Source organism: Callospermophilus lateralis, chromosome 19 (assembly GCF_048772815.1).
Source record: "Callospermophilus lateralis isolate mCalLat2 chromosome 19, mCalLat2.hap1, whole genome shotgun sequence".
Classification (NCBI taxonomy): Eukaryota; Metazoa; Chordata; class Mammalia; order Rodentia; family Sciuridae; genus Callospermophilus; species Callospermophilus lateralis.
The window spans coordinates 21718761-21830454 of NC_135323.1; the positions used below are offsets into that span (position 1 = coordinate 21718761).

The 111694-nt window shown below is 46.2% G+C and overlaps 8 protein-coding genes across 14 annotated transcripts; 3 read left to right on the plus strand and 5 right to left on the minus strand.

Annotated features, from left to right (window-relative positions):
- Positions 1-4369: 4369 nt before the first annotated feature.
- Positions 4370-23515, minus strand: Znf668 (zinc finger protein 668). 6 transcript variants are annotated; one of them, XM_076839863.1, is made up of 5 exons: positions 23299-23515; positions 20784-21163; positions 8700-8895; positions 6259-6921; positions 4370-5796 (listed from the first exon to the last, which is right to left on the minus strand). In XM_076839863.1, the coding sequence occupies exons 4-5, from the start codon at positions 6903-6905 to the stop codon at positions 4584-4586; spliced, it is 1860 nt and encodes a 619-aa protein (XP_076695978.1). In that variant the 5' UTR covers positions 6906-6921; positions 8700-8895; positions 20784-21163; positions 23299-23515; the 3' UTR covers positions 4370-4583. The 6 variants fall into 6 exon arrangements, with proteins under 6 accessions (XP_076695978.1, XP_076695980.1, XP_076695981.1 ...); XM_076839865.1 differs by having other exon boundaries at positions 20784-20841; positions 23299-23323; XM_076839866.1 differs by lacking the exon at positions 23299-23515 and adding an exon at positions 22735-22755 and having other exon boundaries at positions 20784-20844.
- Positions 23516-23751: 236 nt separating this feature from the next.
- On the plus strand, positions 23752-33220 carry Znf646 (zinc finger protein 646). Its single transcript, XM_076839857.1, has 3 exons — positions 23752-24224; positions 25475-30882; positions 32680-33220. The coding sequence occupies exons 2-3, from the start codon at positions 25554-25556 to the stop codon at positions 32799-32801; spliced, it is 5451 nt and encodes a 1816-aa protein (XP_076695972.1). The 5' UTR covers positions 23752-24224; positions 25475-25553; the 3' UTR covers positions 32802-33220.
- A 73-nt stretch (positions 33221-33293) lies between these two features.
- Prss53 (serine protease 53) lies at positions 33294-38809 on the minus strand. Its single transcript, XM_076840557.1, has 11 exons — positions 38630-38809; positions 37677-37697; positions 37405-37567; positions 36703-36968; positions 36404-36558; positions 36064-36283; positions 34827-34977; positions 34505-34749; positions 34276-34421; positions 33830-34046; positions 33294-33557 (listed from the first exon to the last, which is right to left on the minus strand). The coding sequence occupies exons 1-11, from the start codon at positions 38685-38687 to the stop codon at positions 33538-33540; spliced, it is 1662 nt and encodes a 553-aa protein (XP_076696672.1). The 5' UTR covers positions 38688-38809; the 3' UTR covers positions 33294-33537.
- A 1645-nt stretch (positions 38810-40454) lies between these two features.
- Vkorc1 (vitamin K epoxide reductase complex subunit 1) lies at positions 40455-42919 on the minus strand. Of its 2 annotated transcripts, XM_076840132.1 has the most exons (3): positions 42651-42903; positions 41769-41878; positions 40455-40898 (listed from the first exon to the last, which is right to left on the minus strand). In XM_076840132.1, the coding sequence occupies exons 1-3, from the start codon at positions 42821-42823 to the stop codon at positions 40687-40689; spliced, it is 495 nt and encodes a 164-aa protein (XP_076696247.1). In that variant the 5' UTR covers positions 42824-42903; the 3' UTR covers positions 40455-40686. The 2 variants fall into 2 exon arrangements, with proteins under 2 accessions (XP_076696247.1, XP_076696248.1); XM_076840133.1 differs by lacking the exon at positions 41769-41878 and having other exon boundaries at positions 40710-40898; positions 42651-42919.
- A 5451-nt stretch (positions 42920-48370) lies between these two features.
- Bckdk (branched chain keto acid dehydrogenase kinase) lies at positions 48371-52592 on the plus strand. Its single transcript, XM_076840717.1, has 12 exons — positions 48371-48480; positions 49032-49397; positions 49517-49585; positions 49677-49787; positions 50072-50119; positions 50201-50320; positions 50403-50501; positions 50705-50778; positions 51104-51232; positions 51312-51401; positions 51875-52033; positions 52134-52592. Exons 2-12 carry the CDS (start codon positions 49203-49205, stop codon positions 52276-52278), a joined length of 1239 nt encoding a protein of 412 aa, XP_076696832.1. The 5' UTR covers positions 48371-48480; positions 49032-49202; the 3' UTR covers positions 52279-52592.
- A 4110-nt stretch (positions 52593-56702) lies between these two features.
- Positions 56703-68582, plus strand: Kat8 (lysine acetyltransferase 8). Its single transcript, XM_076840716.1, has 11 exons — positions 56703-56922; positions 58288-58362; positions 58440-58615; positions 63301-63354; positions 63451-63615; positions 64339-64428; positions 67205-67345; positions 67444-67537; positions 67622-67772; positions 67959-68113; positions 68415-68582. The coding sequence occupies exons 1-11, from the start codon at positions 56712-56714 to the stop codon at positions 68477-68479; spliced, it is 1377 nt and encodes a 458-aa protein (XP_076696831.1). The 5' UTR covers positions 56703-56711; the 3' UTR covers positions 68480-68582.
- A 705-nt stretch (positions 68583-69287) lies between these two features.
- On the minus strand, positions 69288-72413 carry Prss8 (serine protease 8). Its single transcript, XM_076840938.1, has 6 exons — positions 72329-72413; positions 72063-72080; positions 70520-70682; positions 69997-70268; positions 69742-69908; positions 69288-69611 (listed from the first exon to the last, which is right to left on the minus strand). The coding sequence occupies exons 1-6, from the start codon at positions 72411-72413 to the stop codon at positions 69288-69290; spliced, it is 1029 nt and encodes a 342-aa protein (XP_076697053.1).
- Positions 72414-75611: 3198 nt separating this feature from the next.
- On the minus strand, positions 75612-84691 carry Prss36 (serine protease 36). Its single transcript, XM_076840939.1, has 15 exons — positions 84655-84691; positions 84304-84339; positions 84072-84104; positions 83663-83825; positions 82910-83190; positions 80483-80649; positions 78931-79180; positions 78682-78811; positions 78055-78311; positions 77803-77966; positions 77178-77415; positions 76924-77065; positions 76348-76613; positions 76150-76271; positions 75612-75893 (listed from the first exon to the last, which is right to left on the minus strand). The coding sequence occupies exons 1-15, from the start codon at positions 84689-84691 to the stop codon at positions 75612-75614; spliced, it is 2568 nt and encodes an 855-aa protein (XP_076697054.1).
- Positions 84692-111694: the final 27003 nt, after the last annotated feature.

A 111694-nucleotide genomic window follows, 5' to 3' on the forward strand; every position in this document is an offset into this window, starting at 1 on the left:
CCACCACTTCTGTTTAACACATATGAAAGTTTTAGTTTGGAAAATTAGACAAGAAAAAGAAATAAAAGGCATCCAGATTGAAAAGGAAGATCCATTTACAGATAACATGATCTTGTATACAGAAAGTTCTCAGGGACATACACACACACACACACAAAAAAAAACAAAACCATTAGTGCTAATAAACAAGTTCAGCAAGGTTATAGAACACAAGAATAGTATACAAAAATATATTGTATTTCTCATCACTAGCAATAAACAATCCAAAAATGAAATACACAATTTGTAATACCAACAAAAGGAATATAACACTTTAATATAAAATTAGCAAAAGGAGTATACAATTTATATACTGAAAACTATAAAATACTATTGAAAGAAATTAAAGATCTGGGCTGGGGTTGTGGCTCAGGGGCAGAGCGCTTACCTCACACATGTGAGGCACTGGGTTCTAACCTCAGCACCACATTAAAAGGTAAAGATAAGAAGAAATTAAAGATCTAACTAGTAGGGTGCGGTGGTGCATACCTGTAATCCCAGTGATTGAGAGTTCAAAGCCAGCCTCAGCAAAAGCAAGGTGCTAAGCAACTCAGTGAGACCCTGTCTCTAAATAAAATTCAAAACAGGCTGGGGATGTGGCCCAGTGGTTAAGTGCCCCTGGTACAAAAAAAAAAAAAAATCTGACTAAATGAAAAAAAACATCTCATGGGTGGGAAGATTTAATATTCTTAAGATGGCAATACTCAGCCAGGCATGGTGGTGTATGCCTGTAATACCAGAAACTCAGGAGGTAATGCAGGAGGATCTCAAGTTCAAGGTCAGCTTCAGCAACTCAACCCTGACTCAAAAAGGGGGCTGGGATGCAGCTCGGTGGTAGCATGTCCCTGGGTTCTGTCCTCAATAACACACACACACACACACACACACACATGCACAAAAGTGAAAACAACTCACACAATGGGAAAACATTTTGAAAATTACAATGAAAGTGTACTTAGAACACAGAAAGAACTCTTACCTCTTCCCAATAAAAAGACAAAAACCCCCAATTTAAATATAGGCTAGACCTGGGCTGGGGTTGTGGCTCAGTGGCAGAGCACTTGCCTCACACATGTGAAGCACTGGGTTCCATCCTCAGCACCACATAAAAATAAACAAAACAAAAATAAAGATATTTTGTCCATCTATAACTAAAAAAACTAAGAAAAAAATAGGGTAGACTAGACATTTCTCCAAATGGCCAATAAATATATAATCTCAACATCACATGCAATCAGGGAAACACAAATCAAAATCATGATATTCTCACACAGTAGAATAACTATAATAAAAAAGACAGATAAGAACAAGTGTTGGGCTGGGGATGTGGCTCAAGCGGTAATGCGCTTGCCTGGCGTGCACAGGGCACTGGGTTTCATCCTCAGCACCACATAAAAAAATTAAAAAAGATGTTGTGTCCACTGAAAACTAAAAAAAATAAATATTAAAAAAATTTTCCCTCTCTCTCTTAAAAAAAAAAAATAAGTGTTAGTGAAAATGTAGAGAAATTAGAACACTCAAACCTTGTTAATGGGAATGTAAACCAGTTTGGAAAAACAGCCTGACATTTCTTCAGATAGTTAAACATAGAGTTACCGTATGACCCAGCAATTCCTAATATATATACTAGAGAACTGAAAACACGTCTGCACAAAAATCTGTATGTGAAATGTTTACAGTTGCATTACTCACAATGGCCCAAAATGAAAATAACCCCAAAGTCCATCAACCAATGAATGGATAAATAATATGTGATAAATTCATACAATGGAATATTATTTGACAAAAATAATAAGGTAGTGATAAAACTACAAAATGAGTAGACCTTGAAAGAAGTCAGTCACAAAAGACCACATTTACTTGAAATGTCCAGAATAGGCAAATGCATAGAAAGAAGGTGGATCAATGATTGATTGGGGCTTGTGGAGTTGTGGCAGGGAGGAATAAGGAATAAGCAATAGTGGGTATAGTTTCTTTTAGGAGGATAAAAGTATTCTAGAATTAGATTGTAATGGCTGCCTGACACTGTGAATAAAGTGAAAAACAGCTGTATGCTTTAGATGGGTTAATTTTTATTGTACGTGAATTACATCTAAATGAAGCTGTTAAAATAATTCTTAGTGTGTGTCCTCAGGGAGCTTGGACTAGGATATGGAGTACCTGGAGTGTCAGAAAGGAGTGGGTTGTCTGGGCTAAGAACTGTGGATCTTTCCTAAATGTGAGACCCATGTTATCCTTGGGTACCCAAGGCTATCTGTTGACTAGCATATGTGGTATCTGCGTGCCATTTTCCCCCCTTTCTTCCTTTCTTTTGCAGTCTTAGGGACTAGGGATTGAGCCTAGGGCCTCATATTAGTTATCTTTCAAGGAAACCTATTAGTCACTTTTCCCTCCACTGATTCAAACAAATACATTGATCATAAACTAAATTCACATAAATATTCAAGGCTATTTCTAAACCTTCTTTCTCACTCCATTTGTTGATTTTGTGCCAGTAATAACCTGTTTTGGGCTGGGGTTGCAGCTCAGTGATACAGTGCTTGCCTAGCATGTGTGAGGTCCTATGTTTCAATGCTTAGCACCACATAAAGATAGATAAATAAAATAAAGGTATTGTGTCCATCTAATATACATACATATATATATATATATATATATATATATATATATATGGATATGTTTTTTTAATCCTGTGTTTTCACTCCAGTGCATTGGTGTTTGATTATCTAGTATGTCAAATATGCCACCTCTACCATTTAAAAACAAAACCAAAAAAAAAACAGTAACATGGGCTGGGAATGTAGCTCAATGATAAAGTGTGTGCTCAGCATGTTTGAAGCCCTGAGTTGAAACTCCAACACACACACACACCACTGCATATGAGCTATGAATTTTCAAATTCTGTTAAAACAGTCCTTAGGGTGGCAATAAATTCAAGGATTAAATTACGGAGAATTGGGCTGGGGATGTGGCTCAAGCGGTAGCGCGCTCGCCTGGCATGCGTGCGGCCTGGGTTCGATCCTCAGCACCACATACAAACAAAGATGTTGTGTCCGCCGATAACTAAAAATAAAAATCAATATTTAAAAACAAAAATTACGGAGAATTAACTTTTTTTTTTTTTTGGTATGAGCTTGAACTCAGGGGCACTTGACCACTGAGCTACATCTCCAGCCCTATTTTGTATTTTATTTAGAGACAGGGTCTCACTGAATTGCTTAGGGCCTCCTCCTGACTCAGCCTCCAGTGCCACTGGGATGACAGGTGTGTGTCACCACACCTGGTGAGAATTAACACTTTTTAAAAAAAAATTTTTAGTTGTAAATAAACACAATACCTTTATTTATTTTTATGTGTCGCTGAGGATTGAACCCAGTGCCTCACACATGCTAGGCAAACACTCTACCACTGAGCCACAACCCCAGCCCAGAATTAACATCTTCTTTTTTTTTTTTTTTAACTTTTTATTTATTTACATAGTGCTGAGGATCAAACCCAGGGCCTCATGTATGCAAGGCAAGCGCTCTACCACTAAGCTACAACCCCAGCCCCCAGAATTAACATCTTTTAATAATGACTTTTTTCATTCAGGTACATAGTATGAACCCATTTACTTAAATTTTGTCCTTTAGGCCAGATATATCATTTTCTTTTATAGGTTCTGAACATTTCTTGTGAGATTATTCCTTTTTAGTTTATGGGTTTTGTTGTGAATGGAAACCCCTTTTTCCTCCAAGTATACTTTCTAACATAATATTTGCCTCATTTTATTATCTATAAAAGAATAAGATAACTACTCAGTTTCATGGTCATAAGTATTGGCTAAACAAAGCTAAATAGATTTACTCATTGCAGTATTTAATGCCTTTTAATAAAACTTAATCATCTGGGTATGGGGGCACATTCCTGTATTCTAGTATCTTGGGAGGCTGCAGCAGGAGAATCTCAAGTTCAAGACCAGCCTCAGCAACTTAGCAAAACCCTGTCTCAAAAAAAAATTAAAAAAAAATTAAAAATGAAATTAAAAAATAAAAAGGTTGGGGATCTCAGTGTTAGAGTACCCCTGGGTTCAATCCCTAATACCCCCCTTCCCCACAAATACAACTTTTAATAACCAAGGATTCCCAAGAAAGGCACAGGAAATTTCCTGTATGTACTTGGCCAGGGAATCCTTTGTCATAATACATCCCCAAACATAACTTTAGGATATGAGGCATCCAAAGGCCCTTTTAGTTTCTAATCTGTCAGGCCAGGCTTCATCACTGGATCTTATCTGGTGCCCAAACTCCCAACCCACTCACCCTCAACCAGAACACAGAAGACAACCCAGTGTCAAAGTGAATGCTTTAATGAGTGTTACTCAGAGAGAACCCTGTCACAGATGCTGCTGGTCTCCACTATCCCCAGCTCTCTTAGGTAACAGGTGAGCTAGTTGTCTAGGGGCAGGGATTTGGAGTCCATGGAGTGAGCAGGGTGCAAATCGGTTCAGGAGGCACCCTGTCGGGGCTGAGCTCCAGGGAATGTGGTAGAGAGAGCCACCAGTTTCAGGCTGGCCCCTCTTCAGGCATTCCTAGCAAAGCCACAAGGGGTTCCAAGGGTGTGGGGGTTCCCATGGGTACAGGGTGGGTGCGTTCATGCTTGCGAAGGTCACTGGCACTCAAGAAAGCCTTGGGACAGTGGGGGCAGGCATAGGGGCGCACAGAGCTGTGGGTGCGACTGTGCTTGCGCAGCCCAGCCCTGTCTGAGAAGCTCTTGCCACATTGGGTGCAAGGGAAGGGCCGGAGTTCTGGGTGTGACCGCTCATGCCTTCGCAGTAATGTCAGGGTGGTGAAGGTCTCCTTGCACTCTCTACATACAAACTGTGGTGGCTTCTCATCAACTTCCTCACCTCCCACCTCTCCCGTCCCTCCCAAGGAACTGGGAGCCTCCCCAACACCAGCATCCCGGCACTCCACATGCTCCACAGTCATGCCAACCACTTGCCACTGTGTGGCCATCACACCACCTGACTCTGGGGGCAGCCCTAGCAGTCCTGCTGGAGGGTCCCCTAGCCCTGTACCTGCTACTGGGGCGGCAGAGCCTTCACTAGCAACGCCAACAGGCAGCGCCAGTCCCACTACCAGCTCCTGTTGGGGAGTAGCCCCAGAAGCCTCGCTGCTTCGATGGGTCCGTTCATGCTTCCTGAGGCTTGATGATACCACAAAGGATTTTCCGCAGGCGTTACAGTGGAAAGGGCGCTCACCAGAGTGCACACGGCTGTGCTTGGTGAGACTGGCACGCTCAGCAAAGGCTCGCCCACACTCCTCACAGCGGAAGGGCCGCTGGCCAGAGTGCACCAAAGCGTGCCGCTTGAGGTCCCAAGATGCCACAAATGTCTTGTCGCACTGCAGGCACTTGAAGGGTCGATCGCCTGTGTGCACCCGCCGGTGCATGGCCAGGTCTGCCGGCTGCCGGAAGTCCTTGCCACACTTCTCGCAGCGGTAAGGCTTCACACCCTCGTGAGCCCGCTGGTGGCGCCGGAAGCTCGAGGGGTCAGAGAACATGCGGCCACAACGTGGGCAGAGGAAGGGCTTCTCACCAGAGTGAGTGCGCTCATGGCTCTGGTAGGAGCTGAGCTGCGTGAAGCCCTTACCACAGGCCGGGCAGCGATAGGGCTTTTGTGCCGCATGAATACGCTGGTGGCAGGTGAGAGAAGACGAGCGGGAGAAGCTCTTTCCGCACTCAGAGCACAGGAAGGGTCGTTCACCGGTGTGGGACCTGTGGAATATGGAAGACCAGACATGAAGGTGACAGACCCAGGAAGGTGACAAAATCCTTTTGTCTCTCTAGACTGTAACTGAGGGGCTCCTGGGGGCCTCCTCCCAATCCCCAGGAGTCACACAGGGCTCCACCCTAGAAAGAAACGTTCAGATGCACACCAAAGAGCCCTGGACCAGGCCCTTTGCAGTCAGGCTCCACCCACCCTGTGGGCTGCCCAACGTCAAGCCCCGCCCCCTTCCAGCTGGTCCTACATTCTAGGCCAATCCAATGCCATCTTCCTTCAGGGTTCCATCTCCAGGTGTTCTGCCCTGTCCCCCCTGTCTAACCAGGGACATCAACTTCTCCCACGTGCCCAGGCCCACCTTCCCATTGGCTCATTTTGTTCTTTGAAACTCAACCCCAGGCCCCACTGTTTATAGCAGTGGCAATGGTTTTCCCACCCGTGGACGAACCGCTCACCGCTCGTGGTTGCGGAGGTCCTTGAGCTCAGCGTAGGCCTTGCCACAGCGCTCACAGCCGTAAGGTCGAAGCCCAGCGTGCGTGCGCCGATGCTTGCGGAACACTGAAGGGTCCGCGAAACTCTTGCCACAGTCGGCGCAAGCATAGGGCCGCTCTCCCGTGTGACCGCGCTGGTGGATCTTCAGCTTGGACAGAGCCCCATAAGCCTTGGGGCAGTGTGCACATCGAAAGGGCAGCTCACCAGCATGTGAGGCTAGGTGCACCCGTAGGCACACGGGCTGCATGAAGCGGCGGCCACACTCTGGGCACGGGAAGGGCTTCTCGCCCGTGTGGCTTCGACTGTGGCTGCGCAGCTCTGGTGCAGTCTTGTAGGCCTTGGGGCACAGCGGGCATGCATAGGGCCGAGGCTTAGCTACTGAGCCTGACACCTTGTCTCCACTGGCTTCCTCTGTCTTGGGTTCTGAATCTGGCTTTGGCTTCACCTCGGCCACTTCCTCTGGGCAGTCTGCAGGTGTATGTGTGGCAGCATGGCGTGCTGCCCTGGGAGCATTTGGAAATGTCTTGGTACAGGACAGGCACTTATAGCGTCGGCCAGAGCGCTTGTAGCCTGGGGCTGGGGATCGGGCTTCTGCAGCCTCCACCTCCATGGCGGGTAGGGCTTCTCTGCAAGAGAAGCAAGGTTAGACCAAAGCCACATTCCTCTTCTATTCCTTAAGGTCTCTCTCCTCAGCAAAGCTTCAGAGGGAACCCTAACTTATCTGTACTTCCCACCTGGTTACTCTGCCCAAACCATGGGGCTCCCATGTCCTCCCTGTCAACCATTCCTAATTCTGATAGTCTGTTGTTTCCTCTGTGATCTGCTCATTGAGGGACTCAAAGAGGAGCTGGGGTCACAAAAGGTCCATTTCACTCCCTAACTTCTGGGCTTTTCCAAACCCTGTGGCATTACTAGAATGTCTATGTTCCGTCTGTCTCATCATCTTCCCTCCTCAGTCCAGTGTCTAGGGCTGTGCCAAGATGCAGAGTCCTGTGGAAGGCTGCAGGGTAACCGGAGTGGGCGTGGTTTAAAATTCTCCAAAGGCCCAAGGAATATAGTACTGGGCCTAGAAGAGGGAGGAGCCAATGAGCTAAATGTGGTGGTTGGCACTGCCTGGAAGAGACAGGTCCCCCATATTTGTGTTGTTTTTCCTCTCTGGTTAGTTAACTTGCAGAGAAGCAACTGTTCAGATAATTCTGGCCTTGCACAGCTGCAAAGGACTCCACCCCAGACAGGAATCCTGGTCCACCCTCTGCTCTGGAATCCCTATTGGGCTCCTGTTCTCATAACTCTGGTAATGGGGATCTCTCACTCTACAGGCAACCTGAGCTACTGCTAGCAGTTAGAAACCTTTCTGAGTTCTGTCTGATCTAGTGAGGCCTTATGGAACAAAAGATCTTGTTGGGGTCCTTAATTTCTGGTCCAGAGCCCAGATACCATCTATCCAGCTGCTCCTAGGATCATGGTTGTAAGGAAATAGGATTAACAGCTGCATTGGTCTTAACACCAGCTTATCCTCCCGGGAGGATGAAGGGAAGAGGATTATAACAGATCCACTTAAAGAGAGCTCAGCAGCTGCAGCTGGGGGGGGGGGGGGGTAGATCCAGAAGGGAGAGCCAGGTGTGCCAAGGCTCTACTTCTGCCCTGTGGGTAACTTACTATGAAATCTCAGTGACATCAGGGCTTGTTTTTAGACCCATTTCCTCCTCTGCTGTATGTCTCAGAGGTTGGTGGCTTCTAAGTTATGACACTGGGATTGAGGTGGAGGATGGAGCTGACTGAAGAGGGTGTTGGAGAAATATCAAGAGGCTCAGGGACCCTTATTCTAGGAAAGGTTTCTCTTTGTAGACTCTGCCTAATTCCTACTCACTGCCCTACCCCTCACCCGTGCAGCCAGTCTTCTCCTTCAGGTATTGTGTGATACTCCCTGAGCCCTACTAAAGAAATTCCCATGGCTTCTGTACCATGCCAGTTCCCAGACTTTTCCTGGTTGTTCCAAATCACACCAATCCTTCACTTGAGGCCTGCTTCCCCAGGTTCGTTCTGCACCTTCCCTTTGGCCCCAATATCACACAACTCCATTTAACCCTCAGTTTGGTTATTTCACTTTTCTCATTAAATTCCAAGGCTTAAAGGTGAGCTAAAGGATTTGGATTCTAGCCTTACCAGATGGCTCAAATTCCTCCTGGTTTCCAGGGATCCCTCCTCATCTCTGGATGATGCACTCACTATCCCTATCAGGCCATCTCTGGAGAATCTGCCTGATAAAGTTTCCCCCTTTCAAAAAATGATAGCAGACTGGGGGCCGGGAGCACATAGTAGTACAACACTTGCACATTTACTAAGCACTTGCCAAATACCAGGCACTATCCTAAGCTCTATTTACATGCATTAACCCACTTACCCTTCATGTCAACACCATGAGAAAAATTCTTTTCACAGATAAAGGAACCGAGGTCCAGAGGAACAATACAGCATTGTGGCTTAATGTACAGCCTCTGAAGCCAGAATGACCAGCTTCAAATCTTGCCTCCATCACTTCCCAGCTGATGCAAACTTTGTGTGGTTTACTGCATGTCTTAGAACCTCAGTTTTCTCATCTGAAAAATGGAGGTAAAAATAGTACTTACCTCATGGGGTTTGGTGAGGATTGGATGAGACAAGAATTACTCTTCTCAATTGTTCAGTCTTTTCAGAGCTAGACACTTTGCTGAGAATGTTACCTCATTTAATTCTGTCATTGCTTCCTGATAGAGTACTGTCCCCATTTTATAGATGAATAAACTGAGGTTCCAAGAGTGAAGTAACTTGCCCATAGTCACACAGCTAGTAACTCAGGCAACATTGACTTTAACCCAGGTGTTTAACTTGTTTTAAATTCTTGCTCTAGTGATCTGGAACCTCCCAGACTTTCTATTACCTGGACCAGCCCCACAGGGACTAGAACCCCGAGCTCATAGGTACAACCTGAGCTCAGATTGTACCTATGTCTTCTCTCATCCCTGAAGAACTGCCTTGAGACCAGAGCCAGCACCTGTTTTGTCAGAGTATTCAGCCTACTGCTTCTGAGCTCTAGCCCCTATTCTGGTCCATGACAGCTCTGAGTCTTTCTGTGAAACAAAGACCAGTTGCTGCGGTGGGGTAAATCCCACCTAAGGCACTTCCCAAGGGAAATAGTAAAGAAGTGCCTGGTTGGTCCTAATAGGTACCCAGCTTCATGAAGAGTGGAGAGCCAGGTAGGCTGGGCTTGTTGAAAACCTAACATTACATTCTTACTTCCCTGTTTACTGAGGACTCTTCCTCCTATCACTTCCTAGAGTGATGTTTTTCTCCAAGTGAAGTTTAAAAGACCCCTATGTTACGGTTTGGATATGAGGTGTTCTCCCAAAGATCTTGTGCTAATTAATGCAAAAGTATTCTGAGGTGCAATGATCAGATTATGACAGCTGTAACCTAATCAATCCATCCTAGATTGGATGAACTGACTGATGGTAATCATAGGTCAGGAGGATAAGGCTAGAGGAGGTGGGTCACTGGGATGTGTGCCATGGAAGGGGTCCTCTTCCTTGAAGCCCCTTCCCTGCTTTCCTCTCCTTCCTGGATGTAACGATCTGAGCAGCTAACCTCTGCCATGATGTTCTGCCTCACCTAGGGCCCTGAATGATGAAACCAACTGATCATGGACTGAACCTCTGAAGCCATGAGCCCAAATAAACTTTTCCTCCTCTAAGTTGTTCTGGTCAGGTATATTGATAACAGCAACAGAACACTAACACACCTGCATCAGAATAACCACCTAGGGAGCTTGGGGTAGGACATAGGAATATGTGGCACACATCCTTAAGTCTTCACACACTCCTAGGAGAGAAGCATTTTTACTACACCTCTGAAAACAGTTGTGGGAACTCATTACCCATGGCGAGGAAGTGTTCACAAGGATTCATATCTAGTCAAGGAGCCCAGATTCAACTCAAGTTTTCAAACTCCTGGACTGGGCTCTTTTACTACCAGTTTTTATTCCCTCAAGCTTTTTATAGTCAAATAATGACATTGCTCCCAGAATGAAGACCAGTATTTTCCCACAATCAATAAGCCCTGATTCATCTAACCCCTGCCTCATTTCTTCATCTCAGAGTTCAAGTCCTTCCTACCTCAGGACATTTGCATTAGCTGCTCCCTCCCCTCATAAGAACCACTATTTCCCCAGGATTGTTGTGTAGCTCACTTGGATTTCCTTTAGGTCTTGATTCCCTATTGCTTCCTTAAGTAAGCTTAGCTTGACACCTTTTTTTTTTCCCGGTACCAGGGATTGAACCCAGGGTTGCTATAACCACTGAGCCACATCTCCAGCCCTATTTTATTTTGAGACAGTCTCACTCAGTTGCTAAAGGCCTTGCTAAATTGCTGAGGCTGGCTTCCCAGTTGCAATCCTCTTGCCTTGGTCTCCTGAGTTGCTGGGATTACAGGCATATGCCACCATGCCTGGCTATGACCACTTTCTTAATGCTCTCTACACTCCTCTCCTGCTAATCAGTGCCCCATCCCCTCTTTAATTTTTTTTATGGTGTCACCTGAACACTCCTTGCAAGCTAACTTATTTACTGGGACTGGGGATTGAACCCTGGGTACTTTGTTAACCGAGCTACATCCCATGCCCTTTTTTGAGACAGGATCTCACTAAGTTGCTAAGGCTGGTCTCGAACTTGCAGTCCTGCTTGAGCCTCCCACGTCACTGGGATTATAGGTACGAGTCACTGCGCTCTAAGCTTACTATGGGCCAGATGTTATTCCAAGTATTTTTTTGCATACTGCTCAAACTAATTTCACAAGTGCTTAGAAGTTTGTTATGAATTGAATGTATTCTCTCAAAATTGATTTATTGAAGCCCTAACCCTCACTGTGACTGTGTTTGAGGGCTTTTCTCAAAGTATTTACAGTTAAATTGAGGTCATAAGCCTAGGGTCCTGGTCCAGTAAGATTACTGTTTTTACCAGAAGTGACACCACAGAGAAGCAAAGTCATAGACACAGTCAATATTCAAAGTCAGGTGGCCAGACTACCAAATTTTGCTTGTCTCCTAACTATTGCTTTGCTACCAGATACTCTTTGTTAGCATTACACTTTTTGTGATTTGACTGTTAATTCTCTGCTTCTGGTATGGAAGTCCAGGTGGATGAAAAGCCAGGCAATGTGATAGATTTGCTTCCTCTACATCCAGAACTATTTGGTGACCCAAAGGAAACACAGTGAATCCACTTCAGATGGAATTCAAACCCAGGTCTATAGCCTCTGCCTTCTCCATAGTAGGAGTTTGCAAATCACTCAATAGCTGTATTTATTAACTGATTGTTTCCTCCTTTCCAAGTTCACCAGGTCCAACTATCACCCCATATTCCAAAGTAGGTTCACTGTTGTGACAGAGCTCTGCCTTTGCTTCACTACTAGCCTAGAAGGGAATGAAGGTCTTTGGTGTCACTGTTGTAGTGTGGGACCAGACCACTCCATGAGCTGCTGCTCTGAAAAGCAGCGGTGGAGCCATGAAGCAGGTACTGGATCCTAAAGACTGCCAGTTTTTTGTGAACCCATAGGAAGGATTTCAAGCTGGTCTGAGTAACAAGCAGAAGTTTATTTGGGAAAATGAAATAACAGAGATAAGCATAACGATATAAGCATATACCTCCCGAGAGGGTGGTATACTGTTCACAGAGCCAGGGAGTTTTAAAGGATTTCAAACTACTGAATTTGGAAACCCTTCACAATCCGAAATCAGGAAGATGCAGATGTTGGACATAGGAAGTCTTGCTCCCTTCTGATGTGATATGGAAGGTTCCAGGGCTGAGGAAGGAGCCAAAATCTGTGAAATCCTTGTCTTTTTGAGTCCTGAAATCATTGGTTGATATAAAAAATCATAAATGTCCCCCCTTCAGGGTAAGCTGTATTCTTCTTATCTGCAGGGAGGAGACTTTCTGGACCTGAATTTCTTCTGCAGATAACAGGTAGTTTGCTGAGAATCCTATTGACTTAAGCCCAGGACAGGAGGGCAGATAAGATGCTTTTAAAAAGAAACCACATTAGGCTCAGTCTATAGAATTATCCCTTAACCTTATATTCCCACCACTGTCTGTTACCTAACATTTTTCCCCTCAAGGACTTAGGTCCCTTGATTCTTTTAGGCTAACTGGTCACCAACTCATTTTGGCTGTTTTTTGCTGAGAGGGGGCAATGTTCAGAGATGTGACCTTAAGTCCTTGTTCACTGTCAGGTGGGGCATGAGCAGTTAAGGGTATTTAGCATCAGGATGGTCCCGAGATTTTATACTGGCAGCTGGTGGGCAACCAGACAAGACATACATAAGAGAGGGATCATGCTTATACAATGATAAATAAAGACAGAAAAGCATTATTTTTCTGCAATAAGTAGCATAAAAATAAATTTTTAAAATCAGTCAGTCCCTGAAAACTACAAAGACAATAGCTCATAAAAGTTTAAGGTAGGGTCTGACATAGCATTAATTTATGAGTGGATGTCATTTAATGTTTGTGGAGTTAGAGGCTGAAGGTGTAGCTCAGTGGTAGAGTACTTGCCTAGCATGATAGCATGCTCCAGGCCATGGGTTTAATCCCAGCACCACCACCAAAAAAAAAGTTTCTGTAGTTATTAGCAGAGTTGTCAAGATATATCAATGAGTCCATCTTTGTAGGAGGTTAGGAAGATTGGCAAGTTAGTGAGAATAAGCTCAAATTGACTTAAGACAAACTTGTGATTCTGGCAGTCTTTTGTGATACTGTCAGGCATTCCTACACAAGAACCCTTCTTTTATGACCTCCTAGCCTATGTTTACTTCTGATAGGGCTGACATAAGCATACATCACAAATTTCATTAAAAGAATCATTGTCGGGCTGGGGTTGTGGCTGAGTGGCAGAGCGCTTGCCTCATCATATGAGGCACTGGGTTTAATCCCCAGCACAAATAAAAATGAATAAACAAAATATTGTGTCCATGTATAACTAAAAAATATTAAAACCAAAGAATCAATGTCATCTTCTTTAAAGCAACAATATCTGACTGTGTTTTGGTTATAATTTCCTAATGAGTGTTTACGACTAAATACGTGACTCCTATATTGGCCCAAAATTAATTTTCCCCCCAACCTTTCAGATAAGCTGAGACTTCTCAGAAGTTACTTTTGAGAACTTTTGAGAAGCCCTCCACTTTTTTTGTCTGTCAGTGAGCCATCTGCCAGGATCTTGTTGACCATAGGTGACTTCCCTTGGTAGTATTAAGGATATTTTCCTCCCTAGACACACTCTTTGCAGAACATACATTAGTTGGCTTTCTGTTTAGGATTCTCACAATCCCCCAAATCAGGTTGGTTGACTCACCTGGAGTTGTAGGGCCCTCACAGGGGTCCTATTGTTCCCTGGGTCCTGTTTCACCTAGAGAGCAAAGGCTAAAATATAGGCTATTTTGTTTTTCTTAGCCTTTTTACTTTCTTGGCTTTGATCTTTTAAGTTTTGGTTTTAAACACCCAGAAGGCCAGTTTCACCTGTCTTGAAGTGGGCATAATGAGTTTAATTTTAATGTCTATAATTTTACAATTACCCTCCCATTTAATTGAGGTCAGCATTACTACTAGGAGTCAGTATTATCTCCTATCTGTCCTATAGATGAGTGATGGCTTATTATCTCAAATTAACTCAGGTTATTCTATTAGAAGTAGTACTTCTAGGGGCTGTAGCTCAGTGTGTACACTTGCCTCACACATATGAGGCACTGAGTTTGATCCTCAGCACCACATAAAAATACTTTAAAAAATATGATGTCCATTTACAACTAAAAATATTGTTTAAAAAAGAAGTAGTACTTCTGCAAAACACTAATAGCAACAATGATAAAGTTTTACAAGGAAAAAATAAAATTAACAATACCAAAAAAAATTTAGTTTGTATAACAGCTTTGAACCAAGAAACACAATTTTTATAATAACACTAATATATCTTTTATAACTATTTAGCCTCCACAAAACCCCAGAGATGCCAGGATGGTACATGCCTGGTATTACATTCCTGTAATACCACTCACTTGAGAGACTGAGGCAGAAGGACTGCAAGTTTGAGGCAAGCCTCAGCAACTTAGTGAGGATGTCATAAAATAAGGATAACTGGGGATGCAGCTCAGGGTAAGGAGCCCCTGGGTTCAATCTCTAGCATCAAAAACCCATATATAGGGCTGGAATTGTAGTTAAGTGGTAGAGTGCTTGCCTAGCATGTGTGAAGCACTGGGTTCAATTCTCACCACCACATATATTAATTAAATAAAGGTTCATCAACAACTAAAAAATTTTTTTAAAAAACCCATAAACACAGGGCTGGGGTAGTGTGGCTCAGTGGTAGAGTGTTCACCTAGCACGTTCGAGGCCCTGGGTTCGATCCTCAGCACAAGAAAGAAAGAAAGAGAGAGAGAGAGAAAGAAAGAAAGGTATTGTGTTCAACTACAACTGAAAAAAGGAACTTTATAAATAAATAAATAAATAGATAGATAGATAGATAAACAGCCAGGCGAGGTGGCCCACGACTATAATCCCAGTGGCACAGGAGGTTAAGACAGGAGAATCTCGAATTCAAAGCCAGCCTCAGCAATAGCAAGGCACTAAGCAACTCAGTGAGATCCTATTCCTAAATAAAATACAAAATAGGGCTGGGGATGGGGCTCAGTGGTTGAGTGCCCCTGAGTTCAATCCCCACTACCCAAAACAAAACAAAACAAAAACCCCCATAGATGACTTGTCAGCTTAGTCACATATAAAAATCCATTGCAAGATTTATTTTTTGTTAAAAATCCTTTTGATGGGGCTGGGGATGTGGCTCAAGCAGTAGCATGCTCGCCTGGCATGCGTGCGGCCTGGGTTCGATCCTCAGCACCACAGACAAAGATGTTGTGTCCGCCGAAAGCTAAAAAATAAATATTAAAATTCTCTCTCTCTCTCTCACTCTTAAAAAAAAAATCCTTTTGAACAGAGCTTTAAACAAGTTTAATTTTAGCCTACCAGGACCATTTCAATATGGAGTAGGGCAAGAGACAGAACCTTAGTGTAAAGAGTAACAATTTTTTTTATATAACTTATGGGTAACAAGTTACTTTTATGTAGTTATGAAACATTAGATGACATAAATAGAGCCCAAAGGAAATCTGCTATTTTTATATAAGCCTGAAAAAGACTATTGCTATAAACAGTTTTAGTTTGAAGAACACCTGCTTCGTAAAATATTTTCTTAAGCTTTACATTTTAAAAGACTTAAACACTCAGAGAATGTAAATACACTTAATATACAAAGATGCTAGTAATAATCAGCTTCACAGTTAAAGAGATGTCTTTATGGTAACTAAGTTTTTCTTAAAATAATTTAACTTTTACTATTCATGTGTTTGCTTGTTTATTTATTTATTTTTATGTGGTCCTGAGGATCAAACCCAGTGCCTCATCCATTCTAGACAAGCGCTCCACCACTGAGCCACAACCCCAGCCCTTAACTTAGTTTTAACTTTTAAATAAAATATAGAATCCACGTTGTAAGATAATTGTAATAATAAGCATATGTAGCACAGAAAAAAAAAATCAAAGGATAGTTCTAGACTTCTTGTAAGTTTAGGAAACAATGCTAATGGCCACAAAGACTTATTATCTGATGTACAAGTATATCTCTCTTTTTTTAAAAAAATATTTTTAGTTGTAGATGCACCTTTATTTATTTTTAATGTGGTGCTGGGGACTGAATCCAGTGCCTCAGGCAAGCACTCTACACTGAGCCACAATCCCAGTCCACAAGTATATCTCTTATGTACAATAAATAAAATGATTTTCCAATCAAAATAAACATATGCAGACCAAATACAAAGGGCAGAAATGCCAAGTTTTATTTACCCTTCTACATGTTTAAGTTCCAGATACAAAGGTACATTATACAGAAGAGAACACTTATTGGTTCTTCTAATTTAGATTAAATTTATATAGCTTTAATTTCATAAACTCTTACATGACATTTAGACAAAGCTCAGATATACATATCTAATCCTCAGATGTACACATGACTCTAGTCACATATACTTAGAGTATCAAATGTATTTGTAATAACATAGAATTTTTTTAAATTTTTTTTTAATATTTATTTTTTAGTTTTCGGTAGACACAACATCTTTGTTTGTATGTGGTGCTGAGGATCGAACCCGGGCCACACGCATGCCAGGCGAGCGTGCTACCGCTTGAGCCACATCCCAGCCCATAATATAAGAATTTTAACCAGAGTTATGAAGCAATCATTTAAAAGACTTAGGGCTGGGGTTGTGCCTCAGAGGTAGAGCGCATGCCTAGAATGCGTGAGGCACTGGGTTCAATCCTCAGCACCACATAAAGTAAAATAAAGACATTGTGTCCACCTCTAACTAAAAGAAATTAAATATTTTTAAAAAAAGACTTACTTAAGCAAACTCTAATTCCTTTATGAATTTTTTTCTATGAAATGAAACCTAACAAACACAATGAATTATCTTGATAACTAAGAGCAGATCAATGTTTTAAGAAATCCCTATGATTTTTTTTACTTTTAAAAATATTTTTTAGATGTCGATGGACCTTTATTTTATTGATTTATTTTTATGTTGTGTTAAGAATTGAACCCAGTGCCTCACACATGCTAGGCAAGCGCTCTACCACTGAGCCACAAACTCCACTCCTATGATTTTTAAGATATAGAAACATTTTGGTTTTATATTAGTAAACTAAATTTTGACCATAGAAAACCCCTTAAATTATTTTAGATATGTTAATTGTAGCCTACTTAATGACACACAGAATTTTTCCAAGAATTAACTTCTACAAACTTTTTGAAACTTAGATATTTTAAAACTTGTTTACCTCCTTACTTTTGACCTGTTTTCTTCTTTTTTTTCCCCCCCATCTTGAACTTTAGGTAAAAAATATTACTTTATCATATAAAATGCTTTTCACCCAGAAATATCTCCCTTTATTTTTCTTACCAAAAAATATCCCTATAACTTGTGTATGTGTGTTACTTATGATGGAACCCGGGGTGCTCTACCACTGAGCTACATCCCTACCCCTTCTTATTTTGAGTCAGGGTCTTTCTAGGTTGCCCAGGTTGGCCTCAAACTTTCGATCCTCCTGCCTCAGACTCCCAAGTAACTGGGTTACAGGTATTCACCGCCCAGTTTGTACCTATAATTTTTGTATAAATATATTTTTAATATACCAACAACTTTAAAAAACACAATTAATAGGGCTGGGGCTGGGGCTGGATCTCAGTGGTAGAGCGCTTGCCTTGCAAGTGTGAGGCACTAGGTTCAATCCTCAGCACCACATAAAAATAAATAAACAAAATAAAGGTATTGTGTGCATCTACAACTAAAAAAATATATATATTAAAAAAACCCCACAATTAATAGATCCAAATATATATATATATATATATATATATATATATATTTTTTTTTTTTTTTTTTTTTTTTTTTACAAAATTCAAGAATCCAAAAATATTAGAATTGCTGGGCTTGGTAGCACATGCCTGTAATACCAGTGGTTCAGAAAGCTGAGGCAGGAGGATCACAGGTTCAAAGCCAGCCTCAGCAAAAGTGAGGCATTAAGCAACTTAGTGTTAAGCAACTCAGTGATACCCTGTCTCTAAATAAAATACAAAATAGGGTGGGGATGTGGCTCAGTGGTTGAGTGCCCCTGAGTTCAATCCCTGGTACCAAAAAAAAGAAAGAAATCAACCGAAAAGAAAACTACACATGAGAATTTATGTTTAGCGACTGATGTTTTAGTATTTTAACTTGCAAATTAATCAGATGCCTCCTCTAACAAATACATTTATAATTCTTTATCCCATTTACAATAAACCTAATTTTATTTATATATATATATATATATATATATATATATATGTTTTAGTTGTAGTTGGACACAATACCTTTATTTTATTTATTTATTTTTATGTGGTGCTGAGGCTTGAACCCAGGGCCTCGCACGTGCTCTAAATGTCTCAGCTCTACCGCTGAGTGACAACCCCAGCCCCTAAACCTAATTTAACCATGAAAATCAAGATATCAGGCAAGCACAGTTACCATTTTAGGTCATTTTCCTGTAAAAAAAAAAAAAAAAAATCCTAAAAAAATTTAATTTAACATTTTAGGTACTTTTCCTGTCAAAGAAAAATCCTAAACCAATGGACATTACACATTTCATATTTTTATAGAGACTTGGTTGGCCACCTAGAAAAACGCATGAATTAGTAATTTTAATGATATTTTATTTTTATCTTTTTAACCAATTTAAAATAACTTTTTTTTTTTTTAAAGATTTAAGTCATATGAACTAGAAGATATCTGGATTCATTTTCCTAACTTTTGAGTACTCACTTATTCATGAGCCAGTTGTGGTACCAAGTAAACAATTATATAGACACAACAAACAATATACAATTTGTGCACAAAAACATACAGGAAGGGGCTGGGGCTGTGGCTCAAGCAGTAGCACGCTCTCCTGGCATGCATGCGGCCTGGGTTCGATCCTCAGCACCACATACAAACAAAGATGTTGGTCTGCCGAAAACTAAAAAAATAAATATTAAAATTCTCTCTCTCTCTCTCAAAAAACATACAGGAAACAGATTTTACAGCTTTTTACTAGGTATTAGATCCCCACAGGTAGGGGACAAAAGAAAGCTTCAGAGCCTGCCATAGATTTTACAATATGACTCAGACACAGGGAAGGCCTGCACATCTGGGGGTGTTTGGAGCACAGTCTGTCAGCCACTGTGGACACTGAAATCAAAGGTTCAGGTGGCCACTTCTCCTCTAGGGGGCAGATTCATTCTGATCATCACCACTGTTAATTTCTCTCCATAGGGCCCTCTTAGGGGGAAGATCTCTTTTCTTTCAGTTTCCGGTAATTTGAGAGTTAACCCTTGAATAACTGGCTTTAGAATAAAGACAGCAGGGGGAAAATTTGATAGACACAGGGCAAAAAAACCAAAAACTCCAGTTAGACAAAACAAATCAGAACAAAACTATATTAATATAGGCATATAGAACCAAGGGTCAATTTGCCAGAAAAACCAGGAGCTCCAAAAAGCAGAGTTTTTTCCTCCTCAAGATGAAATGGCTGTAATTACTCCAATAAAAGAATACATAGGCCTGAAATGGTGGCATAAGCCTGTAATCCCAGGAGATCAGGAAGCTGAGACGGGAGGATTGCAAGTTCAAAGCCAGCCTCAGCAACATTGAGGCGGTAAGCAACTGAGACCCTGTCTCTAAATAAAATATAAAATAGAGCTGGGAATGTGGCTCAGTGGTTCAGTGCCCTTGAGTTCAATTCCCAGTATCTACCCCCCCCCCAAAAAAAAAACAGATGTGGGGCAATAAAGGAGGATCCAAGCTCAAAGCCAGCAACTTGGCCAGACCCTATCCTTAAATAAATAAATAAGTAAGGGAGCTGGTGTTGTGGCTCAGTGATAGAGCCATGGCTGAGGCACTGGGTTCAATCCTCAGCACCACATAAAGATAAAAAAATAAAGATATTGTATCCACTTACAATTATAAATAAATAAATAAATAAATGGATGAAAATAAAAATGTCTGGGGATGTACATTAGTGTTAAACCATCCCTGGGTTCAGTCATCAGTATCAAAAACAAACAAAAACACAGAGAATACTTATATTCGACAAGAGTGCACTTTTGAATAAGATCAGAGTCAATCAAGACATTTAGAAAGTATGAGAGCCTATGAGATCAGGGGAGAGTGTAGACCATAGAAAAAGGCTTTCAAAAAAAAGAAACAGGGATTTTTCCCTTTTGTCAATATTTTATATCTGGATAAAAAAGAGCATCTTGAAAAGTGAGTGTCCCCTGACATTCCCAATTCCTGGGCCTGATGTTGGCTTGCTTGGTGCTCTTGAAATTTTGGAGCTGACCTACCTGCACTTTGGGCAATGTTTATTTTGTCCTTAAGGCAATACCTAAAGGGTCTTCTTGAGCATCCCTGAAAAGACCCAGAGTTTTTTTTTAGCTGGTCTGTTCAGTCTCTCTACCTTTCCCCCTCCCACTCTGGCGTTTAGAGAGAAATTTATTAAGAACATAATCCCAGAGTACAAAAAAAGAAAGAAAACTGGGCTGGGGTTGTAGCTCAGTGGTAGAGTGCTCGCCTTGCATGTAGAAGACACTGGATTCGATCCTCAGTACCACATAAAAATAAAAAAAGGTATTGTGTCCACATAAAACTAAAAAAAAAATATTAAATAAAAGAAAAGAAAGAACAAACATTTAAGTCCCAGTGGCCCAAATAGGATAGCAAGCCTAAGATGGACAGATATCAAGCAGCAAAGAAACCTATAGGTAATCCTGTAATGCAGTATAAGAAGAGGAGTTTTAGATTGACGTACTTTAAACCAAAGAGATTAAAAATGCTTTTTACCTTTAATGTGCATTAGAGTTCCCATTGATTTGAACCCTGAGTGAGGTCCCATGATGTTCTGCTGGTCCAGAGGTAAAGATGAGAGGGCAAAAGGAAGACAAAGTGGTCTTTTTACCCTAAAGGGCATGGGTGCTCAGGGACTTATAATTGCCAGCCTTCAGGCATGTCAGAGTAACCTGGCCGGAAGCCTTCAACTGCCATAAGACAATGTCTGTCCACCAAAAAGACCAAAAATGTAAGCCTCAGGCTCTTACCCCACAAAGGGCTGTGGGTAAATGGATTCCAATCAAGACCTTCCAATTTCATCACAGTGTGCCCTGACCAGAAATTTTTAATTATCTCAGGTCAAGTTGTTGAGTAAGAGTTTAGAAAAGGCAGATCTGAAAAAGTAACCAGAAAAAATAATAGGAGTTAATCAGTAAAATAATTGGTGGAGACACCGAACATTGTAGCATGTCTGCCGCCCTCAGAGCTGCAGCCAAAAGTGGCTTGCAGGGCCTCAAGGCAGGTGTTGGGTCCTAAAGACAGCTGGTTCTTTACAAACTCACACAAAGGTTTTGGGTGGGTTATACAGATCGACAAGTAGTTTATCTGGGAAAATGAAATAAGAGAGATGAGTACAGTGTGGCCATGGAGTGACCTGAACTGTCTCTGGACAAAAAAGCATATTTTTCACAAAGTCCGGGATTTTTACGGGGGTTGAAACTCGATGAATCTGGACACCACCCCCACTCTGAAATTGGGAAGATGCAGTTGTTCACCCTAGGAAGTCTTGCTCCCTTGTGATGTGATAAGGAAGGTTCCAGTGTCTAGGAAGGAGTCAGAACCTATGAAATCCTGTCTCTTTCTGACCCAGAATCTTTGGTTGGTATAAAGGTCAAAATGTCCCTTCAGGGACTACAGGGTAACTTGTATTCTTCTTTTTGTCCTTTCTGGGCATATTAGTTCTTCTGCAGGTAATGGGCTATTGCTGAGAATATAGCAGTCCTATTGACTTAAGCTAGGCAGGGCCACAGGTAAACTTTTTTTTTTAAAAGCAAGAGTGTGGGCCCAGCCCAGCGGCACAGCACTGTAATCCCAGCAGCTCAGAACGCTGAGGAAGGGGGACCAACAGTTCAAAGCCAGCCTTGGCAACTTAGCAAGTCCCTGAATAACTCAGTGTTCCCTGTCTCTAAATAATACACAAAATAGGGCTGGGGATGTGGCTCAGTGGTCCAACGCCCCAGCGTTCAATCCCCAGTACCCTAAATAAATAAATAAAAATTTAAAGAATTAAAAGCAAGCATGTGGGGACCAGCACAGTGGGCCCAGTCTACAGAATTATCTCTTAATCTCATGTCCTCACCTCTCAAGTCTGTTACCTGTAATCACAAGATATGCAGAGATTGAATTCCCCCAAAAGCTTAGTCTGGAAGCAGGGATGAGGTGAAAAAGGAGGCATTTAAGTCTCCCCATCTTTAAGAAAGTAGTCATCACATAAACCTCTCAGGCCAGGAGAGATCTGGTGAGTTGATACAACTGTGGAGAGGTGAGCATTAATCATAGCTAGGCCTAAAACCTTCACAATCTGATCCCAATCTACTTTTCCAGCCTCAGTTTCAGTGGCAGTGACCCGCTCGGGTCAGCGACCAAAGCTCCGGCCACAATTGTTCTCAAACTTCGCCCTACTATATGCAATTCCCTCTGCCAAGAAGCCCATGCTCCCCTTCTCCCAAGGGAAAACTCATTTGCATCACTCAAATACTCCCTCTCCAATGCTCCCAATAATACCTAGTGGACAGTACAAGTAAAGGATCCACAGCGCTCTCGGCCTATCTCGGCATTGCTAAAATGCGACAGCTGAGGTATAAGGGAGTTGAAGGGCATTAGAGCCTACTAGACGACCTGAGGAGTGGCCAAGAGATGCAGAAACCTTGTGCTCCTCAATCCCTATAACCATCTGTGTTGGTACCTTCACCAGACAGGCAGTCCCCGCAGGGCAGGGCCCCGGGCTGACTCGTTTCGGAATGAACACTAGGAAAACGTGGCCTTGGAGAACGTGATAAGAAAAAGTAAACGAAGAATGAAGGAATGAACAAATGAATGGAAGGAGGGCCAAAAGCGGGACAAAGCCCCGCAAATGGCGTTCTTTAGGACCGCGGGAGGGGCGGTCAGGGCCTCCGCCTGGGAGGGGGGCCACAGGCGCTAGGGACCTTACTTGGCGGGCCGCGCAGCTAAGACAAAAGCCCTCAACATGGCGGGCTCTAGGACCCCTGGGCCCACACCGCGCAAGGCCGGCAGCCGCGTTGGCCGAGCCCAGGAGTCCGTAGTAGCCGGCCCGCGGGGACAGCCGGCGGGTTCTAGGACCTGCTGGGCCCGGAGCCCGCCTGGGGCCGCTTGCAGCCCGCCCCGCCCGCGCTGCTCGCGTCGGGCCAACCCAGTCCTCCGGTGCCCACAGGAAAACTGAGGCCAGCTTTGACCGCATCCGTACTAGGGCTGCCCGGGGTCTTCGTGACTTCCCGCAGGCGTCTCCTACCTGATCCGACTTGGACTGGCTCCGTGGCATCTGCGTCGGCTTCACGCACCAACAGAGCCCAGAACACTACCAGAAAGGGGAAGGCGCTAGGACCCAGCGGGGGGCAGGGAGGCGGGGCCAGCAGGCCAGAGAACGGAAGTGAGAGAGAGCTTTCCCCACTTAAGAGAAGGAAAAGTTTACGCAAGCACCTCCAGCATATGGTGGCGGAAACATCTTGCTAAGGGTCTCTGAGCAAGAAAGCAAGGGGACGCCCGGTCGACTGTATGTATTGGCCAGGTCACCGGAAGTGTCTCCAAGAGCTAGAAGATAGGAGGACAGAAAGGCCATGATAAAAGTTTTGTGGTATCTAAACCCTCTACTTCACATTTCCTTTAATAGCAAGGAGTGAATTTAATGAAGCTTTCCCCATCTGTCTTGGGAGTCCCACAAAAAGTGTCACCATAGTACTGTGGCCAGGCCTGAAGAATTTCCCCCCAAACTCGCACTTATTCAGTATGCATCGGAAGTATTTTGCCTCTCTGGACCGAATGGTGGCTAAGGTAGTGAGAAAGAACACAGCGCTGTGACCTGCGTGGGCGGAGCCAGAGTCACGCCCAGCCAGAACCTGGCACCGGAAGTGTGTTTGTGTAGAACTGCAGCCTGGAGGCGGGACAGGAAGCGTTCCCGAAGCGGAAGTTTCACGGGGAAGATTTTGCATCTAGGACACTTCCTGTTTCCTAGTAACAATAGGAAGTGTCCGCGGAGGTGGGGGTAGAGTTCTGGATCATACCAGCTGTGCCCTCTTCTCTCTACCTTCCTCTTCCTTCTCCTCCGTCTTTTCTTCTTGCACTGTGATCCCCCTTTCCGGGAACCCTGGCTGACTGTTCGTGTGTAGGAGCGCGAGACCCCCCCAAGGCCACCCCCTGGGGCGCGCGGCTGCAGTTAGGGTAAGGGTCCCAGTGCGCAGGCGCGCTCTCGTTCGCGGTTCCCAACGGACGCGCCCGCGGCGGGAACGGGAAGGGGTCGGCGGTGCAAGGTAGGGGTCCTAAGAGGAAATTGGCAGAAGAGCTGAGTGACGATAGAGGACCTCGTTGGTGGTTGATTAGGGAAGGGGACTCTTGAGAGAAGGAGCTTTGGGAAGTGAGAATTCTGGGGGCAGATTCAGTGAAAGGGTTTAAAGTCGGAGATGAATTCTATTGGTGTCCCATGGGAGTGAATAGTCAGAATTGGAAAAGGCCAATATGAGTAGGAGGCAGGAGGGGCTATTACTAAGAAAACAAGAGCTTTAAGGTGAAGACTGCCCCAGTCAGTATGTTTCTCACGTGTAAACTGGTTAACTGGCATTGCAGTGTTGTCAGGATTTAGTGACACAGTGAATATATTTACAGTGCCTGGCACATGGTAATGTTCAGCATGAGTTACTGTCATCAGTATTGAAAAGTAGTAGAGGAAAAAATGAGAAAGGATGGTGAGAGTGAAGTAAGGCGACTCGGACTAGAAAATAGGAGATGAAATGAAATTCAAAGTGTCAAACGAGATGGGATTTTTTTCCCCCCAAAATGGAAGATAGTTGGGGTTTGGGGGTAGTAGGTAAAAGTAGGCAAGAGAGTTTTTGGGAAGAAGACCTTGAGACACTGAAAGGACTTGGAATGAGTGGGGGGAATAAACCAGTCCCTTCTCTGTAGATGACTTCTTTTTTAAAATATTTTTATTATTGATGGAGAAAGTAGCCGTTTTTTCAGTGCTTCCAGGTTACTTTATTTAGTTGAAGGATAAAGGAGAAAGGGTTGGACTTTCTTATTCTGAAGCCTAGGAACAATTCTAGTTTCCTTTTTCAGGTGTCATAGAAATTTTTTGTTTTCACAGAATTATAGAGAATATAAGATTGGGAACAGTAAACCTTTTGAATCTGGCCTGAAAGACATGATATTAGGTTTGTGATCAGAAGTGAGTTACTCTCTAGACTTCTATTCCCTTATCTTTTAGGTATGACTTAAGCCTAGAGGAACTCCCATATTTGGGGAGCTGTGCATAGGCCTTAAATGATGGTGCTCCCAGATTAGATCTTGTAGAAAGTAGATCGCTGGGCATTGATGGTTAGGTAACCTCTCAGTGACCTCTAGTGAATGTGTGGCTCATAGAAACAAGAGTCAAAGTTAATTCAGGCCTGTTTTTGATAACGACCCCCTCTTCCTAGGCCTTGGCTCCTCCACCAGAAGATGCTGCTGCCACCTGTCTGTTCCTCCTGAACCTCCAGGTTTCTGTCACATTGACCCATGGAGGACACGCCCCTCTCACTTAGCTGCTCTGACTGTCAGCGTCACTTTCCTAGTATCCCAGAACTGTCACGGCACCGAGAACTGCTCCATCCATCTCCCAACCAGGATAGTGAGGAAGTTGACAGCATCCCTCGTCCCTACCGCTGTCAGCAGTGTGGGCGGGGCTACCGTCACCCCGGGAGCCTGGTCAACCACCGCAGAACCCACGAGACTGGCCTTTTCCCTTGTACCACCTGTGGCAAGGACTTTACTAATCCCATGGCCCTCAAGAGCCACATGAGGACTCATGCTCCTGAAGGCCGGCGCAGGCGCAGGCCCCCCCGCCCCAAAGAAGCCACTCCACATGTCCAGAGTGAGACGGTATCCACTGACTCCTGGGGCCAGAAGCTTGGCCCTGGGGAAGGCTGGGGAAACCAGACAAAACATACAAAAGACACACCTGGTTGTGAGTCTGGATCTGACCCTAGGGCAACCTCTGGCACTTGGGAAGATCTGCCTACCAGACAAAGGGAAGGCTGGGAAAATCAACCAGATTCTGAGGAGATTGCAGAGGTCTGGGGGTCCACCACCAACTCTGCCAGAACCCCACCTCTCCCCACCCCAGCAAGCAGCCTCCTTAGCAATTTGGAACAGTATTTGGCTGAATCAGTAGTGAACTTCACTGGGGGACAAGAGCTCACCCAGTCTCCTCCTGCTGAGGAGGAACGGCGATACAAGTGCAGTCAGTGTGGCAAGACCTACAAGCATGCTGGTAGCCTCACCAATCATCGCCAGAGCCACACCCTGGGTGTTTATCCTTGTGCCATCTGTTTCAAGGAGTTCTCTAACCTCATGGCTCTGAAGAACCATTCCCGACTACATGCCCAATATCGGCCTTACCACTGTCCTTATTGCCCTCGTGCCTTCCGGCTTCCCCGGGATCTGTTGGAGCACCAGCAGTCCCATGAGGTTGAAAGGCAGGAGCAACCGTGGGAAGAGAAAGGGATGCCCACTACCAATGGTCACACAGATGAGAGCAGCCAGGACCAGCTACCTAGTATACAGATGCTGAATGGCTCTGGGGAGCTCAGCACTTCTGGGGAGCTGGAAGACAGTGGCCTGGAAGAATACCGGCCTTTCCGTTGTGGGGACTGTGGCCGTACATACCGGCATGCTGGGAGCCTCATCAACCATCGAAAGAGCCATCAGACAGGTGTCTACCCCTGCTCAGTCTGTTCCAAACAGCTGTTCAATGCAGCTGCTCTCAAAAACCATGTGCGGGCTCATCATAGACCTCGGCAAGGAGCCGGGGAAGATGGACAGTCATCAGTACCACCAGCTCCTTTGCTGTTGACTGAAACCACCCACAGAGAAGATGGGGTCCCTACCACCACTCTAGACCATCGCCCCTATAAGTGCAATGAATGTGGTCGGGCTTACCGCCACCGGGGAAGCCTGGTGAACCACCGACACAGCCATCGAACAGGAGAGTACCAGTGCTCACTATGTCCCCGCAAGTACCCCAACCTAATGGCCCTGCGAAACCATGTACGGGTACATTGCAAGGCTGCTCGCCGAAATGCAGACCCAAGGACTGAGGGTCCCCCCAGCCACCTCAAGGTGGAACTCCCACCTGACCCAGTGGGAGTGGGGACAGCCTTACACACAGATCAGGAGCACTTATGCAAACATGAAGAAGAGGCCACTGATATCCCCCCAGTAGCAGATGGGACATCACCACAGATATGTAGCATCTGTGGGATGCTCTTTGAAGATCCTGACAGTCTTGAACATCATGTCCTGACCCATAGGGCAGGGGAAGTGGAAAATAGGACAGAGGCCACAATGTCACCTCCTCGGGCATTTGCCTGCCGAGACTGTGGGAAGAGCTATCGCCACTCGGGCAGCCTTATCAACCACAGGCAGACCCACCAGACAGGGGACTTTAGTTGTGGGGCCTGTGCCAAGCACTTCCATACCATGTCTTCCATGAAGAACCATTTGCGACGCCATAGCCGACGGCGGAGCAGGCGACATCGAAAGCAGGGTGCCAGTATGGGAGAAGCCAAACTCCCACCAGGGGGAACGTGGGTCCAGGAGTTGGAAGACAATGGGGGCTTGGATCATCCCCAAGGACCTTTAGGGGAAAGTCCTTGTAGGACTGAAGGCAACTTGGAAAGTGATGGGAGCTGTTCACAGGTTGAATCTGAAGGTGACAAATGTGAGCTTGAGAGGGATGAGGCCTGTGATAAAAAGAGCAGAGACACTGAGAATGGACTAGAAAGGAAGGAGTCTTGTTTTCTTGACAATTTGGACATCCCAGGTAATGAGGAAGGCAGCGGGACTCACTTCTGTATTGGCCTTCCTGGGATGGACAAAGACCAGAAACCGACTACTGAGCAGCCTAACTCCTCTTCCCACTCTTCTGAAACTGTCACCAGCTGGCAATCTGAGGTCACTCACACATGTTCTGACTGTGGGCGCTCTTTCCCCCATGCCACTGGCCTGCTAAGCCATAGGCCCTGCCATCCACCAGGCATCTATCAGTGCTCACTGTGCCCGAAGGAGTTTGACTCTCTGCCTGCCCTACGCAGTCACTTCCAGAACCATGGGCCGGGGGAGGTAGTCTCAGCACAGCCCTTCCTCTGCTGCCTCTGTGGTATGATCTTCCCTGGGCGAGCTGGCTACAGGCTTCACCGGCGCCAGGCTCACAATTCCTCTGGTATGACTGAGGGCTCAGAGGAGGAGGGGGAAGAAGAAGGAGCTGTAGAGGCGGCCTCCACCCAATCCCCTCCATTGCAACTCTCAGAAGCAGAGCTGCTGAATCAGCTGCAGAGAGAGGTGGAAGCATTGGATGGAGCAGGTTATGGGCACATCTGTGGCTGCTGTGGTCAGACCTATGATGACCTGGGGAGCCTAGAACGTCACCACCAAAGTCAGAATTCAGAAAACACCACAGACAAGGCTTCTAGCTGCTTGGAAATGTTAGACGATGCCACGGAGGTGGTTGCTGACAGTGTCTTTGAGGGCATAGTGACCTCTGTTTCTGGAGAGGGTGGGGATACAAAGTCTGAAGAGGAAGTAGGTGGCACAGTTGCAGACAACCTTTGCATGCAGGTTGATGAAAGTTTTCTGGAGGTCCAACCCCGTCCCTTTCGCTGCAACCAGTGTGGCAAGACTTATCGCCATGGGGGCAGCCTAGTGAACCACCGCAAGATCCACCAGACTGGGGACTTCATCTGTCCTGTTTGCTCCCGCTGCTACCCCAACCTGGCTGCCTACCGTAATCATCTGCGGAACCACCCTCGCTGCAAAGGCTCTGAGCCTCAAGTGGGACCCATCCCAGAGGCAGGAGGCAGTAGTGAGCCCCAGAATGTGGCAGAGAAGGTGACAGAGCAGGCAGAAGTCGGAAAGCTCCAGGAAGAACTTAAAGTGGAGCCCTTGGAGGAGGTGGCTAGAGTGAAGGAAGAGGCATGGGAAGAGACCACTGTGAAGGGAGAGGAGATAGAGCCAAGGTTAGAGACGGCAGAGAAGGGCTGTCAGACAGAGGCCAGCTCTGAGCGGCCCTTCAGCTGTGAGGTGTGTGGCCGCTCATACAAACATGCTGGTAGCCTCATCAATCACCGGCAGAGCCATCAGACTGGCCACTTTGGCTGCCAGGCTTGCTCCAAGGGCTTTTCAAACCTCATGTCTCTCAAGAACCACCGGCGCATCCATGCAGACCCTCGGCGTTTCCGTTGCAGCGAATGTGGGAAGGCCTTTCGCTTGAGGAAACAGCTGGCTAGTCACCAGCGAGTCCATTTTGAGCGGCGTGGGGGTACCCAAAAGATGACTCGAGAAGATCGTCCCTTCCGATGTGGTCAGTGTGGACGGACCTACCGCCATGCAGGCAGCCTCCTGAACCACCGGCGCAGCCATGAGACAGGCCAATACAGCTGCCCCACTTGCCCCAAGACTTACTCAAACCGCATGGCCCTTAAGGACCATCAGAGGCTGCATTCTGACAGTCGGCGGCGGCGGGCAGGCCGGTCCCGGCGGGCAACTGTACGCTGTGCTCTCTGTGGCCGGGGCTTTCCTGGCCGGGGATCTCTAGAGCGGCACCTGAGGGAGCATGAGGAAAAGACTAAACAGGAGCTGGCCAATGGCCATGGAGACCCAAGTGGTACAGAAGGCAATGAAGAGAATCTGGCCAATGATCTGGGACTTAAAGACAGATCAGGTAGTATTGAGTCAGTACTCCAGGTAGAAGATGGAGCCATAAGACCAGGGGAACACAGTCAGAGCCCCATCAGGGCAGAAGGTTCAGATGCTGCAGAGCTACTGTCATGGGGCATGGGGAAGGCAGATGGGTGGCAAGGAGATAGGAAACTAATGAATCACAGTGGAGATTGGGTTCTTCAGGGTCAGCTGTTAACTAAGCCAGAAGACAAATCAGAAGACAATGTCCCCAGTAGTCCTTGCCATCTTCCTGACAGTCAGTCCAATGGACCTAGTCTGAGTCATGTGGATAGCTGGGACAATGGAGACGGCAGCTCTCAGTTCCAGCCAGAGAGCCATTCCTATTCTTGTAGCCAATGTGGTAAGACCTTTTGCCAATCAGATGGCCTTTTGAACCATAATACCCACAAGACAGATCGCCACTATTGCCTGCTTTGCTCCAAGAATTTCTTAAATCCTGTAGCCACTAAGAGTCACAGCCACAACCACATAGCTGCTCAGGCCTTTGCCTGCCCTGACTGTGGCAAGGCCTTTCAGTGCCACCATGAACTGGTCACCCATCTGCAGACTCATGCCAAGGGCTACAGTCAGATGCCAAGTCAGATAGAGGAGGCCAGAGGTCCCCAAGCTGGGATTATAGAGGACAAAGCAGGTCTCCCTGGTCAAGAGAAAGCTCAGGAGGCCACTTCAGAACACCCCAGGGCTCCAGAAGAGAATGCTGAGCAAGCTAGTGGAGGGCAAGGAGTAAATTCCATAGCAGCTGAAGACAAGGAGCGGCCTTTCCGCTGTGCCCAGTGTGGGCGTTCCTACCGCCATGCTGGGAGCCTGCTGAACCACCAGAAGGCCCACACCACTGGACTGTATCCCTGCTCCCTGTGCCCTAAACTTCTACCTAATCTGCTGTCTCTTAAGAACCATGGCAGGACCCACACAGACCCCAAACGCCACCGCTGCAACATCTGTGGCAAGGCCTTCCGGACAGCTGCCCGGCTAGAGGGCCATGGGCGGGTCCATGCACCTCGGGAGGGACCTTTCACCTGCCCCCATTGTCCCCGCCACTTCCGCCGCCGAATCAGCTTCCTGCAGCATCAGCAGCAACACCAAGAAGAATGGACAGTGGCCAGATCTGGTAAGCGGGCATGAATGGGCTTGGGTAGAGGATTGAAGGATCACAGAAAGAGGGTGGGCATTAGAGGAAGGTAAAACCAGGCCCTAAGGTAGGTTTGGGATAAGGAATGAGAGAGCTACATATACTCTAAGAGAGTGGGGGACCTAAAGTGAAGAAAACTAGTTCAAGGATGCTGCCTTTTGAGCAACTGAGATCTGAACCAATCCCTGTTGTCAAGGAGAAGCGATAAGCTGACTGGACGAGGTCTGTGCTATATGCTTCATCCCAGAGTTGAACTGAGACATCTTTCAGGCTTCGTGGCCTGAGAGTGTCTTAGGGGTAGACTCTAAGGGGAAATGCAATAATAATAATGTAGGGTGGATCCTGGGCTCCATCCTGGGCTCACATAATGTATGGGTTAAACTCATTTTGAAATCCGATTGACACTTCAAATAAGAACAAGCTCTTTGGGGTGTAGGATAGAGAGTGGACCAGCTGAAAGGCAGCCCTAGCTATTTTAGAGGCACTATAGGGGAAGCACACCTGCTTTGTTAACTAGAATTTACATGTAAGCCCCACTTTCCCCTAAAGTGATACCTGGAGCTCATCATTCAACCTCTCAGGGACTCAGCTTCCTTGTTTGTAAAATGAAAACGTTAATACCAAACCATGGTCAGATAAATAGTGTAGTGGGTTGGAGCAGGTAGCTGTGTAGGCTCCTGTGCTATAGTCAAAGAGGAATTCCTTTTTGTTTCATTGGTAGGGGAGGGAATAGCTGAATATTTCTTGACTATTATATATGGAAACCCTCCTGATTCAGCCAGTAATTATTTTCAGAGGAAAAAAAAAGTGAAGTCATTGATTTTGTGTAGGTTTTTTTCTTTCTCAAAATGGGCATGGGTGGGGAATTATTGGGAATGCCAGGATTCCTGTGTTCTCATATAGTGTGGGTGTCGGGGAAATGGCCTGCAGGCCTGGGTGAGGGGTGGGATCAGCCCCCTCAGTCAGTGACTGCCTCTGCTTTGACTGCTTTATGATTTTACTACTGACTTGGCTGTGGAAACTGGGTCACTGGTCAGTATGCAGCTCCTTGTCCCTCTTTCCCTATATCTTGTCTCTGCTCTTTTTTCTTGGAAACTAGGCCTCTAATCCTTTCCTAGGACCTTTGCTCCCACATCTCTTTTTCTTTCTTTAGTGAACTCTTATGTTCTCCCTCTGCTGGCCATCTTTTTAGGATCTAACCAAACCACCCTTTCCACCTGCAACCCCCCACCCACTGCATGTCTTAACTTGGAGGACTGAGTCACAGATAATTATTTCTTTGAAGCCTGGCTTAGCTGTAGCAATAGCAGTTATTAGCCCCTATCTCTCATCCTCTATCGAGGGGATCTCAGTGTAGACTCGCCTCCACCCAGCCTGTTGAAGGATGAAGCTGTGGAGGAGTGGGACAGCCTCTTCCTTCAGCAAGCCCTGGGCTCTATCCTTCCACCTTCTCTAGAGAGGAGGACCCATTCCATCTAGTGGCCACCAAGGGTGGGTATCCTAAGATGGTAGGCCTTTCACCAGAGCTTATCAGTGGAGAGGATGGTGGGTGACAATCTACTGGAAGCAAAAGGGATGACTCTCAATATAAAAGATTTCTTATGATTTCAAGGCAAATGGAGTGAGTGCCAATTGGGAAAATAATTAGGAATCCTAGAATTACTGGGCTTTCATATGGACTTCTGGGACCATGGGCAGGTAGGAATGGCCTGCAGCCTGGGAACATGTGGCATCTGCCCCCCTCAAGTTGGTGACTTCCTCTCTTTCTCTTCCCAGGAGCCCCAGTGGCACCAGCGACAGGCAGAGGGGATTTGTCATTGCCCCCTCCACCCACTCCCACAACCCAACTTCTGGACCCTTCACCCCAGTGGCCTGCAGACCTCAGCTTCTCCCTCTGAATTTCATGTCTCCAAAGATCAGAACACTGGAGGGAGCGGGGGTGCAGGCAGAGAGGGGCTTGATCTCCTTGTTTTGCTCAGGAGTAGCTTGGGCATCCCCATCTCTTTTCTCCTCTCCCTGTGAAGAGGACCCACATCTGGCTTCTTTCCCAAGAAGGGGAAAGGTCATTCCTCATGTCCCTGCCCTTGAAGGACCTCCTTCCCCCAGCTTTTGTCACCATGCTCTTCCTGGTGCCAGGCTCTGCCAAGGTGCTGGGCCACCCTCACCAGCTAGATTCCAATGCTGGGGAGTGGCAGACTCAGAGCACCAGGAGTGGGAATGTTGCCTGTGGAAGGGGAGCCTTTTGCTACAGTTTGTAACTTATTTTCTAAAGTCTATTTTGTAACAATTTATTTAAGTTTAAAAAATGGAAAATTGCTCCCCCCAAAAAAGAAAATTTCAAAAGAGATGACTGGTGTCATTGTATCTGAGAGAATGAAGTATAGGGGGAACTGGGGATGCCTGCATTGGACAGCAGAGCTGAGTGTGGGAAGACCCACAGGTGACATCTCTGTCCTGCAGGGCAGAGAGTGGGAGCATCTTCTGATTTTGGGCAGGCTCTTCCCATAGGCAAATGAGCTGTTGGGCTGCCTCAGGGATTGGAAGTACACATGGCGTGGAGGCTGGGGCAGAGGAGTTGATGTGGGAGTTGCCTCACTTTTCTCGCGTCCTGTGAACAGCCTAGAGAGTCACCTGTCAACAGCTGGCTGGTTGACCTGTCAAGGTGAAAAAGTAGGGTGGGGTTGGCTTCATCCTCACAACTTAGTTCCCTCCCTTAAAAGAGTAGTGTCTGTCTTGGTTCCTGTGGCAGATGAGAATACTGAGGTTCAAAGAGGTTAAGAGGCCTACTCCCTAGCATCCACATGGGTCTGTCCAGTACTCTTTCCCATCCAGGTCAGCTACAGGTGAGTTAGAATAGTGCTCTCCCTAAATTGAGGGAGGAGTCTAAAGAAAGGCAGTTCATCAGGAAACCCTTGGGGTCACATACTCCAGTTGGCTAGGCAGCTTCCAGCCTCAATCTCAGGCTCTGGCTCCTCAGCGAAGTAGACCTGCCAGTCCAAACTGCTGATCCAGTCCTCATAGGCAGGGAGTGCTGTGAAGACTGCAGACTGTGCAGGGCCTTGGCAGGCATCCCCAAAGCTATGTAGACCAGCTAGGAACCATGTGCCCCTCACCTTGTGCACCAGTGGTGCTCCAGACAGGCCCTGTGAGGTCAGGTGACACTGGGTGACTTCCTTTTTTTCTTTAGGCAACTGGGGAAGAGCGAAAGGGGCTAGGGACTGGATCTCTGGCAGTTTTGGGGCTAGCTGGCAGAAAGGATTACTTTCAGGTGGGATTAGAGCTAGAAGCCAAGCCTGACAGGTCTGTTCATGAACTGCAGGGTGAGGGAGGGCTGGGGGTCTGTTGGATATGGTTTGATGAACTGGGTCTCACCTCACAGTGGGGTAGCTCACCCACAACACTGGTACACACCATCCCTGGCAAAATGGGGATACCATCACTTCCAGGGGCTGCATGCAGACGACTGCAGGCTCTTGGCCCCAAAAGAGTCACAGGTACCATCTGGGGGGAGCTGATGCCTACAGGACAAGGGAAAAGAATCAGAATGTCCCATTGGCCTTTAGGCTGGATGGACAACTCCTGATGGCCTGGTTCTACATACCTGCTCCTTGGTGGGCCATCCCCAGGACCCAGCCACGTTCCCCATCAGGCAGGTGGTGATCAGTGTAGGGCAGGCAAAGGGGCCGCACTTTGGGGCCTAGTGTCACAGGTTGGGCCAGCAGCAAGAGGGCCATATCATAGCCCCCCTCTGGGTGGGTATAGGCCCCATGGAGGATGAGTTGCTTCAGGCTGTGCTCCTCTGTTTCAGCCCCTAGCCCTACACTCCACTCCTCTAGGGTCTGGCGCCTGTGCAGAGGCAGCATTGAGAGCACTGGGTAACAGAACTGGGGCAAGGGGCACAAAGGAGAGGTGCAAGAGCTCACCCAATGAAGCAGTGGGCAGCGGTCAGCACCACCTCCTCTGACACAAGTGCTCCGCCACAGGCCAGTCTCCCCTGGTGCTTCAGCCTGGCATCCCAGGGCCACTGGGAGGGGGCTCCTGCCTGGGGACCATTGGTCCTCAAGGATCCACAGGCTGAAAAAGATGAATTATGTCATTTGACTTAAGTGTTCACTGTGTGCCATGCCCTGTGCTTAAATATTTCCCATGCGCTATCAAATCCTCTCATAGCCTTTTAAATTGACTTTTGTTACCCTCATTACCAAAAGTAACCAAAGTTCCTGAGAAGTTAAGTGACTTTCTTCTAGCTCTTAAACCAAGAGCAAGTAGCAGACTTGGGATTCAAAAGTCAGGGATGGCTGGGAGTGGTAACGAAGGCCTGCGATCCCAGCCACTCAGAAGGCTATGACAGGAGGATCACAAGTAAGAGGACAGCCTGGGCAATTTTGTGAGACTCTTCCCCAAAACAAAAGGGCTGGAGATGAAGCTCAGTGGTAGGGAACTCCTGGATTCAAAAGCCAACCTGAGCTCTTAACCCAGATGGTCTGACAGTACTCTGTCCCAGTCTTCCAGGAAGGGCCCTGCTCATCACTCCCCCGCTCCACCCATCTGCACTCCTCCAGGCCTGGACTGGCTCCAGAATTCCTGGCTCACTTGTGCTTCTCTCAACATCAAGACATAGCTTCCTTCCCAGGAATTATTTTGCATGCAGTTTGCATGTCAGTCACTTAATGCCAGGTGTCTGAGTGGGTGCCCTGCCCTGTCTCACTGAATCTCTGTGCGGAAGCTTGTAGCTTCCCCAAAAAACTTCCACTCAAATCTCAGTGATCCCTTTTCTTACCTAAACTCCAAACCCATAAAGCTCAAAGCATCCTATACCTCTCAGCCCCAATGGGGTTATTCCCATCCCAAGGGCCAAAAGAGGCCTTAAAGGCCCATTGGTAGTGTGTTGTATCAACTCTATTCTGTATTTTTAAAAAATATTTTTTGTCAATGGATCTTTTTTATTTTATTTTATTTATTTATTTATATGTGGTGCTGGGGATCAAAAAGGGCCTCACACATGCCAGGCAAGTGCTCTACCAATGAGCCACAATTCCAGCCCCTCAACTCTATTCTGAACTGAAGTTTGCTGTACTGTGGCTTCCACCTGCTGCCCAGAAATCCTCATGCAGGCTTCAGTATCCCCATACATCCCCACTCTGAACACTCTGCTCATACCTACACAGCTATCCTCATCACTGGTCTCCACAGTCCCTGGGTTCTGGGCCAGGAAGGCTGCCCCCTGAGCGCGAGCCTGCAGCCAGGAGCTGTGAGCAGCTATGTCGGTCAGCAGCACAGGATTGTCCTCCTGAGCACATCTTGATGCAAAGCTGATGATCCCTGCCTGAACCCAATGTCCATCAGGCTCACGGCACAGCACAGGACCTCCAGAATCTCCCTGGAGCCAGGCAATGGAGACAAGGACAGACACCCTCTGACTGCAGCCCTTCTATTCTTCTCTGGGTTGAGCCCCCCAGCCCAAGGCTAGGTTCCCTCTCCTTTTCCCTTCCCCTCAAACCTGACAGGGCCCCTGCACCCCAGGCTGAGCACCCCCACACAGCATTCCCGGCCTAGCTGGGCTAGCCAGGAGTCGCTGATGCAGCCGGTTGTAGAGACAGTTACATGTGGGACGGCTGATTAGATGCAGGCGCAAATTCCGTAGGGTCCTGGGAGCTGGCAAAAAAGATAGGGGTTAAGGCTGGAATCTGAGTTCTGGGAAGCAAGGGAGACTTGGGGCCGGGACAGGCGGGAGATAAGACTATGTGTCATTGGGATAGCAGAGTGCCTCTTTGGGCTTTAGGCTAGGACGGCACTTACCATCACTGGTGTCTTGATCCCAGCCAGTGGCCCAGCAAGAGGCTCCAAAGGGGAAGCGATGCCCAGGTTGGGGTAGGCAGAGGGGTGTGTGGGCTGTGGGGTGGGCAAGCTGAAGCAGGGCCAGGTCTGAGCCCTGGCTGTAGTGGTTATAGGCCTTGGGCAACTGTAGGGCAGCCACCCCCACCTCCTCAGCCCCTGGGCTTAACCCCTCACGCTGCAGAGAACCAAGGACAACGGACCAGGAGCTCAGTTCTGTCGCTGCTGCCCTGAAATAGGAAAGGTAAGACCCAGGCTATTGAGTGCAAGGAGAGAGTGACGCCATGACGCCGTAGGAGATAGCACAGGTAGGTGGAAGGTGGGAAGATATCAGTCCATGACTTTAAGCACAGTAGTTCCTTTTCTCTCCAGCTCAGTCATTTGTAAATGAAAGGTTGAGTTTCTGAGTTCCTACCATGAAAGTTTTTTTTTTTTTTTGGTGCTGAGGATTGAACCCAGGGCCTTGTGCATGCAAGGCAAGCACTCTACCAACTGAGCTATATTCCCAGCCCCAAGGTTGTTGTTAAAATTAACTTGAGAATATGTACCTGACATATGTCAGATTATCAAATGGAATTTGAGGTGCAGGGACTAGTTTTGTGGGGCATGGTAACAAATCATCCACCCCTAAGCCAGAGACCCTACCTGACCCCAACCATGACTCACTTTTCAAAGCAGTGGGCAGCAGTGAGAACCCAGGTGTCTGCCACAAGGGAGCCACTGCAGATGTGGACTCCCTGCCTCCTCACACTGGCCTGCCAGGGCCATTCACCAGGTGCTGTGTTGCCCTCCTGAGGCTTGGGGGGGCCAGGGCCACGCTGCCCACAGACTGTGGAGAGGGATGGGTCAGACAGACCCATCCTGCCTCCACCCCAGGCCTGACCCAGACCCAAGTAAGATCCAGCCTCCATGTCCCCACATCTTTCCCCAGAGCTTACCACGCTGAGCTGCTTGAAGACCTTGGGGAAAAAAAGAGACACAGGTGAGGCTTGGGGGCACCTAACCTCCTGGTTCAAGCTCAGTGGGGACAGTCCCTGGGTCCTTGCCTATGACTCTGGCTACCTCACCAGCCCCTCCCAGAATGAAAATATTTATATGAGGCCGAGAAACAGCTTTTATTGGAACCCATTCAGAGTGCACACTCAGTAATTAGTCCTCCTCCCTCAGCTGTGCTCATCATTCCTGGGCCTGAGAAACAGAGCCTGGGGTTCAGCTTGGGACCAGACCAACCTTCCTTTAGCCTTAAGAACCCCCAACTCCTGCTCCCAGCATTGAGTCAGGGAGGCAGCCTGTGTTTGTGGAGAGCATTAGCTTAATTGTCTCTTTAGCTGTGGAGGCCTAAGAGAAGGATTAGAAGCCTATGTCATGTCCAATTGGGGAAGAGCCCCAAAAGATTGAGACTCACTCCACCCCTGTTCTAACAACTCCAGACTCCCCAGCTTCCCAGGAGCTGCCAGGTGTTCTACCAAAGGGTCCCTGCCTTGCCTGTTCTCCTTCACAGGCATACATAGACCCATTGAACAACTTAGCTGAGAGATCCAAGATGGGATGGAGGAAAGACAAATACCCAGGCCAGGGGTGCCCCTGAACTTGCCTGAGGTAAGTCTGAAAGCAGAGAGGCAGACAGCATAAGATATACACATAGGCAGGACTACCCAGAGACACAATGATAGTCCCTGCAGACACAGATTAACCCTGCTCAAAAAAATCATACCCATTTTGACATAGGTGGTCACATATCCCCCTGCCCAAACAACCACACTGACATCATCTTAGGCAGACTGTTGCCCCAGACAGGATCCCTCACCAAATTGCAGGGGCTGAAGAGCAGAGGGTGGCCTGTGAACCCCTACCATGTCACTCCCCACTCCCTCACCAATGGGTGGCTTACCTTCTATAAGGACCACCATTCCCAGGATGAGCAGTACTGATCCCCAGCTCTGCTTCATGCTGCTCCAGGCCACTCTGCTGCCTGTGCTGTGGTTGACAGAGAGGCCACCTGGGTCTCCCTGGCTCCACCTCTGCTCCGCCCCCAGTTGGCTAGTAGTCAGTAGTCATAGCTTTTTCTGGGCTGGAGGGTAGCCAGCAGCTCTTAGCTTTGGGGCTATGGCTGTGTGACCCTGAGCTGGTCAGTCAGTCCTCTCTGGGAATTAACCATGGAGCCAGACTTCCTGGGTTCAAATCCCAGTTCCTCCACTTACTACTTAAGTCACCTTGAACAGTCAACTTGTCTGTGCCTTTGTCAGAAAAACTCAGAATTGGAGCCTGGGGTTGTTGCTCAGTGGTAGAGTGCTCGCCTGGCATGTGCGAGGCCCTGAGTTCAGCCCTCAGCACCACATAAGAATAAATAAATAAAGGTATTTTGTCCATCTACAACTAAAAAATATTTTAAAAAAACGAAAATGAACAAAACTCAGAGTTGATGTTGGGCATGGTGACACACACCTGTAATCTCAGTGACTCAGGAGGCTAAGGCAGGAGGAAAGCCAACCTCGGCAACTTAGTGGGATCCTGTCTCAAAATTAAAAGGGCTGGGGATATGGCTCAGTGGTTAAAGACCCCTGGGCTCAGTCCCTGGCATAAACAAACAAAAATATTCAGAATTGTTGAATGTGAAAATGTTTTGATGAGAGCCTGGCTTCTAATAAACTTGCTTCCAGCATAGAAACATTCCCCTGGAGGTGCGAAGGATATGGTTGACAGACCTTCCTAGTTTGCATTTTTATTTTGTCTTCCCTGCCTATCTCAGGCCAGGGCCAGGTAGGCTTCACATACCTTCTCCAGATGTCTGCTTTCAGAGACGGTTTATACAAAGGTAGGTTTGGGATCAGATCTCTATGCTATTTGCTGGTCATGAATCTATGGCAAATCCCAATCTCTCTCTGGGCCTGTTACCTTCCCAGGAAATAAGGTTACATTGATGCCCACTTTTCTTACAAATGCTGGAAAAGTTGGAAGAGAATATTTGGAGTGCATCTTTTTTTCTCTGACTTCTACCTAAGGCCAACCAGAAACCTCAACCCAGAAGCAGATATGGGACTCGGGGTGTAGTTTAGTGGTACTGTACTTCCCTCATATTTGTGAGGCCCTCCAGAAAGAAACAAAAAAACAAAAACCCTGAGATCTCCCTAATTCTTTCCTGGTACTAGGTGTATGATCTTAGGCAAATTACAATCTTTGTGTACCTCAGGTTCCTAACCAAGTTAGAAATACTAATAACCCTGCTTCCTACAATTGCTACAATGATTAAATACATTAACAAAAATTCTTAAAATAGTGCTTGGCATATAAGCAAGTCATCAGTACTTATCAGGAAGAACAAAACACAACCTGGCCCTGACCCTCCAAAACTGCCAAGACTGGCTTGGAATGGTAGATAAGGCAGTTGGAGGGACTGAGGTTAGATTATAGGAAGATGTTCACAGCACATATGCCCAGAGCCAGAAGGGCAACTTGTCCTTGCAGGTATGTGCTTGGAGGTCTGGCACTTGTGGACAGGAAGGACAAGCTGCCAGCCTATTTCCTGAGGGTGGGAGCTGATGGTGCCCCAGACCTTGCTGACTCCACTACTAGAGGTGAGACTAACCACAACCACCCTTCCCAGACTGGCCCTCCACTTTCCCTCTGACTCATCCTTCCCAGTTCCGGAGAAGGCAACACTGGGGGAAGCCCAAAACCAGTATCCCTAGCAGACAGATGGTTCAGACTTAACCAACTTTATTTAAGAAATTTTATTGCTCAGAACCTTCTCTCCTTGGGCAATTGCAGAAACCTGCCCTTGGGTCAGAGCTAGAGGCACATTTGGTCCATTTTCCTGTGTATGGTTATGGAAGGGATGTGGGGGGGCATAGGATGAAGGGCCTTCTAGGTACCCAGACATGGCCCCCTTGGGCAAGGCTCATGTGCTAAAGCAAAGCAGATGTGGTCAGCCTGGTTTGGGGTGAGGCCTCAGTGTCCTTTGGCCTTGCTCTGGGGTTTTTCCTGAATCTCCCGGAAACTAAGCAACATCAGGCCCACGTTGACAGCATAGGTGGTGATGCAAACAATGCAGAAATCATAGAGCACGAAGAATAGGATCCAGGCCAAGTAGACAGAACCAGCAAGGGATACCAAGGAACTCAGTATCAGTAGGATAGAGGCCCAGTGTCCCCGCAGGCAACCTGCAAAAGCAGAAAAAAATAAGGAATGGCCACATCTAGAACACTGTTATGACTTCTGGTGCTCCTTAGACTGCAGGAGAAAGGTCTCTAAACAGGACGCTCTGGAAGACCCCCTCTAAGACCTTTGTTTACCTATCTGTTCAATGATCCCAGGTTTCCAAATAGTGAATTTTCTTACAGAGCTCTACACAAGACGAAAGGGTTATCTTTGGATTCTCCTCAAAAAGGAACTTCTGGCAAGGTGCAGTGGCACATGCCTTTAATCCTAGCTACTGGAGACTGAGGCAGGAGGACTGTGAGTTTGAGGCCAGTTTGGGCATGTCTTAAAAAAAAAAAGAAAGATCCAGGGGCACGGTGCATGCATGTAATCCCAGTGACTCAAGAGGCTGAGGCATGAAGATTACAAGTTCAAAACCAGCCTTAGCAAATTAATGGGGCCCTAAACAATTTAGGGAGACCCTCTCTCAAAATAAAATATAATGGGAATAGAAAAGACAGTAGAATGAATGGGACATAACTTTCCTATGTACATATATGAATATACAATCAGTGATGCTCCAGATCATGTACAGCCACAAAAATGGGATCCAAATTATAATAAGTTATACTCTATGTATGTAAAATATATCAAAATATACCCTACTGTCATGTATAGCTAAAAATAATAAAAATTTTTATAAAAATAAAATATAAAAAGGATCCTAGGAAGTCTTTAGGGGTTGGTCAGCCTCTGACCTAAACCAATTGAAAGACTCCTGTTAGTGCCCTCCCTGCCTTCTTGCCCCAAGAATGCTTAGTGATGAGCAGCTGGCTGGTCAACTGTCTGGGTGGGACTGGGTTTGCCTAGCTGGAAGGGGCGGGGCCACTCACCTAACCCCAGCTGTAGCGTGTAGAAAATGCAACCGAATATGCTGTTGGATTGATTGAGGACGCTGTCTGCTCCCAGCACATGCTCCACCAGCCCGAAGCCACGGCCCCACCTGGTGATGGTGGTGGTCGTGGGGACCCAGGTTAGTAGTGTCAAGCTAGTGTCAAGCTAGGACTTTGTCCTAGAAAGGTGATTTCCAAGAAGCCACCTGGGCTGGTTGCCCCCATTTTTTATTCCCCATCCACCCGAGGGATCCAAAGGTCCATGACCTCCTGACCTCCCGAATGTTTGGCCACGTCAGGATTCCATATCACTGCCCCCTGTCCTCCCTTATCCCCAGGGCTGGCCATTGCTCTTCCAGGCACCTTTCTATCCTGGACCTTCAATAATGTTTAGATGACAAGGATGGCGTAACCTTTTCCCAAGATGGAAAATCTGAGGCACATTCTCCTAGCCCTGGACTCACAAACATCCAATTTCCTGGCCACCCACTCCCTTCTTCCGTATTCCATCATCGCACTAACTATTAAACCCCTGGTCCTCAAGCACAGCCATATTTAGTCTCCTGCTCCCAGGCAGTCATTACCAGCATTCCCCTCCCCTCGCGCCACGCTCAAGACCACGTCAGTTCCTACTCGCTACTTCTCCCTCTTTCCCGTTAACCGTTGTTCTTTCGCACCCAGATCCACGTGCGATCTCCAGTCCCAGTCCCCAGGACTATCTTCCCCTGTGCCCTGATCTCTTATCAGGAACTTCATTAACTCTGGTAGCCCAGCCCCTGTGCACACCCGATTTGCTGGGCAGTTCGGTTTCAAAGTGTCCGTTCCCTGGGCACCTGGATTCCAGACTCCGTCGGGCCCAAAGCATTCTACTTGCACGCGCACCTGGAGGAGAAGACGCGCGAACAGCTGATGGCAGTGCCAACGTCGCAGAGGGCGCGGTAATCTCGGTCGCGGGCGCGCGCCGCTTTCACGTGTAGCGCGTAAAGGGAAAGCACTAAACCGGTGAGGCAAAGGGCAAACCGCACCCACCCAGGATTCCTCCAGGTGGTGCCCATGTCTGCGGGTCCAGCCGGAGGCGCCAGTTGGAAGAGAACCAGCCACAGAGCAGGGACTGGCAGAGTAGGGCCACGTCCTCTACCACCTCTATGACTGGGCGGTTGGCCTGCCATTCTCCCACTCTCGGATCCAATTGGTTGTTCTTGACATTCAACAGGCGTGACCGCAAGGTAGGGAAACAGCTAGGAATTCTGGGACTGGTAAACTGAATTGAACTTAATTGCAGACGAGGCGGCTATCAAGCATGATGGGAATTGGAGTAGGAGAGGATGCAGGGCATCAAGGGAAATGGAGTCCCAGAATTTTAAAAAATAAGCATTGGGGGATACTGCTCTGCAAGAGAGCGATTACCTAGCATTCTCTGGAAGTCCGGGGTTCAATTCCCAGCTACACACACACACACAAGTTTAGCGTTTTCTCTATGCCAAGCCCTGTTCTAAACATTGGCACATTCAGTGGACTCTGGAATTCAGCGATTTTGCCATCACATTCAGGAAGCAAGCATGTCCCTTAAAACTAATAGTTCAGGCTATATCCTTCTTGCCTGCGTTGCTTAGACATTTCCTCCTACCTCACTAGCACTTTCTCAAGTTCCATTAAGTTGTCCACACCTTTGACAATTTTCTAAACTCTCCACTATTTTAGCATCCTCCTAGCAAAGCCTGAGCAGGGGTCAACCCAACAGTCTCTCCTATCTAAGCTCCCCTTTACAGTCGTCCCATCTCCCTTTCAACCTCTCCACCCTTTTCATCCTCATGAAAACTTGTTTCTCTTTCCTGTTTTAGAAACAGCAACAAGTTTCCCTTAGCCAGGAGTTTTGAATCACCACTCCCTCTCCTATCCACCTTATGATCCTCATCCTCCCCTTCACAGTCCAGTTTTTGGAAATATTTTATGTTTCTAGTCTCTGCTTCTTCACTTATTCTTTGATTGCCCATATCATAAACCAGCTCCTCCATCAAACACTCCCCTGACAACTAGAGGTGGTTGTCACCAGGATGCTAAGTCCAATGGTTATTTTTCAAGTATTATCTTGTTTGCCCTCCCAATAGTATTAGTCATTGTTAAGCATTCCCTCCTGGGAACTCTCCTCCTTTTGCTTCTGTGATATTTCACTCTCCTGTTGTTCTCCTCCCTATGTGACTGCTCTTTCTCAGATCATTCCTCTTACTCTAGAGATTGTGGTAGGCAGAATAATGATCTTCAAAGATGTTCGTGACTGCCAGGCACAATGGCACCTGCCTATAATCCCAGCAGCTTGGTAGGTTGCTGCAGAAGGATCACAAATTCAAAGTCAGCCTCAGCAACTTAGCAAGGCCTTATGCAACTTAGCAAGACCCTGTCTCACAATAAAAAATAAAAAGGCTGGGGATGTGGCTTAGTGGTTAAGCACCCCTGGATTCAATCCCCAGCACCAAAATAATAAATAAATAAATAAATAAATAAAAATGTTTTTTAAGCACTTGTTATGTGCCAGGAATTACTATTAGGATGTTGAAATAAATAATTAAAGAAGGCAAATACTCATGCTCTTGTCTTATATTGTTGAAAAGAAGGAGGAAATGTGCAATTAATAATGATAAATACAGGAGCTGGGGTATAGTTTGGGGGCAGAATGCTTGCCTACCAGGGTGAGACCCTGGATTGTTCATCCCTAGTACTTCACACACACTATATATATATTCATATACATATGTGTAGATATATATATATACACACATACATATATATACATGTGTAGAGATAATGATACGGTTGGTTATCGGTGATGAGTCCTGCCTCCCCACATGTTGAAGTTTGAACATTAGAGAAGCAAGCAGAGGCATATAAAGCAGGGTTTATTTTAAAAGGGTAACATAAACTTCTCCCGGGAGGGAGAAGAGGGCCATAGCTGGCATCCTGGTATCCCAAGAAGCGAGGTGTTCTCCCCTTTTTATATGTCCTTTGTTCTCCTGCCTTTTCCTCCTTATCTTTCTCCTTCTTGCATACATGACTAGGCCCAGGACTAGGCCCAGGAATGCTTGGTGGGATGTCCCAAAGGTGGGAAAAAGGTGGGCTGAAGGGGGAAGGGCAGTAACAACCTTATAGCTCCCTGTAGGAAGGGGCAGTTCCTGGGACAGGTTACCTTGGCAACAGGTTGGAGTAGGGGCAGGTTCTTGATAAGGGTGGAGGAAGGGCTCTGAAGGAATTAACATTTCAATCTCTCAAGGGACAGTCTTCAACTTCCCGGACTCACTCAAAATTGGCCTCCTTGGGGCTGGAGTTGTGGCTTAGTAGTAGAATGCTCGCCTAGCACGTGCAAGGCCCTGGGTTCACAGCACCACATAAAAATAAATAAATAAAATAAAGGTATTGTATCCAAAAAAAAAAAAAAAAAAATTGGCCTCCTTGATCTGACCTGACTCGATTTACCTATCTACACTGACTGCCTGTCTAATTCTGGCTTCAATACTGTTATTAGTGATAAATGCTATGGGTAAAGAGTAGAGCAGAATAGGGTATGGAGAAGACTGGAATTTTAATTAGGATGGGCAGGGTGGGTTTCATTCGGTTGACAGCTGAGCAAAAGCTTAAGGAGGTGAGGAACAAGCTATATGAGTATCTAGGGGAAGGGTGTTCCAGACAGAGCACACAGCCAGCAAGAGGCATTGAAGTTAATCTTGCCTGCTCTATTCAGTGAACAGCAAGGACGCTGGTGTGGCTGGAGCAGAATTTGTGTGTGTGCGCGTGCGTGTGTGTGTGTGTGTGTGTTGCAGGAGTAGTTTTTTTTTTTTTTTTATCATTCTGTGCTTCAGTCCTTACATTTGTAAAATGATGACAATAATGGTACCTTCCCAAGAGGATGGATATAAAGATGAAATCAATACATTAAAACCTGGCTAAGACAGCTGGGCACACGCCTGACACAGTGGCCCAAGCCTGTAATCCCAGCGGCTCAGGAGGCTGTCACAAGAGGATAATAAATTCAAGGCCACCCTTAGCAACTTACTGAGGCCCTAACCTGTCTCAAAATAAAAAATAAAAATGGCTGGTGATGTAGTTCAGTGGTAAAGCGCCCCTGGGTTCAATCACCACTACGAAAAATCAAAACAGTAGTGCTTAACCAACACTGTTTTTAACCGAGACTTGGGTGGTTCATGGCCAATCTTCACCACTGGGGGCAGCAGCGAGTCCTGGAGGAGCTCTGGTAAATGCGCCGGGTCAAATGGGGTGAGGCAGTTACCAGACGCCACACGCCTCCCTGGCAGTCACAGCTACCGCCTCCCGCGGCTCCAGCCCACGCCACGGCCACGTGAGCGCCAAGTTCTGGCGCACAAGGAGTACTCCGAGTTCTTTGCTATTTGTTTAGGCTGCCCTCCCTTCCAGAAACACCTTCCCTCTCCCTCTTCCACGTGCTAAAGCAGTGCCTGCCTGCACATCTAAATGCCTCCTGGCTTTACTCCACAATATTGTCAGGAAGTTAGGAAGGGGAAGGTACCATGTGGGGGTAGGGAGCTGGGAGGAAAGCCAGAGATTTAGAGATTCTTTCCCAAGGTCTATGGAGACCTTTCCCTAATTTCTCAGGCAGGCCAATCATGGTGAGGAGTCCCAACTCCCAAGTTTAAAGACAGCTTCCCAAGAGGTCCCCTACTTCCTTTCACACATTATTTTAATTAATTTACTTATTTTTTTGTAGTTCTGGGGATTGAACTCAGGCTTGTGCATGCTAGGCAAGCACTCTACCACTAAGCTATATCTGCAGCTCTTTTTATTTTGAGATGGAGTCCTACCTCAGCCTCTGGAGTAGTTGGGATTACAGGCATGCACCACTACCCCTGGTGTAGCACTCTCTTGTTAAAAATATTTAGAAAATATATAGCCACAGTTAAAAAAAAAAAAAAAAATCAGTGTATACACACACACACACCCCTCTCCCAGCACTTCTTGCCTGAGATAAAGTAATTATCTTCTCCCTGGTTTCTCTGCCTTTGGTCTCACCACGCCCCCCCACACACACACACACATACACACACACATACGCATTCATTGTCTAAGGAGCAGAGACCCAGAGCCCACAGTTAAAATCCTTCAGTGTTCCTCAGGACAACTGCAGACTTATCCTTCCTGAGCTTCTGGTCAGCCCACTCAACCTTCTCATATTCTACTATGGTTCCAGTCATATCCTCAGGTCTTCCAGGCTGTTCCTCTATCCGGCTACATCTTTTCTGCTTTCGCTCCCTTCCCTAGCCAAATCCTACTCAAGCTGAACCTATACCAATGTCCCAGTTCTTACCTGGTGCTCTCACCCCCACCCCCATGCCCCCCAACCCTGCCCCAGGCTATCCTGACAGAGGACTGCACCAGAACTGTCTTCCTCTTCAGGGTAGAGGAAGGTCTTTTTATTTGATTCATTACCCAATCTTTCCTGGCACAGAAAATCACCCAGTCAGGATGACTTGCACTCACTATAGGTAGGAATATTATTAATACATAACACTTGTACAGTGCTAATTCCATACCTGGCATTATTCTAGGCACTTTACGTTTATAAATTGAAGTAATCCACACAACAACCCCAGGATTAATAATCCTTTATTTATGTATGTATTGGGGATTGAACCAAGGGGCACTTTACCACGAAACTACATCCCCCAGTCCTTTTTATTTTTAAATTTTGAGAAGGGATCTCACTAAGTTACTTAGGGCTGCTCTAAATTGCTGAGGCTGGCCTCGAGTTTGCGATCCTCCTACTTTAGCTTCCACAGTCACCCCGCTTGAATAATACATCCTCATTTTACCAATACCAAAATTAAAGCACCCAGCAGTTAACTAACTTGTTTCAAGTATTAGGGGGCGGAGCTGGGGTTCGAATCACACAGTTTACTTTCCAATGTATGAGTCGAGAGCTGAAAAGTAAAGGATAAGACCTCAGGGAAACCGGTAGGGTTTAATCTGTATGCTTTACATCTAAGAGTCTTTCCTTACTAGCGGTTTGCTTCCAGGTATCCCCCCACATTTTTTTTTTTTTTTTTTTTTTGTACCAGAGGTTGAACTCAGGGGGCACTTGGCCACTGAGTCACATCCCCAGCCGTATTTTGTATTTTATTTAGAGACAGGGTCTCACTGAGTTGCTTAGTGCCTCACCATTGCTGAGGCTGGCTTTGAACTCGCGATCCTCCTGGTCTCAGCCTCCTGAGCCGCTGGGATTACAGGCGTCCGCCACCGCGCCGGGCCCAGGGAGCCCATTTTATTTTATTTTTTTTTTAAATATATATATTTTTTTGTTGCAGATGGACACAATACTTTTATTTTATTCTTTTATGTGGTGCTGAGGATCGAACCCAGGGCCTCGCCCGCACTAGGCGAGCGCTTTACCGCTGAGCCACAACTCCAGCCCCGAGGGAGCCCATTTTATAAAGCAGAAAATAGAGTCTACAGGCCACAGGTAATTTCGGGAGGGAGCTCCATTTATCAAGCGGTCCGGAAACCGGGATGTAGCCAGAATGGACTGGAGCCCCTGCTGTGAGTCCTCAGCAGCAAACTACAACTCCCAGGAGGCATCGGGCGCCCACAGCCCACGCGACGTCGCAGCTGCAGAGGGCGCAGGCGGCTTGGGTAGCCGCGTTGGTCTACAGGGCGGTTCCGCTCGGACCCGGGCCCTGGCTCTTGCCCCGCGGTAAGTGGAATATTTGCATAGACCCTGCAGGCTAAGGCTGCGCAGCACGCGTCCACAGCCGCCACCAATTGCGCTGTAGTGCGCATGGGCGAGGGGCTGCCATCTACCATATGGGGGGGGACTCGGGCCGAACCAAGAAACCTCGCTGAGGGGTAAACTCAGATGGGGACTCCCATCTGTAGCCTCTACGCAGCTGGCTCTCTGGCTCACAGTGCTGTGTCGCACGTACTCAGGCCTGGCTCCTGGGGCCCGGGTCTGACCGCGCTGAGTAGGGGTCAGCCCCGCCCCCTGTACCTGAGGAAGCCAGGGCGAGGTTTTGGGCTGGATGGGTTTGAGTTCTTCGCCTGACTCCCCAGACCATCAGGTAGAGCCTCAGATTGAATAGGACCTCCGGAAAGCAAGGTTGACTAGGCTTAACTTGTGTTTGGGGAGGTGACTGAAGGGCTGGCTAGAGATTGCTTAGGTTTGAGGATACCGGTGCTCATGTGGAGAAGTGGTGCAGGACTTCTGAATTCGGATCCTTACAAGTCCACTTTACCCTGCTCTGGTAGATGGGAGCTACTCTCCCGGGGCTGAGCTGGTCAGCATCCTCTACGGATCCTCACCCTTGAAGTCAGAGAAAGACCTCTGTCCACCCACACTATTTGCCCCGTTTTGGGGTCGCCTCCATCTATTGGGTGCTCAGGCCTAGTAACAGACTAGTCCGAGAAAAGAGCAGAACGATGATATTGGCGTCCGTGCTTGGGAGCAGCCCTCGGGCTGGGCCTTCACTTCGGCCTCTCTTGGGGCTGTCACTCTCCATACGGGCCCATTCTACATCTGCCACGGATACACACCATGTGGAGATGGCACGGGAGCGCTCCAAGACGGTCACTTCCTTCTACAATCAATCAGCCATCGATGTGGCAGCGGAGAAGGTGCGCAGTGCTGATGGTTAGCAGGGGTCAAGTGCTGGAGTAGGTGTTCAGGGAATGAGGAGCTATGTGGTGGGGAAGGGATGTTGGAGGTCCAGTGCTCAAGGTCCATCTATCTTCAGCCCTCAGTCCGCCTCACTCCGACTATGATGCTCTATTCTGGCCGCTCCCAGGATGGCAGTCACCTTCTGGTAAGATTCCTGATCCCTGTTTCCCCTTTGGCTCCTGGAGCTCAGGGCAGCCACTCAGGTCTTGGCCTTGTCTGCCCTCTTTTTCTTATAGAAAAGTGGCCGGTACCTGCAGCAGGAGCTACCGGTGAGGATTGCTCACCGCATCAAGGGCTTCCGCAGCCTTCCTTTTATCATTGGCTGCAACCCCACCATACTGCATGTGGTAAGGTAGAAAGGATCTTTGATCAGTGTGCATACTACCCACAGGGTTCAGTAGGGAGCCTGGGGCCCAGAATGGCAGACTTGCCTGCTGTGTCAGGGCCATACAGGACTCAACCCAAGCCTTTGAAGGTAAAGCTACATATTGATAGAGGTTGGAAAGGTCACAGTGAGGGTTGGAACCATTTGAAGTGGGTTGGGTGGTGATCCAGATGGGCACGCATGGATGGCTGTTCTCTACCCAGTGCCAGTAGCAGCCCTGTGAATTCCCATACTTCTTCCTTGCAGCATGAGCTGTATATCCGTGCTTTCCAGAAGCTGACAGACTTCCCTCCGGTGAGGCTGGGCAGAGCAGGGCGGTAAGGGACTAAGACACCAGGGTTGGACCACCTGTGCTTATGAATCTGTGACCTGCAGATCAAAGACCAGGCAGATGAGGCCCAATACTGCCAGCTTGTGCGACAGCTGCTAGATGACCACAAAGATGTAGTGACCCTGTTAGCTGAAGGCCTGCGTGAGAGCCGAAAGCACATAGAGGTCAGTGGCGGCAAAATAAGGGCCTAGCAAAGTAAAGGCGCTGGGAAAGAGTATGAGATTTGAGTAGCCATGCTTTTTACAGGATGAAAAGCTCGTCCGCTACTTCTTGGACAAGACACTGACTTCAAGGCTTGGGATCCGCATGTTGGCCACTCATCATCTGGCACTACATGAGGATAAGGTGGGGCTTTGGAACCTAAGACCTGCCTGGGAAGGTCAAGTGAGGAGAGGAAAATGAGCCAGGTCCCCCCTTGGGCTGGGAACCTAAGCCAAAGTCATGGGGGAGAGGCTTTGGGGCTGCTTTGGCATTCCAGAGTTGCAGGCATTTGGCCGCCAAGGTGGGGTTAGAGGTGTTGCTAGTCCTGACCTTCTTTCTCCTGCCAGCCCGACTTTGTTGGCATCATCTGTACTCGTCTCTCACCAAAGAAGATTATTGAAAAGTGGGTGGACTTTGCCAGGTGAGGCTAGAATGGCTGAAGAGATGGGTGTCTTGGAGCGGGGAACTCTTAGTTCTGAGCCCTTGCCTGGGGCATCATCTAGGTTAGGGTTCTCAACCTTGGCACTGTTGACATTTTAAACTAGATCATTCTTTGTAGTGGGGGGCTGTCCTATGCATGTTAAGATGTTTAGAAGGAACCCTTGCTTCTACTGACTTGATACCTCTGAGTTGTAAGGAGCAAAATTCTCTCCCCAGACTTCCATAGGTCCCTTGGGAGCAGACTAGTTTCCAGTTGAGAACCACTACTTTATGGGCTCCTATCTGAACCCTTTTCCTATCCACAGACGCCTGTGTGAGCATAAGTATGGCAATGCACCCCGAGTTCGCATCAATGGACATGTGGCTGCCCGTTTCCCCTTCATTCCTATGCCGTTAGACTATATCCTGCCCGAGCTGCTCAAGAATGCCATGAGGTGGGCAGGCTGGATCGACTGGGTGGGGCCAGATAGGAACTGTGGTGCCACCTCCTACTAATCTTTCCTTCCTGCATAGAGCCACAATGGAAAGCCACCTAGACACTCCCTACAATGTTCCAGATGTGGTCATCACCATTGCCAACAATGATATTGATCTCATCATCAGGTTTGTCCTGAGTGGGGTTGGGCTGGGTGGATGGGGGTTTCAGGCAGTTTACAGTTTTGCTGTAGAACCTTGAGCCAGTACCTGCCCCTCTTTGGGATTTGGACCCTGGTCAGAAAAGATATTATTTGGTTCTCAGATTGCCATGAACTGGATATTAATGGTTCTACAGCCAGCTATGGTTCCCAGGACCTTGCCTCTATCAGTAACTGAGGGCCCTAGAATGGGGAAACCAGTCTTTGAGGCTGGGCTAAGAATAAATATCAAATCCCTTGAGAAGGTATAAGCAGGCAGTGGCCCAGGCAAAGATGAGGATGGAGAAAAGTTGGTTAAACAAACAAGGCCCAAGGGTCAAGGTGGACCACATTCCATATTGGGGTGGAAGGAACAGGAAATCAAATTTAGCACTCTTTCCTTGGGTGGTAGTAAGACCCTATCAAACCTGAGCTGAGCCCATGTTGTTGAAACCCTGCCAGAATTTCAGACCGGGGTGGAGGCATTGCTCACAAAGACTTGGATAGGGTCATGGACTACCACTTCACTACAGCTGAGGCCAGCACCCAGGACCCCCGAATCAGCCCACTCTTCGGCCACCTGGACATGCACAGTGGTGGCCAGTCAGGACCCATGCATGGGTGAGGCTCCCCCACCCGCCCCCACAACTGGGGATGGGGAACAACCCAAGGGAACTCAGGCCTCTGAAGCTCCCTATTCTATTTCCCTGCCTACCCCCAGCTTTGGCTTCGGGTTGCCCACATCACGGGCCTACGCCGAGTACCTCGGTGGTTCCCTGCAGCTGCAGTCCCTGCAGGGCATTGGCACAGATGTCTACCTGCGGCTCCGCCACATCGACGGCCGGGAGGAAAGCTTCCGAATCTGACTGTACAACCTTTGGCCTGCTTGCCTGCCCAAGCTGGGCCACACTCCTTGCCAGGACCTTTGGGTCAGGCAGGGTGACACTCTGCTCCACATACTGCTGCATCTTGGGTCTTAGGGCCCCAGACAAGACAGATGGACCTACATGGAACTGGGTGCCACTCCTTCTCAAGAGAGCTCACTACTTCCTTGCCCCCAGCCTTGAAGGGGAGGAAACAGGGACCTCTGAGGCCTCTAGCAACAGCTCTGTCATTCTTGTTCCTGGGGAACCCCTACTTTGACATGTTATTTGTTATTAAAGTTCACATTTTGAATGCCTTCTTGGGCCCTGTGTATGGGGAGGGTGGGCAAACTTTCATTTCTGTCCCCTTTCAGATTCCCTGAGTTCTTGGGTTTAACTGGTTCATGTCCCAGTTTCTAACTGTTCTGAAACCTGGTAGACAGGGGTACAATTGGCCCTAAGTCTCCTGGTTTGATTTGGCAGGAGTGAGGGCAGCTTAACCAAAGATCTTTCATTCATCTCATTTAACAAGTGTTTCTGGGTCCCAGCCAATTTTGAAGGCCTAGGTAAATTCAGAGTTCTGACTCTTCCCTTCATGGAAGTCACAGATTTTAGAGGTGAAGGTCACCAGACTGGGCAATCCCCAGAGCCACCTGATTCCTGTGCCTGAGTAAGGTTAAAAATACCACCTGCCAGCTGCATCTGTGGCTGCCAAGAAAGGAACACAAGGTTGTGTCCTGGCAGGCCTCAGCAGAGACTCGGTGCCCCACCATAGAGGAAGGTGGTGCCCTAGTAGCAAGGGTTAGGGACTTGGGAAAAAGGAAAGAACTCTAGATAATAAGAGGGCTCAGTGTTAGACTTGAGGCAGAACTTCCTGTGAGAAGAGTAACTCCAGTGAAGTCTCAGTTGGGAGCATCCTACCTCCTTTGTCAGGGAAGAAAGGCTGGAGAGGCTGCCTGGTGGGACTGGGGAGAAGAGTTGCACCTCTTTCTCTTGCCTTCACATTTGAGCCCTGACAGCTAACTTCCTGAGGCTGTAGGCCTATATCATTTCCTACCCCACAGGGTGATGGAAGTGGGAGACTGAGGGGAGACAGCAAGTGGAAGATGGTGGGAAACCACAATGCCTTGGTATGCTGAAATTCCTGCTGGCTGCAGAGCAAAAGGTGGAACTGGAGAGAGAGGCAGCAACCAAAAGGTGTAGGGCCTTGAAGCATAGGCTTTACCCTGGAGGCAGTAGGGATCCATTGGTGGGTTTTATGCTAGGAACCGATGTTTTACTTTGGATTCCCTAAAAGCAGACCCTGAGAGGAGGATTTATGTCCAAGTGATTTGTAAAGAAAGTGTCTTCCAAAAGGGAGTAGGAGAGGCAGGAAAGAAGGGGAGAAACCAAAGAAGAATGTGATCTTAGGCTAAAGTCCAGGGCCAGTAAATTATGCCTTAAGGTAAAAGTAAGAGAGTTAAGCTCCACTCATTAATTCCTCCACTTGATAGTTAATGGTTAAAGTCTGTGTTGGGAAGTGGGGGTAGGAAAGAATTTAAACCTGGGTTGAAAATTGTTTTCAGCTTTTTCAGGCAAGACCTCAGACAGTTGTCAAAGAGTCTCAGGTGCTAGCCTTTGGAAGGACAGTGCAGGTAATCTGGACATACAGCAATTAAAAAATCTCAGGATCTGGGCTGGGTGCAGTGGCACATGCCTATAATCCCAGTGACTTGAGGAGGCTGAGGCAAGAGGATCACAAGTTTAAGGCCTTTTTTTAAAAAAAACAGGAATTGGGGCTGGGGATGTGGCTCAAGCGGTAGTGCGCTCGCCTGGCATGCGTGCGGCCCGGGTTCGATTCTCAGCACCACATACAAACAAAGATGCTGTGTCCGCCGATAACTAAAAAATAAATATTAAAAATTCTCTCTCTCTCTCTCCCTCTCTCACTCTCCCTTTAAAAAAAAAAAATAAGCATTTGCAGAATTAAAAAATGAGAAATCTAAAGCTTGACCATTTAAAAAAAAAAAAAAAAACAGGAATTGAACTTAGGGGCACTCAACCCCTGAGCCACATCCCCAGCCCTTTTTGTTTTTTATTTTGAGATAGGGTCTTCTAAGTTGCTTAGAGCCTTGCTAAATTGCTGAGGCTGGCTTTGAACTCACAATCCTCCTGCCTCAGCCTCTTGAGCCACTGGGATTACAGTCATGCAATGGTGTAAGGCCAGTCCTGACAATCTTATGAGACCTGTCTCAAAAAATTAAAAGGGCTGGAGATGTAGCAAAGTGGCCCTGGATTCAATCCCCAGTAACAAAACACAAACAAATTGTAGCCCTACAAAGCTCCAGAAGGAACAGTCAGATTTGCATCATTAATGGCCATTGCATTGGAGGAAGCATGGTAAAAAGGCTGATGAAGTGACCCTGATCAGAGATTTATAAAGCTTAGGCTAATCATTAACTAGAAAGAACGTCATCTATAACTGAAGATGTCAGGTGAAGTATTAAGTGAGGCATCAGTGAGATAACAATTCTAAAGATAGGTTGGAATGGGAGAGAGCATTACGACTTGGTTCTTCCCCAACCTGATCCTTATTTTTTATTTTGAGGCAGGGTCTCACTAAGTGGCTGAGGCTGGCTTTGAACTTGTGATCCTCCTGCCTCAGCCATCCAGGATTACATTGGGATTACAGATGTGCACCACTGCACCTAGCAACTCCTTCCTGACTCATTTCTTCTGTTTATGCTGCCAGACACTGAACTCTTACTACACCCCCAACTCCTTCATTTATTTCACAAGGCTAAGTTAAAGCCATTCCTACTTCTGACCCTACAGACACCTCTTAGATTTTGCTTGTGCTGTAATCTCTGAGCCCCATCCTCAGGCCCCAAGAATTCTACTCTTCTAAGAATTGTTTTGAAGTCCAGTAACTAAATTTTGTATCCAGGAACTTTCAAAGGATGGCTAAAGAGAATGTTCACTGAGTACCTACTCTGCCTAGCACTATACATTGTTATATTAGCTACCTCACACAGGTTTAGTCTACTTGCCTCATGACAGAAGCCAATTAGTTGAGAGAAAATACCATTGTAAAGAACTTTTTTTCTAATAAGTTAGCTGACTGGAAGATGATAGAGATTCTTATCCCTAAAGAGACATCTTGCCAGGAAGCCAATTTAGAGGCAGTTCATATAGGAGATGGGTGATCACATACTGGTAGGCACCTTTTCACAGGTGTAGGTTTATGGCCAAATCACCTAGTGTTTCTTAGTTCTGCAAATCTCAACAAACATCAGTAGCGGGTTGCAGTGGCACATGCCTGTAATCCCAGCAGCTTGGGAGGTGGAGACAGGAGGAATGTGAGTTCAAAGCCAGCCTCAGCAACTTAGTGGGGACCTCAAGTAAATCAGCAAGACTCTTGTCTCTAAATAAAATACAAAATAGGGCTGGGGATGTGGCTCAGTGGTCGAATGCCCCCTGATACTAAACAAAACAAGACAAAAGATCATTTTTTCCCCTAAGGCTATTGTTATTTATTCATTTGCCCACATGTAGTTTCTGCCTATTATACAATGATCAGGCTAGAGAGGGTAGCCCTTCTGCGGATCACCACTAGGATAATAGTAGAAAAAATACTTAAATTAATTACTGTGGAAGACCAGGGTCATGTGAAGCTAAATAAGCAGTCTGGCGCCAGATTAATGTTCGGCTTCATATACAGACAAGATGTTATGGTTTATACAGTTCTATATAGCTTAACCATAGAGAGATATATACAAGCATGTATGTGTGTATATATATCTACGTACACACATACACACATTGGTTTAAGTTTTGCCGATTCTCAGTGCATCTACATACTTGTCATATTACCCAAGGAGGTGTCAAGCTCAAAAGATTCCTCAACTCATAGCCAAGACGCTCTTCATTGTATCCTCTGCCTTTATTTTGAAGCTACTTACTAACCCTGGAAACCCGTTCTTTCTCCACCTCAACTGTATCTTTTTCCCACCTTGAACAAGAGAAGCAGTCTCTTCAATCTTCAAATATGAGGTGGCCGGTACTAAGCCTGCACAATTGAGCCGCGCAGTGGGGGACTGCTAATTCCAGACTTAATCCCGAAGCTCCGCAACCGAGGAGACCGTTCTGGCTTCGTCCCATTAGTGGCAGCACCCCTGAAAACTGACACATTTCGGCAGCATTACAGCCTTTTAAAAAATAACTGAGTCATCACATTAGGAAAAACTGTCACCTCACAGAAAATCAGGAACTCAGGCCCACCCTCACCACGGGCCTACGGACAGCAGCAGCTCAGCAGAGCAGGCCGCAGGAACCAATTAGTTTCTGCCACATCACAGACCCCACCTCCAGACGCGAGGCTCCGCCCCCACGCACGGCTGACCCGGAGCTAAAAATCCTACGCGGCGCTACCTTCTGGGGTCACTTCCGCCACCGCCATGGCGGCACAGGGAGCTGCTGCAGCGGTTGCAGCAGCGACTTCGGGGGTCGTAGGGGAGAGCGAGCCCGGGCCCGGGGAGAATGCAGCGGTCGAGGGGACTGCCCCATCCCCGGGCCGCGTCTCTCCGCCGACGCCCGCGCGCGGCGAACCAGAAGTCACAGTGGAGATCGGAGAAACGTACCTGTGCCGGCGGCCAGATAGCACCTGGCGTGAGGGCGGGGCCCAGGGGCGGGCTGTGTGGTGGGCGTGACTTGAGAACTTACCCTCCTTAAAGCCTAGAGCCTGGGGGTTTTAGCTGTGGGGGGCGGGGCGGGGGCGGGGGCTGGGCTTTGAACTTCTAGGTAAGAACTCGGAGTTGCCTGGATTGAGAAACCAGCCCAGTAATGGAGGCTGTCATTCTCTCATTATGCGTGTGCCTCCTACAAAGCCACCTGTAAGGGTATATCGAAGATCTTAGTATATACAGAACTCCTGTTCCACTTACTTGCTAAATATTAACCTTCATTTTTTTTCCTTGCGAACTCTGCTTCCACTGGTCTCTTTTGCTTCTGTCTTTCCCTTCTGTCTTCCCCTGTAGTAAAGAGGACCTTCCAGAACACCTTTTCCTTTGTGGTCTATAATTTTCTGTTATCTTCAAAATAAACTCCAACTTATTATTAGAGTGGCATTCATTTTTGTGTCCTCTCTGGTTTCTAGCCACCCCCAAAAAAGCCATTACTAGACCTGAACATGCTATTGGCTCCGAAAAACCATGTGCCTTTTAACACCCTGCTCTCTGTTTGGAATGTCTTCCCTTTCTCCTGTCATTCTTTTAGCTTGTATCTTTTGTGATGCCATTCTTAACTGCCTTCAGGCAAAGTGAGTTGTTCCCATCTGTATGTTCTTTCTACATTCTTTTCATACTTCAGTCATGGAATAGGTAACATAATGTTGTAATCCTCTGTTTGTGGACTCCTCCCCCATCAAACTGGGAACTTCTGGAGGGCAAGATCTCTTGTGATTGAGTGTTGTGTCCAGCAAAAACACAGTGTAGGACCAAACACACAGTGGTTACTTTATTAATTGATTGTATGCTATTTGTGGGGCACTGCACTAAAAATTTTGGAGGCATTAACTCTGAGGTGGGCACTATTATTCCTATTTCTATGTGAAGAAACTGAGGCTCAGGAAGTCAAGACAACTTGCTCAGTTACACTTAGCTAGGAAATGGGGAGCAAGAATTATAAAACTCAGGTTGTGTTAATGCTGTGCCAGCCCTCATGTCCCCCAAACAAATGAATTACTGAGTGTATATAGTAAAATGAACATTGAAATTTGGAGTCAGAGCTAAACTCAGTGAAGTATCAGTTCTTATCACTTTTCAAATCTATGACCCTGGGAAAGCCTCATTTTTTTTCCTCATCTGTAAAATAGGAATAACAGCTCCAACCTCAGGATTGTGAAGGGTATAAATGCAATGGTGGATGTGGACAGATGAATCTGGAAACTGAAAACTGCTCCACAATGTCTTGGATCCCTCTTGTTTTAACATTTCCTGACGATCCTAGCCTTTTTTTTTTTTTTTTTTTTTACAGATTCTGCAGAAGTGATCCAGTCTCGAGTGAATGACCAGGAGGGCCGAGAGGAATTCTATGTACACTATGTGGGCTGTGAGTGCTTTGGGGCCTCTTGGCTTGGGTGGGAGGAGGAAGTGGCAGGACAATACCTTCATGGCCTATCCTAACAGTTAACAGGCGACTGGACGAATGGGTAGATAAGAACCGGCTGGCACTGACCAAGACAGTGAAGGATGCTGTACAGAAGAACTCAGAGAAGTACCTGAGTGAGCTGGCTGAGCAGCCTGAGCGCAAGATAACTCGAAACCAAAAGCGCAAGCATGATGAGATCAACCACGTACAGAAGGTCCGGGCCCCTCCCCTTCCCCAGGACTCCAGTGGCCCAGCTGCTTCTGCCAGCTCCCTTGGGCCTCTAGAGTTCCAGTGCCAAAACCACAGCTACTCCCATTTCTTAAGTTTTTATATGAGTGTATCAGGAACTTCATCTGTCTAATTTACTCTTTATAGGTAGAAAACTGAGGCTCAGAAAGTGAAAGGGCTTGATTCCCACCTGACAGCAAGGAACTGGCACAGTTGGGTCTGGAAGTCAGACTTCCTGCTCCCTCTTTTGAGGCCTCCTGTGGCTGTGTCATATCAGACAGAACAACTTGATGTTTAAAGGGAAGTAGGAGAATGAATCATATTGGACACCTGCCTATTGCCAAGCACCATTCTAAATACATGTACAAGCTCATCAAATTCTTCCTGACAATTTACCACCACAGGAATAATTATCTCTTTCTGTAGATGAGGAAGCAGGCTCAGAGAGGTTAAGTAACATGCCCAAGGTCACACAGCTAGTAAAAAAGGGGCTGGAATTAGAATAATTATGCCATACATTGTTCTTTGAGCTAGAGTATTATGTTTAAATATTTTAGTACATGATCTCACTGTTGTTTCACATTAACCCTTTGAGGTAATCATTATTATTATACCCAGTGTACACAAGAGGTACAGTTTAGAAACCCAGTTAGAAATTAAATCTGCTAACTAGATTGTCCTGCTTCAGAGCTCAAGTCCTTAACCATGGTTTGATACATACTAGAAACCCAGGTCATATTCCTCCCAAACTTGGGTTTTTCTGGGATTTTTAATTTTTTCCCACCAAGCTAGACTTGTCCCTGGGGGTTACTTTCCTTCCAGTCTGAGGCTCAGTTTGTGTGTGTCTTTCTTCCTCCCTGTGTGTGTGTGTGTGTATGTGTATGTTGTAGTAGTGGTAGTAGTAGTAGTAGTACTAGTAGCAGTACTGGGGATTTAACATGGGGCACTTTACCTCCGAGCTACATTCTTAGCCCTTTTCATTTGTTTATTTTGAGCCACGGTCTCCCTAAGTTGCCCAGGCTGACCTCAAACTTGTGATCCTCCTGCCTCAGCCTCCCATGTTGCTGGCATTACAGGCGTGTGCCACCGTGCCTGGCTGAGCCTCAGTTTCTTGACTTATAAAATGAGTACAAACGAGCAGGATTCATCAAGGTCTGATCAAGCAGTCGTTAGTTTCAACCTTCAGTTTCATCTTTCTGAGCACTTATGTGCTTTGCAGTGATGTTTTTCAAACTGGAGGTCAATCTAGTAGTAGATTGTAAACTCAATTCAGTAGGTGTGGCTAGCATTAAATTTTTTTAAATGGAAGAAAGAAGTAGGCTAAGAGAAAATATCAGAGTTCATTGCATGTTATTAAGGATGAGTATTGTTTCGAGAAGCTTTTGTTTCACATGTATATGTACATATACAAAAACATGTTGACAGGTTTATAGTGCCAACTACACCTCCCAGTATGGATTTAATGAAATTTAAAGTGCAGCCAGACCTGGTGGTACATGCATTTGAGTAGACTGAGGCAGGAAGATCATAAGTTTAAAGCCAGTTTCAGCAATTTAGCGAAGCCCTAAGCAGCTTAGTGAGATATCCTGTCTCAGAAAATAAAAAGGACTGGGTATGTAGCTCAGTGGTTAAGCACCCCTGAGTTAAATCCCTGTTGCTCCCCCCATCCCACCCCCCCAAAAAATTGAAGTTCCCTAACCTAGAAAACTCTTCCAGTTTAGGGTAGCACTATCCAATTGATTTCCTTTTATAATAGAAATATTCTACAGCTGTGCTCTTCAGTACAGGAGCTACCTTAGCTACATGTGGCTGTTGAATACTTAAAATATATTAGTATGACTAGGAGTTTTTTTTGTGTGGTACCGGTGAATCAAACCCAAGGCCTTGCACATGGTAGGCCATATGCTCAAACCTACCTCCGCAGCCCTTTTTAATTTATATATTTGTACTGGGGATATTATACCAAGGGCCTCTACCACTGAGCTATATATCTAGCCCTTTTTATTTTTTATTTTTTGGTACCAGGGATTGAACCCAGGGTTGCTTAACCACTGAGCCACATCCCTAGCCCTTTCTTAAATTTTTTAAAATTTTGAGTCTCACTAAGTTGCTGAGGCTGGCTTTGAACTTGGGATCCTCCCTGGGATTATAGCCTGAATTTAAATATAAATAGTATATGTAGTGACTAGGGGCTACTCTATTGGACAGCACAGGTCTAAGATCCTATTATTTCCCCAACTAATTTGCAATGGACAGAGATATATCTCTAAGCTGGCAATCATTAGGGTGATAGTGGGCCAAGCTATGGTGATAGTGGTTAGTAAACCTCAGCAACCTAGCAAGGCACTAAGCACCTTAGCAAGACCTTGTCTCAAAAATAAAAGGGCTGGGGATGTGGCTCAGTGGTTAAGTGTCCCTGGGTTCAATCCCCAGTAATCCCCGCCTTCCACCCTCCACCCCCACAAAAAACGATGGGGTAATAAAATAATCAGCAAGTTAACAATTAGGAAGGTTCTTCAGAACCTAATTAATGTTTAATTCTAAATAAATTGTAGCATTTAAGAAAAATAGTGTTTTTGTAGTCCTTTAATGCTGTTGTAGAAGATTATGCTTTGTGAAAGTCGGGAAAATACATTTTAAAGAAATGAGAAGGAATATCTTCCTTCAGTTTTGCAGTGGTCAGGCTTGAAATTGAACCAGAAACTTGGGCCCAACTCTGCTGAGTACTAATTTTGTGACCCTGGTCAAGTGACCTTGCCTCTTTGTGCCTCAGTTTCTTCTTTTGTATAATGAGGCTAGTAAATATTCTTGTTTCAAAGCCTCATTGTGAAGATTAAATGAAATAATGTTCATGGAGTATTTGACATTTAGAATGAATAGCAGCTAGTTAGTCTCCAAGGGTAAGTGACCTCACCTCTCCCTGCCTGTTTATATAACTCTGAAATTGGAAAAAGAATGCTCCATCAAAAGGCTGATTGAGTCCATATTGGCAAAATGCTTTGTAGAGGAGCATTCTAGGTAAACAATGGCTACTTTCTCAACTATGGAGCAGATTTACTCTGTTATAGGCCATAGGCCTTCAAGGATCTCCCTTGTCAGGCTGTGCTTGGTTTGTCCTTCAGAGTCAGGCCTAGGAACAGGATATGCTGTGTGACATAACTTTTAGTCTCTGCTTTCTTTTTATTGGGAGGATCAAAAATATATTGATCATATCCCTGTTCATCTGGTGAGACTGGGTTGCAGTGGGGGGAGGTTTGTGGCAGGGCGCTTGGGATTGAACCCTGGAGTGCTTTACCACAAGCTACATCCCCAGCCATTTTTTTATTTTGAGACAGCATCTCACTAAATTGCTGAGGCCGGTCTCAAACTTGAGATCCTCCTGCTGCAACCCCTAAAGTCGCTGGATTACAGAGGTGCACCACCACACCTGGCTAGTTTTTGCTTTCTGGGGATTTAGAAAATAGGGAAAAACAAGGCAGGGAGAAGTTGGGGGGGCTTGTGTTAACCACGTCTGACCTGGGAAGGAGGGGGTGTTAGGATATAGAAAAATCTAGTCAAAATAAATAAATAAATAAATAAAAGCCACATAAAAAAGAAAAAGAAAAATTTAGTCAAGCTTCCTGGAGGGGATGGGAAGGATGTTGGGCCTTGAAGGAGAAGGAAAAAAGAAAACACTGTAAAAACAATTACACATGATAGCCCACAAAGGCCTGCTCTGTCATGCACTCACCTGACTCAGGCTCTGCCAGATTGAGGAAGTGCTTTCTGGCAGCTTGAAGGCGAGGAAGGGCATCCTCAAGGAAGTAATCTTGTGCAAAAGCATGAAGGCCAGAAAAAGGGCTGTTGATATCTGTAGGTTTGAGGGGCTGAAATAGGCAAGGAATCTAAGGAGAACTAGTTAATTGTTCAGACCTGAAATGGTGGCAGTGACTGTTTGGAGTGAGACAGGGAGGAGAATTCCAGAGAAGACCAATTCCAGAGGTGTCAAGGAGGTCGAATTGGCATCCACCCTATTAGGAATTGATCACCAATTGGATGCTAGACTTAAAAGGAGGGAGGAGTCCTAAGATCAGGCCCAGTTATTGTCTTGAACAGTTGGGCCAAGGGTGATGTTCCCAGTGGAAGGGAGATCTAGAAGGAGGAACACATTTGCTGAGAGGAATATTGAGATTCTTTCTAGGCATCTGTGGGGAGGACCTTTGGGAACAGTCCCATGGACAGGAAGCTACTTGGGTCTGGTGTTTAGGAAAGATGTCCAAGTATATTGAGGAATCTGTGACAGTTTTTATTTTCTACTTGGAAGATGGGATCCATTATTTCATCTGAATCACAACTTTGGGATAGTTGGGTTGTCTCATTATACGACTTTCAGTCCTTTCAACCCAAGGACTGAAACCAGGCCTCCTGATCCTATCCCTATTTATCTGCAAAAGTTCCAAACTCAGGTATCAGTGTCATCTGAGATGTGTGGGTAGGTGGGTAGCTAGGAGAGGAGGAGCTTAGATCACCCAGCTACAGAACCAAGTAAAAAAGCTGGTCTTGTAGTTATTATTGACATTTAGGAGATGAGTCTTGAAGACGATAGGGAAGCATTGTTGGTTCTGGGACAGGGCAGGGACAGCCTGACCACCACCTCTATCCACCATTGTCCACTTTTCTTTCCTTGCCCAGACTTATGCAGAGATGGACCCCACAACAGCAGCCTTGGAGAAGGAGCATGAGGCGGTAAGCAGGGTCAGGTCTCCTAACTGGGCACTCCCTCTCTTTGCTTCCTTGTCCTTGCTGAGCCACCTAGTGCCCCTATTCCCACCTTCTTTGCAGATCACCAAGGTGAAGTATGTGGACAAGATCCACATTGGGAACTATGAAATTGATGCCTGGTACTTCTCACCATTCCCTGAGGACTATGGGAAACAGCCCAAGCTCTGGCTCTGCGAGTATTGCCTCAAGTACATGAAATACGAGAAGAGTTACCGCTTCCACCTGGTGAGGCTAGGCTGCAGTGGGAAAAGAGGCAGGTGGGCATCAAGGCTGGGGGCAGTGAACTGAGGCTGCAGCATCAGGGAAGACAGGTCCAGAGGAGTCAAAAACAAGGAGGGGTTGCCTGAAGGGACCTGGATTCCAGGCCTGGCTTTGATGTTGCTGACATAGTGTGACCTTGGCCAGTTTTCTGCTTTTCTGTTGAATATGAACAATAGTCTCTCAGATTCTTTGCCCTTTATTATGTTTACGAAGGCCAGCCCAGTACCAGGCTGCTCAGTGTAAAGGAGGAAACAGTATGAACAATTGAACATCGGGGTGTGGACAGGTGGGAAGAAGGGGCCATACTAAAAGTGGGACGTTGTCATCACCAGCATGGTGGAGTGTTTCCCAGAGCATGAAGTCTGAGGCAAATATATGTGGCTTAGGAAAACTTTGATAATGGATGAATGACCTCTAGAATCAGGCCAAGAGAAGCTTGAAAGCAGATATTTGAGTGAAACTTGAGCAAGCTGTTAGTCTCTCTTTGCCTCAGTTTCTTCATCTGTGAAATAGGGTCTATCTCTAAGGTTGCTGGGGAATATGCAGCTAGAGTATTAAGCAGAGGCCTTTACAAATGGGGAAACAAAGTGCAGAGACTTGCTCCAAGCCACACAGGTGGTGGGGTGGGAAGCATCTAGCAGAGAATTTATGGGTCTCAAGTCTGTATTCCTTCATTTCTGTCCCCAGGGCCAGTGTCAGTGGCGGCAGCCGCCAGGGAAGGAGATTTATCGAAAGAACAACATTTCTGTGTATGAAGTAGATGGCAAAGATCATAAGGTGAGCTGGTGGCTCAGAGCCAGTGGGGGGGTAGGGAAAGCTCGGGACACAGCCTAGATGATTCTCACTGCCACTGCCAGGTACGGGCTAGCCTCAAGGTGTGTGTCCATTGGGAATAGGACTGTGAAGTCTTACTTGGCCTGGCACCTGGCCTGTGGTTGGTGTGCAGTAAAACACATGTTCCCGTGATGCCAGCCTTGGGCCCATCTCCTTTCTGTCCCTGAGGATCTCTTTGATGGGGGTAGTTCAGGTTTGGGTAGTTCTGGAGCCCAGATTGGAGATTGTCTTGCCTGAGGCTGCTCTTAGACAGCTTTCTCTTTTGGTCTAAAGGAAAGGTGTTTGTTTTTGCCTGGGAGGGGACAGCTTTGTTTTGAGATTTCCTCCTGAGAGCTCTGTGGCTAATGTTGGCTGTGTTCCTTGTTCTTAGCAGAATGACTTCAGTAGGGCAGGGAGTGGCCTTTAGGGCCTGCTCTCCATTGTTAAGAACATGGCCTTGGGGCTGGGGTTGAAGCTCAGTGGTAGAGCACTTGCCTAGCATGTGTGAGGCACTGAGTTCTATTGTCAGCACCTCATATAAATAAACCATCAAACAAATAAATAACAACTAAAAAAAAAAAAAAAGAACCCAGGGGATGGGATTGTGGCTCAGTGGTAGAGCTTGGGCCTTGCACGTGTGAGGCACTGGGTTCAATCCTCAGTACCACATAAATAAAGTATTGTGTCCATCTACAACTAAAAAATTATTAAAAAAAAACCAAAAAACTGGTCTTTGGCAGGGCATAGTGACACACACCTATAATCTGTTTCCAGCTGCTCAGGGGAGATTGAGGTAGGAGGATCACAAGTTCAAGGAGGAGCATCTTAGAAATCTGTACTTCAAAATAAAACACATAAAGAGCTGGGGATATTGCTCAGTGGTCAACCTGGAAAAGTTTCTTCAAATGTCCCGTTTCCCTTGGAAGGGCACTATAGTATGAGATGAAGAAGACAGGCTTCAAATTGCCCTGTCACTTCCTGGTTGACCTTAGACAAGTTACTTAACTTTGTTTTGTTCCCGTTTCCTCATCCATAAGACAAGAGTCATAATTATTTGCCTAATCAGCTTGTTAGTGGAATGAATGAGACCACAAATGTCAAGTATGTAGTGCAGGTGCCTGGCATGTAGTTAGTAGATGCTTAGTAAACATGGGTCTTTGTTATTGTTGAGTAGTTGGGGAATACCTACACTGAGCCTGGCCCTGGCCTGCCTTGCTGACCATTCATGGGTAAAGTGACAGAAAGGGCTCCCACTGGAGGTGTGGTATACTTTCCAGCTCTACCCTCTACCAACTTTGAGGCCTCACGCAAATGCTTCCCTTCCCAGAGCTTCCCTTTTCTCCTAAGACAAGTGGGACTAGCAAGGCTGGCTCACACAATCATTAGGTCAAATGAAAGAGCGGATTTGAAGAGGTGTCATAAACCAGAGAGTCTACTTAGGCCGTGGCATGAAGCCAACCTCAAGGTCCCATTGACCCTCCTGATAACTGGCGTGCGTGGGTCTTTGGGTCTGTGCCAAGGAGTCTAGTCAGGCTGAGGAGAGTGAGTGTGGACAGGCTGAGCTCAGGCTTTAGGTCAAGTGCAAGGGCCCTCCACTTTGCAGATAGTTACCAGCATCATGTCTAGATAGATGCTGGGGGCCCAGCTATGAACAAGACAGAACTCACATACCAGGCAAATTCCTGTCCTGGCACTCACAAGCCATGGAACCATAGGCTAGCCTCAGTTTCCTATTCTGAAACAAGTTAATGTCTATAAAGATTGAGCCAGATGATTATACATGTAAAACACCTGGCCTATATTTAGCACTCAAAAGTGGTGAGTTAATGATTAATCCAGCTCTGCCATTAACTTGTTGAGTGCTAATGATGACTTCTCAGTTTCCTTATTTATCAGAAATTGACTCTAAGACTCCTTCCAGTTGTTTTTTATTTGTTTGTTTTTGTTTTTTTGTACTGGGCATTTAACCCAGGGCCCTTTACCACTGAGCTACATCTCCAGGCTGTTTTTATTTTTTTGAGACAAGTCTCACTATGTTTAGGGCCTCAATAAGTTGCTGAAGCTGGCCTCGAACTTGGGATCCTTCTGCCTCAGCCTTTGGAATTCCTTGGATTACAGGACTGCACCACCATGCCTGGGCTCTTTCCAATTTTTTTTTTTTTTTGGTATCAGAGTTTGAACCCAGGGGCACTTAACCACTAAGCCACATCCCTAGCCCTTATTTATTTATTTTTAATTTTTTTAGTCATAGTTGGACACAACACCTTTATTTATTTATTTATTTATTTATTTATTTTTATGTGGTGCTGAGGCTTGAACCCAGAAGCTCACACATGCTAAGAGAGTGCTCTATTGCTGAGCCACAACCCTAGCCCCTCTAGCCCTTTTTATTTATTATCTTGAGATAGGGTCTCGCTAAGTTTCTGAGGCTGGTATCCCTTGCCTCAGCCTCCTGAGCTGCTAGGATTACACTATGCCTAGCTCTCCTTCCAGTTCTAAATACTACTCTTTTGGCCAGGTGCACACTTGTTGGGGAGGAGGCTGAGACAGGAGGATTGCAAGTTCAAGTCAGCCTCAGCCTACCAAATATGAGATTACAGGCATGCACCACTGCACCTGGCTACTGGCTTGCCCTTTGGAACCTGGCATGTACAGAACAACAAGGTGGCTGCTCATGCCCATGCTGGTTGGGGGAATTGTACTTGCTCTCTGAACCTGTTTCCCCTCCCCGACCCCGCAGATTTATTGTCAGAACCTGTGTCTACTGGCTAAGCTTTTCCTGGACCATAAGACATTGTACTTCGATGTGGAGCCTTTCGTCTTTTACATCTTGACTGAGGTGGACAGGCAAGGGGCCCACATTGTTGGCTACTTCTCTAAGGTGCTGAATGACTAAACCCAGGTTGGGGGAGGGTGGGAAGTATAAACTGGAGCAGGGGCTGAGCTTCTCCAAAGATCCTGAGCACCCATCCCCTGCAGGAGAAGGAGTCTCCAGATGGAAACAATGTGGCCTGCATTCTGACCCTGCCCCCCTACCAGCGCCGTGGCTATGGAAAGTTTCTCATTGCTTTCAGTGAGTGGCTCCTGTGGTGGTGGGGACAGAGAGGGGTTGCTAGGGTGGGCTGGATCCTCAGGATTCTTCTTCTCTTGTTATCAGGTTATGAGCTCTCCAAGCTAGAAAGCACAGTAGGATCCCCAGAGAAGCCACTCTCTGATTTGGGCAAACTGAGCTATCGCAGCTATTGGTCATGGGTCCTGCTAGAGATTCTGCGAGATTTCCGGGGCACACTGTCTATCAAGGACCTTAGGTGAGAGCCCTGGTCCCCAACCATGTTCAAGGCATGCTGCTGTCCACTGAGGACCTTGTAAGCAAGGCATCCTGGCATCCTCAAGGGAAAAGATTAGCCATAGATCCTGTCTTCTTGTCCCTTTTGCTATCCTAGGCAGACCCCATAAGACTTATCTCCATCATCTTCTCTAATGCTTTTCTGCAGTCAGATGACCAGTATCACCCAGAATGACATCATCAGCACTCTACAGTCCCTCAACATGGTCAAGTACTGGAAGGGCCAGCACGTGATCTGTGTCACACCCAAGCTGGTAGAGGAACACCTCAAAAGTGCCCAGTATAAGAAACCACCCATCACAGGTGTGTGGGTGGGGGCTTACATGTGTGTGTGTGTGTGGTGGGGGTAGGTATAAGGACTGCTAGAAACCAATTCCTCCTTTCTGTTGTCACAAGATCCCAAACCAGTCAAACCAGCTTCCAGGACAGAAGCCTGGGGCAGGCTACTCATTCCTGGGTTTCCCTGCCCCCTCCCCAAAACTCAGGCTGCCCTTTTGTTCTCTCCTGGAGGAGGTGAAACCTGGCTTGGGCCCAGAGCGGGAGCAGCCGGGTGTGAGCAGGCCTGGCCCAGAGGCCCTGCTTCTCATGCCTCTTCTCCCCACAGTGGACTCTGTCTGCCTCAAATGGGCCCCCCCAAAGCACAAGCAAGTCAAACTCTCCAAGAAGTGAGCAGCCAGTGCCCCTGCTGCTGGATCTGTGCCTCCTTGCCCCTAGCCTGTAAATATGTACAGACCTGTTTCATCCATTTTTAATAAAGTAAATTCTGCTGGTGGCTTTGGACTTTGGAAGTAGAAGAAAGAGGCCAAGAGTTGACATTCCTTATTTCACTTCATTCACAGACAGTTGTGCTCAAAACATTTTACTCCTTCTTGCTCCTTTTATCCCCCATCCCTGATCCCAAAGCCCCAGCCAGTTCCGGTGGGGGCTCAGTCCTCCGGAGTCCAGGATTCAGAGCTCAAGGGCAGCTTGGCAGCCAATGGGGCAAGATTGGGGCCTTTTCTGTCTCAAAGGCAAGCATGCCAGAAGACAGGAAGATGGCAAAGCAATGGGCTCATCAGGCAGGGAAGGTGGAGCACTAAAGCCTGAACTTCAGTGGCGGTCAGCTGGGTAGCTCCCAGTCTTCCCAAAACAGGTGGGAGTCAGGGCTCATTTTCATAGCTAAAGGTTCTTGGGAACTCCACAGGAGCCTAACCAATAAGCTGTGGATAGCCGGTGGAGGCAGCCAAAGGTTTTGGCCAATACTACAGACTGTAAAACCTTTGATCATGGGTTTTAGTCCCAAAGAGCAAATCCAGAAGAATGGGTTCAAAGATCAGGATGGTACCCTGGTCTCACACAGTCTTGGGAGGAAGGTGTGGCCAAGCCAGACTCCAGGCCCAAAGGTCACAAGGGGCCAGGTTCTCTCCTGGGAACAGGCATATGTTCTTGGTGTACTGTGTTAGTCCTGCAAGCAGGGTCAGCTTCCAGAGTGGGTAGCTTAGAGCTCATGCCAAGAGCAGAAGAGGCCCAGGATCAAGCCCAGCAGCAGCAGGCGAATAGGCCCTAGCAAACTCTGTGCTGGGGCAGAATTGAAGGCTAGACTTTGGTTGCAGAGGTTGCCATCTGGCTGGGACTCTTGGATTTGGGGTACCACATGAGGCTGGAGTTCTGGCACTCTGGAGTGGATCCAGGAGGCATAGCTAGAAGTCAGAGTATACACACCAGGCCTGTTGGGGGCTCCACAGGCATCACCCCAGCTCACAATGCCGGCTAGGTACCAGAGGCCCTCCACAGGGCAGGAGAGTGGGCCTCCAGAATCACCCTGAGGAGAAAAACATACAACAGTTGTCAGGACCAGACTCTAGGCCTCCAGTCATCCATGCCAGCCCATCCAAACTTCACCTCCCAAGAGGCATTTGTCTCATCTCTTCTTCTGGGATTTCTGCACTTACTTGGCAGGCATCCTTGCCCCCATTCACATAGCCAGCACACAGCATGTCCTGCTGGATAAAGTGAGGCTCTTCAGGCTTGGCATCAATGTTGTATAGGCAATTACATGTCTCACGACTGATCAGTGGCACTTCAAGTTGCTGCAGTGGCCTGGGGACCTGGAGACTCACTGTGAGGCAAAAGATGTTTACCTAGGGGCTCCTACCCTGAGTCAGGCTCCCCTCCATACCTCTAGGCATATAGTGCCCCCACCTTACCTGAGGGAGCCACATGGCCCCATCCAGTGACTGTACAATGGAGGCCATTAGGGAAGGAAGCATTGGCTGCAGGGAGGCAGATGGGCCGGATATTGCGGGAGAATGTGATGGGTTGATTGAGGCGGAACAGTGCAATGTCGCCCTCTGAGCCCTCCTGTTGGTAGGTGGGGTAGGTGATGATCTCTGCCACTCTGCGGACCACCATATCGGAGCTGTAGGAGTCTAGCTGGTGGGCCCCCAGCTTTATTTCATAATCAATGTGATCGTGTTCCCTGCATGCAGAGGAACAAAGACTTGGGACCCTGATCACTGTTGTCTTAATGGAATCCTAACCCAGATTCTGGTCCCAGACAGCATTTTTAAAGCCCGATTTGTCCTGTGATCTCCAAACCTCCCTTCACCTCTGACTGGTCTTTCAGACTTTATTGATAACCAAATACCCTAACCTCTGACCTGGATTGACCTGCTTACTTTGACATCCAGACCATTTTCTACTCCCCACCCCGCCCCATCCAAGTAGTACCTGGGGAAGCAGTGAGCAGCTGACAGCACCCACTGCTCAGACACAAGAGACCCGCCACACACATGGACGCCATCATAGTTGATGCTGACCTGCCAGGGCCACTGACCAGGAGTTGCACTGCTACCACCTGTGATGCGTGCTTGAACAACTACACCACAGGGGACTGCCAGGGAGAAAGGGAAAGGGAGGTCAGGACCTTCTAGGGCCCCCATGCCAGGACCTTAGCCCTGCCATTCCAGGAGATCTGGTTTAGAGTTTGGGAAGTGGTTAAGTTCATGGTCAGCCACCACTTTGTCCCCGTGGTGGCTCCCCAGGTACGGGCACTTCTATTCCTTGCTATCGACTACCTGTTACCCAATTCAAGTCTCATGGCAATCTCCTTCCTCAAGCCTTCCTGCTTTCTATCTGTTCAACCCCTTAAAAATCTGAAGATCTTTATAAAGCACAAATCTGGCCAAGTCACTCGGTTTCCAAAACCTTTTCATGGCTTAAGATACATTCCAGACCCTCCATGGCACTACCATCTGCTCCAGCCATCCTGGACATTTCAGTCACTTGTTTTCTGGATCTTTGCTGAAACCCTGATAGCTGTCTATCATCTACCCAGGCTGGGAAGACATTCACAGTTGAGAGCCTTTCCCCTCCTTGCTCCGCTTGGCTGTGGAGATCATTCAAAGGGCAGCCTCTCTGTCACCTGTGCTGACTCTGCCAGCTGAGTCAGGCATTGCCTCTGTGCTCTTAGCTCTTAGGCCCCTGCCCAGGCTCAGTTGTTCTGGTGTCTATGATTCTTACAATCACGGCAACCTGGGCATTCCTTAGGGATATTTCTATGTCTCCCTAATACTCAGCACAGTCCTGAGCACACAGTGAATACGGTTGAACAAATGAACAGAACTGGGGTCCCATGATGTGAATAGCTAGTGTCTGGGAACAGACCAGCCCTTCCAAAACTAAGGCCCCAGTATGGAGTTGGGCCCAGCTGTCCTTCACAGTCACTAGGAGCAGAGAAAACTGCCAGCCAGACTCCTCTGCTCCTTCAAAATCATGACAATAGCTAGTACTTAGGGAGTGTTCCAGAAGGCCCAGATGGGGCTTGCATTTTCCTTTATCACCTAGAAAGCTCACTACAGCCCCTGGATATGGAGCTAGCTCCATTTTAGAGGTAAAGGAATGTGGCCAGTAAATATGAAGCTGGGGCTGAAAACCAGTCTGACTCAAAGCCAGTGTGTGTACCTTCAAAAGACCCTGGATTTGTGTCCCTCAAAATGACCTTGAGTGCCCCACTTTTGGAGTCTGACATGGGTTTCAATAGAGTTCTACAACCCAATGGCTGTATACCCTTAAACAAGTCACTGCTTCTCTGCATCTCAGATTTTTTAATCCATAAAGTGAAGGCTATATGCCCCACTCACAGAGCTATTGGGAGATTTAAGATAACGTGGTGAGACAGTCCAGCAGAGGGTCAGGCCCTCCTCAGACCCACTGGGGAATAAGAAGCCATGTCCCCTTCCTTCCCCCTCTTCTATTTCCCAGAAAGCCTTACCTTCAGTCCGGTCAGCTCCTGGAGGAAAAAAAGAAAGAGGGAGGGGTAAGCAGGAAACTCAGAGATCCAAGACCTATTAGCACCTGCCACTTCTCTGGAGGACTGGCTCCTTTCCTAGGAGAGCCAATACCCAAAAGGAGAGGGAAGCCAGCTCCAGAGAGGCCTGGGATTCTCAAGCCCAGGATAAGGACTGTGCACCTGAGAAGGATTACGTTTGCTCCCTCTTAGGCATGATCCCTTCCCATACCCCACTCACGTGTACTTACCCATCCCCGTTTGGAATAATCCAAGAAAAAGCAAAAAGGCCACAGCTTCCAGTTGCCCAGGTCCTGGGCCTGCCCTCTGGCCCATGGCCCAGGATGACAGCCCCTGGGGGAAACACCAGGCACGAAAAGAACGTAGGGCTGGTTTTGGCAGGATCTAAAACCAGGCTCAGAAGTAAGGAATCCCAGAATCCAGGTTGGGGAGGTGGATCAGGTGTCCAAGTCTGGCTTTTGAAACAGGGAGCAGCCAAAGTTGTGAGACGCCTGGGATTTCCGCAGCTACCAATGTGGTGGATGTGTCTCCGTCACAGCCTGGTCATGCAGAGACCGCTTCAGAGAGGTGCCTCCCTAGGGCAAGGCACCTGCCTGCTGGCCCCTCCCTTAGCCCCGCCTTCTTGGTTTAGCTCTGCTGGCTGTATTTGCCTGGAGATCTGGAATCTTTTCAGTTATCTAGGCTGTGTGAGGGTTAGGGTGAGGCTCCCTAGGCTCAAGGGCAGCCTGAGGCAAGGCCTGCAATCCCAATGGCTGGCCAACTATCCCCAGGTTTCTCAGTCCTTCAGACCAGTTATGCTCCCCCAGACCAAAGGAGGGAGGAGCCTCCCTCCTTCCTTAGGCCTGGTATTTTTACCTAGAACACTGGGGTCTGCCTGGGCCAGGGCCATTCCAGGCCTTTTCTCTAAACCCTCAGACTTCCTGCCGGTGGTGACTATGACTGGTCTTGCCAATCATCCCACAAGTATTTACTAACTACCTACTGTGTGATGGACAAAAATGGGGACTGGCGTGAGTGTCCAGTAGCTGGAAAGGTCCTTCTTGGAAATGCCTTGAGAACAGAGACCTACGGGAGTTAAGCAAAGGTTTTTGTTTGTTTGTTTATTTGTTTAATATTTATGTTTTAGTTTTAGGTGGACACCTTATCTTTATTTTTACATTTATGTGGTGCTGAGGATCGAACCCAGTGCCTCCTGCATGCTAGGCAAGCACTCTACCACAACCCCAGCCCCTAAGCAAATTTGTTAACAAGGCAAGTATGGAAAAATTTCTCAAGTGGGGCATGCAGGTGGCTGAGGTTCAGGGAAAGAAGACTGATGTGACTGGAGTGGGGGTCAGGCACATCCTCTGTGAGTGTGAATCTATAGCACTTGGAATATAGGTTGGACTCATGACTGAGGAAAAGCAGACCCTCATGGGGTGTGGTGATGCATGCCTATAATCCTGTCAACTCTAGAGGCTGAGACAGGAGAATTGCTGAGACAGGAGTTCGAGGCCAGCCTCAGAAACTTAGAGAGGTCCTAAGCAATTTAGCAAGGTCCTATCTCAAAAAATAAAAAGCAGGGTGTGGTGGTGCACACCTTTAAATCCCAGTGGCTGAGGCAGGAGGATTGCAAGTTCAAACCCAGTCTCAGCAATTTAGCGAGACCCTGTCTCAAAATAAAATAGTCCTTTTTAGACTAGTGGTGTGGTTCAATGGTGAAGCACTCCTGGGTTCAATCCCCAGTACCTGAATAAATAAATAAATAGGGCTAGGGATGTAGCTCAGTGGTAAAGTATACATCCCTTGGTTCGATCCATAGTACCAAAAGAAAAACAGACCCTACTTCTTCCCAACCCTCTTTCCAGAAGACTGGATGCCCAGGCTGGTGGTCAGAGAATTCCTGGAGTGGGTGAGCATGTGTGTGTGTGTGTGGGGGGGGTGGCGCTGGATTGGGAAGAGGTCAAAACTGGGGAGGAGAGGGTAAGACACTGGGAGTTGTGGGAGGCTTTAAGTAGAGGATGGGCATGTTCAGTGTTTCTGGGGGTGACATGTGGGTAGCTGACTGAGTTTGAAGAACTGATGGGAATGTACTTCCCTGTAGAGGACCTGGGGAATATTTTATGTTATATCTAGCAGCTAAGAATAAGCCCGGTCCTTTAAGAACCTTTGCCCTTCTCAAGCTCCCAGTGAGAATCTTCACCTTTCCTCTGAGTCCTGCCAACCCCCCTTTTTCTTGCGGGGGGGACCGGGGATTAAACTTAGGTACACTCAACCACTGAGCCACATTTCCAGCCTTTTTTTTTTAATTTAGAGACAGGGTCTCCACTGAGTTGCTTAGCACTTCGTTTTCATTTCTTTCGTACCGAGGATTGAACTCAGGGGTACTTGACCATTGAGCAACACTCCCAGCCCTATTTTGCACTGTGTTTAGAGACAGGGTCTCCCTGAATTGCTTAGCACCTCACTGCTGCTGAGGCTAGCTTTGAACTCACGATTCTCTTGTATCAGCCTCCCAAGCTGCTGGGAGTACAGGCGTGCACCACTGTGCCCGCTTTGCCAACCCCTCTTGCATTATCTGCCTACTCAACTAGAGTTTTTGTGGCCCTAGCTCCAGGAGTGACCCCTCTGCCACCCACATCAGCTGACTTCTCCTCAGGTCCCTATTTTCCCATTTTCTATGCTCATAGCTCACTTTCTTTATAACCCTCTCCTGATCCCCAGCCAGGGGTGTTTCCCACTTGACTGTGAACATACATGAACTTATATATTAGACTCCAATTGTACCATGACTTGGTAGTTAGCAGGGAATATGGTTGAATTAATTCAGGGATTTACATTAGTCAGGGATGAGGTAGTAGAATTTATATAAAAGGGGCCCAAATCCTAGGGGCACTGAGCATGGATATACAAGTGGTGGACCCTGTATAAGGGTTGTTTGTGTGCTGGGGTCATCTGTATGCTGGGGACTGGAGATGAACACTTTGAGGCATCATTCATCAGTGTAGGGGCTGGCTCTCCTAACCTGAGTCTGTCCAACTCTATCAGGAGGGGCCTCAGGGCACTGTCTAGGGCCAAAATATGCTGCAGGTGCTAGGGACTCTAATTCCACTGGGGAGGTGACACACAATCAGCTGGCCACCTAAACTCCCCCGCCCTGGGGAAGGAATGAGGGAACAGCTGCCACGTTATCAGGGACACATTTCCTGGTCGCCTGACTCAACTGATGCCCGTAGAGGGAGGAGCCCTATTCCTGTGTTTCCCTCTTAGCCCAGTTGCTCTCAGCCCCTCAGCCTGCCCCTAGTGATGTCACAGGCCACATGTTTTTGTTTACACCTTTATTGTCTGCTCCTCTGCCACCCCCAAGGATTCCTGGAACCCAAAATAGCACTGAGGCCCAATTATCCAAAGCTGCTGCAGTCTAGATAGAGAGGCCCTCTCCAGGCCTGGGAGAGCGTTAGCAGGTTAGACTACATTCCAGGCATGCTGAGTGGTGGGAAGAGAAGGGGAAGTGGCTCATGAAGCAAGGTCCTCTCAATCCTGGATCAGGGGAGTCAGTAACAGCAGGATCAAAGCAGCAGCCTTAGGGGAGCTTGAGGCCCCTGCCATGTCTGGGGGACAGAGGTCACTGCCTGTAGCGGGCCAATATGGGGAGCCACTAGAGGGTAGGAAGTGGGCCTCCGCCACTGTTTGGGAGATCCAGGCTTCTTCAGGGCCAATGGCTGCAAACAGCTCCTGACTCCCTCGGACAGCCATGCCCATGAGAACCCAAGAGCCTCCCTCAGTCTGGCATAGGAGGGGAGGTGCTGAGGTCACCTGCAAAGTTGAAGCCAAGAACAAATGGATCTGTTATCTTTCCTCCTGGTCCACTGCACCTTCCCTTGGGTCCAGCCACAAAGCACTCTTGATCTCTACCCTTAGGAATCCTGGCTTCTGGTCTCTCCAAGGTCCAGCTAGGAAGTATTGCTTCTTCCCATTTGGGGTCTAACCCCCAAGAATTCTAATCCTGGTCTCTCCAGGTTCCAGCTGCCCAATACTCCTTCCCCCGACCAGGATGCCCAGGTCCCTGTACCTCACACCTGTCTTCTTGCCCCTCTGCATATAGGACACAGAAAGTCCCAGGGGGCAGAATGCCCTGATAGAGGCAGTGACAGAGCCGTGGTGTCAAGATGGAGACAGCAGTAGCTATAGGGACTAGAGAGAAGAAAGAGGGTTGTCCCAGGGTTCTGGCCTCCAGTCACTCCTCATTCCCATGATCCAGGGCTCTCACCTCGGTCCTGGGAGTCCTTCCAGCCCAGCACCCAGCAGCTGGCCCCTGGGGGGACACCCCCTGGGTGAAGGCAGATGGGCAGGGCTGAAGGGGAGGGCTCTACCCTGGAGCTCAGCTCCAGGAGGGCCAGAGGGGGCCCAAGGCCCAAGTGCCGGGGCAGGCGAATGCTGATGACCAATCGGGATACCTGGCGGCCGTGTGGGAGGGGACTGGCCCCTGCCCTGCCCAGATACACTTCAATGTGGGGCACTGTTGTAGAGCCTAGCCTGTTGGAAGAATAGTGTCACCTTCTGGTTCCTCTCATTGTTGGTAAAGTCCTTTCCAGCCCAGGGGTAAACGAAGAATGGTTATGTCACTAACTCCTTCATTATTCCTCTTTCCAAATCTCTCTTCTGTCTTAAAATATCTCACACAAAAAAATCCAAACCCAACCAAACTGACAATAAAAATCTCTCAAAGTAGCTTCCCTGTGCTGTAAGAGCCCTAAAAGGAAAACATCCCGCTATTGTAAGAATCCTTTGGATCATCTCCCATTTTTTCCCTCCAGCCTCTTGCCTAGAGATGAGGGAGACCCACCTAAGGACACAGTGAGTGGCTGCCAGGACCCAGCCTGGGGCCACGAGGATCCCAGTGCAGACTCGATCCCCAGCCACATGCACCTCTGCTAGCCAGGGCCATAGCATTCCCTTCTGAGCTGCTTCAGGTCGCAGGCCACAGGCTGGGAAAAGAAGTGGCCACCTAAGTATGAGTTCCACAGGTGATCTCTGAAGCCTCTTTCATAGATATAAGCACCTCCCGAAACTCCAAAGCCCCAAAGGTCCCCCGCTCACCACCATGCTCTGTGTGTGGGGGACAGGTCTGGGCCTCAGTCTCCTCCCCATCAGGGCCCCAGTCCCAGGCTAGCTGTTCCTCCAGGTAGGCTCCCCGAGTAACATGGCTGATCCATGGGCTATGGGTCTGCAGAGGGGAGAAGGCTCGGGGACGGAGACAGGCACTGGAGAAGTCTCCGATTCCAGCCAGGAACCAGGTCCCCTCCTCCAGACACAGAAGGCTCCAATGAGAGTCATTCTGCAGCAAGAGTAAGGTGTGTTAATAGCATACATGTTTTGATCCTGTAGAGAACATCAGCATTCTAGGGGCTTTCCGGAACCCCAGGTTCTCCATACGGAAGCATAACAAGTCCCACCTCTTCCAAACTAGATTCTAGTACTAATTTGTGTAAGAATTCAGCCCTCACTTTGGGATTCTCCTTAAACTTTGGGGTAGACAGAAACCCCAACACCTGCTCAGAGTCCGCCCCAACCCCCTCCCTACCATCCAGGATCCGGCTCCGCCCCCAATTCGATCTCCCCACCCCCACTAGGATCTCATTCCCGCTCTTAGCCAGGTTTCCTGTGCCTGTGCCAGATCCCTCGATCTCTCCCTGGGCCCACAGACCCCGCCCTTGTCGCTCACCCAGCAGTGGCCCGCCTCCTCCTCCTCCTGGTAGGAGGGGCAGAGTTGGTGAGGTGACTGTCCCGGCAGCGGCACTGACGCCCCCTTGTGTCCATACAGACAGTGACACCACCAGCCACCTAACAACTCGGCCTCAAGCTGAGCGCCGGGGCCAAGCGCCGGTTCTGGGAGGGGAAAAAGCAGGGATCTCGTGCTGTCGCCGAGTCTGTCCTCGCTCTGCCCCGCCCCAACCAGCGCCAGATTCCTGCGCACCCCCGCGGCCCCAGCGAGCCAGGCGGCAGCGGCTCCCAGGCAGGAAGTAGTGTTCCGGGTAGGGTAAGCACACGGCGCGCGGGCCTGAGCTCAGGTTCACGGGCGCGTCCAGCTGCAGCAGCGCCAGGTCTGAGGCGTCGTCCCACGTAGCGTTCTCGTGCGGTACGAAGCGGGACACCCGCTCCGAGCGCGAACGTGAGGGCAGCAGTACCCGCCAGGAGTCAAGGTCGCGGGGTGGGTTATCAGAGGTGATCGAGCTGCGGGATGGAGACGCTGGGGACGTGTGCATATCCCGCACGTACGGCTGGAAACCGCGCACCCTAGACTTTGATTTTATCTCCAGGCTAGAATCCCTCTTCCAAACAGGAACCATAGCCCCACCCCAGTTCAAAACGTGTTCTCAGACTCCCGCATCCTGGATCAGACGTACACTACCTTCTACCCCTCCCAGCTAGATTAGGACCCCTCTTTATGAGCTGAATCCTACACCTTGGAATCTGATCCCGCGCTCCAGAATGCAGCCCCCCACCCTCCACACCCCGCACAAAGGGCTGAACCAACTAGATGGAGTATCATGTGGATGGATGGAGAGGAAAGAATCTCCCTGTGCTGTGGATTCTCACTCACTCCAGAAAGCAGCTGGCAGGTGCCAAGACCCAGCTTTCTGATACTAGCGTTCCATGGCAGGGTCTGGATCCTGGCACTATAACTTGGGCCTCCCAGGGCCAGACCCCTGGTCGCCGAGCCTTGCCGCACTCTGAGGAGTGAGAGACCAAGGTTAGGGAGGCTTCAGAGCCCTACTTAACTCCAGCAGACTTCACCCCAACTCAAATCTCCCCGGTCTCCAACTCCCATCCAGGGCTCCTGCCCCCTCACCTGGCAGGGCAATGGTGCAGTTCTCCTCCCTGGATTCCCAGGGGCCTGTCTGGGATTCCTGGGGCTGGTTGGGAAAGGCAGGCCCAGGCTCCAAACCCATCACCTGTTCCCGGATCCATGTCTCATAGGGAGCCACAGCAGTGAAGACTCCAGGGCGATTCCTCCTTCCACAGCCAAAGCCAAAGCTAGTGATTCCTGCCTGGAACCAGCGGCCGCCTTCTTCACAGACCAAGGGTCCCCCAGAGTCACCCTAATAATAGGTGATTTGTGTCGGGGGACCAGCCCAAGGATGCACTGGCTTATTCTGGCGGGTGGCAAAGGTTCTCCACCTTTTATTGGCCTTACTCAGCCCCTTCTAGAAATCTCCAGTGGCTGTCTCTTGTTCTCTGTATTTCCTACACCACTAAAGAAAAGAAAGCCTTGTAAAACAAAGACTGAGCAGCCACAGCCCAGAGCACCAAATTAACCCATTAAAGACCACACAAGAACAGGGGCAGTGGTGCAAGCCTGTATTCCCAGGGGCCGCAGCAGGCTGGCAGGAGGATCTTGAGTTCAAAGCCAGCTTCAGCAAAAGTGAGGCATTAAACAACTCAGCAAGACCCTGTCTTTAAATAAAATACAAAATAGGACTGGGGACGTGGCTCAGTGGTCAAGTGCTCCTAAGTTCAATCCCCGGTACCCTCATCCACCCCCCCAAAAAAAAAAAAACAACCCACACAAGAGAACCCTGAAGGTCTCATTCAGAGTCGAATGATTCTTGTCCAACAAATAATCCAAATAAACCCTTGTCTTTCATTTCTAAGTTCACTCAATTTTTGTCTTTGCTTTTTGTTTCTTTGTGGTGCTGGGGCTAGAACTCAGGGCCTAACAAATGCCAAGCATTCACTCTGCCACTAAGCCCCCTCCCAGTTGTTAAAAAAGTAAATAAAAAATACAGCATGAAGGAGGAAGATGTTCTTAGAAACAGGCAATCTGTCTATTCAGTAAAATGGGACAGATGGAAAGCAAGAAGGATGAAGAATTACAATGAGCAGACACTGGGGTCATTGGATGCTGGAGCATTGCCCCTAATGTATCTCTGTAACCCAGGACAGGGTCAGCATCTCTGTGGCCTAAGGAAATTTGTTTGTTTTTGGTGCTGGGATGTTTGTTTTTGGTGCTCTACCTCTGAGGTATGACCCCTTCCTATTCTATTTTTCATTATTAGAGTCTTGCTAAATTACTGGGCCTAAAACTTGTGTTCCTCCTGCCTCAGCCTCCCAAGTGCTGGGAATTTTTTTTTTTTTTTTTTTTTTTTTTTTTTTAGGGACTAACCCTAACCCTAACCCTGAGTACTGGGATTATTGGCTGTACCACTGTGCGTGGCAAAATGCAAGGCGTTGTGCATGCTAGCCATGTGCTCTATCACTGAACTATACCTCCACCCCAATTCTATTGGCAATCTTGCCCACTTTTTGCAGAACAGACTCAGAGAAATATTTGTCTATTGCTTAGCTGCTTCCTACAGGTTAGGGATCTGATCTGTCAGGTGGATGCAGGGACCTTTCCTCACCTGACAGGTGTCCCTCCGTCCCTCTGGGTAGCCAGCACACAGCATCCCTGGCAATAGCTGGAAAGTGAGGTTGAAGGGGCCAGGCTGGCTGTAGAGACACTGACAGGCGGCCTCTCCCAGAAGCCTTAGCTCCACTTCCTGTAGCACCCAGGGGAGAGGCAGAGGGTCTGGGGGCAGAAGCAGAGAGCAGATACTGTGAGGTAGGTATAGAGCACCCAGTTCCCCAGGGTTGTTTTGTCTCCTCCAGCTACCTCCTGGTCATCAAGATCCCCATGGCACCCTGGCCTACCACATTCACTACATCTTCTCATGCTTCTCTTCCCATGTTCTCATCTCAGGCATAGCCTCAGCAAGCATCCAGTGAGAATTGTCATGTGCAGGTTGTACACTGAACAAAGGTCCCAGCCAACAAAGTATACATGTAGGGGCTAAAATCATTAAGCTCTGAGCCCTGACACGGAGTTTTATTGGTCCAGAAAGTGTATCTTTTGAACAAAGATGTCATATAGACCACATGTGGTTCTATATTGAGTTGCAAAGCATGGAATCTGGCTGTCATCTCTAATCCCTTTCTCAAGCTGTCTTTTCTCAGTCAATTCCCAAGTCATTTGTGACTTCACAGCATTCTTACAGCAACTACCCTAGTTCAGGCAGCATAATCTTGGACCTGGATGATTGACCTAGCCTCCTGACTGATCTGTTCCCTAATCCACTCAGCACTTGTTACAACCAGAGGAATGTTTCTCAGCTTAGCCCTGATCCTACCAAGAATAATAGATGGCTCCTGTGGTCTAGACATGGGCCCTCAGCTATCCTGCTTTTGATGGAAACAAAGTTTTGGGATACAGAAAGGACAGGGAAAGGCATGGACAGAACTCATTCCCTACCCACCGGAGTTCTGAGAAGTCAGGTGATGTCTGAGATTTAGGGGTTGTCCTAGGGATCTCTGGAGCTGGAGGGCTACTCTGTCCCTCAGTCTGACCTGAAGACCTTTATTGTCTCAGCACCCTTCACTCTAGCATGATGTCCTGGCCTTTCCAGGGTCCCAAGGGAAGATGGCCATCATCTTCCCCTGTCTTCCTGAAATACATGCTCTCTGCATAAAACCTTCCTAGAAAGCTCCTGCTCTGGGGCCCCATTGTCTGGTAGCTTGGTCATGTCCATGCATGTCTAGGTGCTCATGAGGACTTCCTTGTCACCTCCTGCCCTAATGGGGCTCATGCAAATAGAGATTATAGCATCTCCTCCTGCAGCACCCTTCCAAAGACTCCAGAATTGGCACAGTCTGATCATAGCAGATATTGAGGGCTTTCTAGCATGGAAAGCTAACAATGGGTGATGGAGATGACAGGGAATGGAAAAGTAGTGTGTTCCCTCACACCTTCTATCACAGTGTTTGCTTGTTTACTGGATTTACTTTTTTGCCTACTTACTAGAATGCAAACTGAGAAAGCAGAATTTTGTGTGTGCGTGTTTGTGTGTGTGTGTGTGTGTTTACTGGCACACACACACACACACACACACATTTGTACTGGGGGTTGAACCCAGGGGTGCTTTACCTCTGAGCTGCATCCTCTCAGTTCTTTTATTTATTTATTTAATTTTGAGACAGGGCCTTGCTAAGTTGCTTAGGGTCTTTCTAAATTGCTGAGGCTGGCCTTGAACCTCTTGCCTCAGTCCTGAGTTTCTGGAATTACAGGTGTGTGCCACCGCACCCAACTTCACTGGTATATCTTTAATGCCTAAAACAATGCCTGGTACATAGGAGTATCCTAATCAACAGAATGATTGAATGAATGAGAGTGGGTAGGAGGAAGACAATAGGTGAGGAGTTGGAAGATGAGTGGGGAGGAAGAGGATGGGAGGAAAAGAGTAAAAACATTTGCTGCACCCCTACTATATGCCAGGTGGTATGTTTTAACGCGGATTATGTAATACAAAAATATCTGAAATGAATTAATTATAGCCATGCAGCTTTTCGCACATTTTCCCGTTTAATCCACACAATTACCCCATGAAGTGAACACTATTATTTTCCTTTTTTTACAGGAGAGAAAATGTACTGGGAGAAATGTTTTGTCTGAACTAGCAGAGTCAGAGAGGGAACCTTGTTTGGACCTAAATCCAGAAAAGGAAAACCTGGAAGGAAGGTGAGGCGGAAACGGGGTGTGTAGGCGATTCAGTAGTCTTAGTTTGAGAATTCCCGGGGAAGAGGATAGATGCAGAGAGGTGCAAATTTTCCAGCTGTCTAGCAGAAACCCAGCCCCTTGGGGCGTCTCTGTAGGGCTCTCTCGAGTCCCGCCCTCGGGCCCCGCCCACTTGCGGGAGCCAACTTTTAAGACACGCCCCCGCGGTTCCTCTGATGATCTTAAGGTAGGCTCAGACCCTCCGACGTCGACGTCTCCCGCCCCGCCCCGCCTCACTCACCTGCCTCCTGCACGTCCCCCCAGCCGGTGGCCCAGCAGGCGGTGCCGTGAACAAAGCGGTGCGAGGCTCGCGGCAGGCAGATGGGCTGCACGGTGGGGCCCAGCTTGGCAGGTGAAGCCAGGCGCAGCAGGGCCAAATCGGAGCCAAGTTCCACTTTGCTGTAGTTGTCAGGCACCAGGATAGCGGCCACGGAGCGGACATGTGTACCTTCCAGGGGCCCGTCCTGGGAGTGCACGCCCAGCAGCACCGACCACTCGGACGCAGGCTCCAAGGTCCCGTTCCTGCATGGAGACCATGAGGGGGTGGTGTGTGGGGGGTCGGGATTAGGTTAACCCTATGAAAGGGGTAGACCTGCGTGTGGGTGAGGGTTCAGAGCTAGAGGAGGTGGTGAGGTCAGTGGGTACCTGGGTGAGGCAGAGTCAGATTCAGATTTGGGGCTGAGAGGTTGAGACAGATTTCTAAAAGAGGAGTGGTGAGACTGATTTAGACGTGGTGACTGGGGATTTTGTAAAAGTGAGATTCAGTCTCAGTGATATTTGGCGGAGTGGTGGGATGAGCCTGGTGACAATGGCCTCCCTTACCCAGAAACTCCCTTACCCAGAACTTCGCAGAGCACCTAGTTTGGGGGACAGAGAGAGCAAGCTGGAGCAGGTCCGCTCTAAATTAGCCGTAATAAGGGGGAACAGGGTGAGGGATAAGGCTGTGGGGTGGGGTTGGCCTTTGAAGGACAGGGACTGAGTGAGCAATACTCACGTCACGAAACAGTGAGCAGCAGAGAGAACCCAAGAGGGGGCGATGAGGGAGCCTCCGCAGATGTGGCCCCTGCCTTGATGCAGGCTTACTTGCCAAGGCCAGGTTCCTGGCTGAGCGTCTGAGCCCCCCATGATGCGAGCAGAGGGCTCTGGGTGCCCGCAGTCTGCAATAAGGAACCCTGGGAGGTCAAAACCCACCTAATGATCCCCTACTGCAGAAGCCCAGGTAACTCAGGACAGAGCCCAGTACTCCACCCAGCTTCTGTTTGCCCATCTGAACAAAGAACTTGGAGAACCTAGGTACTTCTGAATTTCCAGGCACTTCCACCTCCCTCAGAGTGGAAATGATGGGTCAAGCCAGCCATAAGGTCTTTTTAGATCAGAGGACACCCAGGCTTCCTTTTCTTTACCCAGATCTTCAGGTTCTTCTGTAGGACTGAGACCTGGAAACCAGAGGGTAAAAAGAGGTAGATAATTGGTGACTTCCAGCACCTGACACTGTCCAGACCCCATCTTCCTCCTCTCCACCCAACTCCTACCTTCCCAATTCCCCGTCCTTTCAGCCCCACTGCCAGCACCTATGCTACCCAGCCTAACTTTCCTGCTTCTGCACATGACTTTCCCCCAGTTCAGCTGCCTTACCTGAGTCCTGGAAGGCTCTTGGGATGGGATTGATGGCTGGGAAGACAGGAGGCAAGAAGAGGCTGGAGAGCTGCACTTAGTAGGTGTCCTCCCTGACTCCCCCCTCCGTTTCACAGCTGCTCTTTGCCCTTGGCATCTGGGCCTCCTTTCTCCCTCCTATGATACACTGTTCCTCTCCCTTCTGATATCTCCCTCTTCTGACATCCCCTTCTCCTTTCTCCTCTGACATGGCATCCCCCCCACTCTTCTGACCTCTCACTCTCTAAACAGAACCTGGGAATCCTGCTTCATAGTCTGCCAGGTGCTAGCATCCCAACCCCCTTGCCACTGTCCCCTATCTCCTGAGGTTACCGAAGATCACAAGTGGGAGAAACAGGTGCTGGGACATGGCACACTAGAGTAAGCTGGAGGTACAGAGATGGGTGAAGATCTGCTTCCTGCCACAGCTCTGTCACTGCCTTGGCATCCTGTGACTCCTAATAGTCCCAAGAGCAGTCCCACCCTCCCTGGCTGGAGCCCATCTCTGGGAATCTGAGAGGATCTGGGGCTGGAAGAAGGAAATGGGGAGCCTGAAGTCCCCACCCAGAGCTCTGAGAACATCTCACGTCTCTGGAGTCCTAGGTTGGGGGTGGGGGAAGGAAACCTAGCTCCAGGACACTTGTTGTGGGGGAGGAAGGATTGGAGAAAACTATAGGCAGAGGTCAAAGAAGAGGACAACCGGGAGTTGGGAGCCTGTATACTAGGTCCTTGGTGAAGCAGGGCTTCGGTGAGCAGTGACCCTTGGGACAGGGGAAGAGGCCCCTCATTGGCATTACTCACCTGAGACCTCACCTCTCTTTGGGGTGTGGCTGCCCCAATGGCTTGGCCTTTTCTTCTCACACAGCTCTGGTTACTGGTGTTGCTGGCCAGGTCTGAGACAAGAGCTCAGGGGAATTCAATCCTATCCCAACAAAAGGATCACAGATTTCAGCAGGTCAGGCAAGGCATCCGGGTTCCAAGAGGGGGCTGGGCAGGCTGGCAAGGCCGAAAAAGACTCTACCTTTCTCTGTGTTAGCGTGGGGACTCTCAGGTGATCTGTCACTTACCCTTTGTGTGACCTTAAGAAAGTCACTCAACTTCTCTGTACTGTATATCATTAAAAGCCCGTTTGAGAAACATGACTCCTCAAAGAGGAATTGAGGAGAGTTTAGTGAAGGAACTATTTACAGAGGAATCTGCAGGATTAAGGGAAACCATCAAAGGATGGTGCAGCACCTGGGGCTAGTAGTAATGAAGAGCCCTTGATACCTGGTGGCCCAAAAAGGTGAAGAGAGAGAGAGCCGTTTCTGGCACTTAGAATTGCAGCTGTAGGGGACACCCTGCCAGTAGGAGCTGTGGCCTTCAGTAGAGAAATGCAGCTTTTCTCAGTCTGACCCAGCAGCGATGGAGCTTGGAAAGAAAAATTTCCATCTCACTCTTTCCCATCCTCTGGTCACCTACCAGCTCCTCTCATTGTCTGATCCCTACCAGAAGCCAGAGTGCTGGGGAGCCTATCTTAGAATAACAAAGTACTGCAGATTGGGTAATCTATAAAGAAATTTATTCTTCACAGTTCTGGAAGCTTAGAAGCCCAATACCAAGGTGCCAGCATCTGGCAAGGGCCTTCTTGCTGTGTTACTCCACAGTGGAAGGCAAAAAGACAATTAGATAGAGATAGAGATAGATAGATAGAGAGAGAGAGAGAGAGAGAGAGAGAGAGAATATTAAACTGTAGGCCTCAAGTTCTTTTATAAGCAGCATTAATCCATTCATGAGGGTGGCACCCTCATGGCCTAATCACTTCTCAAAGGTCCCACCTCTTCTGCCTTATTGCCATTGAGTTGAGGTTTTGCTCTGATGCTCAGACTATCAGATTTGTGGGCTCAAGTGATTCTCCTGCCTCAGCCTCAGTAGCCAGGACTATAGATGTGCACCACCACATTGGCCTAGGTCCCACCTCTTAACACTATTTCATTGGGGATTAAGTTTTCCACACATGAACTTTAGGGGATATGTTCAAATCACAGTAAAGCTCATGATCTGGTCCATGTTCTCTACAAGGAACAAATCAAGATGGAAGAGGTTAGAGAGTGGAAATGATGGGTCAATGAGAAATACCCACACAACATGAATATCTATTTTTTCACCAATAATATAAACTAATAATAATATTACTCTACTAGTCTAATTTGCCTAGAAAACAGGCCTAGGCAGAGCCTGCATGCTTGAACTTTTTTTTTTTTAATTTATTTTTTAGTTGTAGTTGGATACAATACCTTTATTTTGTTTACTTATTTTTATGTGGTGCTGAGAATCAAATCCAGGGCCTCTCATGTGCTAGGTGAGTGCACTACCACTGAGCCACAACCCTAGCTCTTGAACTTTTTTTTTCTGTGGTCTCGGGGATTGAGCCCGTGCCCTTGTGCTTGCAAGGCAGGCACTCTACCAACTGAGCTAAATTCTCCACCCTGCATGTTTGAATTTTATTGAGAGGTGCAATCCCAGGGCAGCAGCCACAGTGAGGAAAATGGGAAGTGAGAAAGGAAGGAGGAAATAAAGACAGCAATTGACGGGATTCAATTGCTAATCTTTTTTTTTGTGTGTGTGTGTGTGTGAGAGAGAGAGAGAGAGAGAGAGAGAGATTGAACCCAGGTGCATTTAACCATAGAACCACATCCCCAACCCCCTTTTTATTTTGGAAGAATATTAAAATGTAGGCCTCAAGATCTTTCATAAGCAGTGTTAATCCATTTATGAGGGTGGCACCCTCATGGCCTAATCACTTCTCAAAGGTCCCCCCTCTTTTGTCCTTATTGCTATTGAGTTGAGGTTTCACTCTGTTGCTCAAACTATCAGATTTGTGGGCTCAAGTGATTCTCCTGCCACAGCTTCAGCAGCTGTGGGGATTGAACCCAGGGGCGCTTAACCACCACACCACATCCCCAGCCCTTTTTATATTTTAGAGACGGAGTTTTGCTGAGTTGCTTAGGGCCTTGCTAATTTGCTAAGTCTCTATTTGAACTCATGATCCTTCTTCCTCAGCATTCTGAGTCACTGGGATTACAGGTGTGCAGGGGATTTAGCTCAGTTGGTAGAGTGCCTGCCTTGCATGCCTGTCTCAGTTGCTAATCTTGGTATCCTAGGATGGTCTACAACAAATGGTGGTAACAGTTTCAGACTTGTTAACACTATTCAGGGGTTTCTAAGTCTCCTTAGGCACTCAGTCAACTTGCTGCTTGTGTTAGTCAACTTTTTCATTGCTGTGACCAAAAAACCTGGTAAGAACAGTGTAAAGGAGGAAAAGTTCATTTGAAACTCACTGTTTCAGAGGTCTCAGTCCATATATGACCTATTCCATTGCTCTGGGCCTGAAGTGAGGTAGCACATCATGAGGGCATGGCAGAATAAAGAAGCTCAGAGCATGGCACTAGGAAGCAGAGAAGAGTTCCATTCACCAGAGACAATATATAACCCCCAAAGGCACTCCCCCAGTGACCTATATCCTCCAGCCACACTCTACCTGCCTTCAGTTACCATCCAGTTAAATTCTAGCAGGGGATTAATCCACAAATTGGGTTATAATGCTCATCTAATTGTTTCATTTGTGAACCTTGTTGTATTGTCTCACATGTTAGCTTTTGGGGGACAACTACTATATAAACCATAATACTGCTTCTGTGGGTGTCTGCCCCCGCCAAGGACATAGAAGTCATTCATAAAAAAGACGTAATGGGCAAACCAAGGTAGGAAAGAAGAGTGGGTGTGCTTGATGCAAAACACACATTCCATGATTAGTCCTACCTACAAACTGCTTGGCAACCTCAGCAACTTAGGGAGACCCTATTTTAAAATAAAAAAAATATAAAGGGCTGGGGATGAGCTCAGTGGTAGAGTATCCCTGGGTTCAATCCCCAGCACTGCAAAACACAAACCAACCAACAACAACAAAAACAAAAACACAAAGCAATGGATCTTGTTGGAAGGAGGAGAATGCTTCCCTCTGGGGAAATAAATTGGAATATCTCGGGTTTGCAAGTGTAGTTTGCAAAACCTGCCTTGGTGATTCTGATAGTTCTACCACCTAAGATGCCATTGTTTGAGATTAACGCCTCTAAGCTTCCTAGGAGCCAGTGTGAAGAGGAAAACCCAAACTGGAGTCTCTCTCTTCCATATACAAAGACCGCAAATAAATTCCTCCTCTGTCATAGAGGGTACACTGTTGTAAACGAACTCTTCCTCAATGGCATCATTATGGCAAAAGCCACACAGAGTTTCATAGTACTGCTTAATATCAGCCAATGATACCATGATCAAGCCACAGTAAATATAATAGTTGTATGGGAAGCACCTTTGGGTAAAATAATTAATACATATCAGTTCTCTGTTGCTCTGATTAGCTGCAGGGGACATTATAGATCAGCTAGCGTATGTGTTTTCTGATGCTGATATAACAAATTACCTAGTGGCTTAAAATAATGCAAATTTATTATCTCACAATTTTGAGAATTAAAAGTCTGACACAGGGGCTGGGGTTGTAGCTCAGTGGTAGAGCACTTGCCTAGCATGTGTGAGGCACTGAGTTCTATTCTCAGCACCACATATATATAAAAAAAGGTTCATTCACAACTAAAAAAAAGATTAACATTAAAAAAAGTCTGATTAGGGTCTCACTGGGCTAAAATCAAGGTGTTAACAGGGCTGTATTCCTTCCTGGAGGCCCTAGGGTACAGAATACATTTTTGCCATTTCCAGCTTCTGAGGTTGATCTTATTCATTGGCTCCTGGTCCCATTTCCCCATCTTCTGAGCCATAAGCAAGCATTGTTTCTCCCTCACCCTTCTGATTCTGTTTTTTCTCCTCTTCCTCCTCCTCTTCCTCCTTTTTCTTCTTCTTCTTTTGGTACCAGGGATTGAACCCAGGGATGCTTAACCACTGAGTGACATCATCAATCCTTTTTATGTTTTATTTTGAGTCAAGATCTCTCTGGTTGCTCAGGCCTCACTAAATTGCTGAGACTGGCTTTGAACTGGCAATCCTCCTGCCTCAGCCTCTGAGCTGCTGGGATTACAGGTGTGCACCATTGCATTTGGCTTTCTCTGACCATTCTTTTGTGTTTACACCTTTTTCTCTGCCTAAAACTAGGAAATAGTCTCTGATTTTAAGGATGCTGGGGCTAAAAACCTCTGGCAATTTGCCTTCTCCATGTAATCTCAAAGTCTCTTCTTTCTGTGCACTCCATGTAATCTCAAAGTCTCTTCACTCCACACAGTCTGTCTGGCAGAGCAGCTGGAATTCATGTCTTCCTAAGGCTCAGGCCTGGTAGTAGCACAGAGTCACTTCTGAAGCATTCTTTTTGGTAAAGCAACTCACAACCCAGTTTAGATTCAATTGGAGGGGGAGACTATAAAGGGCAGGAGTACTAGGAGGCATGATTCATTTGGGGTCATCTATGGAGATGAGCTACTACTGACTATAAAAGGTATGTCACAAAAAGAGGATACCTGGGCTGTGGGTGTGACTCAATAGTATAAAGAGAGGATAACCAGACTGCATATTTTTTTTTTTTAAAGATAGTGGGAGAGAGAGAGAGAGAGAGAGAGAATTTTTCAATATTTATTTTTTAGTTCTCAGCGGACACAACATCTTTGTTTGTATGTGGTGCTGAGGATCGAACCCGGGCCGCACGCACACCAGGCGAGCGCGCTACCGCTTGAGCCACATCCCCAGCCCAGAGACTGCATATTTTTATATATGCATATAAAAATATCACCTGAGAAAATGCATCCCAAGCCTGTTTCATTTTTTAGTTTGACACAGTATCTTACTAAATTGCTGAGGCTGGCCTCAAATTTGTGATCCTCTTGCCTCAACTTACTGAATCACTGGGATTACAGGAGTATGCCACCATGCTTTGCAGAAAAGGCAAATTTAAACTACCACACACCTACTAGAATCGATAAAATTAAAAAGGCTAGGGCTGGTGCTGTAGCTTGGTAGTAGAGCACTTGCCTAGCATGAGCAAGGCCATAGGTAAATCTCCAGCACTGCAAAAAGTGAATAAATAAGAAACAAATAAAAATATTGGGGGAAAGAAAAGCCTGACAGCACCAAATATCAGCAAGGACAGAAAGCAAATGAAATTCTCACACAATGCTAGAAGGTGGGGAGGACTGTAAATTGGCAGAAGAGAAGCAATTTGGCAGAAGAGATTAGAACTAAACATATACATATATTATGACCAAATAATCAGACTCCTAGCTGTAGACTCAAAGAAATGAGCACATCGAAAGAGATATGTGACAGGATGCAATCACATGCCCATAATCCCAGGTACCTGGGAGGCTGAGGCAGGAGAAGGGCAAGTTTGAAGCCAGCCTGGACAATGTAGCAAGATCCTGTATCACAATTTTTTAAAAAGACTGGGGATGTAGCTCAGTGTAAAGTGCCCCTGGGTTCAGGTCCCCAGTTATCACACACATAAAAGATATGTGCATAGCATAGTGTCATAGAAGCTTTATTTAGAAGAGCCAAAACCCAGAGTTTAAGTGTCCAGCAACAGGAAAATTGATAAATTGTGGTATATTTGAACAATGGAATAACATAGCAATAAAAATAATAGGGTAGGGCTGTGATTCAGTGGTTAAGTGCCCCCAAGTTCAATCCCTGGTACCAAAAAACAAAAGAATGAATTATAGCTGAGCATGGTGGCACACATCTGTAACCCCAGCAATAAGGGAGGCCAAGGTGGGAGTCTGTGGTGAGCCTTGGCAACATAGCAAGACCCTAACACACACACACACACACACACACACACACACACACACACAGAATTACTGATACATGCAACACATGGATGAAAATCACACAAGTTATGTTCAATGAATATGAATATTAAGTGTCATGCATTATGATGATAATATTTTTACTTATTATTTTTTAGTTGGAATAAGCAAAACTAATCAATGGTGATCAAAGTCACAGGAAGAAAAAGTGACTAGAAGGGACATGGAGGAACTTGTCTAGTTAGTACTTATGCACATAGATATGGCACAAAATTTCATTGAGCTGTACCCTTAAGATTAGTATACTCTATGCACAGTACAGTATAGCTGTTCTACCTGAATAAGAAAAGACAAAACACACTTTGCAACTAAATTCTAGGGTCAGTTAAGGAAAGTTCCAGTTCCAAAAATGTTTTCCTTGACCAAAAATGTTGGTAAAGGGTAAGTCATTACATCAGATAGCTCCGGGCATGTATGTTATGTAGTTTCTAAAAGTTCAGCCAAAAGAATGAAGCTGTTTGGCATTTGGGAAAACAAGCATGCTTAATCTAAATTGTTGGTATTGTATTTCCTGATAAAAGAGATAGTTCCTTTTTTTTTTTTTTTTAAATCTGGTAACATTACTTTTTCTGAATTGTCCTTTTCACTAAAAAAGATTATCACTGACCTAGAAGAAAAAGATATTCTTAGCTAGGTGTGGTGACAAATGCCTGTAATTCCAGCAGCTCTGGAGGCTGAGGCAGGAGGATCACAGGTTCAAGGCCAGCCTGGGCAATTCAGTGAGACCCTGTCTCCCAGTATAAAAAAATAAAATTGGGTGGGAATGTAGCTCAATGGTAAAGTATCCCTGGATTTTTCAGTACTGCAGAAAAAGAGAAAGATTGAAAGGGGAATGTAGCTCAGTGATAAGAGTGCTTGCCTAGCATGTGCTAAGGCCCTGGGTTTAATCCACAGTACTGCAAAAAAGAAGAAAAAAAGAAAGAAGCAGAAAAAAAAAAAAAAAAAAAAAACGAAAGAGAAATTTAAAAAGATCTTTTTTTTTTTTTTCAGATAATCCTTAAAGATTTTTGTTTCCAGCCTGGGGGTATAGCTCAGTGGTAGAGTGTACTGTTAACATGTTCTAGGCCCTGGTTTTGTTCCCTAATACTGAAAAAAAAATGTCTTTCAGCGAAGTGATCAAAGGGTGCTGAACAGAGTGAGTGGGAGACCATTTCAGGGGGCTAAGGGCAAAGGTGTTCAGCGAAGTGATCAAAGGGTGCTGAACAGAGTGAGTGGGAGACCATTTCAGGGGGCTAAGGGCAAAGGTGTATATGCTCAGCCAGGCTGCTGCATTTCCTTGTGAAAGGAGCTTTCCCAGAAAATGGGAGTCACCCACTTCTGGTCAGGGCTGTTGTGTGGTAGATCTTTTTGGCAGGGTCATATATCTCTTCAGAAAAGAAGCTGGGTATCTGCTCTAATGCATACTAGAATAGTTGCCATCATGGAAAGTCACATTTTAGTTTGTAAGATTGTTAAACAGCTGGGTATAGTGGCACATGCCTGTAATCCCAGCGATTTGGGAGGCTGAAGCAGGAGGATTATGAATTCAAACCCAGTCTCAGCAACTTAGCAACTCAGTAAGAACCTTTCTCTCTCTCTCTCTCTCTGTGTGTGTATACACACACATGTGTGTGTGTGTGTGGGGGGGGGGTCCCTGGATTCAATCCCTGGTACAAACAAACAAACAAAAAACCAAAACTGTTAAACAGTGTAACCTCTTCTAGAGGTACCAGGTAAAATAGGGGATGCTTAGTTAAATATGAATTGGGGATATGAGTATTTTTATATAACTATGTTCCATGAAATAATTTGGACGTGTGCTAACAATCATTTGTGTTTTCCAGGCTCAGTGGCACACATCTGTAATCCCAAAGATTTGGGAGGCTGAGGCTGGAGGATTGGCCAACCTGGGCAATTTAATGAGACCCTGTCTCAAAAAAGAAAACAAGAAAGGCTAGAGATGTAGTTCAGTGGTAAAGTATCCTGGGTTCAATGCCCAATACTGAAAAAAAAAACTTATTTTTGTTTGTCTCAAATATTTTTATTTACTAAATTTGGTCACCCTAATCCCTTTGCCATAACATTCAGCCTCTGTGATTTAGCAGAATGAGACTGTCTGGTGTGTTCCAAAATGACTTAGGCTGAGAGTAAGCATGCACATGCTACTCCATGGGACAAGGCTCTGAATATTTGAGAGACTTGATGGAAGTTGGGAAAATCCTGACTCCACTCTTTTTTTTTTTTTTTTAACTAATTATTTTACAATACCTTTACTTTATTCATTTTTACCTGGTGCTGAGGATGGAACCCAGGGGCCTCTCACACGCTAGGCAAGCGCTGTACTGCTGAGCAATAACTCTACTAGCCTACCCTGACTCCGCTCTCGAGTGGTATGGTCAAAACATACCCTTGGAGCTCCCCCTCCTGGCAGGAAGAGTAACTGCGCATCCTTTTATTTTACTCTGCCAGATAGGCTCATCCCACTCACTCATCCCTACTGGCAGCGCTTGGTCTCCAGGAGCCAGATCCGCACCAGGTCACCACTGTCCTTTCCCCTAGTACGTCCCCTAAACAGTTGCAACCTACTGGAGCCAGAAATTGCCTCAGGACTCATCACTTTGATCTCAAAAATGAATTGCCCTACCACCAGAGCACCTCGCTTTAAGTGAGATGTATTGTACATTGTATGGTATTTGGAGGGTGGTTCCTGACAGACAGAGGGAAGGATCTGGGTTGGAGTCTAAAGAGATGCTAGCTTACTGTTGGGAGAGAGACCCTCTGCCTCTGAAGAAAGAAGCTGCTCTGAAGAAAGAAGGTACAGAGTGCTCCTGAGTTCAATCCCTGGTACCAAGACAAAACAAAAACAAAAACAAAAAAAATGAATAGGTCTGATGCCGGCTTTGGGTGGTGAGCGGGGTCAGAAGAGAGTGAGAGTGAGAGACAACAAGGTTTATGGCTTTGACTTAGAGACATAGAAAAATTTCTGGATGTCTTTGATAGACATGGGGCACAAGGCATTGTGGGCCCTGGTATTCATGCACTAGTAGATATTTCTATTCTTGATTGTTTGTCTCAAATATTTTTGTTTGTCTCAAATATTTTTATTTGATAAATAAATTTATGAAATATATATATATTTTTTGAGGTGCTAGATATGGAACTCAGTGCCTCATGTATGCTAGACAAGCACTCTACCACTAAGCTTTTTCAGTCCAGCTTTTCTCCTTCTCTTCCTCCTCCTCCTCTTCACCCTCCTCCTTCTCCTCTTCCTCCACTTCTTCTCCTATTTTTTTTTTTTTTTTGGTACCAGGGATTGAACTCAGGGGCACTTGGCCACTGACCCACATCCCCATCTCTACTTTGTATTTTACTTAGAGACAGGGTCTCACTCAGTTGCTTAGCACCTCATTTTTGCTGAGGCTGGCTTTGAACTCTCCATCCTCCTGTCTCAGCCTCTGAACTGCTGAGATTACAGGTGTGCTCCACCACGCCTGGTCAGACCCATTCATTTTGTAGGGGAGCACCCTGCAACTTCTTTCTTCAGAGCAGCTTCTTTGTTCTTGTTTTAGATGTTTAAAATTCAAATAAGAATGTGTATGAGGAGGGAAATTGTAGGTAACAGAAAGCCATTTGGATTAGTTTAATCAAAAACAGAGGGACAACCAGGTGTGTGGTGGTACACATCTGTAATTCCAAGAACTTGTGATGCTGTGAGGCAGGAGGATCAAAAATTTGAGGCCAGTTTCAGCAACTTAATGAGACCCTGTCTCAAAATAAAAAATAAAAAGGGCTGGGGATGTAGCTCAGTGGTAAAGTCCCTCTGGGTTCAATCCCTGGTACCAAAAACCCCAAACAAAACAAAAAACAGTACTAAAAATCAAAAACAAAACAACAAATAGATGGGCATGGTGGCATATGCCTCTAATCCCAGTGACTCCAGAGGCTGGGAAGATCTCAAAGTAGGAGGCAGGAGGATCACAAGTTTGAGGCCAGCCTCAGCAACTGAGCAAGACCCTGTCTCATAATGAAAAATAAAAAGGGCTGGGGGTGTAGCTCAGTGGCCCAAGTGTCCCTGGGTTCAATATCTGATAAAAAAAATGAAACAATAACAGACATTATTATTAGGGGGGCATTGGGGATTTAACCCAGGGGTGCTTTACCACTGAGTCACTTCCCCAGGCCTTTTTATTTTTTTTTATTATGAGACAGGGTCTCACTAAATTCCTGAGTCTGGCCTTGAACTTGCAAACTCCTGCCTCAGACTCCTGAGTTCCTGGGATTACAGGAATATGCCACTGCACCTGGCAGCAAAGGGATACTATTACAAGGACATTGAGAGTTTCTCATTAAGTCTCAAGAGCTCCCAAGGAACTGAAGGAACTGAAGTTGCATGTGCTGGACTTCTAGACCTATTCTGTCCATTACAGTGATCACTGGCCACATGTGGCTATTTAAATAAAATTAATTAAGTTAAACGGATTTTAAATTAACTAGAATTTTAAATTAACTAGAATTTAGTCACACTTATCACAATTCAAAAGCTCAGTAGTCACCATGGCTGGTGGTCACCACATTGGGTAACACAGAGAACTTTCCTATTGTTTTAGCAGGTCCAGTTGGGCAGTGTTGCTCTAGATTTATCTGTCCAGCTTATGATAATCTTTTTTTCTATCTAATCCCCAGGAGTAGAGCCCTAGCTTCTGTCAAATCAAATTTAAAAATTGTTTGTCCCTTTTCCTGGTACAGTGGTGCATGCCTGGAATCCCAGTGACTCAGGAAATTGAGGCAGGAGAATCACAAGTTTGAGGCCAGCCTCAGCAACTTAGTAAGACCCTGTCTTAAAATTAAAATAATAAAAAGGGCTTGGGATATATCTCAGTGGTAAAGTGCCCCTGTTTTCAGTCTGTAGTACCAGAAAAAAAAATTGTTTGCCCCACTTAAAAGTCTTCTATGAGGGGCTAGGATTGTGGCTCAGAGGTAGAGTGCTCACCAAGCATGTGTGAGGATCTGGGTTCGATCCTCAGCACCACATAAAAGTAAAAAATAAAGATATTGTGCCCACCTATAACTAAAAAATAAATATTTAAAAAAGTCTGTGGTTGCTCATATTATAATAGGGGTTCACTTGATGCTTCGACTACTTCCCTTGAGGGGAGATGTAGTCCCCCACAACCTTCTTCTCTCTGATCATCTTTTTTTTTTTTTTTTTTTTTTTTTTAAGAGAGAGGGAGAGAGAGAGAGAGAATTTTTTTTAAATTTGTTTTTTAGTTTTCGGCGGACACAACATCTTTGTACGTGGTGCTGAGGATCAAACCCGTGCCGCACGCATGCCAGGCGAGTGCGCTACCGCTTGAGCCACATCCCCAGCCCCTCTGATCATCTTCCCCCATCTTCTTTCCCCTGATCTTCTCCTTCCTGATCTCTCCTCCCTAATCTCATTTTCTCTGAATCACCTCTATAAAAGCCCCCTATTCCTGCTGATGGGCAGAATCTCAGCTCTTGGGGCAAGAGTCCCCTGTGTTTCTCCTTTGCTAGCAAAGCAATAAGCTTTTTTCCTTTTTTTTGTTTTCAAATCTGTGTCCTCCTTATTGGATTGGTATCGGGACAAGGACTGAGCTTTTGGCAACAACCCCTCAGTATGGTCTATATGCTCTGCACAAACAAGTTTCTGATTGCTTTTTTTCAATCTCATACTCTTGGCCACATTGAAAGACACAATCTCACCTTTCTGGCTGGTTCTTGGATCATGATAGCTGACACAAGCTGGGCCAGAGTCTTAGGAGGGTCTGCTGATGACCTTGATTGATCCTCCCCTGATGGATTGCTATTTGTTATAGTCCTCTGCAGAGTGGCACCCATGTTGGATCTTAGCTTTAAAATTGAGTTTGCTCCCTCCATAGTTGATCTTTCCTTATAAATGGTCTTGAATGTTTTGCTATTTAAGTACCACTACCTTGGTTAGGTTAGTAGACAAACTATCTGGGCCATGACTGGCCAACTTGCACATAGAGCCCCAATCAGTTGGTAGAGGAAACCATGTGGCTTCCTGGTTCTTATTTGCTAGGGACCATTCTGTAGATGGCTATATTTTAGCAGATTTGGTTACAGTTAGAGATCTTCAACTTAATTTTTACTCTGCTTTCAGATTGCTGTGTGTTGTGAGGTGGATACTGAGAATTGAACCCAAGGCCTCCTGCTCTATCAGAGAGTGATTACATCCCCAGCTCTTTAAAACTTTTTTTTTCAAATTTTTATTTTGAGGTAGGATTCCACTAAAGTTGCTGAGGTTGGTCTTGAACTTGCAATCCCTCTTACGTCAGGTTCCTGGGTAGCTGGAATTATAGGTGTGTGCCACCATGTGGGCTCTAGACTGATTTTTCTAATAGGTCATAGTGTTGTAGCTTTAATTCTAGTTTATGAGTTGGCTTTGTGTTTCTGGCCCTCTGGCCAAGTCCAGACCACAGCTTGTTTTTGTAAATGAAGTTTTATTAGAACACAAACACTTCTGTTAATTTACATATGATCTATGGCTGCTTTTGTACTGCAAAGACAGAGTCCAATAGTTTCAACAAAGACCAATACAAATCCTTAAACAGCTGGGCATGGTGACACATGCCTGTAATCCCAGCAGCTGGGGAGGCTGAGGAAGGAGGATCAAAGTTTGAGGCCAGATTTGCAGGTAAATGGATGGAGTTGGAGAATATAACGCTAAGTGAGGTTAGCCAATCCCATAAAACCAAATGCCGAATGTTTTCTCCTGATATAAGGAGGCTGATTTATAATACGGTTGGGAGCGGGAGCATAGGAGGATTAGATGAACTCTAGATAGGGGAGAGGGGTGGGAAGGAGGGGGCATGGAGGTAAAAAGGAGGGTGGAACGAGATGGATATCATTACCCTAAGCACCCCTGGGTTCAATCTTCAGTACCAAAAAAAAAAAAAAAAGGGCTGGGGATCAGTGGTAGAGTGGGTGCTTAGCATTATGAAGTTCAGGGTTTGATGCCTGGCACCAAAACAAACAAACAACACCCCCCCCCCCCAAAAAAAAAAACCCACCAACAAACAACAACAAAAAAAACGCTAATTTATTGACAAAGGGAAGAAGAGATTTCACCGGGTCAGGTGAAGTAGCCCATGCCCATAATCACAGTAACCCGTGGCTGAGGCAGTAGAATCTTTTTTTTTTTTTTTTTTGTATTGGAGATTTAACCCAAGGGTGCTTTACCACTGAGTCACATCCCCAATCCTTTTTGTGTTTTGTTTTATTTTGAGACAGGGTTTCACTAAATTACTTAGAGCCTTGCTGAGTTGCTGAGGCTGATCTTGAACATTGCAATCCTCCTGTCAGCCTCCCAAACTGCTGGGATTACAGGTATGCACCACCACATCTGGCCAGGAGCTAGAGGTCGGCTTGGGCCATGTAGAAAAATCCTGTCTCAAAACCAAAAACAGAACAAAATAAAACAAAAATCAAAGAAAACAAAAATCTAAAACAAAGCCAGGCACTGTGGTACATACCTGTAATCTGAGGCTGAGGCAGGAGGATCCCAAATTCAAGAGCAGCCTGGGCAATTTAGAGACCCTATTTCAAAATAAAAAATCAAAAGGAGGGCTGGGGATGTGGCTCAAGCGGTAGCGCGCTTGCCTGGCATGCGTGTGGCCCGGGTTCGATCCTCAGCACCACATACAAACAAGGATGTTGTGTCCGCCAAGAACTAAAATAAATAAATAAATAAATATTAAAAAAAAAAAATCAAAAGGATTGAGGATATAGCTTTGTGGTACAGCACTCCTGAGTTCAATCCCCAGTACGGGAAACAAAACAAAACAAAACAAAACACCTAAGAGACAATAAAAGTAAAAACTAAGAAGAGACTCACCAAAAAATTTGCTGAGAGGGAGAAACTGAAACCCTGGGGGGAGAGGCTTTATTGCTTGTTGTGTTCCAATAAAACTGGGTAGACAGGTTGGCAAGTAAACAGGTTGACTCAAAGCTGGTTTTGAGAAAGTTAAAGGAGAGCTTTATTCTTTATCAAATTTCCACCTTTGGGGACTCAGCAGCATGAAAAGCCATCATAAGAGGAGAGGAGGCACAGTGGAAGAAGAGGCAGATTTAGCTAGGGGAAATATGTCAGTCTTTAATTTCCTTGGCATCTGTTCTCAGCAGGAGGAAGTTTTAATTCTCAGCAGGAGGAAATTCAAGAGCTATTTCAAAATCAAGGGAGTTTTGAGCATTAGGAAAGGGTTTTCATGATAATATGCTAATTAAGAATTAAAACTGGGGATGGGGATGTGGCTCAAGCAGTAGCGCACTCCCTTGGCATAGGTGCGGCCCGGGTTCGATCCTCAGCACCACATACAAACAAAGATGTTGTGTCCGCCAAAAACTAAATGTAAATAAAATATTAAAAAAAAAAAAAAAAAAAAAAAGAGAATTAAAACTGAACACTTTAGCTGGGCCTGGTGGCCTATGCCTATAATCCCAGTGGCTCAGAGGCCAAAGCAGGAAGATCATGAGTTCAAAGCCAGCCTCAGCAATTTAGCAAGGCCCTAAGCAACTTAGTGAGACCATGTCTCTAAACAAAAAATATAAAACTGGCTGGGGATGAAGCTCAGTGGTTAAGCCCCCCTGCATTTGATCTTCAGTACAAAAGAAAAAAAAATTGAACACTTTGTACAGAATGAATTCAGAGATCTGACTCGATTGGTTAAAAAAAGTCCCAAAGATACTGGTTGGGAAGGAGTCTTCAGCTAGGTCTGCTAAGAGTCTGACATTCAGAGATCACTTAAAGTCCATATTTGTTCACTGGCTTCAGCTGACTGGCATCAGTTGTGATTAAGTAAATTTTTTTTTTTTTTTTTTTTTTTTGTGTGTGTGTGTGTGTGTGTGGTGCTGGGGATCAAACCCAGGGCTTTGTGTGTGGGCGGCAAGCACTCACTCTACCAACTGAGCTGTATCCCCAGCCTTTGTTTATTTTTAATTTTCTGTTTGACATCTCCTTGGCAAGTCACATCATAAATGGAAATCTTTTCCTTACCTATTATTTTTATATACTATTTGTGATTGGTATTATGAAAACAGACCAAGGTTATAACAAACTTGGCTCTCCTTCTTTCTTTTCTTTTTTTTTTTTTTGCACTGGAGATTGAACCCAGGGGCACTTTACCACTAAGAAAAAGCCAGCCTCAGCAACTTAGTGAGGCCCTAAGAAACTCAATGAGAGCCTGTCTCTAGATAAAATATTTTTACATCACCCCCGCTTTATTTTTTAAATTTTGAGACAGAATCTTGCTAAGTTTCTGAGGGCCTTGACCTCGAACTTGTGATCCTCCTGCTGGGATTACAGGTGTGTACTATCATGTCCAGCTCTCTCTTTTTTGTTAAGCAGATCCCAATTTTGTTTAGGCATTGGGTGGGCAGCAATCTGTTCTAGGATATAGGTCCCTTGTCCCCAGCCCAGGGCTGCTTGATAAGATGTTGATAACACTGCCCCTGTTTGCAAGTAATTAGTCCAATTCTGACCCAGGGAAAGTCTGCTGGGGTTTCTAAGACATTTTTCCCTATTAAAACCAAAATCTTGCCAGGTGCTGTGGCACATACTTGTAATCCCAGTGGCTCTGGAGGCTGAGGCAAGAGGCTCATGAGTTCAAAGCCAGCCTCCAGTAATTTAGTAAGCCCTGTTTCAAAATAAAATATAAAGGGCTGGAGTTGTGGCTCCGTGGTAGAGCACTCACCTAGCATGTTCGAGGCCTTAGGTTCGATCCTCAGCACCACATAAAAATAAATAAAAGTATTGTGTCCAACTACAACTAAAAAGCAAATATTAAAAAATAAAATATAAAAAGAGCTGGGGATGTGGCTCAGTGGTTAAGTGACCCTGGGTTCAATCCCCTGGCATAAATAAATAGAATATCTGGGCTGGGGATGTGGTTCAGTGGTTAAGTGACCCTGGGTTTAATCCCCTGGTACGAATAAATAAATAAATAAATAAATAAATAAATAAATAAATAAATAAAATTTCTGGGCTGGGGATATAGCTCAGTGGTTGTGCACATGCTTAAAACCCTGAGGCCGGAGTTCAATCCCCAGTACCAAACAAGTAAATAAACTCTTCCAGGAGAAAGGATCATTGTCACTTGCCTGCTTCTTCCTATCTGGAATGCAGTTGTGTGACATGTGATCTTTGGAATTACATCAAATATCTAGTTCAGTTAGGTGGCAAGCTCAAGGATGAACCACACCTCCTTCCTATTGTTGAGCTCCTGCATTATCCATGGAACCTCCAGATTTCTAATTGGAGACAAATAACTCTTTTTTTTTTTTTTTTAATTGGAGATTGAACCCAGGGATGCTTAACCACTGAGTCACATCCCCAGCCCCCTTTAAAAATATTTATCTAGAGAAGGGTCTCATTGAGTTTCTTAAGGCCTCACTAAGTTGCTGAGACTGGCTTTAACTCGAGATCTTCCTGCCTCAGACTCCTGAGCCACTGGGATTACAGAAGTGTGCCACCGTGCCTGGCTACAAATAACTTTTTATTGTGTAAGCCTTAAGCACATGTTATATGTTGTGTGAGAATTCTGTTGTATATAGCTAAATATCATAATTTACACAAATAGCTGTATTGTTTTGGGTTGATTTGATAAGATATTAGAATTTATATTATAAACAAATAGAATTTATATTATATCTCACTACATATTTATGTATAATTTGTAAAAGCTTCTTTTGGTAGTCTTATTATACTTGTAAAAATATATATAAATTTTTATATATAAATATGTGTATATATATGTATGTATTTATGTATCTATTAGGACTCTACACCAAGTATTTTCCCCCAACTATTCTACATCAAGTTTTCACCCCTTCTGGACTCATGGCAGGATGGTATTTCCTGCCCCCTTGTGGTTCTGGCCATAGAGCTATGACTGGGAATGACATTTCCCCCATAGATTTGGTTTATAACACATATTATCACATAAAAATTCATGTATAAATTAAAGTGCTATCTTGAGATTTGTATCTCATCCATAGGGGAGCATCCCTGCTCATCCCATTTTGAGCTTAGATATTCTCATATAATTCATAGAGCAGATGGCAGGTGCATTTCCTGAAGCAGGGTAGTAGTTCTGCTTTGCCATTCTGTTCTTGTTCCTTTTCCCCCTCTCTGATTTTCACAGGTCAAGCAATCAGAAAAAAAGATTCTTGGGGCTGGGGATGTGGCTCAAGCAGTAGCGCGCTTGCCTGGCATGCGTGCGGCCCGGGTTCGATCCTCAGCACCACGTACAAACAAAGATGTTGTGTCCGCCAAGAACTAAAAAATAAATATTAAAAAATTCTCTCTCTCTCTCTCTCTCTCTCTCTCTCTCTCTCTCTCTCTCTCTCTCTCTCTCTCCCCCCCCCCACTCTCTCTTTAAAAAAAAAAAAAAATTCTGCAGCTTTCAGGTCCCAGTAGGGTTCCAGCCAGTATATCAGTCATTTATGGACATAGGTCTTCAGCATCAACTTTAACCCCTGCTGTAGAAACCTATTTTTTCCATCATCCCACTTATGAAATCATAGAATCTCTCTGTTACAGGAAGCTTCTTTCTCTACATTGAGGGGGAACAATTTATATCATTGTACTTTTTTATGAGAGAGAGAGAGAGAGAGAGAGAGAGAGAGAATTTTAATATTTATTTTTTAGTTCTCCGTGGACACAACATCTTTGTTGGTATGTGGTGCTGAGGATCGAACCCGGACCGCACGCATGCCAGGCGAGCGCGCTACCGCTTGAGCCACATCCCCAGCCCTCACTGTATTTTATTTTACCATTTCTAGGTAAAAATCCTCTGGGTTTCATCCAGAATGACAACAGAACATGGTATGTCTTTAAGCCTGTACCCATTTGCTCTTTGGCTTCCTTTTGTAAGATAGAGTGGTTTTCTAGAGACTGAGATTAAAAATTAAAAGTCTTATTCCTCAGAAATGTCTGAAGCTAAAAAAAAAAAAAAAAAAGAAAAAAAGAAAAACAAACAGAAACAAAGCTGAGTGTGATGGTGCACACCTGTACTCCCAGTGACTCAGGAGGCTGAGGCAGGAGAATTGCAAGTTAGAGGCCAGCCTCAGCAATTCAAAGAAACTCTAAAAATAAAAAATATGAAATTCAGGGGATATACCTCAGTGATTAAGCACCCCTGGGGTCAATCTCCAGTATCCAAAACAAAACCAAAACCAAAACAAAATCAAAAAAACAAACAAGCAAAAAAGGATATATTCGAGGCTAAAGTTAAAAAAATCTGAATTATAGAGAATTATTAGGTAAAGCAGGTTCTTCACATCTTTTTGCTTTTGGAAATAATTAAATAGCTGAGACCCAAGACAGAGCAAAATTTCCCTAGATCCTGAAGTTTCTCTGATATATTCTAATTACTCTGTGATCCTTTGGAATATTTAAATGATAAATATGGATCTCAGATAAAACCATTGAGAAGAGTTATAGAAATGAGTCCAAGAGCTGGGCGCAGTGGCACATACCTGTAATCCCAGTGATTCTGGAGGTTGAGGCAGGAGGAATGCAAGTTCAAAGCCAGCCTCAGCAATTTAGCAAGACCCTGTCTCAAAAAAATAAAAAGTAAAAAAGGCTGGGGATGTGGCTTAGTGTGCCCCTGGGTTCAATCCCAGATTAAAAAAAAAAAAAAAAAAAGTTAAAGAAATGTCGTCAAGATTACACAGGACAGACAGGACAGGTCTCTCAGGTCTCAGTGATAGAGCACTTGCTCAGCATGTATGAGGCCCTGGGTTCCATCCCCAGCACTTGAGTTTATTTGAATCATTTCAGTATCAACATGACTTCTTGTCATAGACCCAAAACAGGAAGTCTTGAACTACAAAAACTTTTGGTGAGGGTGAGCTAAATTTGCTACATTTAGAAATATTTTGATATGATTATCAGAACATTTCCATACAATTTTGAGACTGGCCCATACACATGGTTTTGTCTATCACTGACCACAGGAAAACTAGCAGGTTAGTTTTTCATATGCAGAGCCACATAATTTTTCCCTGTGGACTAAAACAAACATGACTCTATCTCCATTTTACACCCTATTGGTCAGGTTTTTAGTTGATGTGGTAGATGTTTCTTTTTCCACCACAGAGAAGAAAAACATCATCTAAAAACCACTGAATCTAAATTTACCAATAAAAAATCTTTTCATTTCAATAAGCATGATTAGGTAAGAAAACTCCTGAAATGAGAAGCAAATCCTTCAGTTTTATTATGTCACAGTTTCCCAGTCTTTTTCTTTCCTAAGGCAAATCTTCCAAAATTATTTCATATGAAGCTTTCGCTAAAGAAAGGAAACAGTTGTTAATTTCTCTTTTTCTAATCACCTAAAAGCTTTAGGATAGAATTCTTAAAACACACACACACAAACTTTTTTGTTGCCATCTTTCCCTGCGTGCAGCCTGGCCAGGTCATCTTGGTGATATACCAGACTTTGAAGATTTAGTGTTTAAGCAAAGCAAAACAAAACAAATTTAAGCCAGTCACAGAGGTTCACACTTATAATCTCTGTGACTCTGGAGACTGACCCAGGAGCACCTCGAGGTCAAGGCTAGCCTGTGCAACATAGGAAGTACTCAGTGATTCATTTTATATTTCAAAAAATGTGGTATTGGGAATTGAACCAAGGGGCCCTCTACTACTGAACTCCATCCCTTATTTTTTTTTCTTTTAATTTTGTGAGGGTCTCACTAAATTGCCCAGGATGGTTTCAAAGCTGCAGTCCTACCCTCCTGAGTAGATGGGATTCAAGTGTGTGTCACCATGCCCTGCTCATGCACATCCACAGAAAATTAATTTAAAAAATAACTGTGTGTGGGGCGCTGGGGTTGTGGCTCTTTAGTAGAGCGCTCGCCTCACAAATGCAAGGCCCTGGGTTTGATCCTCAGCACCACATAAAAAAATAAATAAAATAAAGATAAAAAAATAACTGTGGGTAAATGGCAGAAAGATCAATATCAGGAAGGAAACAGCAGTTGGTAGAGGGAAGGGGAAGGAGAGGTACTGGGGTATGAATTAGAGCAAGATATATTCTGTGCTTGTATAATTATGTCAAAATGGATTCTACTATCATGTATAACTAAAAAGAACCAATGAAGAAAATATGGGTTGAGGGATCAGTTGGTAGAGTGCTAGCGTTGCATGCATATAAGCCCTGGGTTCAATCCTCAGCACCACTACACACACCGCCCCCCCCCCCCAAAAAAAAGTGTAATTTTCATTTTGCTTGCCCCCCACGAGAAAGGAGAACTCTCTCCTTGGTAGTTTCACATGAATCTGTCAAATCTGCAAATGAATCTGAAAATAAAGTGTGTGTATGTATATAAATATATACTTGTCATGTTTGTGTTGAAACATCTACTTGCAGAGTCAAGCATCTGACAAGTTTCTTCAGATTCATTTGCATGTGTCAGGAAGCCCCTGAACTTGGTGCCCTTTCTCAGCCTTTCTTCCTTCTCTCACTTTCTTTTCTATTTTGAATTTAGGGGCACTTTACCACTAAGATACACCCTCAGTTCTTCTTCTTCTTCTTCTTTTTTTTTTTTTTAAATTTTGAGACAATGTCTCCTAAGTTGTTAGGGTCTCACTAAATTGTGATTGTCCTGTTTCAGCCTGTAGAGTTGCTGGGATTACAGGTGTGCACCATGGTACCCAACTTCTTCAGAGCTAGAGACCTTAAAAAAGGCAAAAATGTGGAAACACCCACAGAGTCTTTTCCTTACATATTTATAAATCAGGTACTGGTGTTTTGGGGATGTCCAGTTTGTCCTTGGGACCTCTAACCTGTTTGGAAGTTTACCTGTCACAAGAATGGGACAATTTCCCACCTTCACCATGACCACCAAACTCCTTGCTCAGCACTCTTTTTCCTGTTTCCTGGCCCTGCCTCCAGGGAGGCTTTCTGTGGCTCTAGCTCAGATGCAATGAACTGTGTTGCCCTTTTCTAAATGGTTTGAGCAGGTCTTTTCTTAGCGCAGGCCAGTTATCTGCCTGGCATTTACTTTCCCAGTTGTGTTTACCATGACAACTTTTGCAAGACACACGAGACCTGAGTGGGCCTCAAGCAGACAGGAAAACTTCCTGTCCTTGGCCTGCCTAAGGAAATAATAAAGCAATTATTTCTTGCTTGAAGCTGTACATCTTGAAGGAAGAATGAGAGAGCAATGGATGTTTATTCATACCTACTATATTCTAGGCCCAGATAAGAGTGATTTACAGATGGAAATGATAATTAATATTCACAGCAGAACCACCATGCTTCCTTTAACTCTTCTTTTGAGTGATATAAAATAGCACAGTTGTTGTATAGCACAGGGCCTCTGAGGGGCTACTCAGGGCTGAATGAAATCCAGCCCCTGCCTCTTTTCCAAGCCTAGGACTCTGCAAGGGCTGAGTCTGCCTTGAAGAAGGAATGTCTTTGATATGCTGCAGGCTAGAAGGGGTCTGGGTCTGGCCCAAACCCTATACTCTCACCATTCCTCCACATTCTTCCTCAGGTCAGTGAAGGATCCTGAGAAGAGGGACATTGCCTGTTCTTCCTGCCCTTCTACAAGGACCAGATAAATAACTGGTCACAATGGGCTCTCTGTCAAGCTTGTCCCTCTCTGTTCATACCTCCCCCCGCCCTTTGGTAGTAGGGATTGAACCTAGGGGGGGTGCTCTACCACTGAACTACATTTGCAGCCTTTTTTTTTTTTTTTTTTTTTAGAGAGAGAGAGAGAGAGAGAGAGAGAGAGAGAGAGAGAGAATTTTAATATTTATTTATTTTTTTTTTAGTTTTCGGCGGACACAACATCTTTATTTGTATGTGGTGCTGAGGATCGAACCCATGCCAGGTGAGCACACTACTGCTTGAGCCACAGCCCTAGCCCTGCAACCTTTTTCTAAATTTTTAAAATAAAAATAATTTGAGACAAGGTTTTGTTAAGTTGCTTAGGGCCTTGGTAAGTTATTGAGGCTAACCTCGAGCTTGTGATCCTCCTGCCTCAGGCTCCTGAGTTGCTAGGATTACAGATGTGTACTTGGCTCTGTTGATACCATTCTTGGTATGAACATAAATGTTGAGAAATGCTCATCTACCTTGTAAACTCACAGTTGAAATGTCAACTCAGGGAAAACAGGCCCATCCCACCCTACTTACTGCAAAATGAATTACCCCTTCTCTGTGGTCTCACCCTATAATATCCTGTTATTGCCTTCCATGACTTTGTTAGAGTTGATTTCCTTTTTGAATTAGTAAAGATACCTTATGCATAAATAAATATGTTAGCAACTCTCCTCTCCCTTTAAAAAAAAACCCAAAAGAGTCAAGTGAGGTGGTGCATGCCTGTAATCCCAGTTACTGGGGAGACTGAGGTAGAAGAACTACAAGTTTGAGGCCAGCCTAGGCAATTTAGTGAGATGCTGTCTCAAAAAAGGGCTGGGAATATAGTTCAGTGATAAAGTGCCCCTTGGTTCAATCCTTAATACCAAAGTCAAAACTAAAGTAGTATCATACCTTGTTCAGCATCTTGTTCCCCTTCTTCCTATTATAGAGCTTGGGTGGTATTCCTAGCTATATGCTTTGATCTACTTATTTTATTTTTAAAAATCTCATGGTAAACTGGGTGCAGTGGTACACACCTATAATCTAGCAGCTTCGGAGGCCAAGGCAGGAGGATCACAGGTTCAAAGCTAGCCTCAGAGAATTAGTAAGCCCCTGAGCAATTTAGCAAGACCCTGTCTCTAAATAAAATATAAATGGGCTGGGAATGTGGCTCAGTGGTTAAGTGTCCTGGGTTCAATCTCTAGTACCAAAAAAAAAAAAAAAAAAAAAAAAAAGATATCCAATGGGAAAGCTACTGTTACAGTGGTTCTCAACTTGGGGTGATTTTGCTCTGACCCAGAGACATTTGGCAATGCCTAGAAGCAATTTTGGTCATCATGCCTAAGAATAGATTTTTTTTTTTTTTTTTTTTTTTGCACCCCAGTGCTGGGCATGAACTGGAGCCGTTGCGTAAGTTGAACAAGCACTCTACTTTTGAGCTACACCTTCACCTTCCCCTATACTGCAACCCTCACCAGGGATTGAACCTGGGGTGCTTAACTACTGAGTCACATTCCTAGCCCTTTTAAAATTTTATTTAGTAATAGGGTCTCACTAAGTTGCCTAGAGCCTCCATAAATTGCTGAGGCTGGCTTTGAACTGGTGATCAACCCACCTCAGCTTCAGGAGTCGATGGAATTTCAGGTGTAGACACCCTCCCACCCCACCCCTGCCTTTTTGAGACAGGGTCTAGGGTCTAGCTTAGTTGCCCAGAATGGCCTGAGAATTTGTACTTCTCCTCCCTCAGCCTCCTGAGTAGCTCACGTGCACTACCTCAACTGGTTACTTACCATCTCTCTTTAGTGTTCCGCAATTGTCCACCTGATTGATGGACTTATTCCCCTGGAGAGATTTTCAAAATCTTTTATTCCATATTCCAGGCAATTACATTTGACATCAGCACACTTTGTTGGTCATGTACCTTCCTCACATCTTACTCCCTGGCTATAAGGGTTGGTATGTACTAGTCAGTGCTCAAAGTGATGTTTGATGAAGTGTGATGGTTAGGAATAAGAATAGGAAGTATGTTAAGCCACCAGGGGTGGGAAACAATTTCTGGTTTTTTTTTTTTTGGTACCAGGGGATTGAACCTGGGGCAGTTTACCCTGAGCTACATCCCCAGACCTTTTTATTTTTTATTTTGAGACAGGGTCTCACCAAGTTGCTTAGAGCCTCCCTAAATTGCTTAGGCTGGCTTTGAACTTGTGATTCTCCTGCCTCGGCCTACCAAGCTGCTGGGATTACAGGAATGAGCTACTCTGTTGCCTTGGGCACAGTTTTGGATCTTTCTTTGCCTAGTTTGTCATTTGTAAAATGTAATATATCAACATTTTATTGTGAAAAATAAAATTAAACAAGTTATATACTCAGGGCTGGGGGTGTTGCTCAGTGGTAGAGCATTTGCCAAAAATACATGGGTCCCTGGGAAAGAAGAAAATAAAACAAAAACAAAAACAAACACTCAGAGGTGCCTGCCACTTAGTTAATCTTATCAACATGTGAGCTATTATATAGTCTATAAAAATATATATTGCCAGGCTTTATGAATCATAGCTGTAATCCCAGTGACTTGGGAGTCTGAGGCAAGAGGATTGTAAGTTGAGGCTAGCCTTAGCAATTTAGTAAGACCATGCCTCAAAACAAAAAATAAAAAGAACTGGGGATGTAGCTTAGTGGTAAAGCACCTCTGGGTTCAATCCCCGTACCAAAAGTTAATACAAATTAAAAAAATATTATAATAACATGTTATTAAATTCTAACTTTGTTATTGTCAGTTTCATCTATTTTGAACACTGATGCAACCCCAGTGCCCTGAACAGTGTGTGGAACATAGTAGGTACTTGGTAAATATTTGTTGACTTCATGAATAAGAGCTTTTCTATTGCCCTTACTCCAGAGTCACAATGCCTTTCCAATAGGGTACAGTAGGTAGCAGGGTATTCAAGGGCCCTTATGGTTGAAATAAGTAGCTAAGTAGTAGTCTGCAGGACTAGGGCACAGCTCATTGTTTCTCTAGGAAAATGTGTCCAACCTACAAAGGAACATCTGCAACCCAGGCCACAGGTTAGGTAGAAAAGGAAAGGGAGGCTGAGGAGGATTGCAAGTTTGAGGTCAACCTGGGCAACTTAGGGAGACTGTCTCAAAACACAATTTAAAAAATGGGCTATGGTGAGCATGGAACATGCTTGTAATTCCAACAGCTCTGGAGGCTGAGGCAGGAGGATCACAAGCTCATGGCCAGCAACAGTAACTTAGTGAGGCCCTGTCTCAATATAAAAAATTAAAAAAGGGCTCAGTGGTTAAGAGCCCCCTGGTTCAATCCTTGTTACCAAAAAAAAAAAAAAAAAAAAAAAAAAAGGACCACACACCTAGCTCAGTGACTCGTAGAGTGCTTGCCCAGAATGGGAAAGACCCAGGGTTTAATTCCTAATTTCTCCCTACTTTACCCCACCAAAACCAAAATGAAGGTGAGAAGGAAAAGCTGTATGGCATGTGTTCCAGAATGAGTCCTTTGTCTTACTTGTTTTGTTCAATAGTTTGAAATTGCCTTCTTCAAGCAAGTTGAAATTTAATTTGAATTTCAACTTTGAGCACAAGTTAGAAGTTAATTTGAATTTCATATTTTGTCCTTGCTTTCACAGGAAGCACACAGGGTTTCAAGCATTCTAAGACCTCCATGTAACCAACAAAAGGAGTGTCTTGCTGTTACACAAACCTGGATTTCAATCAGGAGTTGCTTTAGTCAGTTTTTTTAAAATTATTTTTTTAGTTGTAGGTGGACACAATACCTTTATTTTATTTGTTCATTTTTTTATGTGGTGCTGGGGATGAACCCAGTGCCTCATGCATGCTAGGCAAACAGTCTGCCACTGAGCCACAACCCCAGCCCCTTTAGTCAGCTTTTAAATTGCTGTGACCAAAAGATCTGACAAGAACAATTTTAAGTTGTAAAAGTTTATTTTGGGGCTCACAGTTTCAGAGGTCTCAGTTCACAGCCAACTCCATCATAAAAGATGAGGCAGAACATCAAAACAGAAGTTTGTGGTGGAGGAAAGCAGCAGGGAACAAGGTACCACAGGGCTCCACTCAACCAGGGCAAAACATATATGCCAAAGGTGTGCCTCCAGGGTACTTTTCAGCCACACCCTACTTGCCTAGATACCATCTAGTTAATCCTTATCAAAGATTAATGCACTGATTAGGTTAAAAGTCTCATAACCCAATTATTTCATCTCTAAACTTAATTGCATTGTGGCACACATAGCTTTTGGGGGACATCTCACACCTGAACCGGTACCTCAAGTCCTGACCCTTAGCTACACTATAATCACAGATTGTTCTTGGTCTTATCTATAAAATGGAAATCTTTTTTACTTTAACAAGATTGTGATGGGAAAGACATCAATGGTATATTTTGAAACCATTGATTAAACCTTATACAAATTCCTGGGATCTGCACACTGGCTCCTTGGTAGTGCTTCAGAAAAATAAAAAGTAGATCCTTCCAGTAAAAGACTGGGGAACGCAAATCTAACGTCAATGGTTCTTGAAGCGGAAGGAGGGCCTGCTGGGCTTTCCCTATCGACGGCTAAGTGGAAAGGGTCTTGCTTAAAAATCAGTGCTGGACCCGCCTGGGACCCAGGAAACCAGGCTAACGTCCATGTTTTCTTTCAGGTCAAACGTCACAATCTACAAATCCTGATAAAGACTAAAGAAAAGGCACCCTGAAACCGTTTCGTGAAAAAGCAAGCACACGGAGAGAGGGTGGGTAGTGAGGAAACGTTAGAACCAGAGAGGTTAGTGATCGGACTGGACGAGGCGTCTAATACAGTGGAAGGGCAACGGAAGACAGAAACACACCACGGAGAGTGAAAGTGAGGCCAGCGAAAGGGGCCACCCAGAGGAATTTCAGTTCCC

Coding starts and splice junctions, on each gene's coding strand:
- Kat8 (XM_076840716.1), top strand. CDS start 56,712: ATGGCGGCACAGGGAGCTGCTGCAGCGGTTGCAGCAGCGACTTCGGGG. Junction 63,616..64,338: donor AGAGTTACCGCTTCCACCTG/GTGAGGCTAGGC, acceptor TTCTGTCCCCAG/GGCCAGTGTCAGTGGCGGCA. Junction 67,346..67,443: donor TTGTTGGCTACTTCTCTAAG/GTGCTGAATGAC, acceptor CATCCCCTGCAG/GAGAAGGAGTCTCCAGATGG.
- Prss53 (XM_076840557.1), bottom strand. CDS start 38,687: ATGAAGCAGAGCTGGGGATCAGTACTGCTCATCCTGGGAATGGTGGTC. Junction 34,978..36,063: donor TGATGAGGATAGCTGTGTAG/GTATGAGCAGAG, acceptor CATCTTTTTCAG/CCTGTGGATCCTTGAGGACC. Junction 33,558..33,829: donor AAGCTGCCTAGCCAACTGGA/GTATGTGACCCC, acceptor TCACCTTGACAG/GTCAACCAGCCAGCTGTTGA.
- Prss8 (XM_076840938.1), bottom strand. CDS start 72,413: ATGGGCCAGAGGGCAGGCCCAGGACCTGGGCAACTGGAAGCTGTGGCC. Junction 70,269..70,519: donor GCTGCTCACTGCTTCCCCAG/GTACTACTTGGA, acceptor CTCTGCATGCAG/GGAACACGATCACATTGATT. Junction 69,909..69,996: donor GGGCCATGTGGCTCCCTCAG/GTAAGGTGGGGG, acceptor TTTGCCTCACAG/TGAGTCTCCAGGTCCCCAGG.
- Bckdk (XM_076840717.1), top strand. CDS start 49,203: ATGATATTGGCGTCCGTGCTTGGGAGCAGCCCTCGGGCTGGGCCTTCA. Junction 49,586..49,676: donor AGGATGGCAGTCACCTTCTG/GTAAGATTCCTG, acceptor TTTTTCTTATAG/AAAAGTGGCCGGTACCTGCA. Junction 51,233..51,311: donor CTGCTCAAGAATGCCATGAG/GTGGGCAGGCTG, acceptor CTTCCTGCATAG/AGCCACAATGGAAAGCCACC.
- Znf668 (XM_076839867.1), bottom strand. CDS start 6,905: ATGGAGGTGGAGGCTGCAGAAGCCCGATCCCCAGCCCCAGGCTACAAG. Junction 5,797..6,258: donor GACCTCCGCAACCACGAGCG/GTGAGCGGTTCG, acceptor CATATTCCACAG/GTCCCACACCGGTGAACGAC.
- Vkorc1 (XM_076840132.1), bottom strand. CDS start 42,823: ATGGGCACCACCTGGAGGAATCCTGGGTGGGTGCGGTTTGCCCTTTGC. Junction 41,879..42,650: donor TCGCGCGTCTTCTCCTCCAG/GTGCGCGTGCAA, acceptor CACCATCACCAG/GTGGGGCCGTGGCTTCGGGC. Junction 40,899..41,768: donor CACGCTACAGCTGGGGTTAG/GTGAGTGGCCCC, acceptor CTGCTTTTGCAG/GTTGCCTGCGGGGACACTGG.
- Prss36 (XM_076840939.1), bottom strand. CDS start 84,691: ATGTCCCAGCACCTGTTTCTCCCACTTGTGATCTTCG. Junction 79,181..80,482: donor GACGGAGGGACACCTGTCAG/GTGAGGAAAGGT, acceptor ACCTATTATTAG/GGTGACTCTGGGGGACCCTT. Junction 78,812..78,930: donor CTGCACCATTGCCCTGCCAG/GTGAGGGGGCAG, acceptor CTCACTCCTCAG/AGTGCGGCAAGGCTCGGCGA.
- Znf646 (XM_076839857.1), top strand. CDS start 25,554: ATGGAGGACACGCCCCTCTCACTTAGCTGCTCTGACTGTCAGCGTCAC. Junction 30,883..32,679: donor ATGGACAGTGGCCAGATCTG/GTAAGCGGGCAT, acceptor TTCTCTTCCCAG/GAGCCCCAGTGGCACCAGCG.